Below are 131,031 nucleotides of genomic sequence, written 5' to 3'. Positions count from 1 at the left end.
AGAATCTTTCAGAATGGTTTCATTGCTAATAGAAGGTCAGGGTAACTGATTCATGACTTAGAGTTGGAACTGTATTTGTAACTCCACCCACACCATTATTCCAAACCCAAGCTCTGTCTTTCCCATTTTCTTAGAGCCAATAATGTCAACTACATAAAGTGTGTCACTGACATCATTAGAAGCATTAATGGTTTTTCTGTTTTTTGTATTAATGACTTTGTCCTTGTGTCTCGAAGTGTCAACTCGGAAGACAGTAGGTCGTTTTTCTGACATCCAAAAAGATTTATTATTATTAACAAACAAACAAACAAACAAACAAAAAACAAATCCAGGATTGAGCTCCCGAAACACTAAAATGTTTAAAGAATTAAAACTGAAAAGAATTTAAAATTGTATGATTTACAAAAAATTTTTATTTACAGCACTATACAAAAGTCTTGGGTCAATCGTCATTTTTTAATATTTTGCTAGGAAAATGGGAAATAGGTTTAATCAATAGCTGCACCTAATTTACATGGAAAAACAGTACATGAGGTAAAACCAGGGTTTGTACAATTCTACTGACCACCTATATTCTTCAACACAGGCTGGACTCTCTTGAGTGCCATTTGTTGTACTTTCTTTAAATAGTCTTCAGGTCTACAGTTTTCCAAGCATCTTAAAGGAGGTAGATGATCTGCAGACTCTTTCAACAATCTCTCCTTTGTTCCTGTCGGTGTCTATATAATCCCACACTACCTCTGTGATGTTGAGATTCCAGACTCTCGGAAGGCTAATCCATGACTTAAGTCTATTCTACGATGATTTTACTGGATTGGTTAGGAATGATTTCCAAACTACAGAATGAAGCTGTTGCCAACAAGATGTTTTCTAGATGGTTCAGCATGACAGACTGTCAGGAGTTTTCCTGCAGTGCAACTCAGGTCGGAATAAATGACACTCAGACAGGTTTGCAGGTTTAATGTGCACACGGGTGAGAAGTCAGCGGAGACTCACACCCTGGAACAGTTGTCAGGCTTTATTTATACTTCAAGCATATTTGTGTAGCATGTCCTTCTCAGAGACGTACAGGAAGAGATAAAATAGAACTGTGCTGCGTGCAGGCTTCCTGTTGAGCTTTGCACAGAGCGTAACTTCTCTATTTAAGCTGAATACTAAAAGAGCAAACACATCTAGATAATGAAATGTACTTTTAAGCATAAACATAATAAAAATCCTAAAATCCTTTAACATTCCCTCCTGTTGTCTGTGAAGGTTCTCAGTCATCCAGGTCATCGTAGTCAGAGGAGTTTGCAAAGAAAAGCGTCTGGACTTCTTTAAGTTGCTTGAAGACGTTTCACCTCTCATCCGAGAAGCTTCTTCAGTTCTAAGGTCAACCTTTGACCTTAGAACTGAAGAAGCTTCTCGGATTCCCTCCTGTTGTTTGATCTTTTCTTCTATATATGTACATAGCAACTCACTAACATTGTATCAGTCTACGGCCACTTGTAAACATAAAAAGCCACGTAAGCCAGTCTTCTGTGTTTGTGGCATAGTCTCGTTGTTGTGCATCCCGAAGTTGTCTGAGTGTTTTCAGAGCATCAGTCATGTTGGATGAGTGCACATTATCTGGAATGTATGTGCAACACGTGTTGTTAAAGAGGACACATAGTCCTCCTTTCTCGGCGAGAATCATGTCCAATGCTACCCTGTGTTGCATTACTGCAGTGCGCAGAGCGTCAATTTCTTGATTCTGTTCGTCGTTGATTTTACATGAAGCATTCAGAAAAAGTCCAAAACGGTAGTTCAGAGTCTCTATTCTTAAAGCGTGTTTCCTACCCCCACCCATGGGAAGAGTGCGCGAGCAACCTTTTGTCTTTCAGTCCAAAGTTTAAATTCCTCTGGGACATCGGAACCCCACACGGAATCATGCCGCTTGAGGTCTGGGGTGCTTCGTCTTTTCCTTGTTGTTGATGTTGAAGTTGACGTGGCGTCCATGGTTATCTTGAAAGTGTGGTCAGATATGAAAATGGGAGCGCACTGACCTGTCCAATTCCTAGGAAGGATAAAATAGGCTCGTTGGCCACAGAGCCAGGCCATTCCTTGCACCCAATAGGTGCCATTCGAGATGTTGCTGCTCTTCACTGGTCCTCCAGGAGCATGTGTCTGCACTGCTTTGCAGTTGGTGGTGTTTCCCATTGGCGTGGATCCGTCCTCTTGGCGGTAGCATAGGCTGTGGCTCAAATTCCCATTGTTTTCGAGAAAGACTGGGAATGATTTAGCCTTACTTCTGTGCTTCACTTTCAGGTCAACCCAGAACCATTGGTCACATGTGCCATTTCGTAGTCCTATCTGGAGAGGTTCCTCATGGTTGATCACGATTCCCTGGAATTGATACCCAAGGCTGGCGTAGCTTGCGGCACACTTTGCCTGAATTATGTCCATTGCCTTCGCGTACAAGGTGGCGTATTGTGTCGTTGGGGCATATAGGAGCAAACATAGCAGTCTTTCCTGGGTGTGCTGTCATGTATATATCGATACCATGCGTTGTTCATCCATGGGTGAATGTGGTCTTGTGTCATGTCATGAAGATGTGAGTTGTCATGTGTCCATCTTGTCTGCAGGTGGTGTTGTTCATCTTCTTTTTTTCGGGTGAGTATTAATAAACTCACCAGGAGTGCAACATTAGCCACTAGGAGGACGAGTGTCTTCATGATGACCAGACACACCTGTGACCTCTAATGAGTAGACTACCGGCAAGAAGTAGAGGGCGGGGTGTACCCAATCAGCCCTCCCTTCACCAATAGATCACCAGGAGTTAGGGGTGTCGGCGTCTAAACGTTTAGGTTGTCACTCACTTTTTTGCAGTGGCTTTGATGAATCCAGGACGGTCTTTCTGCTATTTTGCAGGCAGTAGGTGTGGTGAGTAGCACTTGACAAGGACCTTCCCACCTTGGTGAGCTCCAATTTTTCCTTTGGAGTACTTTGATCAATCACCTGGTTTCAACCTGCAAGACACTGGAGAGATGTCACTCGGCAGTTGGTTGTTTAGAACAATCTCTCTATTTTCAGGTAATTAGTCATCCATTCGGCTAGTGCTTCTCTTATTGACTTATCTATGGGCTCACTTGTGATTGGTAGTGGAAATGGTCTACCGTGAATGATTTCAAAAGGTGTGAGTTTCTGAGAACTTTGTGTCAGTCTCATCCACATTTTTACCAGGCCTATACACTCAGGCCATGGTCTCCCTGTTTCTTCCATGCGTTTTCTCAGTCTCTGTTTTATTGTGCCGTTAGTTCTTTCCACTAGTCCGGCACTTTGTGGGTGGTAAGCACAGTGGTGTTTGATGCTAAATCCTAGTGCTTCAGAGACCTTACTGATCACTTCATTAACAAAATGTGTCCCATTGCCTGATCTTATCAGAGTGGGGATGCCATATGTCGGAATGAAATGGTTGCACAAACATTTTGCTACTGAGATGGCGTCTGCTTTTGTTACTGGATAGATTTCTGGCCATTTTGAGACTACGTCTATGATCACTAGAGCGTATTTTGAGCCTTGGCATTCATTTAGCTCAATAAAATCCATGTGGATTGTATGAAAAGGATGAGGTGGTGTGGGAAAGTTACCCCTTCTCGGCCTGAGGTTTCCCTGCGCATTATGTTTCTGGCAAATCATGCATGTTCTGACAAATTTTCGAAATTTCATCTACCATCCCTCCCTCCTGTTGACACATGACTGAAACCGTGTGTCACTAATGCTGCTGATTTGTGTAGGGATTTTGGTAGTATTGGTTTGCCATTACAAGTCATCAAATCATTTTCTAGCTGTGCTCCACATTTTAACCATTTCCTTTGTTCTGTAGTTGGTGCGGCTTTTCGTTCATTTATAAGCACATCAAGTGGTATTTGCATTGAGGTGTCAGACATTAATGTGTCTGTAGTTTGTTGTGCTGCTGCTTTTGTGGCTTGATCTGCGAAGTTATTGCCTTTAGTGACCTCTGAGTTGCCTTTCTGGTGTGCAGCACATTTACATAATGCTAACTGTTTTGGCAATATTATCACTTCCAACAGTGCCTTTAAAAGATTTCCATGTTGCACTAACCATCCCTCTATTCTGCCAAATTTTTGCAAAATGATGTACAGCTGCAAAGACATACTGGCTGTCAGTGTATGTTTATGCCCTGTCCCTCATGCAGTTGACAGGCACGTGTAACAGCTTGAAGAGCTGCACAGAACAGCGCTCTGTGCAGAGTGTGAGGAAGTTAGTGCTTTTGCTTCTAAAATTGTGTATACTGTGGTTACCGCATAACCTACACAGTTTCGCCCAAGGCTATTTTTGGACGCTGAACCGTCTACAAAGATATTAACAAAACCAGCCTGTGGGGTGCTGTGAAGGTCAGCGCGTGGTTTTGTTTCCTCATCTAGCTTCTTTATACAGCAGTGTGCGTCACCATCTTGCAAAGTAGGGAGAAGTGTGCTGGGGTTTAACTGTCCACACTTTTCAATTCTGATGTGTGACTGTGAAAGCAAAATGCCTACATAGGAAAGTTGTCTGGCATGTGTCAAACTTCTAAGTTGGGAAAAACTTTGCATTGCTAACAGTTCATAGCTCACAGCTCTAAAACTAGGCATCAACAAATCATATGCCTAATCATTATGTGTCACTGTGATCCACAAGTATGATCACAAATTTGTTTTCCAAACTTACTAAACAAACAAACGAAAACAAAACAAATTGCCTATGGCATCAAGGCTTTGCGTTCATATTAATTGAGTGTAAGCTGCTTTCTTCATTGCAAGTGTTTGTTACAATAAGGTTTAATTCATGCATCTTATCACTGAGTTCTAAATTCGAACTCTCACTCAATCTCACTTCTGACTCTTTCCAAAAATAATTTCACATATAACAATTTGTGTATGTGTTGTCTGTTCATTAATATAGTTGTCAATTATTTCTGTCATTATTTTTACCTTCTTTTGTTTATGACATGGCGGACATCTCTAAACAATCATGAGTTCAGCCTTCAATTTCAACCCAATTATACCCTGTATTCTCGCACTCGCACTTTCCCAATTAATCTATGCTGTTGATGCTGTACTCAAGGTTCCAGGTTAAGAGAAATCCACCTGTATTGACACACAAGCATACAATTAATATCATTTTCATTACTTTTCTTAAAACATTCAGTCGCTTCATCTTCTTAGAGTTTAACTCGTCTGTTTCTCTCTGTGAGCTGTCTTTACACACCACAGGCACACATATTTCCTGTTTCTGCAGACTAATCGAACTCTTTTGCTTTTCTTTGTATTCATAGTCTATAAACCCTCTTTAATTCTACTAAATCTTGATCTAAAACCAATACACCTTTATGTCACGCTCACACTTCTAAATAGAGCCCTTTCAGACATCAGGAATCATCACACACACACTGTCTTTTCTCTCAAACTTCCACTTGTTTACTCACTCTACTATGAACCTTTGTAGTGTTATTATTACTTATTTTTTATTATTTTTGTACAAATCACACCCAATCACCCAAAACCTACTACTCACAGCATTCACACAGTTGAAATCACTCAAAATGTGCTTTCATACGAGTATTTTAGACATGCTTTTCATAATCAGAAAGAGCAAGTCAAAGAAAAACCAACTGAAACCTCTAATCATTCTCACAGCACACACATAAACTGGAGAAAAAACTTAAAACACACCGGCATTTATTGCTCAAGAGAGGTTACTACTGAAAGATATATAGTGGTCACTTACTATACATCCACAGTAATGAATTCAAACTCTATTTATACAATTGTAGTGACTATTGTTAGCAACATTTGCAAACAATAGTTATGAAGCTCAATAACACTCTAAACCGAAAGCAACAATCTCCATGCGCGTCACCGCTCCTCATTAGCTTGGTAGTGTCCACATATTTAATTCAGCTTCTCAATCTTGTAGCTTTAGCTGTTGTATACAGGGTTTGGCTCATTAGTTGTTAGTATAGGTTTGCTCTTCATCTCAACAAAGTCTCATCTAGGTTTACAAGCAGGTCAAGTATCTCTATGCACTTGATTAGATTTGGTATTTTCTTTATTTTCTTCATCTCATATATCATTGTACTGAGTTTGAGCAAACCTTAGGCTTGATTTAGACTACTTTTAACAATTATCCACCTCACATCATAACTGACTGAGGTGCCTCTTCTTATTAACAGTATGTCATTATTAATGTTATCATTGTTTTGTTTTTCCTTTTTTATAACAGCAACAGTATATTACAATACACTACTTTACTACTAATATACAATAGTTTATTATTTTATATTTTATTATGTATCCATCAAAGCTTCGTTACCCATTTTAATCCTTTACAACTACACAACTGCGGCACCTTCTCTGGCACGAGAATCGAGAGAGGTAGTTGACACGGCCTTCTACTTTCAAGCTATTCTTGAAAGCGGTGTCACCTTTACGTGATGAAACACGACCTTTTTCTCTCTTTACCAGTACTTGGGTGGCCTACAGTAAACAAATTAGTGGAATAGTTCAGCCTCCTTATTGTGCTGTAAAATCAACTTATTCCACCAACAAAAATAAAACAATAAATACCTTTATACGCGCGCTACCTTTACCCACTACGGGGGAGCTACCAGTCCCAGAGGAGCTCTATTTTATTTTAAAATGCTACCAGCCCCTCTCGGGCGAGCCTACTACGATTTTTCGCAACGTGTTTCAGAGTGTCAATATTCACCTGTTTGCTGATTAATTGCCGGGTTGTCAGGTCCCCCTCATCGACCCCCACCGTCGTGGACCACTTTTAAGAACGCTGGCCAGAACCCGAATTTCACGCTTCTGGTCTTTATCCTGTACCTGGACAGGAGCTGTCGTCAGACTTCAGCGCGGGCTTCTCACGACGTCAGGACTTGATGAGGTTTTCCCGTGGGGTCACACAAAAGTGTTATGTCCCATCCGGCTCGAAGGACCAAGAAATGTCAGGAGTTTTCCTGCAGTGCAACTCAGGTCCGAATAAATGACACTCAGACAGGTTTGCAGGTAACGTGCACACGGGTGAGAACTCAGCGGAGACTCACACCCTGGAACAGTTGTCAGGCTTTATTTATACTTCAAGCATATTTGTGTAGCATGTCCTTCTCAGAGACGTACAGGAAGAGATAAAACAGAACTGTGCTGCGTGCAGGCTTCCTGTTGAGCTTTGCACAGAGCGTAACTTCTCTATTTAAGCTGAATACTAAAAGAGCAAACACATCTAGATAATGAAATGTACTTTTAAGCATAAACACAATAAAAATCCTAAAATCCTTTAACACAGACAATATTTGACAGTACATTTATGCATTCTGTTATGTTCCAATCCCAGTTTATAGTCAGTACCATTTAGTCTCCAGCTAATAGTCAGCTGCCACTAAGAGCTTACATTAAGGAAAATACAGCAGAAAAAACAGCGCAACACAAAATTATGACCAAGTCATAACTATTATATTTCCATCAATCTTGATACCACTGACTCAATGGCAGCCCCAAACCACGACAGAGGCTCCTCCATGTTTTCAGGACTGTACTGGCAGTTGCTCTGCTCCTGTAGAAACAGGAGGCAAACTGACATGTCTTCATATGACACAAGCTACTGTTTTTGATACATCATTAGTCCCCCACTGTTGCTTTTTCTGTGTGTGACCTTTTGCAGGTGAAAGTCACAACTTTCAGATGTACTGTTTCAGCTTTGTGACTTCTTTCATCCACTGATCCAGTTTTTTTTCAGGACCTAACAATATTTGATCACCAACTCTTTGGGAATCATCTGGTAATTGTTAAAAATACGAGAACGTCTTTAGAACTGTTGGTACGTGTCACTCATCTAAAACAATGTTGCCAGCAGAAATTTTACATTGGCTCTTTGCTTGTTGTAAAGGGTAAATAGATCAACTCCACTCGAGAACTCTACAATGTGTCTTGTCATCCACCTGTTTAAGCACACATTTATACAACTCTTTTGTTTGTGCTTTCTATTTAACAAACACACACACACACACACACACACACACACACGCACAAGAGGTGGCTCAAGACTGTTCTCAGTAATGTATTTGTCAGTGGTTTCATTTTCAAAGTTCATTCTTGATTTACTGCAAAACTTGACCTCTGACCTTGACCTTGAGGTGGCTGATCCCATAACACACTCATACAGTGTACACATAACAAACTGAGATTAGGAGTATTTGTAATTGACTGTACAGTAGGGAGATCAAAAATGCACAAATGAATTTTTCAACAACTTCAAGTAACATTAATGTGTTGTTTCTGAGTTTTTTGAGATTCTGTCTCTCTCCATTAAACTGAAATTATTATAAAGAACTATTAGACTATTCATTTAATAAAAATTCAACAGGGGATCGAATAATTATTTCTCCCATCAAAGTCACATCAAAGTAGAAGCAAGTGTACTTTAGAAAGTTACATGAGTAAGATCCAGCCTGGAATGTTCACTAGTGACCAGCTGTTGATTTTTAACAAGTGAACAGTGTTTCCCTGTTTCCACGTGTCAGGAAGTACCTGTTTACAGTTGTCTATTTAAATGAAACATGAAGTAAACACAAAGATAAAGTTAGAGACCCACGGGCATTTAGATTTCAGGGAGCAAACAGCATCAAACAAGGTGCGTCTCAGAAAGAAACATTGAATTAAAGAGCTTAATTAGATTTGACATAAAGATCCCTCTGTGTGACCTAAAACAAATGATATTAAATAAATATATTTCATTATGTATTTCATGTATTTCATTTCAGTGATAAAAAATAACATTTCAGTACATGCCTGGTTTATGCCGCTAACACGCTCATCTTACAGCAACGGTGGCTCAGAGTTATGACATGTTTTATTATTGAAACTGCTGAAAAAAATTGTTTTTTCTCTGAAATTATTGACTTTATCATCATGTTGGAAAACAAAATTGTGAAACTTGTGATTTGAAAAGCATCTTCAGTGTGGAACGTCTTGTCCCAAAGTTGCTCCATGTCTACTCCGTACCAAAAAATAACATCTTCTGTCTTCATGCAGTGTCCCTCCTACTGTCCTATATTCTTGTATTGTGCGCTGCTGTACCGCTGACCTGGTGAAATATTTATCCTCTTTGCATTCAGCTCTGCAGCAAATCCTCGTGCCTTTTGATAAAAGAAGAGAGAGCGCTCCTGGTCTATTATGAAGTTGTGGTAGATGGTGGCGAGTTGGGTGCACAGCTGCAACTGAGACTTTTTGTTGCCCAGATCCATGGCTGCAGCGAGAGCTAGGTGGTAGTATCCAGCAGCATCAAAAGGGTCCTGTTGAGGCAGGATTTCAGTTTAGGCATATCGCAGATCACTATGTTCATCAGATTCACATTTTATTGTTTAAAATACAGAAAACAACCCACATCTACGGTCCAGTCCATTACCTTCAGATCAGTGAATATAATGTCTCCCAGTGTTTGGCACAGCCTCACATAATACAGTGGCTCCTCATCGAACTGCAGAGGTGTTGGGCAGAGGGTCAGGGTCTTCAGGTAATAGTGCTCAGCCAGTTCATACTGTTTCAGACAGTGGTACAGTGAGCCCAGACGGTGGTACGCCACTCGCTCATTCAGACGCTCACCTACATGTACACAGTTTATTTGGTTTTAGCACGGGAACTAATGTCAGGATATAAGCCAGTGATACGTTTTTATAGGAGCTGACTTTGAAGTCTAACCATACCTGCTGTTCACAGCTGTCATGATTTATTTGAATTTGTCATTACATGCCCCAAAATTACTAAAACCAAAAGAAGGCACTTTAATTTTATCGTCATGATATTAATATAGATTAATAAGAATAAAAATACTACAAACAGCAAGTAAATTACACTAAAAATGAAAATGTTTGTTTGACTGTTAGGATGTTCTCTGTATTATTTTAGCACCTATGATATCGTCGTGTTGGTGTTGTTTCCAAAATGATACATGAATAAAATTAAAGGTGACCACATAATACGCTTAGTTAAATATGAACTTTTCAGTAAATTGAAAGCACAGCTAAAGTGACTCCATAGTGACAAATGGACAAAAATAACTTACAAAAGAGTTTTTTAAAGAATGACAGCAAAAAGACAGCCTGCTACCAATGCACAAAGATGAACAAGAATTCACACAAATGATCACTTTTTGAACATATTTTAAAGACTGAGAATCAGAATACTTTATTAATCTCATAGGAAATGATTTTGTCACAGTTGATCCAAGACAGCAAGAACAGTAACTAATCAAACTAAATGAAATACAACATATTACAAAAAGAGGAGTGAAAGAAGCCATCTATGTCCACTGTGAGCGACCATCTTTGAACAGAGGTGGTGGTTTACGACACCAACTGTCTGCCATCTATAATCCAGTTTTGAGTTCCCTCCCCAGATGCCTTAACGCCTACTCACATCCTGGGCCATCTGACCTCAGGAATTCACATGACAAGGTGGGGCCAGGTTTCACAATGAGCTCACCCGAAACCCTGGCTGATTAGGTACCACACCCGCTTTCACACCTTGGCTCATGTGATTAGAGGATCACCAGGGGGTCCTTTGTCCCTCTTTGGGGGGATACTCCCACTGGGTTTAAATCTGGGACTCTCGGCCATTTGACCTTAGAACTGAAGAAGCTTCTCGGATGAGAGGTGAAACGTCTTCAAGCAACTCAAAGAAGTCCAGATGCTTTTCTTTGCAAATTCCTTTGACTACGATGACCTGGATGACTGAGAACCTTCACAGACATATTGCCGTACATTTTGGGAGGAACACCCTTCAACTGGTATGGGAGTATGAAAGGGAATCAAGGAAACTGGCGGATTATAGGAACCACCTTCGTTTCAACCTAAGATGCAGACAAAGCAGAGTTGTTCCTAAGAGCTTGCGCCTTGGATCCACTGTCAAGGGACACAGAGCAGACTTGATTCTACAGAGAGCTCAAAATCACCGTTTAAGTGAAAGGATAAGACAGGTCCATTTCACTATAGATGCCCTCCAGATCAAGATCAGCCAGACTCTGCAGGAACTGGAAACCCTTCTACCCTCTCCAATCCTAGAAGAGGTTTACAAGTTTGTGGACAAGGCTCAGTGGGCCCAACACTCTCAAGGAAAAGAAAGACAACGCAGAAAATTTCACACCTTGCTTTCAAAAACCCACACCCCTCAGTCTGAACCCACACAACTCAGAGAAGAAAACACACCTGAAGACAGTCGGAAGAAATGGGTAAAGAACTTTTCAGACCGGAATCTCACTGAACCTGAAAAGAGGGTTTTAGCCAAAGGTCTCAATTTCGCCATTTCTCCGCAACAGTTGCCCATAGTGGACCTCATCACAGCCACAGAAACCGCCATACGGATTAATAAATTATCACAGACAGAAGCAGAGCAAATCAGGATGAAAGTCTAAGCCACCCTCTCCAGTGCGAAAGTGCCTCCGTCCAACCTTACATTACAAGAAAAGAAGGCCGTTGCTTCTCTGAGCAAAGACCACAACATTACTATATTACCAGCAGATAAGGGAAGGTGCACCGTGGTCCTAAACACAACAGAGTACCACACAAAGATCACTACTCTCCTCAGTGACAGCAACACCTACGAAGCTTTAAAGCGAGACCCCACAAGCAGCTACAAGAAGAAAGTTATAGCTTGCCTTCAAAACCTTGAAAAGGACAAAACCATTGACCGCATTACATATCACCGCCTTTATCCAGGGGATGCCATACCCTGCATTTATGGACTTCCTAAAATCCACAAGGAAGGGGTCCCACTCAGACCCATAGTCAGTAGCATAAACTCAGCTACTTACAACATTGCGAAACACCTTGCTACCATCCTTGCACCTCTCGTGGGGAACACCCCACACCACATCAAGAACTCCACCGACTTCACCGACAAGGTCCAGAAACTTACCCTGGATCCAGATGAAACCATGGTGTCCTTTGATGTAGTCTCTCTCTTCACTTGCATACCCACCACGGAGGCAGTGGAGACTGTCAGAAAACGACTACAAGAAGACAGCTCCTTGGAAGACAGGACCAACTTCACACCCAATCAGATCTGCACACTGTTAGACCTCTGCCTCAGCACAACATACTTCAAATACAACGAGGGTTTCTACAGACAAAAACATGGCTGTGCCATGGGCTCCCCCGTGTCACCTATTGTAGCCAACCTTTACATGGAGGAAGTGGAAAGGAAGGCTCTTGGCTCTTTCAAAGGAAGAGCACCCAGCCACTGGTACAGATATGTAGATGACACCTGGGTCAAAATCAAGACACAAGAAGTGGAATCCTTCACTGCGCACATTAACGCCGTGGATAAAAACATCAAGTTCACCAGGGAAGACACAAAGGATAACTGTTTGCCTTTCCTGGACTGCGCCGTGCACATTGAAGAGAATGGCAACCTCAACATCGAAGTTTACCGGAAGCCCACACACACGGACCAGTACCTCCTCTTTGACTCCCATCACCCTCTGGAACACAAACTTGGAGTAATAAGGACCCTACACCACCGGGCAGAACTTGTTCCCTCTAAGCCTGAGGGAAAAAAGAAGGAACACACACACGTAAAGGAAGCACTCAAAACATGTGGTTATCCTAAATGGGCGTTCATAAAGTCAGCTAAGAGGCACAGAAAAGAAGATCAGACACCAGCGAGGGAGGATAAGAAAGACAGACGCAACAACGTTGTCATCCCCTATGTAGCCGGTGTATCAGAGAAACTCAGGAGAGTTTTCTCCAAGCACGACATCCCAGTGTACTTCAGACCCAGCAACACACTCAGACAGAAACTGGTTGACCCGAAAGACAAAACTCCAAAACACAGACTTAACAACGTGGTGTATGCTGTACAGTGCAGCGAGGAATGCCCAGACCTCTACATTGGAGAGACCAAACAGCCACTTCACACGCGCATGGCACAACATAGAAGAGCCACCTCCACAGGACAAGACTCAGCAGTCCATCTGCATCTTAAGGATAAAGGTCACTCTTTCGAGGATGCCAATGTTCACATTTTGGACAGAGAGGACAGATGGTTTGAAAGAGGAGTGAAAGAAGCCATCTATGTCCACTGTGAGCGACCATCTTTGAACAGAGGTGGTGGTTTACGACACCAACTGTCTGCCATCTATAATCCAGTTTTGAGTTCCCTCCCCAGACGCCTTAACGCCCACTCACATCCTGGGCCATCTGACCTCAGGAATTCACATGACAAGGTGGGGCCAGGTTTCACAATGAGCTCACCCGAAACCCTGGCTGATTAGGTCCCACACCCGCTTTCACACCTTGGCTCATGTGATTAGAGGATCACCAGGGGGTCCTTTGTCCCTCTTTGGGGGGATACTCCCACTGGGTTTAAATCTGGGACTCTCGGCCATTTGACCTTAGAACTGAAGAAGCTTCTCGGATGAGAGGTGAAACGTCTTCAAGCAACTCAAAGAAGTCCAGACGCTTTTCTTTGCAAATTCCTTTGACTACGATGACCTGGATGACTGAGAACCTTCACAGACAACATATTACAAAGTTACAAAATATAACTAAATTGTTCTAATCAATACAGATAGCTCTAACCATTGTCCCAGTATATTATTCAAATTAAATACACATGAATGACACTGAGGTGCCCTTCTGTTGTTTATCATCTCTGTAGAGGATGTGCAGATAATCACAGTGTGCAGCTATTGCAGTTTGTACTTGTGCTTTGAATGGGGAAATTGTTCAGTGAGACAGCCACAGGCAGAAATGACTTCCTGTGTCATTTAGTGGTGCATTAAGGTAATCTCTGTTACAATCAGGTGTGTGGGAACAGAGAGAGGACCGAAATGCAAGAATTGGCTGGCTGGCTTGGAACCGATGCGGTCTTTTATTACAGGAACCAAGTGAACTGAACATAAATGATTGAAATAAGCAGGAACGGAGACAAACTGAGCGCTTAAATGGGCAGGATAATGAGAAAATTGGAAACGGGTGGGAAAACAGCTGGAATAAATCTAAGTAATGAAACAGAGGAAGTTAAACTAAAGATAATGCACACAGAACAAAAGTCAATCATAAAAAAGCAGGAAACAGACACGGGAAACTAAACAGTGACAAAAAGTCCAAAACCAAATCACTGGATCAACCACCCAGGTACCACGACAATCTCTGTCTCTCACTGAACCTGCTCCTGTGACTGGCCAGCACCTCATGGAGCGGGTGGAAGGTATTGTCCACCAGTGTCCTGATCTGGACAACATCTGCCTCTCCAACACCATCTAACTCTGTTCTCCTTCTCTAATGGAACCTTTTTTTCCACCCAGATCTGGAACATCCCTGAGACATCCCCTGTGTTCACCCTTATTCTCTTCCTGCAGTTCAAGCACAATAAAGACTGTTAATCTCTCAGTGACTCTCTTTGTGGATCCAACTTTGCTATGCAGCCACACAGCCATGACACACACATATATGTATCCCTGCTACCATCTTGCACCTGGGGTCAGGCTGGGGTCTTGCCTATTGTGGCAGAGCCCAGCCTCTATGGAGCTTGTGCTTAGAGCTAGTTCCTGTGCTGCCATGATTAGTGAAAAAATTATTATTCCACTTATTCCTATTAATCTTTTCATGTAGTTCTTAGTGCACTGGTGGCAGTAAATCAGTGCTGTTCAACTAAAGTACAATAAGTGAAAGCATTTCTCCAATTTTCTTTTAACAAGCACAACTATTATGGCACAATGCAGTCTTTGTACCAGAAGGCTTGTACTTGACACGTGGCAGTCTTCTGGCAGCGGAGCCATTGTGAGTGTGGTGCAGCCTAACAGTGTTAGAGATCTTTTCAGTCACGGGGAGACAGCGAGCTAGATGAGTGGCATTCCAAATCTTTCCATCAGTCAGCAAGAAGGCATTTGAGCCTTTGGTTTTTGTTACTGTTACAGGAGGAGTAACTCTGGGGTGTCCTTTAGCAACGTGATGTGGTTTCCCTATCCTCACTCTCTCTCCTGGTAGAAATTTCTGCATGATGCTTATGATGAGTTACTGTTGGGCTTCTATCAGCTCAAAGTAGTCTGGCCATTCTCCTCAAACATCAACACATTTTCAACCAGGAAACTGCTACTCACTGGATATTTTGCCATTTCAGGCCTTTCCTTGTAAACCCTGGGGATGGTTGTTTTGGAAAATCCCAGTACAACAATGTACTTACACGAGCCCGTCTGACATCATGTGATGTGAGAAGCCAATCTCAGGTTAGTAATTCATATAGGCATGTAGACATGGTCAAGACAGCCTATTGAAGTTCAAACAGAGCGTCAGGTAGAAAGGTGAGTGGCATGGTTGTTTGTCTGAGTGTTTCAGAAACTGCTGATCTACGTTCCCACTCTGTCACAGTCCCTGTTTTGTGTTTTGGGGGATGTTTTCAGTTTTCTTTTGCTTGTATTTTTGATCATTTTTGTTTGCCCACCTGTAGCAACGTGTGGTTTGCAATCTCAGTCTAGGAATATGCTCTAGATGTGCAAAGGTCTGCATGGGCTAGCAACTAGCGGTGAATTCTCTGAGTTCTCCAATAGTCCAGAACGCAGCACCTTCATCCTGTATTTGTTCTTATTGCTCCCACTGCAGACACATTTGGACGATGGGTGGACTGAACATTGTCTCATGGTTTGTAGTGATCCATTTTGGTTCACTTGTAGTTCACTTGGCTTTTTCTCTCATTTCAAACTCATCAACTGTTTCAGATCAGAGTAAACAAACTATGTTTTCTGATTTCATACTTTCGTACTCGTGTAGTATCTTTTTGTTTTCAGTCAGGTTTATCAATCTCTGTTTTTTCCTGCTTTCCTTGTGTTTCTGTTTCTGGTTCAGTCTCATTTCTGTGTTTGTTTACTTTTCTGTCTTCTCAGTCAGTCATGTGTTCATGTTTGTTTATCTCCTGTCACTGTGTCACATGTCCTAGTCCAGGTCTCAGTGTTTGTTACTACTCGTTTTGTTTAGACGGTCCCTCGTCTCGTGTTTGTTGTGTTTAGTTTTGCTTCCCCTTGTCTTGTTATTCTGATTCCATTCAGCTGTGTTCCCCGGTGTTTGGGGAGGAACTTTCCTAGTGTGCATTTATTCTACGAGACTCCGTTGAGTCTTTGTTGCATCATCCTGTGTTGTTTTGTCCTCACTTACAGTTTGTGTTCCCTTAAGATTAGTTGAAGTTTGGTTTCCTAGTTTTTTGTGCTGTCTTTTAGTTTGAACTCTTTTTTGAACGTAGATGATATTAAGGGTGTGCAGCTACTGCATTGCATTTGGGTAATCTCAGTACCTCACTGAACATGCCTCTGTGACTGGCCAGCATGTCATGGAGTGGGTGGGAGGAATCATCTAGCATTGTTCTCGTCTTGGACAACGTCCACCTCTCGTAACTGTAACTCTCTCTACTTGGGCCTCCAACACTCTTCCCTTTACCGTCTGCAGTTAGTTCAAATTGCTGCTGCACGCCTTCTAACAGGTACTAGAAAGTAAGATCACATCACCCCAGTTCTAGCTAATTTACACTGGCTCCCTGTCAAATACTGTATAGACTAGAGCTGGGCGATATAAGATTTTTTCATAACGATATATATCACGATATAAGCCAAATAACTATATTTGTAAGATTTAAATGTGTCGTTGCTCACAAGTAAAATGTGAAATAATTAGCAGCTTGTTTTAATTAAAATATTTATTTCCCATAATAAGTTCAACAGGGCAGATGTACTTAAGGAACATGAGACTTCAGTTTCAGATAAATAAAGGCAAATATTGCAAACTACACAAAAGGCAGCCGCTAAAGCGTTTAAGTTTCAAAATAGAACAAACAAAACAGACTAAATTGTCAATTCCACTTAGAAACAAAATATTAATTCTAAAAATAAATCTTAGGTCGTTTTACAGAAGAACAGACAAAATTGACTAACTTTTGTCAATATCAAATAAACTGAGAACTAAAAGGAAATTCTCAATCTCTCCTTGTTGTATAGCTTAGCTTTTCAAACAGTTTTAACAGTTACTTTAGTTTGACAAAAGCCGATTGACGAATTAGCGCTTTCAGTCAGAGATTGAGCATGCACCGCTTTATTGTATTTCCAGACTTGCTATCGGCACAATTTACAGTGCGCGCTACTCTGTTTTTTGTCAGACTTGAAATAGCCGAAATACCTTCACACTACGGAACTTCTGTGGCCCTTCCGTTCGACAAGCTCTCCGGCATTGGAACCATCATCTGTTTTTTCTTCGGTAACCTTCGCTCACGCTCTCGGTTGATTTTTCTCTAGTCGGCAAACTCATTTCCTTCATTACCCGGGCTGCACGGCTGCAAAAACAAATACACATGTACGCCTTGGTGCCTGTGCTGTACGTAACAAGTCATGTGACGTGACGCTGCGGCTGTGATTGGTTCGGCTCTGCGCTATTTAATTTGGATTGGCTGTTCTTTTTCTTTTTTAAAGAGGACAACAGAGATGAGGCCTATCGCAATAGTTTAATTTTTCTATCGAGAAAAAGTTATTACGCAATACATATCGTTATCGTTTTATCGCCCAGCTCTAGTATAGACTCAAAAATTCTCTTGCTTACTTTTAAAATTTTAAACAATTTGGCACCCAGTTATCTGACTGAACTCCTCCGCTTGTACAACCCCAGGAGAGCACTAAGTTCTTCTTGCCAGATGCTCTTAGAACAACCTAGATCGCGGCTGAAGTCCAGAGGTGATCGGGCTTTTGTAATTGCAGCACCTACACTTATATATAACCTCCTGTAGTTCTGAGTCTATTCATTCCTTTAAATTGCGTCTTAAAACTCACTTTTTTACTTTGGCTTTTGAATCAAATTAGTTTAATCATCCTCAGGCCTGTTTCATGTCTGTCACCTTTGATTTTTGTTGCTGTGTTTGTTTGTTAACTTTTTTCCTGTGCATTGCCTTTTAATGTCACGCTGATCTTTGCTGATTGTTAAGCACTTTGATCAACCCTGTTGTTTTAAAATGTGCTATATAAATAAATAAACCTTAAACCTCTTGTACACCACCTTTAGAGAGTGCAGCTCCACCCCCAAAATGTTACTGGCCTTGCATATCAGTTTATTGAGTCTGTTGGCATCCCAACCCTCAACTACAGCATGCAACACCATAGAGGATGGCACTGGCTGCAACAAATGCATAGAAAATCCTAAGCATTGTCTGACACATGTTAAAAGATCACAGCTGCCTCAGGAAATAGAGACAGCTCTGACCCTTCCTGTAGTGTGAAGTAGTATTTTTTTTTTAACCCAGTCCAGTTTATTGTCAGTGTGTACTCGGAGGTATTTATTATCCTTCACTGTGTCCACTTTGACCCCCTGAATTAAAACAGGTGTCACAGGTTTCCTGGTCCTCTTAAGATCCACAATCATTTCCTTGGTGTCTGTCACACTGAGCTGCAGATGATTCTGTGTGCACCACATTATATGACTCCATCTCTTTGCCCTGACCGATGCAACTAACCATCACAGAGTCAGCAGGAAACTTCGGAAAATGGCAGGACTCTGTGCAGTGGCTGAAGTCTGTGGTGTAGAAAGTGAATAGGAAAGGGCGGTTCCTTGTGGTGCCCCTGTGTTGCTGATAGTTTTTAAACCAAAGTTTTTCTTTATCTAAATAACGCACTAGCATATCCTGTCCTTTTACCACGTCACTCTAGTTATACTGTCTGTAATGCATTTATTATCAGTTTAACGCTACCTTAACTCTAACTCTTTGCTTCTCTCTCTTGCTTCTTTACTGTAATTTTAAAACTATCCATTAATCCTTTAGATATTGTTTTTACAGTTAGGTCCATATGTATTTGGACACTCACACAAGTTGTTGTTGTTTTTAAACTGTTTACTGAAACAAATTCCAATTATAGTTAAATAACAGACATAATCTGTAGACTCTCAGGTTTCATTCGAGGGTATCAGTACATTACAATACATACATTCAAATTGGATGAAGGTGTTATGATTCAATGAAATGTCGTGGTTTGTGATCACATGCTGGCTGTTTTGATGTGTGGCTCCTCCCATTGGTGTACGTGTGGTTTTTGAATCTCCTCCCTCCAGGCTGGGCGTGTGGGTGTGTCTGTGGCTGGTGAAACAGGCTAGAGAGCTTATTGGCTGATTCAAACAAGCTCTTGAAGTCCGGATTGGATGATTGAATGGACAGCAGCCTCTTAACCTCCAGCTGACAGCGCCCTCCCTTGTCTCCTCTACACCCAACAAAGAGCCAGCTAGTTGTTTGTAGTTCTGAGCATCTGTGTGAGAAAGTCTTTTCGTACAGTGTGCGCTGTTTGTAATTAAGATATCTTTGTGTTGGGCTAACAGCATTTTTGTAAATTCTTATTCATGTGTGTACATTGAGCACTGCAGCAGTTCATTAGGAGTGAGAAGCCCTTTTTCTTTTTTTTGGTAGGAGCTTAGTTTAGAGAATTGTCTTGTTTGCTTTTACTTTCTGAAACGGAAGATTAGAAAAAATCCAAAACCTTTTTGTTTGTTATTTTGACGTTGTTCATATCTGAAGAATATGAACTGCTGATTAGCCCCTTTAGTTAGTGTGTTGCTGGCCTGTCATGGGAGTCATGGGAGTGGGGATCGCTCCTGCATGTTAGGTCCCGGTTACCCCTAGGCCGGGTCGAGGGTCGAGGAGTTTCAGCCCCTTAAAATGTGCAACCCTGTTTTTGAAGGGAGAAAAGTAATTATTTTTTTAATACTCAAATTTCCCATTGATAGAGCCAATGTGAGTTTATCATTTTCCAGATTGAGTTGATTGGTTCAGCTGCCCGTCATGTGCGAAGGTAACTCTACTTGGACAAACTGCCCGAAATGCGTTGACAGAAACATCTCAGAGATTTTGAGTCATTCTGCACTCCGAATTCCTTAATTGCGTTAAAATTTTTTAATCGCGTTAACCGTGATGGTGGATTAATTTGCGTTAACACGTTATTTTTGACAGCACTACTTTAAACACATCAATCATGTAATCTTTATCTATTTTGGAATTAGGAACTTCTGCATCATCATTTAATATCCACTAATGATATCCAACTCTTGCTTCTTAAAACCACCCTCTCTAGGATGTTTATTGTCGGTTGACTCAGCCAAGTCAGTCAGAAATGGCTCCACATAATCAAAGAATTTTATTTGGAATATTTTTTTAAATGAGGATTTGTTTTTAGTAATTCCTTCCTTGCTTCCCTTTCTTTCCATAGCAAATCATATTCTGTTTTATTTTTGATTGACATACTCTTAATTTGCGGCAATTTACTGGCCCCATAATAAAGTATTATATACAAGCTAAATCTCAATCACTGATCCCGAGTTTCCTCTTCTTCATTTATGGCACCAACTTAATTACTTCGGACATCATGAGTAGGAACAGTATGTTGTTGCATGTCAATGCTGCTTTATTGATCGAGACTCACCAGCCTTTTTATTTGATAAACACTTCTACAAAATAGAAGTATGAGGCTGTATTGCTTCCCGTCTATTGTAATGAGGAACATTAGGTTGCTAGCAAACAAAACAAAGGAGCTAACAGCGGTACTGCAGAGTCAGAGGGAATATGGAGACTGCACAGAGACCTGCTATCTTCAGAAGTTTTCTGATGACTCTTGTTGGTTTGATGCATCAGTGAGGGTGATGAGACGGAGAACCCGGCTGTGGTGGACTCCTTTGTCATGAGGTGTGAACAGAATCATCTGGAGATCAATGTGACAAAGATCGAGGAAATGATTGTGGACTTTAGGAGAACCAGGAAACCAGTGACCCCAGTTTCAATGCAGGGGGTCGATGTGAAAATAGTGAAGGACTATAAATATCTCAGAGCACACAGTGACAAGAAAATGAAGCTTATGCGTAATTTCAATAAGGAAGCTCTGTGGTCTCACATCTGTCTGATGTCACTCGTGCTGTATGATTAGTGTGGTATCATACATAATTTTTCATAACTTATACAAATCCCGTTTTTTAATTTGAAATCAGAAAAGTCACACTGAGGGTAAACACAAGCAGCTCTGCGCTAACGTAGCAAGGCACACTGGCTGCGATGACGTTATGTTGACCATACAGATGCCCGCGTTAACCTGACCAGCACAGGTTAACGTGGGCGTGTTTCCTAAACAAGCAGCTGGTGTTAAACAGCTGTGTTGTCATCCGCGTGACACACAGGGAGAGGACCCGTCAGTGAAACCGTCCCATCGGCGGATGCAGCACGTGAAACACGGAGAATATGTAAACAAATCTAATCTGTCGTAAAACTCATTTAACCTGAAACACCGGGAACTACTGGGAAGTTCCACAAGCCGCCATTTCTGTATTTAAAAAAAAAAAAAAAATGGTTTACGCTTCTTAATTACACGTCATCTTTCGTCACTACCGCACCTGCGCAGTCGCCTTATACATTTAGCAAAGAACGGTCACAGAAAGGCAGAAAGAGAGAAAATATATTAACCTAACCAGAGGAAACGATTTTATGTCCGTAAGGATTAAAGCTATACGAGCCGATAGAAGCCGACTACAGCGGAGGAGTCAGAGCAGTGACGGGGACGGTAAACAACCATCGATGTGCCTCTGATATCCGGACATACAAGTCATCTTTTTTGCCTGAGTAGGAAGAGACGAGTCGCCGACAGAGAAACATCCAGACTGAAAGCATGAATCCCGAATAGTGAGTTTCACATTAAACATAATCAACTGCACGGTTGTTTTTATTGTATTCTTCCCGAAAGTATTTATTATGTTTGCTAGTTTTATGCTACATCATACCAGGCTGTTTGTACTAATGTTATGGAGAACAGCAGGTCACGGGCTTTTGTAAACAGGGTGCGAACAGCGTCTTTAATGTGTCAGCTTTCCCAGTGCGGTGTCTCCACACATCAGCAAATACTTTGCTTGCTCGTGTCTCCCGTTTCCACTGTGACCGCCGGGACCTTTAACTATGACCCCCCAACAAAACAGTGCAGTGTAGAGAGAAACACTAATGTAGTAAAAAGGAAAGAAACGCGGTTATTGTTCATTTCAGATACTAGAGCCAAAACGTGTAACGTTAGCCAGCTGATGATTGGGCTTTACTGGCGTGTCATGGCTGACCTGTAGCCTGGGCGAACAGGCTCCGCCTACTCTGTTTCCCTTTTCTCCATGGAGACGGCCACACAATGGAACACACTCGAGAAAAATAAGTTTTTAGTCCCACTTGCACTTAAACTATTTCCATATCAATACTTTTTAGATATATGTAAAGGCAGTTCATTTGTGTTATTTGCATAGGCTGTTGCTAAATAAGAACATAGTTTCCACACTTTAGTTAGAAATTCTTGAATCTCATACCATGGAATTTGTTACATTAATTACCCTGAATAACCATGTGTTTATATCACAAACACACACACGTGATATAAATATTTATATATGTTTAAGGGATGTACGGAGATTATGACTGATTAATCGCACAGTCATAATCTGCCTGTGCACTCAGCCTCTTTGGTTGACCACAGTGAGTCCTGTTAAACCGCTGTGTGGTCTTGGACCTGCACCTCAGTTTCAGGATGCTGTCAGTCTTCTTAGAGCCAGGCCATCTTTGTAGAGCAGCAATTCTTTTTTTCAGATCCCCAGACAGTTCTTTGCCATGAGCTGCTATGTTGAACGTCCAGTATGAGAGAGTGTGAGAGCGATAACACCAGCTTTAACACGCCCACTCCCAATTCTCACCTGAGACCTCGTAACATGACGCTGGGTAGGAAAAAATGGCTAACTGGGCATAATTTGGACATTTTCACTTGAAGGTGTACTCACTTTTGTTGCCAGGTTTAGATATTAATGGCTGTATGTTGAGTTATTTTCAGCAGAGGCAAATTTACACCATCATATGAGCTGTACACTGACTGCTTTACATTGCATCAAAGTGTCATAGTTTCAGTGTTGTCCCATGAAAAGATATAATAAAATATTTACAAAAATGTGAGGTTTGTACTCACTTTTGTAAATATACATCCATTAGTGTGTAATTACATTTTCTAACATTTGATACATTTTCATAAACTTAGAATTAATCCATTAAATTTGTGGCAGTACACCAAAGGTAGAGGAGAGAGAACTCGTAGGCCTTCACAGGCTGTGGAGGCAAATTTAATTTCATGTTTGCACCTTCAGAGTCTAGATATTAAGGATCATACCTATGCTTTGTCATCTGAGAAGGGGTCCCCTTCACCTGGGATGTGAAAACACGATGCAAAGTAACAACCGGCATCTGAAAAAAGTGTCATCTCTGATAGGTTTGTAGCTTAAACCTATTCGCTGGAACGTTGAAGACAATGTAATTACACAGCAAAGCAAGACACGAGTAGGCAAAGTTCTTTATGTTTCTCGTGCACGGGAGAGAACTGGACAGGCGCCGTTCCTTCCCTTGACCCCAGTTTCTCTCGTCTGCTCCCCCGTAACACTGCTCTTTTATTGAGGTTACATGAATATACATAGGTTCATTAACATATGACGTCTACATACACACAAAGAGTACCTTGCCTATGCGTTGTGTAAGTGTGTGTGTGTGTGTGTGTGTGTGGTCCTGTGAAGACTCCCCAAAGCTGGTGCCAGGAGTCTAACGGTACATCTAAACAAAAGGCTCTTATACTTAACCAGATACAGAGTAGGTGTCGTCCTATACCATAAATCAGTAAGAGCAGATATAACCTCTCTCCTGACCTTAAGTTGTGTGTGCATGCCAGAGTGCTCTGGGAGGCACACAGAGTCTCCACAGACTACTAAGGATCAAACCTCTATCAATCTACAACTAATTATAAAACTCTAAGCATATATGAGTAGATATTTCTAAGCATAAATGACAATCAACAATACAAATCTAACAATCTCTTTCTCCTCACTTTAAGTCTCATCTTCTCTAACACACAAAAGACTGGAGGCCTACACTCAGAGTCAGAGTTGTTTTTTCTGCTGCAGCTATATGCAATTAAATTGGGAGGGGTAAAGGCCCCAGTATACTCACCGTTAGGCACAGGAAGTGGCTGCAGTATTCTTCTGAATGATGGGTGTTGCCACTCAGACAATATTGGTATAAAAGTGCTAACATATGAGGGGCAGAAGTGCAAATCGAAAGCAAAGACTTTGCAGCGTTTATTTATTGGCAATGTTTTTTTTCCTCAAACTTCCCTCCCTCTTCTTCTTTCACTTCTTCACTGTGTAAAACTCTGGATACTGTAGGTCTTCTAAAAAAGGAAGTCTCACATCAGAAGTGCTTGACTGACTGGTAGAACTCTCAAACATGTCTCACAAATTTAGAGGATCATCATTTAGCCTGGAGAAATAGTTTGTTGCTTTATAAGAAAGCCCTCCGCAAAGCCAAAACATCTTACTATTCATCACTGATTGAAGAAAATAAGAACAACCCCAGGTTTCTCTTCAGCACTGTAGCCAGGCTGACAAACAGTCAGAGCACTGTTGAGCCAACCATCCCTAACGTTAACTAGTAGACTTCATGAACTTCTTCATAAATACAATTTTAACTATTAAGGAAGAAAACTACTTGTAACCATCTCACACTCAATCTTAAGTATGATCAAACTATCTCAATTAATCAGCTATGTAACACAGGCCTTAAAGCTGGCAGTAGTTAAACTGTATATATCACATTATGTTTGAATAACCTCCAAAAACAAATGTTATTTTCAACCATAGAGTGCCTAAAACAGCACTGGCATACTCATTTTAAATCGACCATTTATTATTTTTTTCTACTTTGTATACTAAAAATCTGACTGAACTGAAATGTTTTATTTTAACCATTTTTTTTATCCATCAGTTGCACACAGAGGATTTTCATAAATGGCAGTACTGTCACAGTAAGTCTCTCTCTGTGGTCAACCATAGACCTTTAACAAACAAAGGATCATAGCAAGAGAAAAGTCAATCAAGCAGAATTCACGAGACAAAATAAAACATTGAAATTAAAAAGGTGCTCTTTTGTGAACATAAAAATTGTACAATTTAAAAAAAATGTGATGCCCTCAAATTACAGAAACAAAAGTCTAGATAGTGACTATAAAAATGACTGACCAAGAACAGTCACAGGTATCGCAGCTTAACGTTTTCTTTGGCGTGTGGGGAGACGTTTAAAACATTCGTACTTTTGCAGTGGATGACTTTTCAGCTGGTGGAATAAATTCTTCGTACTGCTACCTTTTGCAGCAATAGTTTTACAGCATGTTTTGCAAATTACTGCATTTTGTTCAGCATCATCTGAAGCTCCTCCTGGTGCTATATTATTCCGTGTCTGGTAGGATATGAACACACATGCTCACTGCAGTGTGCCGGGTAGAATATTTTCCAGTTGGGAGGGGGCGATAAATGATGCATTCACAGTGTGTGGAAGAAAAAAAGTGAATATTGCCGTGGTAATTTATACTCGATTGTTTCAGTAAAGCCATTTTAACCATCGTATGTGGAAAAACTTGCAATACCTATATATCGAGTCTATTCGATATATCGTCCACCCCTGATTTGAAGAACACTGTACTTCTCAGGGGTCGAGTCGTATCAGCTTAACCTTGCCTGTCTTCCAGGTATTTTATCTGCACACTCCTTTTGAAAGTTGTGTTTGAACAGTAATTGTAAAAGGAAAAAAAGTTGTATTGTCCATTGTTATAAAGTCACATAGGTCTGATTGATTGTTGTAAGATGAGGTAATATTGTATATATTATAGTATAATTATGTTTTTGTTTCCTGTGACTTGGTACACATTTGTTTGAGCATCCCTACTTCAAATTAAAAAAACAATGGTTCCATTTAATTAAAGGGGGATTTTGCACTTAGTCGGGGTCGTATTATAAAATCTTTCTCACTGTTTTTGATTTTGTTTTTGTTTTTTTATTGCAATGGAAACTTTTCAGCCTGGTTCTTTTTATTTCAGTGACTATCTGTTCAAGCTCCTGCTCATTGGAGACTCTGGTGTTGGAAAGTCTTGTCTTCTACTGCGTTTTGCTGTAAGTAGTACTTCCTCACTGTAAGACATTTTTCACTTCTGTTGGACTGAATGAATGTTTTTTAACTGGTTTTGCTGTTGGGCTGACCAAATCATGCTGTCCCTTCCTTTTCTGCCCCCCTTCCCTCCTCTTTCTGTAGGATGACACCTACACAGAGAGCTACATCAGCACCATTGGAGTGGACTTTAAGATTCGCACCATCGAGCTGGATGGCAAGACCATCAAATTGCAGATTGTGAGGGCACATGTACACACAGAGCACCATATTTATGGTCTTCTTTTGCGGCTGGTTAAGGGAAATTTGGCCAGACTGTGACAAAACTTGCAATTCTGGAATCTGTGAGATGTCAGCTTTTAGAAAGTGGATTGTTTGCTTGGTTACATGGTGGACTGAACATGGGGTTCGATAGTTTATATTTACACAGCAGACCTGACGTCATGACTGGTGAACCTGGAGTGAGTGAACTTCAGTTTTTGACAAGTCACGCCGATGTCTCCCCGTCCCAGCTATCCCAGCCCATTGTTCTTCGGAGAATCTCTCAAGTTCCTCCAGATTTTATAATCCTCTGATAAGGAGCTTGATCTTCAGTTAACCCCACAAATATTTAATTGGATTCAAGTTAGGGCTCTGTGCAGGCCAGTCAATAAAGTTGTTGTTAGTTTTCTGAAGGTAGTATTTCACTATTAGAGAAATATGTTTTAGATCGTTGTCATTTTGGGAGACACAGCGATGATGCAAATCCGTTTTTGCTGTGACTGCTTCATGATACTAGTCACTCCAGCTCTTGATACTTGGAAATGCTGTGATAACTTTGCATGTCCATCTCCTGCTTTGTGAGAATCAACAACTCTTTTTCCTCAAGTCCAAACTGATGTTTTGTTTTGATCGTTTGTGAAGTGACAGGTCAAATCCTTGCTGAACTTTTTATACTACATGTACATTGGACGATTTCATTGTAAACACTGGGCAACTCCTGAAAAACAACCCCACATCATAAACCCCCTCCAACAAGCTTTACACTTTGAAAGTCATACAAGTACTGTTCTCCTGGAAACCGGCAAACTCAGATTTGTCCATCAGATTGCCAGAATAACCCAAGAGAACATGTTTCTGCTGTTGTAGAGTCCACTGGCAGCATGCTTTACACCACAGCTTCCGATGCTTTGCGTTGCGTGCGGTGATATAAAGCTGCTTAGCCATGGAAACCACTTCCACTTCTTGACCTAATCTTAAGGATTCTGAAGAAAGTTTGTAGCAATTGATTCTTCTTAAAGTTAGCAACCACTGTTCACTATGCACCTCAGCATCCGCTGACACCAGTCTGTAATTTACAAGGCCTACCACGTCACGTCTGAGTTGCTGTCCTTCCCAATTGCTTCCACTTTGTTATTGGAATATTTAGTATCAAGGTAATTTGGTGACTGTACTTGTTGCACAGGTGGCGTCCTATAGCAATATCACGCTGGCATTAACTCCTGTTTGTAGAAGCAGTTTGCATGCCTAGGTGCTTGATTATATACACCTGTGGCTATGGAAGTGATTGGAATACCTGGATGCAGGGATTTGGATCGATGAGTGAATACTTTTGGCAGTATAGTGTATTTTTGACACTGCCCTGAGGCGTGTCTACTAAAGGTAGATGTGTTTCCTCAAAGCTTTCTAATTTACCAAGTCATTAAAAGGCTAGAGTCATCATTCTTCTGGAAAACAGAAATATTTGGTCTACTGGCAACTTTATAGAAATGTTACCTTTGTCAGAAATCAGACTACAGAAACTTAAAACAACGACGGCGCAGGTTAACTTTGGTCTGTTATTAAGTGTATCATGGATTTAGGGTCAGTTATGGACATTTAATGGGACCTGCAATGTTAAATGGTAAAAGCAACAGTTGACACTGCTTAACTGGTGGCTTCATGAATGTTTCATTTTTCACAAACACAATTGTTTTTCTATCATAATATGCTCACAGCAAATCAAAGGAAGAAATGATCTTTGTGCGTGTACTTGTTATAATTGTAATATATTAATATAGCCTCCCTTTTTCTCCTCCTTCTCTCTCTTCGTCCCTCCAGTGGGACACTGCAGGCCAGGAGAGGTTTCGTACTATCACCTCCAGTTACTATCGTGGAGCCCATGGCATCATAGTTGTTTATGATGTGACAGACCAAGTGAGTGAGCGATCTACAATCCTCAGAGCAGGCATTTTTATGGAGTTATGGTCTATTTAATCTGAAGTAAAGTAAATAAATATTTGCCAATACTTGCTACTTTTATCTGAAGAAGTGGTAACTTGGTAAAAAATGACAGTCTTGTCTTGCTATGTTCTCCACAAGGAAGATTTGAATTTTTGAAGATACTTTGTATTCATGTTTAGAGACAGCTTTTTGTTCATTTTCACATTCTCATTGTACAGGAGTCCTATAACAATGTCAAGCAGTGGCTTCAGGAAATTGACCGATATGCCAGTGAAAATGTCAATAAACTTCTGGTGGGCAACAAGTGTGACTTGACGACTAAGAAAGTAGTGGACTACACAACTGCTAAGGTATGGCTGCTTATGAATAACTGTATCTCTCTCTCTCTCGTGAGGTCATTTTGATGGGACCTGATTATTCATATCAAATATGATGGCATATCTGGATGGCATTATAAAACTAGTTCATGTTCATGTTATTATTGGTTGTAAATCATTTTTATCCTGTTCTCTTAAAACCTCCCTCAAAAGCCTTCAGTTGATCCAGAATGCTGCACCGAGAGTATTGACGGGGGACCGTCTAAGGAGCTTAGAAAACTTCTTCAGTTCTAAAACCAAATGTTGGAGAGTCCCAGGTATTTAATCCCTAGTGGAAGCTGGGATTAAATGCAGTTTTGAGATCCCTTGCGTGCTGCCTCAACTGCCACTCACGTCTTGCATCGGGTGATCTCACTTGAAAGGGTGACCCCGATCAATAGTGGGTCAACTACCGTCTTAAGGGACAACTCCCACTAGGGATTAAATACCTGGGACTCTCCAACATTTGGTTTTAGAACTGAAGAAGCTTCTCAGATGAGAGGTGAAACATCTTCAAGAAACTTAAAGAAACTTTCTTTCTAAACTCCTTAGACTACCAGGACCTGGATGACTGAGAACCCACACAGCCACTTGAGGCCACCAAATGGACTGAAATATTCTGACAGCAGATTTCTGACTGTTTACACTAGAAATTTCTTCTTATCTTTTCAGGAGTTTGCTGACTCTTTGGCGATCCCCTTTCTGGAGACCAGTGCCAAGAATGCCACAAATGTAGAGCAGGCTTTCATGACCATGGCAGCCGAGATCAAGAAACGCATGGGCCCCGGGGCCACAGCTGGCGGGGACAAGCCCAACTTAAAAATCGATAGCACCCCCGTCAGGCAGTCTGGAGGGGGTTGCTGTTAAAGGACCTACAACCACACCACAACCATCTCAGTGATTTCTCTACTCTGTTCCCTCCCATCACCTGTACAACTCACACCCCACCATATAACCCACTCCCACTCCCGACTTTCCCTCTGTGACCTGCTCGGACAGAGGACTAAACTGCAAAGTCAGATTGAATCTGTATGAGGGTTAATTCAGACCTGTTCAGCCTTTTGATTAGACAGAGAGGAAAGCAACCAGGAAACACTGAGACCATTTTTATCTTTTGCCGTGGAGGCAGAAGGAAATGAGATATGGCAGGAGATTGGCATTAATTTAGAATGAAATGGAAATAAACGATTAGGTTCAGATTTAAGTGAGGTTATTGCTACAAAACACAGACACAGTAGTCTGATGGCATGAGTTACAAAAATTAAAGCCATTTGGCCAAATGCATTCATGCTTGGGCTCCGTCTGTTTTTACTGATCTCAGCCCAAACTTCACTCCCTACAATTATTTACCTGCACACACTCATTACGCTACACACTGTGGATGACCTGAACTCTTTAGGATGCTAGCAGTCTTATAACTGTGACACATCGTTGCTGTTTCCTGAGGAGGGTCTAGGATGGATGATGGTCTAGGGAAAGCCCAATCAGGGAGCCTCCTCTCCTTCATCTATTTCCTTCCTCTTCTGAGCCACTTTTTTATAGTGTGTTTAGACAAAAGCAAGGTGAATGTTTTTATTATGTAACTCTTGTTTGAGGAATCAGCGTTCTTTTGCCTCAGTCAGCCAATGTACTAAACATACAGACGTATGCTGTGAGCCAGCAGGAAACAAACCCCACTGACCGTGTCGAAGAGAATCTGTTTCTCTCTGTTGGTCTGTTTTTATGTTTTGGAACAGTTACATTTCCCCCCAAAGTTTTTAACTTGCGCACCTGGGCCTAACTTTGCTTCATCGTGTATCATGTCATGTGTAATATATAGTCACATTGTCTTTTTTCTGTCTGAACACACCTTGCTCGCTCTTTTTCAAACAGACTGGGACTCTCTGCTACGGCCTTCATGGTGCTGCACTCTGTTTCATCCATGTAAAGAGATGGAAAGTGTTGATGTGAAAGATGGGAGAAGGAGAACTTGCTTTCAGTCTCTTTATAGTGGCAGTTGTTGTGTAAGAGTAAAGTAACAAAGCGTCTCTTTGCAGCCCCGTATGCAGAGGCTGAACCACTGGGTTGGGTCACCTGAGCCTGACTCTTACTGTTGTTTTGTTGTTGTTGTTGATTTGAGTCAAAAATTCAGATATGAATAAAATCACCAATATTTGTATTTATCTACATACAATCAGAATGTAAGTATTGTAATAGAATCAGAGCTGCTCTGCTGGATAAACTGTGATTGCACCATTTCTAAATTATCTCGAGCATCTTTTTGCTACATTCTGTATTGGATGGTATATAAACTGATTTGGTTCGGGCCATGAAGGTGTTTCCCTGACACAGCACATAGATGATGAAGGATGACTAAGCTGGAGTGAAGAGATTCACTCAGTCGTACCCATGTTTCATCAAAGCTTGCAGAACTTTTTGTCCCAGGAAATGTTTTAAGGATCTTAAAGGTTCCTTTAGATTGGAGTTCGTCTGTGTTTCCGCTGCAGTCTGGAGTCCGGGGACAGTCAGTCTACTGGAATGCAATAAAGATGAGCAACCATGTTATACTGTCGTGATCACTGTTCTCTGCTCTCTGTGTCTGACTGGTCAGTGCTGAGCTACAGTCCATAGAGCCAAGAGGCTACTGTGAACAGCGTGAATTTGAACTTTGGTGGGATTAAAGAGCCTTCACAGGATTTTTTGTGTGGAAGGTTGGACACATGTATTTTAGGATAACCACAGTGAAACTGTTTTCAGAGTAATATTTGACTGCCACTGCGTCTCTCTTAATCAACAAATTGTTTGCAAACAATAAAAATTTCTGTCCAATAACAAACAAGCTACAGAGGAGACTGGTTGTGAAATACTGAAGAGTAATGAATACAAGACTGAAATGTTCAGCATTACCAGCATCTCTCTAGAGTTTCTTTGTAAGTGGATTTTAAGGGGTAAAATAATTTCATTGGAAACTAAATTTCAGCCCTAATCCCTGCAGTGGAAACTCTAAAGCAGGGGTCCCCAGTCCCAGTCCACGAGGGCCGGTGTCCTGCAGGTTTTAGATCTCACCCTGGGTCAACACACCTGAATCACATGATTAGTTCATTACCAGGCCTCTGGAGAACTTCAAGACATGTTGAGAAGGTAATTTATCCATTTAAATCAGCTGTGATGGATCATGGGCACATCTAAAACCTGCAGGACACCGGCCCTCGTGGACTGGGATTGGGGACCCCTGATCTAAAGGAACCTGGTTCTGGTGATAGAAACAGGGCTTTATTCTGACAACATTGGCAATATCCTGCAATTATCTTACAATAAATTTTCTGTCAGCATTTTGTTTTACATTTCCTTTTGTATTTCTAATTCAGCCCTGTTGTCCGGTTACATAACAGCAGATTTCCTTGTTTGCAGATGAAGCTGGTGCAGAGATGTGCTGGTTGAGGGAGTTTTAGAAAAACTGATGTTCTTTGCCTGTTATGGACCACACGTTGTTTCAGTCCAAGAGTATCTCTGGTTCTTCATCAAATTCTTTAGTGCTCTTCTTTGTGTCTTGTTCACATTTGAATGGGAATTTGAATGCCTTGTAAGAAAGCTGTACTTACATACTGCAGTCAGTTTCATCTTGTGCCTTGTGTTTGTGGGTGTCTGGATGTCCAGGAACTGAGTGCTTTTGGTTTTATGGCCAGATATGGACTTCCAGTACTGGCCTTTATCCAACAATGTCAGAGAAAATTGGTAAACCTTAAGATCAGTTCAGTCCTGACCTGCTGTCATAAAAATTAAGCTCCCCAAATTCGGCTCCCTTCTCTCAACCTGGCAGCATTTCCAGCTGATGTGAGAGCAACTGGTACATGTACAAGGAAAAACACCGAAAGAAGAAACAGCAGACGGCACCTTGAAGATGAAAATATAAAAAAATGCAGATACCCCCCAAAACCCCCAACTTGTTGAGTCGTGTGTGTGTGTGTGTGTGTGTGTGTCTACGCATCCGTGTCTATCAGAAAGTTCTAGCTCTGCATAGAGTTGAATAAAGCAGGTGTGACGGTGGCTTAATGTGTGAAACTAACATAGAAGCTTCAGTTTGCAGAAGGTGATTTAGTCTTAATTGAATAGATGCTGAACAAGCAGTCATATTATAATCAACATGATGATGATGATGATGATGCACTTTGAGGATTATTTTTTTAATTAAATGTTTTCTTTCAGCAAGTCTTAATATTCTTCTCATTTATAGACACTGAGTCCTGCTCTGCTGTGTAGTCCATGGAAATATAAGGAGACCGTCTTTGTTTCTGAATGTCAAACATTTCTCTTTATTTCACTTCCCATTTTGTTTCTTGTGGGGGATTTTGTTTCCTGTGTTATTTGGACTCATTCATTGCTGCTTAGTGGCTTAATAAAGACACTTGATGTTTATTTATAAAAAGCAGGTGCTCAGCTGTCACCTGCTGTCTTTTTTCTCTTTGGTGCTGTCTCCCTGCTAAGCAAGATGGCTTTGGGTGTGTGATATAAACACACACACACACACACACACACTGACAAAAAAAGACTGACCTGAAAGATGGGATCATGGCAAAGCTGGAAACCTGGTTGACAAGAAGATGTGAATGCAACATTGTGGACAATCCTTACTTATGTCCATCAACAAAACCAACCAGCTAACCCACAACATGGCAGCTGTGATCAGTGAGATGCTTAGTTTTAAGATAAACTTGAAGAGATAGAAAAGATGGAAGCCAGGAGGATAACCAGCTCCACCGAACCATCCAAGGTGTACTCTCTGGCAGGAGTCTGGAATGTGGTGAACACTAGAGGCCAGTTTGAAGCCAATTGCACAAAAGTCACCATGAAGTGTGGGATTTACCTAGGAGATGCTCTGTCTCCATTGCTGTTCTGCCTGAACCCCCTCAGTAAGATCACTGGCTATGGATAGTAACCATAGAACAGAGTAATCGTTAGCCACTGCCTCTAGATGGATAACACCGATCTGTAAGCCAAGAGTGAATGAGATTGATTGATTCTAGGGTCAGTGACATTGGAATGTCATCTGGATTGGAGAAGTCTAGTTGGATAGTAGTGAAGAGAGGATAGGTAGTCACCAGGTAAGAGCCTAGGTGCAGGCTGTGCAAAGATGCCCCTGAGACAATCCAGAACATAACAGGCGGATGCAAGATGCAAGTACCCAGGGCATACGTGGTATCCCATAACCAAGTGGCTGGCATAGAATACAGGAACATCTGTGTTGAGTGTAGCTTGGATGTCCTGAGGTAAAAAATGGGACACACCTGATAGGATTGTCAAGAATGACTGAGTTAAGATCCGGTGGGACTTCCAGATACGGGGAAACTGGTGATGGCTAACCAAGCAGACATGGTAGTTGCCATACTGATGCAACTATACCAAATGACAGCAACATCAGGAAGAAGGAACATGAGAAACTGGAGAAGTACCAAGAGTTGAAAGAAGAACTCGAAAGGATGTAGAGGGTCGAAGGTAACAGGAGTATTGCACTGTTGCACTTGGTGGACCCCCAAGCTAGGCGAGGGGCTTCAGCATATCTCAGGAACAACATCTGCAATCTGTGGCCTGGGTGTTATATGCCCTGTAAATGTTGGCTTGCTGTGCTTCTTAGTATAAAAGGTTTATCATTAAGACATGAGAGGAGCTGGACGTAATTAATGAAGCTGCAGCCCTGGTGGCGGTGTGAGAGCAAGTAAAGAACAATTAAAAAAACAGAAATTAAAGGGTAAGTAGGCTTGCAAGTGTTGTGTAAGCTCAGTAAGCTACAGGGCTTAGATGCACTGTTTTACCTTCACCTTGACATTGAAACCCATGATTAAACCTGAGGTTATCTGCTAAGCTTTTAATTGTGTGATTAGTAGGCTACATGCCTCTGACTGTGCACACAAAAACATTAATTATGCTTTCTTTTTACATGCAGAAATGTTGCCATGAGGGACAAACTTAATGTTAATTATAGGCCTATAAACTGATATCACTTAGGAGCGTGAGAGTGTCAAGATTATTATCTCCATCAGTCATTCACAGCAATGTTAATTCTTTGCTCTTGGGGCAAAAGAACCACCACAAAGAGTGGAGTGTGCAGACGAGTTCAAAGACCTGGGTCACAACACGAGACATTCACTCAGCTACACAAGACACAGAGTGAAGGAACAAGACTAACTGGTCTGGGTCCAAGACATAGACAAGTTATAACATTTATAGTTTCATTACACCATGTGGGCTACACCTCACCTAGCTCCGTGACATAACAAGTTATACATGTGTAATTACCTCCTTTGGCATGAAGACAGAGGGTGTGGTCATGTTGGGTGCCACTGGAAACAAAAAGCTAAGCTAACAGAAGAGTTAGTAACGGTTTGACTCATGTGCATTTGATTCTTTAAACATAAAGTTTTCGTTCAGTAAAAAGATAACAGGACTTGCTGGTGATGTTCAACAACAATTTGGCAACATCAACAAGCAGCCATGTTGCTGCAATGTGTAAAACCAGAGCTGTGAATAACCGAGGTAAAAAGAAATATGACAAGTTGAGACCTAAAAAAATAGGCTGATGATTAACAGAAATGGCATCCATTCACTGTAGCAGAGATCACAACGTCTCTTGAGCTGAGTCCCCGTGTCTGAACATGATGAATTAGAATAGCTGGTGTTTGTTTGTTTTTTTAAACAACTGCAAACAATTAGAAGCAAGCAAACAATTTATTTATATAGCACTTTCAGAACAACTCCAAGCTAAAGAGAAAGTGCTGTACACTTGACAGGCCAGAAATGATACATTGAATAAGTAAAAAAATTTTTTAAATAAAATAAAATAAGATCATAATTAAAATGACTTAAAAAAATAAAATAAGCACATTTGATTAAAACAACAAAATCAGGGTCATACTGTGTCATATGCCAACAAGTAAAAATGGGTTTTAAGACGTGTTTTAAAAGTGGGCAGTGAAGGGGCCTCTCTAATGTGCTGGGTCAGATTGTTCCAGAGATTAGGAGCAGCAATAGAGCAGGCCCCGCCCCCTCTGAGCTTCCTCTTGGACCTGGGTACCTCCAGGAGCAGCTGGTCAGCTGACCTGAGAGACCTGGGGGGTGAGTAAGGATGCAGAAGCTCAGAGAGGTAAGTTGGGGCAAGACCGTTTAAACGTTTAAAAACAAACATAAGAATTTTAAAATGAACTCTAAGGCAGCCAATGGAGTGAAGCGAGGATGGGAGTTATGTGCTCTCTTTTACGAGTTCTGGTTAAAAGTCGTGCAGCAGCATTTTGGACCAGCTGCAGCTGAGAGAGAAGACACCGACTAACTCCAAAATACAGACATTACAGTAATCCAAACGAGATGAAATAAAAGCATGGATTACTGTTTCAAAATGCAGCCTGGATAAAACAGGTCTTACCTTTGCCAGGCGCCTTAAATGATAAAAACTGGACTTGACAGTGGCTCTAATTTGAGTGTCCAGCTTAAAATCACTGACCATCTTAAAACCCAGGTTTGTAACAACAGGTTTAAAATACTCTGCCAGGGGTCATCTGTGATAAGCAAGTCATTTACTATTCAGCAAGTGAAGTTTTTTCTAAGATAAAAGCACAGGACTGCAATCTTTGGCTTTAAAAGAAAATCAAATGAAAACAGATTTTCTCAATTTGTTACCCCTAATAAGGCATTTAAACATTGCTGATATTGTTGCATACTCATTGACTTTGTGACCAATAAGCCAGGTTAACTGGAGTCCCTCGGTAAAATGTATCATGCGAGGTATTGAAATGCAACTTATTTATTTTGCTATTATGTATTTGTTTCCTTACTTTTAATTTATCACAATTTATCTCAATGTCACCTTTTAACTTGTTTTGTTATTTATTATTAGTGATTTATTATCACTATTTTTTTCTTTTTACTTTATTACTACATTATTTTGTTCTTTATTCTTCTTACTTAGTTATTTGACGAAAAAATTGTTGATATTTGTTTGTACTTTGTTATTACTCTGGTTTATATATTAATTGATTGTTTGAGCTTAATCTTAAGATTTTTATTTTCATTTATATATTTATTATTCCTTCGTCGCCTTGCTGTGATGTAATTGGCCTTCAATGCGGCCTCTGAAGGACGCAGCCCCTGAACTGGGACACAGCTCTGTGTGTCCACCTGGGCTGGCAGATGACCTGCAGTATCACCTACTGTCCACCAGATGGAGCAAAATAGTACTTTTCCTTAGTTCTGATACTAGTTGGCACTAATTCACTTTTTTTATTATCTGCTATACCCTCGTTCTACACACAGTGAAACACACTTACTGTCAGATAAACTGGTGCTTACTTCCTCTCTCCTCCACTATTGCACCTGAATACTCTACCCCTCAGCTCCGATTTTATCGGATATTCATGGACTTTTTTTCCTCTCTCTTATTCTTATATATTTTAATATAAAAATGTAAATGCTGCTAACAGAGAGATGCCAAACTATGTTTCATTGTTCTTGTAACAGTAACAATAAAGATCTATTATATTCTAAAGAGACAAAGAACAAAGACAAACATTTTACGACACTTTGTTGCTTTTGAACACTTCTAAAGGGACTCTAACCCACAATCAAAACCACCCAGTGGGCTCAAACCCCCACGGTTCAGCTACCTGATAAATGTCCTCCAAGAAACTACTTTGAGTATATTTCAGAGCCTGTCCTTTTTACTTTTGCTTAATGAAGGTAAATAAGAACTTCAGAGTTTAAGAGTATTTTTTAACACTAGTATCTATACTTCTATTTTTAAAACTTATTTTTGTGCCTTTTAGCTTTTATTGGATAGAGACGGCAAAGCAGGGAGAGAGGAAGACATGCAAAGGGCTGAGGGTCGGACTCAAACCCAGACCTAGTGCTCTCCAGCCATAGGGCATATGGTCACCTCCTCACCCACCGAGCTAAACCAGCACCCTAGTATCTTTACTTCTACTTAAGTACAAAATGTCTGTATTTTTGCTACCTCTGGGACTTACAGCTTTAGTGGGGCAACTGTTTGTTTCTGGATTTTGTCAGCGGCGACTTCATCTGTAATTTATTGGGAAAGATAGACACAGACACAAGCTGCACCTGATTGGCGGTTTCAAATTTAGCAGATTCAGACCAGTGAACAGTCATGACCCTGTAATCCTGTGCTACGTAACCCTGTGTGAAAAAGTCAAAGTCCTGACCCGAATCCGATTGAGACGCTGTGGCATGACCTTAAAAAATGTGGTTTATGCTTGAAAACTTTCCAATGTGGCTGAATTAAAACAATTCTGCAAAGATAATTGAGCTAAAATTTCTCCACAGTGGTGTAAAAGACTCATTGTTATCAGAAACACTTGATTGCAGTTGTTGGCTTAACCAGTTATAAGGTTTAGGGGGCAGTCACTTTTTCACACAGGGCCATGTAGGCTTAGATTTTGTTCCTCCTTAATAATAAATACCTTCATTTAGAAACTGCATTTTGTGTTTACTTGTGTTATCTTTGTCTAATATTTAAGTTATTTGATGATCTGAAACATTTAAGTGTGACAAACATACAAAAAACAGGAAATCAAGAAGGGGGCCAACACTTTTTACACCAGATGTAACAACATCATCTAAATTCGTGCCGAATACAGTACACTTCTGAAGACAGTAATTCAATTCAATTTTATTTATACAGCGCCAAATCACAATAACAGTTGCCTCAAGATGCTTTATATTGTAAGGTAGATCCTACAATAATACAGCAAATGCAGAGAGGTCTATTAACACATAGTGAGTGAAGAAGAAACACCCAATGCATCATGGGAGTCCCCGGCAGCCTACGTCTATTGCAGCATAACTAAGGGAGGATTCAGGGTCACCTGGTCCAGCCCTAACTATATGCTTTAGCAAAAAGGAAAATTTGAAGCCTAATCTTGAAAGTAGAGATAGTGTCTGTCTCCTGAATCCAAACTGGAAGCTGGTTCCACAGAAGAGGGGCCTGAAAACTGAAGGCTCTGCCTCCCATTCTACTTTTAAATACTCTAGGAACAACAAGTAGGCCTGCAGTGTGAGAGCGAAGTGCTCTAATAGGGTGATATGGTACTAAGTAAGACATTAGCAGCCAAAAATCTGAGCTTCATTGGATCGGAATGATTTCAACACCACTATGTGGAGCTTTGTTCTTGAATTCCTGATAGCTATTCACCATGACTGACTCAAAGCCCACTGTGTTTGGAAAGCTGTTTGCGTTGTTTTATTTAATGTTGTGTTTTCTCTCTTTTAATAAAAACTGCACTATTTAAGGAGTGAGTGGGTATTGCAGCTGCCCATTATGGTGATGCAAAGTACAGTTCAAAGATGATCTGGGTAGAGATTCATTCACTTTTATTTTTTCCAACCTGTCACATTTCTGTTCATCTGTGGCTCCTGCCACAGGTGTTTAAGTTTAAAAGAGTAGTTAAAGGTAAGCACTTGGATTTTTTTCTCTTGTTTTAAGGAGTTGTTGTAATTTGACTCATTTGTTTCAATAAGGTTAGTTTTGATGTTTGAATAGATCTGTTTGCCATTGCCTTGGTTCAGCCTAAAGTCAGTTTATAGTCCTAGTTTTTTTGAAAAATTTGCTAAATAAATGCATCATATCTAACTGTTTGTCACGCTGTGTTTCTGGTGGCTTGGGAGTCGAGGCAGATGCTGTCTCAGCTGATCCTAGAGAGGCATATCAAGTACATTTGCGTCATAATTAATCGTATTCTCTTCTTTTTGTTATTTTGACATTCATAAATGATAATTATGGAAGACAATCTTGAATTCTTGGTTAGATTACATAATAAATTTAAAAAATGTCTATTTGGACTGTTTTTAAATTAAACGAGCAAAACCAACCCCCACTGGCTATGCTGCTTGAAAGAAGCTCCAGTAAACACAAACATTCAATATTACACATAAAATAAATAAATCTTCCATCTTGCATGAATCCATCCATAAACTTTGATAAGAAGTACATTTATTGCACAGGTTTGGCAGTAATCACACTTGGGTGAAGCTATAATTGAATTGAATTTTAAAAGAAAAATATGGTTAATCACAGTTAATTTATAATTTCTTAATTTTTGACATAAGGCCAGGGATTTGGGGCCCTGTGGGGAAAAAAAATCCAACTTTGGGCCCCACCACTTTAATATTGCAAACCATGCCAACCCTAAAAATACAATACTGTGCAGAAATTGATCAAAATTTTGCTTCAATATATAGATGTTTTGATTTTGTGCAAAACTGATGAAATATCTGCAAGTCTTTTCTTTTTTTTTCTTTTTTTACATTTTAATGTTTTTAATAATAAAGTTATTAGATATATGTTAGCAACGTAGGAACATTGTCAGAGAAATTAAAAAGAAATTAAAAGTTACACTAAGTTAACACTCAGATATTAAGGTACACTTGAGAACGGAAAATGTCAAAAACTAATAACAAAGGCATTTTAAACCATTAATCACAGAATGAATAAATGTGTGGCAGCTCGCATCGTGCATTATCAACATCACACGTTAAACTCCAGACAGCGAGGAAGACAACACTTCAATAACCTGATGTTAAATATGAAAACATGTTCCTATAAAAGATGTTCACGGATTACTAAAATATGACAAATTAACTCATAAATTGCAATTGAAAAGTGTGACGGATTGTGCCGTGCATTATGAATGATGCAAGCTGTTTGAAAATTCATGACAGCTACTTCAACAAAACTTAAAATCTAAAATAGCAAAACAATAAATCATCCAGCCTTTTTCTTCCTCTTCTCTGAAGTCAGGTTGTGGGTCAGCAGCAGGGAAGCCCAGACCTCCCTCTCGCCACCGGCTCCAGGTTATTTGTGGAAACATCGAGGTGTTCCAGGGCAGCCGATGGATGTTATCTCTACAGTGTGTCCCAGGTCTATCCCGGGGCCTCCCACCGGTAGGACATGCCTGGTCGGAAGACCTTCCCCAGGAGGTGACAGCCTAGTCTCCTTTGAACACGGAGGAGTAGCGGCTCTACTCTGAATCCCCCCTGAAGGACTGAGCTCCTGACACTCTAAGGGAGAGCCGGTCCACTTTTCGGAGAAAGCTCATTTCAGCAACTTTTTCAATAGCGTTAACAAAAAGATCAGGCCTAGATTAACAGATGTATGTTGTTTTTCAACAATGCTGCGCCATCTGCTGGCAGACGGCTGCATAACGTTTAGGACAAAATAATTGAAATAATTAAGCAAAGGCAAATGTGACTTAAATAATCCTTTGGATATCTTTTTTTTTTAAATTAGTAATTTTCCAAGGGGCCTCCTGCAATTAGACACATTTCTAGTGTCCAATTGTCTCTTTTCTTTTTTGAAACCCAGACTTCTTTTTTAATGGAGCCCTCCTCACCACTCCTGGGCTCAGCGTTGGCATCTGGACAAAACCAAATCATGAAATAAGGAGGGGGGAGGCCGGGTCAGAGACTGGATTTTATTCTTTGTTCCCAAAAACAAAACAAAACTAATGCTAGGAAACAAACATGTACAACAAGTAGCTTGTGAAGCACACATTATGGTGATAGGTTAATCATTTCTGTCTTTTTTCTTTAAAAAAAAGACTAATAGATTGTTCTGCTGTTTTCTAGGGCCCCTGTCATGGACCCTTTTCTCCCCCTGGCGCCCCCTGGCTGTACTGTTTACCAGCTGCATCCTACATGGATGCGAGCAGCAGTCTAGCTATTAGAATGCTGACACAGGAAAAAAGATACAGACATGTTGTTTTCAACACAATTTATTTTACATACTCTCCATACACCTCATATTCCATGTGAAGCCTTGGTATGTACTATTGCAAGTTGCTTTCAGCTTATCATGTCAGCACACACAGTCTTTAGTCAGCAGGTCCTTAGTCAATCCGCCCGCACTGAATTCTCTCAGCTTCAATCAACGGGCCCCTGGAAGATGAGTTTGATGTGGCCCTGCTCTCCTGTCAACCAGGTACCACAGAAAGGGCAGGCAGCATGAAAGGCATGAGTGCCGTGGGGTAATGGGATCTGGCTCCATCCTGCTACTGTCTTTTCTGAGCAAACGTGACCACAGGGGCAGAAAGCATGAGTGGGTGGCCCAGCGTCCAGGTACAATCCACCCTCACAGCCCAACCACAACGGCACGTAGGGGCCTACTCTTCGACACATAGGGCACTCCCTCTCACCTGTGCCGGCAGGTGCTGTGCCTCCAGGGCCGGGGGGGCCTTTTTCTTTCCGGTAGCCCCAGTTATGGTAGCCGTGTACGTGACCGCAGTTGACATAAACCCAGGGTTGCTTCTTGTCGACAATCTCGCGCTGGGCCAGGCTGGGGAAGGCCAGCGTGTTGAAGCCCACAGGACACTGAGGCCTCGCAGCGTTCAGCTCCTGTCGAAGGCACTCCAGCTGTTTGAGAGTAGGAGTATGCCGCAATCCAGTGGGGGTCCTCCACAGCAACGTTGCTCCACACAGATCAATCAGAGAACCATCCTGGAGTGTGTTTGACTCATTTTCAACCTTCAGACCAGAACAGAAAAAGCAAAATGTGGGTGTAGATATGAAGCAAGGAAAGCATCATTATCAGAAAACTGAACCAGTCACTATCAGCTTTTGTATTCTTGGAATTTTGGGAATTTTCTTAAACTTGACAAAACTCTGCAGGATTTTCACTTCTATGCCACCACACAATGGGATGTAGCAATCTATGGAGTGTACAGCATCTTCTGGAGCAGCGGCCCCAATGAAATTTAGGGTTTTAGCAAATGTCTGACCTCAGGCAGAAAAAAAAAAATCAGTCACATTTAAATGTATTTACTCAAAAGACAAAGAAAACTCTGTGTTTATGCATTTATTGTTTTTTTATTTGCATCTTCTTTCAATGCGCTAAGAATAAATACTCCCTAGTTACTTTGACTATTGTCATTATTTCTAACGCTGGTCTAAGGTCACAGTCCTTAAGCTGCAGTTCATCTTTGACTGCTTGACTTAACTTGTATACCTTCTGTGATCATTTCGATTATTAGATTAGCTTTTATATTAGATTATTTAGATTTAGATTATTCAGCAGGCCCCAGAAATGGACTGAAAAATAAGATTTCATTCATCATCACAGGATGGTGTGCAGCCAACAGCTTGAATGTTTCAAAACAAAGTACTGTGTTAGTCCAGCTTTGGTCTAGAGAATCGTTTCCTCAGAACGTTTTTCTCTGTAAATCAGCTGAAACTGTTACTGGAATTAAAATCATCCACATGCTGGTAAAAACTTCATGTTTATTATGGGCCAAGAAATGTTTGTATAAAACCAACCAAGACCTAAATTTAAGTTAAGTTTGGTTTAAGTTGAGTTCGTTATTCGACTCAATATTACTGTAATAACAGAGGAACCAACCAAATCATTGCCTCCTAATTAAATATCAGAGAGACTGTGCTGTACGACTGTGCACTGAGTATACTGACATTTTTCTTTTCTTTGTTTTTTGCTCCTTGTGGCTACAGGCCTTTACATGTTTTAAAGAATAGCGTGCAGTTTAACTGCAGCGCAGAAACACTGCATGTTACTAATTTAAGCTAATTTAACTGGCTTTAAATCCCATTTAAAGAATTGCACTCAAACACACATCAGGAGCTAATACACACTGCTGAGAGGACGCCTTTCCTCCTTTTTGAAATATTGATTAAAAAAACATAACAGACTCTTTAAATACAGTTATTCATAGGTTTAGATATTGTTTAGCTTTGCAGTCTGTGATGAATCAATCATCAAAAGAAAGCCCCGCAATTTCAAGTTTTTAAGTCAGGCTCAGTAGTTTGGACACTTGTATCCACATGAAGTCTGCATGAAACACATTTAGCCATCAGCTCCTTTCTTACCAGTTTTCCTCTCTGCTGGGCTGAGCGTGTCTCCCTCAGTGCAAAGACATTTCCACAGACTGAGATTTCTCTCCAGACCCCAGGAGCCGGCTCAGACACAAACTCGCCCGCTGGGTGCATGACCAGCACACCATTGGTAGTCAGACCATCCATCAGGCCATCTGATGTTCTCCATTTGGCAGCACGCTCCTTAGAGACCCCGCATGGACACACACAGAGCAGGCAGATATTCAGGTTAACATGAATGAGGTGTTGGAGGTTGTTGTTAGAGATGGTTGGTAAGAAAACAGCTATGGCTGCACTTTTCTTCTGCTAGCTCAGTATAGGATGACCAATGTACTGACTAAAGCACAGAGATGCACCCATGCCTCAGAATAAACTCAGAGGATGCAAATCAACTCTCCTGATGAAATAGCAGATTTCTCACATGTACTTTAAAAAGCTTTTACAGCACCAAGGATCTGCAGGTGCTTTGGTTCAAAGACATTTGATGCTCTTGATAAAAGTGGAATCTTTCATGATTGTAACACTAACACTGAGGTTATGTTGTTTGCGTACTTTGTGACAGTTAAAGAGTAAACAAAGACATTTGGCAACTAGTTATAAGAGTACACTTCTGATATGTAAAAAATGTACGAATGTTTGTTTCATTTTTATTTGAATTATTTCAATGTAACATTTTAAATGTCTTAAAAATAACATGGAAAATGATGACTTTGAAAAACACACTAAGAGTTCATAAATTAAAAATATTTGACATACAATAAAAATAACATTTATTAAACATAAAAGGCTGCATTCTTCATTCGGACTGTAATTTAACTTAGAAAAAGCTTTTGTGGACTTGAAAACAAAATATTTCTGTGTTTATTTTTTTACATAAAACATCACAGTAAGATGCATGAAACAGATCAAACATCATTTTTAACCAAATGTAAATTTATCCCAATACAAACTATGATCAGGTCTCTGTTTCATATTTTGTGGATTTTTATAATTTTCTATTGACACAGGTCAGTGTCACTGGGCCTCATTTATATTTACAGTGCATAATTTAGCTGAAAATAGACATAAATTAAAAATGTACCAAAGTAAATCAAGCTCTTTCTCCTTTCATGCCACACAGCGCTTACATAAAGCTCCTCACCTATTGGCATCCAACCTTTACGCCACTGCCACAGTCGGCTGTTGTCATTGAAAGCTGTGCTTATTTTGTGCTCATCAGAAACTAGGGGAGCGTTCCAAAAGTACCTCCTATGTCCTATTCCTAACCTCTTTTAGTGGATAGGAGAATCACTACGGACTTAGGAAAAGAGAACAGTCAGCTGTGACCTCGTACATGTACAATGAAATTGTGGGTGCTCTACACCAGTTGCTTTGGCTTCTGTCACATTCTGTACACACAGGACAGACTGAAGGTCTCCAGTTCCTGCTCTCCATAGATGGACCAGTCTGTGAGATCAAAACAGTCTTAGAGCTGGAGGAGAGCATGGCCATGTTTTAATGACCCAGGCGTTTGGAGGGGTTTGTTTCTTGAGGCAGGGATACAGTAGATGGACTACAAAATGTGCACACTTGCCACAGTGTGTTCTAACAACAGTGTTTTATGGAGGTCAAATGACAGAACAGCCAGTGAAAAATATTCCTTTAATATAAATGTTGGCATTTTAAAGAAAAAGTAACATTTAGGGCCAGATTAACTAACATCGACCCGTTTTCTTCTGCTTATGCCTCATTTATGCCTGACTTAGACTTCTGCAGGAAATCTACTTAGTAACTTATGAGGTAACCTTCCATGCCCTTCAGCTGTTGCTGGCTGCGTCAACCAAAGCTGTAGTTAGAGTTCTCATGAAGTGCACTTCAGGTTAAGTGGACGGTCAGGACGTAGGGTTGTGATGCTGTAAGTTACCATGTAGATTCTACAGTATGACCCCAGTCCATCAGTTTAAATATATTCCATTATCCCTTATCTCATCTTATCATATCTTAAATGTTATCTTTAATTAAAAGTGACTTTTATTATTGCTAGATGTCAGTTTATGTTACGTTGTCCTTTTCCTCCTGTGTCTGCTCTTTCTGCTCTTCCAAAGACAGAAGACCAGGAAGGCTGCAGGACCCGGCGGTGTGCCCCCCTCCTGCCTGAAAGTCTGTGCTGATCAACTGATCCGTTTTCAGCTGGATCTTTAACAGGTCTCTGGAGCTGTGCGAAGTGTCCTCCTGCTTCTAATGTTGCACCATCATCCTAGTCCCAAAGAAATCCACCATGACATGATTGAATGACTACAGGCCTGTCGCACTGACGTTTGTGGTTATGAAGTCTTTTGAAAGAGTGGTGTTGAAATACTTGGAGCTGAGCCTGTTCAACACTGTGGAGATGATGATGGACTTTCTGAGAAACCTTCCCACCATCATCGTCTCATCATCCTCAAAAATACTCTCACTTCAGATTCCTGGGATCTGCCTTTACACACAATCTGAAGTGGTCCTCACATATAGACTCTGTCTGGACGAAGGCCCAGCAGAGGTTGTACACACTGCGTACTGTTCATCTTCTAAACTGCCATCATCCAGTCTGTCCTGTGCTAGTTAATTATACCTAATACTGATCAGAATATAATCAGGTATAATAAAAATGATTAGGTGTATAGATGTACAATATATATGTATATATAAGACCCTTAACAGGTGCCTGTGCCACTTTTATTTTAACTATGCTGTTTATTTCTTGTTTATTTTTATTCTTTATCACGCTGCTGTAACACAACAATTTCCCTCGTGGGATGAATAAAGTATCTCTCTGTCTATAGCTAGTCGCCTCAATATGAACTAAATTAAATGACTATAGATTTCTTTCCAAGTCCACAATCAACAGCCGCTTCATGAATGTAAATATGCACAACAACAAGGTGCAAACTAGGTGTTACACTCAAAACAGGAAGGCCAAATTAGACTTTGCCAGAAAACATCTAAAGCCTCCTGCTTGGAAAAAAGTTTCTCTGGACAGATGAAACAACCTTGTACCACAATGATGGAGAAGGAAAGGAAGTAGATTTAGATACATCTTCATCTGCCAAACACAGTGGAGACAGTGTTATAACATGGATTGTATGGCTGACAATGAAACTACACTCCCAGTGTTTATGTTACTGCTGATTAAAGAAGCAGGATGGATTCTGAAGTGTGCAGGGCTACAATCTCTGGTCAGGCTTTGCCAAATGCTAAATGGTAAAAAGGTGCTTTGAGTGACTTTGAATGTGGCACGGTGGTCGGTGCCAGAAGTGTTTAGTCTAATTATTTCTGAAACTGCTGACCTGCACATCCATCTCAGCTTACAGAGAAATGAGAAAATATCCAGTTAGCAGCAATACTGGCTGAAAATATCTTGTTGATGCCAGAGGTCAGACGAGAACAACCACACAGCTTTGCTCTGACGGAAAGGCAACAGTAACAAACAACAAAGCTGTTAAATATTAATGAAAAGACAACATTTGCTCCGTACAATATTATACATTTGTGTTGTGTAAAGCGCTTTGAGTGCTCAGGTAGAGTAGAAAAGCAGTCCATAAATTTAGTTCTGATAGCCACGTTGTCAGGGGTCTCAATGAATCTCTTATTATTATTCCTCAGTACTCTTTGCACAGAGGTATCACATTTTAAATTGCCCCACCCTAGCTTCTGCTATGGTTCTTACGATTTCATATTTTAAAATACATTTAGAAAGGAAGGAATATTTCAAATACAGTACGGAAACTAACAACTGGAGGCTAATTTGAAAAACTATCCCCAGATAGCTCATATCACATATGCATTTATATATTGTAGAAGTCAGATTCACCACTAACTGTCCCAGACTTGCAGTTAATTTAGAATGAATTAAGTTAACATGCATGTCTTTGAGGGTGAGAACACACCCAGAGAGATAAAAACTGGTTTAGTTGGTGAAATTATCCACAGGTTTGCAGACTACTTGTTTAGGGAGTCAGAGGCACCAGTATCTGATGAGTCCAGAGTAGAAAACTGTTGTATGTAACCATAACATGTATAGATTATTTAATTTGGTGAGTACAGTATTATAATAAATGAAGAAAAGCATGCAAGCTAGTTCAGGCAAACTACTTGCTATACTGTCTCTTCATGTCACATCCCAAAACAAATGATGTTCAACTACAGGATTTCACTTAGCATAGAGAGACTGTAACTGTTTCAGAAACCTCCTTTAAACCTAGTAACAGTTACTAGTTACTGATGAAGGGAAAACCAGAATGACACTATGTTGCTTTTCAGTACTTTAGCCTGGCTGACAAAGAGTCGCAGCACTTTTGAGCATCGTTTTGCTTTAGCTCCCAGTAGTAATGAGTTCAGTAACTTTGTAACCACAGCCGCCTCGAGTCACACATCTGTTAGCAAGTCAAACTTAGACACTGCTGATATTTTACAGACCCCTTCTCTCCTATTGATCTCTCTGGGCTACTTTATGCAGATTGAAGTCAAATGCACAAGAACCCATCCCTATAAAACTCTTTTAAAAAGTTCTGACACTAAATAAAGCATAGATGAGTTTGTTGTTATTAATAAGTTATGTACCACAGGTTTTTAAGGTAGATATAATTAAGCTGTTACTTTAAAAAATGTAAATTTAATCCATGTGTTTTAGCCAAAATTCTCAAAAAGTTGATCTAAATAGGCTCTGTGATCGTTTGTATAATTTCAGTCAGGATTTCAGGTTCATCACAGCGCAGAAACAACAGGTCAAAGTTACTAATGATCTTGGTATCAGACAGTGGACTAATATCTGTGCTTGGCCCAACAGACCTTATTACAGCTCTCAATACTTTACTACAGAGAGTAGTAGACAGCATTGGTATAAAAGGAAAATGCACTGTGCTGGTTTAACAAGTCACCTTCTGATATACAAACTTAGCCATGGTCTTCCACTATAACCAACATTATGTTAGTTTTTTCACTTGGTGAGCAAATGTGAGCAAACATTTCCATTTCTAAGCACAATAAATACTCAGTTATGTTTATGTATGAAGTCACAAAACATAAATAAACAAAAGAAATTATACAGGTGTACATAGATAATGTTTTTTTGTGCCCTTTAACTGTAAAAACTAGCTGTGCTGCAAACTCTATACTAAGAGCTCTAACAGTGACTAAACATGCAGACCCGTTTCTCTGGCTAGTCTTCCCTGAATCCATAATTTAATTTAAAATCCTTATCTCGGGTACAAAGTCCTAAATGACCAGGCTTCATCTTAAAGACTTAACATATTACTTTGAGAAGGCACTTCATTCCCAGAGTGCAGACTTACTTGTTGCGTTTAAAGTTCCAAAATTAAAAATGGGAGGCAGAGCCTTTAAATCTCTGTCCCATGAAACCAGCCACAGGAGAGGAGAAAGACGTTCTCTCCACTTTTAAATCTAGGATTTAAACTTCCCACTATTATAGTTAGACCATTCATGCTGCAAAATATGCTGCTGCTGCTTCCCTGCATCACTGTCTGCTGTTGTTGTTTGCAGGGAGTGATGAACTCAGCTGTAAGACACTAAACACAGCACCAAAAATAATTTGGATCATACATGTTATGACATGTGATCTGTTTACTGACTAGTCTTAAAAGTCATAGCTGTGAAGATAAACACATGACCAAAGTCTCTTTCATAACTCATGAGCAACAACTATTAACTCCCTCCCACACACACACACACACACACACACACACACACACACACACACACACACACACACACACACCTTCACGTTTTCATGCAGCTCGATCACATGAACAGACATGCATTCCTGCAGCTGTGATGTCACACGTGGGTGGAACAACCACATCCCTTCTGTCAAACTACCGTGGTTGCTATGGTTACCAGTGGCGCGTACCAAGCGATGCCTGACACCCACGTGGGAGGGAACACTCACCCCCAGGAAGATGTTCTTGGAAGAGTCAAAGCCAGCGGCGTAGATGCGAGCCGTGTAGGGAGCACTGCGCTCACACATGATGCGGCAGGCGTATCGTGAGATGGTGCTCTGAATTGATTGGCCTCCGCCCTCCCCCACCGCACCCCCAACTTGACCACTGCTGCCTGCTGTGTCCGTCACCACAAAATCAATCATGCTTTCTGTGGACCGGCCAATCTGAGAGAACCGAGAGAGACCGTTACAAAGACATGCTGAGCACAAATAGTCCAGTGCAGAGTCTTATTGTGCATGATTTAGAGACATGTGCAATTATTTGTATACAAGCATCATTCGAGTGAAGAATCCTCTAGAAGATAATCATGTTCCAGCTGATTTTTTCTTTCTTTGGTTTTTGTCAGCTGTGTGATTTTTTTAGTAATACTTTATGGACCTTACTGTGTAAAGGGACGTTAAGGCCCTATAATAATAATAAGACTAAATTGATTTACTTAGTTCCCAGGCATATTCTTAGATGTGGAAAGTATAATGCCAGCATAAAGATTATTATTCTGAAAGATGGTGGAACCTGGATTAACAAAAAAAATTCTGTCCATAAATTTTGAATGGCAGAAGCCAGTTTTAGTAACATTTGACTAAATACATAAAGTAGTAAAACACTTGCGTGTGTTAGTGATTTCACTTTGACCGCTCTGAGTAGAAAAGGACCACATGAGAACCAATCAAGTCCGTATACAACGGATACGTCTCTGTGTTTACTATGTGGTGCTGCATTTTGATTTTCAACAAAGTGAGAGTCAACTAACAAAATGCTTTCGAGCCCGTCTCGTGTATATTTTAATTATGAAAAGATCAATGTGTGACAGAAACAGTATTTTTAATTGTTACTAGAAATAGGCTGTACCAGACAAAAGGTCCCTGAAAAACATGCAGACTTTTTTTGTGTATCATCCAGAAGGAGCTGGGACTCTACCCAAAGACAACCGTCTTTACAGCTGTTAGCAGTACAAGCTAAATTCCACTCATGGATCTGACCCTTAAATAGAGAACAGTGGAGCCCTGGCTTTGTTTGGGTCTTTGGCTGGAAAACAACTGCAACCTGCTGAGGGCAAACAGGTCTGACTGCAGACTGGAAAACAGTTGTTGCTGGTTTTACAGCTTTATGTTTAGTATCCAAGTAGGACAGATCTATAGAGTGTGTTCTCAGTCTAACATACCAATGGAAAAATAACAATTGCTTTAAAGTCTGAAGCAGAATAACAAAAAATATTAGTTTAATTTTGTAAATATGTTATAATTAGGTCAATTAGTGACAAAGAACATCAGAGAATATTGTAATCTTTAAGCCTTTTCGTCCTCAGAGACATAAATAAGCTTGAATAAAGGCTTGTAGCCATTATTAAACCTCGATAATCCTTTGATTTGTCATACTGTTAAATGAATATCATCAAATTTCAGCTTATGTTTTTAGAGTTACTATTTTCCTTTTCATATTCTTCCTTGAGCTAAGACTATCTAAGGGTATGTGTTCAAAGGTTAACAGATTTCACCCCAACCAGTGTTCAGTGGTACAGTTCTGTCTTCTGTTTGTGGTATGTTGTTACAATATTTTACACGATTTTTTACTTTCCAGTGTCCTTTTTTTCTACAACAGGAAACAGTGTGTGTGAGTGTGTGTGTGTAGACACTGACCTGAAACATATCTGTGTTGGTGTCATGGGTGTATTCCACAATTACAGAGTGGCTCCGTGACAGTGTGTAGGAGATGCTGTGCTGGCTTTTGTTGCTGAGTGCCTGCCAAAGGAAAACATATTATACATCACACCACATCACATTACTGACCTCCAGAACAATCTACTTGGAGAGCATTTTCTATTTTTAAAGACAACAACAGCACCTGGATTTATATAGGTGCTGAACACTTTAACCCATCTTGATAAAGGGGCCTGCCAAACGCACACTCGGTGCAGCATCTCCCGACAACCCTTTATGAAAAGAGCCAGTCTGAGTAGCCTCTTGTGCTGTAATTTTCACCATCCGGCAAAATTAATTTGCTACTCTCTTCGTCTCTTACAATGACTTTCTACAGTTACAACAAATAATTAAATAAATTATTATTATTGTTTTGGTAATACTCCTACCAAAACCCCCAACAAAAAGCAAAGTACTGGAAGAAGTTGATTTGGCACAAAATATTATATCCTAAATAATTGTATATTTTTTAATGAAAGAGCTAATGACCTGTAAGCTAGAATTAATCATGTGAAAGAGTCAGTGGAATTAATCCACTATGAAATTAAAGAAGTGAAAAAAAATATGAAACTATCAAGAGAGTCAATAAAATTGAGCTAAAAAAATGGAAAGCAAGATACTTGAATTTTCATGTTATAAAAGACGTCGGGACCTATGCCTATAGGGCTACCAGAACTGGAGAATCTGTGCTTTAATGAAGACCTGTGCCCAGATGACCATCAAAGAAGAATTGCACTGGTTGAGAAAACTTGAAAAGCAGGGGAAATGGCCTTTTATACTGGATCCAAACCTCACCTCACTGAAGCAGGAGGGAAAAGAAAAGAGCTTCAACTTCTTGGATAATATGTAACTTCAAGGTGGTGCATACGTTACATAACTCCCATTTTGGGGGTCTCCAGGTTACTGTATTGATCTCATTAGTGCTGCTCAATAATTTTTACATTAAATCTTGCCAACTTTTGCTGTTATTGCTCGCTAGTTCTTAATGCATTATTCTCTACTAAGTGAGATTAGTTTTTTGTAAAAAGGGAGGGAGATGCAATCTTGCTATATCTATGTCATTTTCTATATCTATTTCTATATTCTTAGGATTGTGCAATCGAAGCATTATCATCATCATGCAGCGCCTCTACTCAAGACCTGTGCAATATCAGTTTCAACAGAGACTCTAGAGATTTAGGTGGGTCCAGAAGGAGGTTTTTGAAAATGAAATTTTTATATTTATGCAAATCCAAGTGTGCTAGGGCTCTTGGCTGATTGGTTACTGGGAGACCTGTGCCAGCCCTCTTCCATGCAGATTGAAGTGTGCCAGTCCACGCAGACGATTGGCTGCCTGGAGATCCCATGACACTCCAAGAGGAAATGACTGGCTGATTGTGTGCACCTGTGGGTAGGCTGAAGAGCCTTCACACTGGGGGGGGACTGCTGCTCAGAAGTGAACATGCAGTGTCCTCCTCGTCTGCCTCTCTTTTGAACTTTGTTTGCTAAATCTGTTCGCAGTGTTGCACTTTGTTTGTTAAACCTGGTATATAGCTGAACTTAGTTTTATTAGAGTTTTGTGATGCTGGCTTGCGTTAGTTAACCCTTAGCCTTTACTCTTGGCTGTTTTTTCTTTATGTATTAATTGGTTGCCCAGTGGTCTGTTGAACAGCCCTGTCGGTTTTCTGTTAAAAGTTTGCAATAAACCCTTTTATTTTTACTCAATTTTCGTGTGGGGGCTTTGTATGTTACAGAAAGCGTCTGAATCCTGACAATGAATGAATACTTGAATAACTTTATTTAAAATTATATTACATAAATGTCTTAACAGTACCCCTCCGCGAATCGGTATCTTATCGTGGTGGAGGGGCTCATGTGTCCCAGGGATCCCAGGGGCTACGTTGTCTGGCTTTTGCCCGCTGGTAGGGTCTCCCATGGCAAATTGGTCCTGGTTGAGGGACCAGACAAAGATCGATTCAGAAGACCGAGGGTGAACGTCTGGTGGCTGCACCTAAAGGGACATAGGCCCAACGTCCTGCAAGCCCACCACCCGCAGGAGGCGCCACAGGGATGGATGGAATCTGTGCTGGGTGGCGCCCAGGAGCAGAGTCCCGCGCAGATCAATCCCCGGCAACCAAGACTAGCAATCGGGACATGGAATGTCACCTCTGTGGTGGGGAAGAGCCTGAGTTAGTGCATGAGTTTAAGAGATATTGGCTAGATATTAGTGGAGCTCACCTCAACGCTCGGCTTGGGCTCTGGAACCAGTCTCCTCGAGAGGGGCTGGATTTTATCTCAGTCTGGAGTTGCCCCTTGTGAGGGGCGGTGGGCTGGGGTGGGTATTCAATTCAATTCAATTCAATTTTATTTATATAGCGCCAAATCACAACAAAGTCGCCTCAAGGCGCTTTATATTGTACAGTAGATAGCACAATAATAAATACAGAGAAAAACCCAACAATCATATGACCCCCTATGAGCAAGCACTTTGGCGACAGTGGGAAGGAAAAACTCCCTTTTAACAGGAAGAAACCTCCGGCAGAACCAGGCTCAGGGAGGGGCGGCCATCTGCTGCGACCGGTTGGGGTGAAAGAAGAAAAACAGGATAAAGACATGCTGTGGAAGAGAGACAGAGATTAATATACTGAGGGGTATCCTAGTATCCCCTCAGCTTGCTGGCTGTACGTTGGGTTTTTCTCCCAGTGGACGAGAGGGTTTGTTCCCTGTGCCTTCAGGTTGGGGAATGGGTCCTGAATTTCGTCTGCTCTTATGCGGTGAATGATGGTTTAGAGTACCCATCCTTCTTGGAGTCCCTGAGCAGGGTGCTTGAGGCTGTTCCACCTAGGGACTCTGTTGTCCGACTGGGAGACTTCAACGTTCATGTGGGAAATGACAGCTGGACCTGTAGGGGCATGATTGTAAGGAACGTCCTCCCTGATCTGAACCCGAGCTGTGTTTTGTTGTTGGACTTCTGTGCAAATCGCAGTTTGTCCATAATTAACACCATGTTCGGACACAAGAATGTCCATAGTTGCATGTGGCACCAGGACACCCTAGGCCGCAGGTCAATGATCGACACCTGCGGCCACATGTTTTTGACACTTGGGTAAAAAGAGGGGCTGAGCTGTCAACCGATCACCACCTGGTAGTGAGTTGGATCAGGTGGCGGGAGAGGATGCTGGACAGCCCTGGCACACCTAAACGTATAGTGAGGGTGTGCTGGGAACGCCTGGCAGAGGCCCCGGTCTGCGAGATCTTCAATGCACACCTCCGGCAGAGCTTCAACAGCATTCCGAGGGAGACTGGGGACGTTGAGTCCGAATGAACCGTGTCTGACTTCATTCACAAACAACAAGGTCTGCTTGCTGCTGAGATTGTTGTAGTAAATCACTTATTTGGCTTGAAGGACCGATATAAAAGAATATAGTTTGATGAAATCTGCTGGTATGGAAGGTTGGATCACTACAGGGTGTTGACTGGCAAAAGATTTTTTACCATTCTTAATCCACAGGGTTTAATATAATAGAGTTTAGTGTGTTTATTGCAATTTTTGACCATTCTTCCAGAAACATATTTGTGTTGGATGACAAGGCCTGGCTTGCAGTCTCCAGTCTAGCTCACATGCCAAAAGTGTTCTAGTTAAGGTCAGGAAATTATGCGGGCCGGGTTCTTCCACACCGAACTTGTCATCCATGTCTTTATGGACCTTGCTTTGCCCATTGGTGTAGAGTCGTGTTGGGACAGGAAGGAGTTTCATAATCAGTAATTAGTTACTGATTACTTTAACTCCCTTGATCAACACTAGTTCCAAGACAGGTATACTCCACGCTATGGTAGCTTCGGGCTGTATGCAGACCCTGGTCCACTAAACCCTGGTTCCCCCAGGCGCACTGCTGGGCACAGAGAGGGTGGAGGTTAGGTGCGTGTATGGGGACATTCATAAATATCCCTTGGTTCTGGTGAAAATTAGGTATAAGGGAAAAAAGCATAGACTGACGGCTGTGGCCCAGAGAGCGGATGTTGCTGCATTGCAGCAGTGATTTACAGATGCATTCCCCCCTTTGCCCAGCTGTACGAATCTGGTGTGCAGCCTGGTGTGACGGTGTGTTCACGGCCCTACAGGTTACCTGAGCACAAGACACAAACTGTGCTAAAGGAATTGGCTGAAATGCTGAAGCTGGGAGTAATAGAAGACTCACACAGCGTGTGGTGTAGCCCCATAGTTCTTTTAATAAAGAAAGATGGGTCTGTATGGTTCTGTGTTGACTACCGCAAGGTGAACGAAGTCTCACAGTTTGATGCTTATCCCATGTCCTGGGTCAGTGAGCTCCTGGACCGGTTGGGCACTGCTGTTTGTTTTATGATGCTGGATTTAACCAAGGGCTACTGGCAGTATGGGTCATGCCAATTCCTCACTCTTCAGTTCAGCTTGTTCTGAGCCATTGCCACTTTCCAGCGCCTCATGGACTGGGTGCTACATCCACACACTGGATCTGCTGCTGCCTACCTAGATGTCCGTGAGGCATGCAGGGCTCACGGCCAACCCAAAGAAGTGTGCTGTTGGACGGAGGCTGGCTGATGCATCCATAGATGGAAAAACAGCAGCCCTTTCAGCCTGCCTGCGTCCCAACACAAAAAAGGAGGGGAGGCGGTTCTTGGGGCTAGCTGGTTATTACCACCGGTTTGTGCCTGGCTTTGTGGAGCTGACCAGCCCCTTGACCAACCTCACCCAGAAGGGTGTCCCAGATCTGGTCCAGTGGACGTGTAAGTGTCAACAAAAAAAGACAAGTGTTAGAGGTTTATAAGTTCAAGGTTTTTGTTACAGCTGGGATTTAATGTTAACAAAAGTTGATATAGAACAGTACACCCCTAAAAGGTGTTAAACTAGTTAGAGTGAGACTGAGAGCTGAGTAAAAATAAAATAAAGAGAAGCGTGTTTTTAATATGTGTGGGGTATAATTTAATATCAGCAGAAAAGTTGATACTGAACGTTACACCCTCCGAAAAAGATACCTAAAAAAAGTCACAGAGTAGTAAAAGCTTTGTTTTTTCATTTCTCTCTTTTTTTTTTGTTTGAGAATTAACCTGTGTGCAAACTTCTGGAAAAACAGGAATTAGCCACTGATTTTTTCAAATAAAAAAGCATGCCAAATATTGTGTTTGGGCATAGTGGTCCCATAAATAAAAACCCCAAATACACGACACTGGTCAAAAACTGTTGGAAAAGATGAGGGGGAAGGTAAATATCAGTGGGCTCCACCTTTAAAACCGTTCATGTTGTCATGGTTATGACCCAGTGTTTTGAGTTCTCTTGTATTTTGGTGACTGTTGTGTATTATTTCAGGTTCATTTACTAGTTTTGACTTGATTCTATGTTTCACTTTCTTGTCCATTTAGGTTTCCATTGTGTGGGTGTCGTCTGTGTCCCTCACTGTGTGTTTGTTTATGAGCGTGTGTGTGTCCTTGTGTCTCGTGTCCCTTTTCTGTCCCCTTGTTCTTCTCGTGTTCATTCCATGCCTCCACTGTCTGTAAAGTTTATCAATGTTTCCCCACTCCATCACGTCTTTCCCTCGCTGTCTTGTGCTCCCTCGCCCTCTCTCGTCCCCTCTCCTTCTCTTGCGCTCCCTCTCCCTCTCTCGCCCTCTCTCCCTCTCTTGTGCTCCCTCGCCCTCTCTCGTCCCCTCTCGCTCTCTTGTGCTCCCTCGCCCTCTCTCGTCCCCTCTCCCTCTCTTGTGCTCCCTCTCCCTCTCTCGTCCCCTCTCCCTCTCGTGCTCCCTCTCCCTCTCTCGTCCCCTCTCCCTCTCGTGCTCCCTCTCCCTCTCGTGCTCCCTCTCCCTCTCTTGTGCTCCCTCTCCCTCTCTTGTCCCCTCTCCCTTTCGTGCTCCCTCTCCCTCTCTCGTCCCCTCTCCCTCTCGTGCTCCCTCTCCCTCTCTTGTCCCCTCTCCCTTTCGTGCTCCCTCTCCCTCTCTCGTCCCCTCTCCCTCTCGTGCTCCCTCTCCCTCTCTCGTCCCCTCTCCCTCTCGTGCTCCCTCTCTCATCCCCTCTCCCTCTCTTGTGCTCCCTCGCCCCCTCTCGCCCCCTCTCCCTCACCCTCTTAGGGGTGTTTCTCTCCTTGTGTTCCAACTCGTCCCCCCAGTCTGTCATGTGTCTCGTGTCTGCGTGTTTTATGTCCTATTGATAAGCTTGGGTGTCTTTGTTTGGTTCTCACATGTCACTTCCTGTCTTACTTTGAAGGTACCTTGTCTTACGTGTGTTATATTTTGCTTCCTCTGTCTTGTCGTGTCTGGTTAGCTCCAGCTGTGTTTTCTCGTTCTCTCGGAGTCCTTGTGTATTTAACCTGCCAGTGTGCTTATGTTATACGCTTCCCAGTTTGTTTTTTGTTTAGTTCAGCACTAAAGCTGCCTTTTGAGTTCAGTTTGTTTCCACGAGTCTGCATTTGGGTCCATTCCTTCCTGTCTCATGACACGTTTTGAGGGTTGTCTCTTTCTTACCCTTCAACCTGTTTTTAATTTTATTAACACCAAATAAGGTGAAACTGATCAACAACCCCTGTTCTGATCAACTATTGATCAGAACAATACCCCAGAAGTTTAAGTGAGTGGATGTTTTAAAGTATTAGGTTAATGTTTTGAGCAGTATATACATATTTTTATTGTAACTTATTTTTTGCTCAGATCAGTGACAATTCAATGCTAGAATGAATTATTTAATACTATAATAAACTGACTTCTTACCTTTGACACCAAAGGAGTTGAGACATTGTGGATAACATCAGGTTTGACCCCATTGGCTTTGGGTCTCTTGTAAAGAGCCAGACGACTTCTTCTGCGACCTTTGTCCCCATTGGCCAGTGACCCGTTGTGCCTGTGAAAAATAAAATCAATTGTACCTCACTATAATGGTTATAAAGACTTAAGTTTAAATAATTCCTTAGCAGAAAAGCAAACATTGTAGCTAGGGGCTTTTTAACTCTATATAAAGGTGCTCTCAATGGAAAACTGCATCAGCGCTGGGCTGGTCAGTGGACTTTTGAAATCAACACTGGCAACCTGGGATGAGGAAGAAATCTGTTTTGAAAAAAACAATTTTATGCACCACATATTCAAGTGTACTACGTAGGTGCATGGGTTAAAGTGGGATTTGGCAGGTGGTAAAACAATGACTCATATCAGTCACATATCTATTGGAAGCTCTTGTAGATGTTTTCTTTGTCGACAGGCTATCTGACCCTTGATGTTGCTGGCTCTGAAGTTCACTACTCTTTGTGAATTGTACCAACTATATTCTACAATATATAAACAGCTGTTACAGGAGCCATTGTGGCTGCTTTCCAAATTGTAGCCAGTAAGAAACTTGTACAAAAGCAGTACTTGGCAAGTGTTTCTAAAAAACATGAGCAACTTAAACTCAAATTGATGAAAGTCTTTCAAGAGGCAAGTCAATATACTGAGCAGTCAGATTAAAGAAAAAAAGGTCAACAACAATGATTTAAAATACTGCAAATTACTAGTTTTAGCCTACACTAACTATCCTGTATAACCGCTGAATAAGATTAAATTATAATTTTGTTTGTTAAGCAACAGCTCATGTGCAGATCTACTATCTGAATGAAAAATAACATGAATTAGAATCCCAGAAAATTGATGCTTTTCATCTGAGCATTGCATTTTCAGTGGAAGAAACGTTTCATCACTTTTCACTCAAATGAACTCTTCAGTATCAGCAAACTGCAGGTTTCCATAGACTTATAAACAGTGCATTTGCATTATGACCACAACTAGCACTGCTGACTGACAGTGAGGTGTGTGGTCAGATTCATGATTGGTAATAATCAAACTGATATTGAACAATGGTCATGAATACCATTCAAGGGGAGTTGAGGAATGGCTGCACACTGCACTGTAAGACGGTGAAAGATGCAGCCCCGGCCCCTCTTTGGTTCAGAGATAGTCTTTCCCTTTTCACATAAATGACCTCATTGACTCTGTGCTCAAGCCAGCATTCCTCCTTCTCCAGGATATGCACATCATCCTCATCTTTGAAAGAGGGATTAGTTTAAAATGAGGGCTGCACAGAGAGTTGTCGGAGGCAGCCTCTTAACCATCACAGAAATATACACCTCCAGATGCAGGAAGAGGGCCACCTGTATCATAAAGGACCCCACTCATCCAGCACACTCACTCTTTGTCCTGCTCCCCTCAGGCAGGAGGCTGAGGACCATTAAATGCAAAACCACCAGACACCAGAGAAACAGCTTCATTCCAGAAGTTGTGAGACTTCTCAATACATAATGGACAAGAAACTGCTACTGTAGTACCTTAATCACTACTGATACTTTGCTGCTAAAATTTTTATACCTGCACTTCTATATCTATACTCCATACTGTTACTCAGGTTGTTGCACTTCACTTATTTGTATTATTCTATTACTTATTTGTATTATTTATTACTTATTTGTATTATTTTATTACTATTTGGTATTGTTTTATTACTTGTCATTCTGTTGTTTTTATGGAAAACTGGGACCGTGGGTACATAATTTCATTCCACCTCATGTAAACATGCAATGAGAATAACAATAAAGCTTCCTTGAATCCTTGAACCCCTTATTATTGGCCTATAGGTGTAAATAATCAAGGATCCTAGCCTCATATGGTAGCTCTTCTGTATTGTGCCATCCATTCAATCAGAGGTTGTTTGGTTTCCTTGATGTGCAATTTACGGCAATCCTCCTGGAACTTAACAGAGTGTATCAACCTGTTTGTCCCAGGGGAGCTGACCTTGGGACTGGACCTATTTTTAATGCAAAGTGTTTTGGGGTTTGAAAACCACAGAGAGGTGGGATTATGAAAAAATGGGTCTGCTCACATATAAGGGATCACTGAAGGTTTTTGTTTATGCAGCAGTTATCCTTCTCTCCTGGACTGTCTGCAGCATCCTTTAAGTGCTTTCCCAGCATCAACAAATGTCTAGATTGGATCATCACATTCACTCAATGCCTGTTTGATATCATGTACTTCTGCTGCTCTTGCTGCTGCATCTGTGGGTGGGGATGGTGTTCATTGTGTTTCATAACACAGAATGAACACAGTTTGTGTCCAACTTGTATTTCAGTGGATACGAGTCAAACCTTATTGGCTGATCTGTATGTGTTGGTTATGTTACATGATAACTTTTAAATGCCCATTACTGAATTTCACAGTCTAAGAAATCTAGCCTTTAATTTTCATATCCTCCCTGGTGAACGTCATGTGTTTGTCCACCACTTAATGCGATCAGTGACTTGTGGTATGTCCTGAGAGTTTATTTCCACCCTGGTATTATCCATAAAACTGAGCCAATGGCTGGGTGGTGTTCCGGTTTTCAGTACAGACTTGGTGTAGCTTTCCCCTGCAGTCCATAGGATTGTCATTTTCTAGCTGTGTCAGACAATCTATCAACATCTCGCTGTAACCACAGCCTGGAAAATAAGACGTGATGAAGCAAATACAATATATTTAACATAAAAACACACAAAAAGAGAACCTGATGTCACTCAAAATGAACTTGAATTAAAAGCCAATGTAAAAAAAAGTTTCAGAGTCTTCAGAGTTTCAAGATAGGATTTGAAAGACTGTACAGACTCTGAAGTACAAGTACTGAGTGTAGGCGCTGCAACTGCAAATGCCCGATCTCCTCTATGCTTTAATCGAGACCTCGGCTGTACTAAAAGCATTTGGGTAGATGAGGAGTTTGCTTAAATAGCTGGGTGTTTATTTGAAACATAAAACTGAAATGAGGTAAAAGCATCTTAAAATCAGCACGATAATGGACAGGGAGCCAGTGTAAATTTGATAAAACTGGAGTGATGTGATCGTACCTTCTAACACCTGTTAAAAGACGTACAGCAGCATTTTGGACTAAGAGAATCACAGTAGTCCAATCAAGAGGTGATGAAGGCATGAATAAGTTTTTGTAGGTCTTTAGGAGGAAGATAAGGCTTTGCAACTTCACGTAACTGATAAAAACTGGTCATCACAACTCTGAACACTTGCTTCTCTAATTTAAAAGAGCCATCTCCAGGATTTCTTACAGTCTGGGAATGATGAGGCAAGAGGGCCGAGGGTATCAGTTAACTGATCCAAAAACAATAACTTCAGTTATTTTTGTTCAGGGTAAGAAAATTCTGTGTTAGCCAGTCTGTAATGTCTGATGATGATGTTGTTGTGTGTGCTAAGTGACAAGAGTGCCTTCCTTGTTTTGATGTTGATATTGGATGCTGACAAAATTCTGCTAATGTCAATTTTATTTCTGTAGCACATTATGTGTCAAATTGATCTATTCTATCGTTGCTCCATTGTGATGACCATCTCACACAACACCAGAGAGTGGATGGTTCTGCACTGCAACAGCGTTTTGGCGTTCTCCCAGTGCCTGGTTGCACAACGCTTTTAGAGCATCATTTTGAAACACGCAGTGACAGTGTGTTCATGTTCTTACAGACTGTCTGAGCATAACAGGCAGATTATTCGGAAAGAAGTGGCTGCTATGCTGGAGATGGGGGTGACAGAGGAGTCACAGAGAGCTCGGTGTAGCCCCATAGTTCTTGTAGTGAAGATCACGGTGTGACGCCTACCCCATGCCCCATGCTACTGGTAGATTACCTTGTCTACAGAGTCCAAGGGGGAAAAAAAGGTCTTCTCCACTCTATATACAGTAGTTTGCACTAATTCGTCACTCTTCCTATTCAGAGCACCACTTTGCTGCACCTCATGGACCACGCTGCATCCACACGCTGCACATGCTGCCGTGGATGATGTTATCATCACCTAGGTGGAGCAGATGCAGCGAGCGTCCACAGTCCTAGAGTCCCTGAGGAGCTAGCTGCTGGGGCCAGAGAGGAGAGAGAGGTATCAGGAACATCTGCAGCGAGGAGCGCTGACAAATCACGAGGAGCTGGAAAAACTCCCGACAAAAGCACAACACGAGTAAAAGTATGCTTTAAATAAAGACTCATCCACTGCTGAACCTATTTTTTGTTTTTTCATTAGTGTCTGCTTACATATGAGACTTTGAGTGCTGGACTTTTTTCATATTTTAATTAGAAAATTATCAGACATTTTTAACATATCTGTTTAAAATTACAGATTCTGGTTCATTTTGAGCTAAAGGAAGACCTGCGAAAATCAGGCTCAGTCAAATTCATGCTCAGTCATTGCCAAAGATTTCAGTGTGCTGAAAGCATGTTGGCACACTGCTTAACAACAAATATTTCTGGAACAACTTCACCTACTTCCAAGGTGCATGGAAAAGATAAGGATGTGACGACGCAGAGACTCCAGCAACACTTAAGAGTAACGAGAAACAACTTTAGCCCAGTGGTTCCCAAAGTGGGGGCGTGCCCCCTGGGGGGGGGGTGCAGGGCCATTGCAGGGCCATTAAAAAAAAAAAGAAAAAAAAGAAAGCTTGGACACTGCTAGCATCATGGATTTTTGGTTTTTGACGGGGCTCCCACACAAACGCAAAGCAGAGGACGAAGCATCGCCAAATATGCTTCCAAACAAACTTCCTTCCAAGCCACAGACTAGAAAATATGATGAAGCATTCTTGCCTTTGGCTTCACCTGCACAACAGCTGTAGTGCCAAGGTAGGTCTCCCTGACAGAATGCGTTTCCCCTGTGTCGGGAGCACACGCCGGGCTGTCCAAATCACGGACAAACAGTATCCCACATTCTTCATTTTTAGTTCACAAACACTTCTTATAACGACTAACTACTCCTGAAACTTTTAGCTGTTTATACAGTAAAGTTACAGGAGGATGAAAATAATTGTCAGGCAAAATGTCCTTTATTTGTTGAAATAACCCTGTCCGATACCACGTGAGCACATTATAAGCACACTATATACACGATGTATGAGTTACAGAAACATTGTGGGGGTGTGTACGAGGGCAATAACATGATATAATAAATAAATAAGGGTGGAAGGGCTATGGTCATTAAGGATGTGGATGGTAATTGCACATCTGCCAGAATATTGTACAGAAAAAGGAAAGACCAAAATATTGCACAGTGAATGGCAGCAACAGAGTCAATAGCAGCGACAGAATGACTGTATGGGAGAGGTCTGCTCATGCTCTTAATTTGCACTAATGGTTCTGACAGCCCACAGGTAGAAGCTGTTCTTTAGTCTGTTGGTTTTGCACCTGATGCCAGAGGGCAGGATGTTGAAGAGGTGGTGGTTAGTGTTGTATTGTTTACAGTGTTTGCACTCTGTGCTTATTGTCCCTTGGGGTTTGCCGTGGTGGCAGTGGGGTGGGTATGATTACGAAAGGGGAGGTGTGTTATGTTGTACCAAACCAGTGGTAAATAAAGAAGATGGTGGCTCAAGAAGCAGTTTAAGAATATGTTCTTCATCAGTTTAAGAACAGAATATTACAGTTAGGATGGAGGTGGTATAATCTCCCTGGCTCTGGAGAGATATCTAGAGCTGACAACGGAGTCCAGGGAGGAGAGTGGACAGCCGATCACCTTCTCTGCAGTTCTGATGACCCTCTGGAGTCTCTTCTTATCGACTGTTGTGCAATCAGAGTACCACACAGGGATGGCAGCACACTCTCGATGGTGGCTCGATAGAAGGACACTAGTAGGTCAGGCCGCAGCCTGTTCCAACTCATCTCAGGACACCCTCTCCACTTAGCCACCTTTTATGGACAGGGGAGGGGGATCTGAGTTTGAGTCCAAGTTTACCAGCTCGGCTATAAGAACAACGAATTACAGTAGTCCAGCCTAGAAGTAATAAATATATGAAATTGATTTTCAGCATCATTGTGAGACAGGATATGTCTAATTTTAGAGATACTGAGCAAATGTAAGAAAGCAGTCCTACATATTTGTTTAATATGTGCACTGAAGGACATATCCTGGTCAAAAATGACTCCAAGGTTCCTCACAGTGAAGGCCGAGGCAGTGCAATCCAGAGTAAGGATCTGGTTAGATACTTGTATTTCTAAGATTATTAGTGTCAAGGACAATAACCTCAGTTTGATCTGAATTTAGAATTAAAAAAATTAGATGGAATCCAGGTCTTTATGTCTTTAAGACATTGCTGCGTTATATAAGGGATAATATTCCCAAAAAAGTAATTACATTACTGTTACTTTCCTGTAAGCACGCCACGTTACTAAACTGTGATTTTGTCTGTGAGAGTGTCTCATGACAGTGACGTACGCGTATGAATAATATGGAGTGATGGAGAGAGTACGACCATGCAGCGTTTAAAGCTTGGAAGTAATCACATTACTTTGAGTTTGATTCTGTAAAAAGTGACACAAACATTAGCGTCTGCTGTTCACTCTGTGTGGGAAGAAAACTTCTTTCTACAGTGAAAAATTAAACTTCAAATCTGAGCGAGCAGCGAGCACGCTGCCACGGGAATGTGACACTCACAGAGAAACCCCCGGATCCCCCCCACTGACATGACCACTGTGGGCAAACCTCCACCCGCCCCACTCCTGCTAAACACAGACAATAGATTTAAAAGCTGCTGAATCTTTGATTTTATTTATTTTCTGCTGTGTTTTACTTGCATCTATTTGAAAGAGTGTAAACACAAAACACGATTTTATCTTATATGCTGGAATATGCAGACAATATGTTTAAATGTTAAACACATTACGCATTTTTTTTCTCTAAACACCGCGTCTCTGTGGCTTTTAAACCCTCAAACACGCTGTGTCAGGTTGTTTGATAATTCCAAAGAGCTGCCCAGCCCCCACAAAATGTAGCCCAAACAGCTGATAGGAGTGATACACCCATGCACATCTACCAAGTTAACACTGGTAAAACACTAATACGCTTTAATTTAGCTTGAAATAACGTTCCCCTCTAAAGTACAAAGACAAGACTCAGAATGATTTAAAAAGCAGCCAGTGTCCAAATAACAACTTTGAAATAGCTTCATAAAGCCTGCAGAGCACTTCAAAATAGAAAAACTTAATACAGAGAAATTATGGGAGGCTCAAGACTGGTTGTTGCCAGATGATCACAGACGATTGTCTAAGACTGATTTATTTGATGCTGTATTGTCACAATGACTGTCACATGTCCAAAATAGTCAAGTTAATGTCACATGGCTATTGGTTACATGTCTGCAAAACCTCGAGTGGTTGAAAACTAGTCGTCAAGTCATAGTCAAATCAGTTTGAAGACAAGTTGGCAAGTTTATGGTCTTTACAAGGTAAGCTTCCTGGTCAAATTCCAGATGTGCAAGTGCAACTGGTCATAACTGGACTTTCAATCTCAAAATCAAACAGACAAGTAGATATCCTTGACCTCGATGCCAAACGAAAATCAGATATGGGGCTTGACTGTTATTAGCCTTTTCCCTGAATCATCATTTCTCCATACATGCATGTGACCTACACTGACCTACTGTTTCTAATAGATCAAGAAAATATACAGTGCATCAAGATCTTTACAGCACATCTAGAGAGTACAGAAATAATAAGATGGGAATTATTAACTTATTTACTAATATTTTCATCTCATGGCTAAAACGCCTTTGCTTTGGTTTAGCAGAAATCTGTATGCTGCTTTGAGTTATCCTGATTAGCTCAGTAGAGATGCTCTTATCTTGTGCTGCTTTCCATTTAATGTGGAACTTTTGACACTCAAAGGTCAAAGGTCAGAGCTGGGAGTGACATCATTCCCAGCTTAAACATTTGTTCAGTAGTAGGTTTGGAAAAGCAAAGAGAATTTATTTTGCTCCTTGGCAGAGGGTTGAGCCATTCATGCATTAATAGCAACACAGTGCACTGTACACAGTGTACAGACAGAGCATGTTCAATGTTCTGCATGCATCTCAAGTCACAGATACACAATAGTGGCAGTACAGATTACAAGTTGATACTTTTCCTATGTTTATGTGCATTATTACAATCTTGGTTTGATAAGGTGGGGTTGGTGGGGATGTGCCAACTTTCTGAACTGGAAGTCCAACTTCAGGGACCATTTCAGTTAATAAATGACTGGGAGCTAAGGAAGACTAAGAATTCCAAATATGAATGGAACACACCCGTATAATCAGGCAGATTCATGAAGTTAACATCAGAAGTACATCAGAGGACACGGTGCTTTAATATCATACCCCAAGACGACGAGCTCTCCATACTTTACGGGCTCCTTGTCCTCAGGAAAGACTCCATCGTGGGGTTGTGAGCTTGAGCCCAAAGGAGGCGAGGGCTGGCTCTTGTTGCAGGATGGGCGCAGCTCCAGAGATGGGGGGGGACACAACGCCTCTGAGCTACCCTCCAAAACCATGCCCACCGGCCACAGCTGGGGCTCGCTGCTGGGGAGAACAGGTCAGAAGAAAATCATAAAAGCCTGTGCGTTTGAATGGGATAACGTACATTTAAAGTCGTAGTATATAGTTAGTTATGTTTAATATCTGATCATATAACAATGGTGTGGCAGATGATAAAATGCAAACAATCTAATGCATGAATTATAGGTCAACATTAGCACACAGGCTGCAGTATAACAGTATTCACAGCTTCCTCGAACTCTGCAACCTGCTCAGCACAGAGGTGCAATGTTAAGAAGTGTTTTCACACACAGAAGACTCCTAGCTGAAATCTTCTGGTTGGCCGTGGCCCCGTCTGTATGGAGTTTGCATGTTTTCCTTTGTGTACATGGGATTATTTGATTTCCTTATTCGTTTGTTGTTAGGTTAACAGGTGACTTGAATTATTAAATTTAACAGGTTTTGTCAACAGGCTAACATAGAGAGCAGACAACCATTTGCACTCACAGTCACCCCTGTGTGCACTTCAGAATCACCAGTTAAGCTAACCTCACTAACTGCATGTCTGTGGACTGTGGGAGAGAACCCACACAGACACAGGGAGAACATGCAAGCTCCACACAGAAAGGGCCCGGCCCTGGTGGATTCGAACCAGGGACCTTCTTGCTGTGAAGCAACAATGTGGTGGTGTTAACACTGTTTCCTCACAGTATGAAGGTCCTTTTTTAAACAGAGCAAGAGATTTTTCATCATAGTATTTCTAAACATAATATTTTTCTTTAGAAATCGTTTTTACAAATAACAGAATTATTTCAGAAAAAATCATAAATTACAATCATCAGTATTATGACCTTGTGAAAAAATGACTCTTTTATTTAGAGCCAACCACGATGTGCTGCTCAAACCTTCAAGTAAAATCAAGTTAAAGCTTTTAATTTACACACAGTATAAAGACACCAGCAAAGGTCTGAGCTGTCACTTGAAGAAGAACGATGCCAAAAACAGAAGAAATCAGGTTAAACATGAGACAAGTAATTTTTGATGCTGACAAAGCAAACGTCACATCCAACTTATAGCCTGTTTTTCCAATTTTCAAGTCCTGGGATGAAACATGTTAAGAAGCAACTCAGAGCCGACGTAGGTCGACGTAGCAAACAATAGATTTAGAGACTGAAAGACAATCAGAATCAGCTTTACTGTCCAAGTATGCAGACAGAGTATTTGGGTATTTCTTTGATTTCAGAGTATGTGGCAGATTAGACACACACGATGCAGACAGTAGCAACAGACAGACAAAAATAAAAATGACTCTTTGGTTCAGCAGCAGGTGTGATGAGTCTTTTATGTACAAACACTGAAGTGTTCAGAGGGTTTCCCCCTGTGGGGTGCAGTGCTGTGTAGTGCCTACCAGAGGGGAGGAACCTGAACAGATTGTGTTTGGGGTGCGAGAGCTTTGCAGTTATGTTTCTTTCTCTTTTATTCAATTTTTGTTATTTATATAGTCCCAAATTACAACACCAGTAACTTCAAGTCAAGTTTTTCTGCAGGCCTGACTGTCTATGACGATCTGTTCTTCCTGAGCTGATGGAGGAATTATATCCTCTGCTGGGCCTTTGTAATAAAACTAGTTAGAAATGTGTGTAATGATCCCAGAACAACTGCCAAGACACTTGTGAATGAGTTAACCAAGTCCTGAAGTGTCGTCTGAAAGAAGACTATAATCATATTCATGCACACAAACTGACTGTGAGGATTACAAAGAAAATGTCTGTTACAGAAAATATTCTGTGAAAAAACCAAAATGTCCATAAATATTACAGAGGACGTACTTTAAATCTGTCCGGGCAGAAAAAATTACATTTTTTAAAAGTGTGTGTTAAGCATATATATTTATTTAATTAATAATAATTATTATAATCCAAGATTTAACCTTATTTACAGTATGAGTATTATTAACATCAAACTACACTTAAAAATACTTTAAAGTTGAACAAAAACTACAATATTAACTCGAAACACTTTCAAACACAGCACAGTAATAAACAACAATATACTTCTATAATGAAGTCTTTGTATTTTGTCAGTATTTCAGCATTACAACACTGAGCTTCAGGTTCACATAGTGAGCGTCGGACATAGAACTCAGTTGTTTGAAATGTAATATAAGACAGCCCTGAAAAACAGACTGCTGGACCTCTAATGCAACACCACAAGTCCTACAGTTACACGTATCTCAAAAAGGAAAGTAAATAGTCAACCTCAACTTTGCTGATTTTGTGAGCCATTAGCAAAATAAAATCCTGAGCTGACAGGATGTGAAATCTCTCATATTAATTTAGTAAAGCCGGACACGGCCCAATCAGATTCCTCAGTGTTTCCTTTGAAAGTTGCTGCCTTCAAGCCCAAAACAAAGTGGACGATACTTGCAGTTCCTCCAAAGTATTCTTAAACTCAGGACAGTATCCAGAAGTACAAAGTAAGTGTGCAGCGGTCCAAATAACATAACAGCAGCAGCTACGACAGAGTGAAATGACTCCATACTGCTTTAACATTTTTATTTGTAATATTAAGTATAGTCAGATATAACTTTGTTAGAATCTAAAGGATTATTAAAGTATAACCAATAAACCATGTCTCTGTCCTGAGGGAAGCTGAACTGGTTTTGGCTTGTTTGAGTTTACTGAAAGCTCTGACGTGCAGCAGCACTGTGCAAACTCCTAACTGCTCTGTTTGTGTGGTTATAATGATAATGTATTAGTATTACAAAATAAATAGTGTGTAGAAAAAAAAATTACCAAGGGGGCTCCATCAATGAGACATTTTTGGCCTACTTCTTCAGAAATGACTGGCCCTGGTTCACTGTCAGGAGCGCTGATATGTTTGGCCTGGCACCAGGTTATCACATAACTGACTTAGTGTCAGTATCAACACTTGCATTGGAGCCACACAGCCAGTAAAGGTACACAGCAATAGCTAAGGTGGAAGAGATGTCAGCAACTGCCGAGTTGAGCAAGTGTCCCTTTGTCCTGCATTTCACCCACTGAAGAGAGAGATTCAGCAGTGCCTCCATAAACCGAAGCTTGAAGGCTGGACAGGCTTTGCACCTGACTGATAAGCTCTATGAGAGGTCCAGAGGAAGTCTGTTGTATATCAAAGTCAACGTTTGAAAGCCAAAGCTGCTCAAGATTTGCAGAAAAAAAAATCAGTGCATGTCTCAATCTGTTTAAAAGAACGAAAAATATTTGTTTTAAAAAAGACTGTGGCACATACTTCATATATATATAATTTTCTTTATCTTGTTTTCATCCACATCCACAGATGAGAGGGAAAGAAAAAAATAAATACATTTGTCATATGATCGTTATACAGAGCATTTTTTAAACAAAACAAATGTGATTTAAACACATTTTAAATACTCACCAATCCTAAAGAGCTTTTACAATGACAGAGCTAAATGGAGACCAACTACTGCATTTCATAGGCAGAATATCACATATCTGTAAAATAACAAAATTATCCATTAGTCTTAAAGCCATTTTCACAACAGTGAGGTAAAGCATTCAGCACAGTTCTATCCTGAATATAGAAATAATAAACACACATGTTAGCATTCACAATAAGGCAGCTCATCACAGTGTAAATGACACCAATGACGAAGGCTTCTGGGTTACAGTCACAACATACTGAGATGCTAGATGTAGATCAGTCACAGCAAAGAAACATCACAGACAGACACATTAATTATCTATTAACATTCTCATACACACAAATGGGAATTATACTTTAGGCTTTAGAATATTATTTATTCATTTATGCTAAGTACAATTTTCTCTACAAGTTATTCTTAAATTTTTAGAAATCTTTAGTGAAACACAGAAGAATATCTGAACTAAAGTGGACACCATGCTAGACGCCCAACAGCTTTCTATGAGGAGCCGTACAAGCCAAAATTCATTCTTTCACTCTCACATAGTTTTATTTTAATTTTTATATTTAGATATTTTTATTCTCATGTTTACACAACGATGTGACCGTTTCAGGAGATGATAAAATATTTGTTAACACCCCGATAGCTCGCTGAAGAACTCGAGTTTCTTCTCCCCCCTCCATGCTGTCAGACACTTGAAAGTGACCCGCGCGTGCTTCTCAGCCAATCACAGCGGTACAGACACCCAGCCTTCCGTTTCCATTAAACTCCTTCCGTTTCCACTATACTCTTTCATTCACATACATTATTCTCTTGCATACATATATTTTCTTCAGACATGTATGCATTCTCTTCTTACATACATATATTATTTGTGAGATTAAATGCATATTGAATGCATGTAAATGAGAGCAAAATGTAGGAATGCATAAATGAAAATGCATGTATGTTAGAGTGAGAATTTGTAAATATGTACATTAAAATACATGTATAAGAGAGCACAATATTGCAATGTGTGTGTTAAATATGTGTAAACATGAGAATAAAAATATCTAAATATAAAAATTAAAATAAAACTATGTGAGAGTGAAAGAATGAATTTTGGCTTGTACGGCCCCTCATAGCTTTCCAAACGATGTGCACGCCATTCCAAAAAATGAAAGGAAAGCAAGTTTTTCACTAACTCCCCTTCATGGCTAGGCTGGTATAACATTAGCTAAAAGCACAAAGCTTTCATTTTATATAATAACTGTTATACTGAAACTCAGGTTTATGCTTAGTTAGTGACTGCAGCAGCTACATCAGCATGTGGATCAGCATGTACAGGGGCAGCTGCTATGTGCTGGTAATGTTACTGCTCCACACTTCCAACAGAGCAGCAACATTAACAGTAAGGAGCTACAATCCTAAAAATAGTACATGAGCATGAATTTCCTCATTTTGTGGCAGCAGACATGTTTCGATAAGCAAGTTGTAACTCCGCCCACATTAGCCTGTTAAACTGTTACAGTACCTTTCCTTACTACATGACTGATGCAAGTATGTAACAGTCTGTTATCATGCAGGAGAAAGAAAGGAAAAAGTTGCAACAAATCGTTTCTCAGATTTTATTCATTTATATTTGTTTACCGTTGATTTAAAGTAAATCTCCAAAAGTTGAATCTGTTCATCTGGACGTAGCGTTTTGTGGGAGAAACGTTTCGTCACTCATCCAAGTGACTTCTTCAGTCTCAGCTGACTGCAGGTTTCCCCAAACCTTATAAACAGTACATTTGCATAATGACTGAAACCAGCCCACTGAAGGAACAATGGGCTGTGAGGTCAGTTCCTTAATCTTAATTATGCAAATTCCCATGACCATTGATCAACAACCACTGACCAAAACCCAGATGAACAGATTCAACTTTTGGAGATTTACTTTCCTGGATGATTGAGAATGCATCAAGAAGATTTAAAGAAAAGATTTGATAATGATTAATATTAGATAACAGGGTCCTGATGCTTGTCTCAATTAACATACAGCAAAAACTAAAAACTCAAATTTAAAAAAAACCCACCTCACCCAGTAAAAATCCAGCTGGGTCGAGGGTCTACAAAGGATCGAAACTCTGTCTCATGGGTGTTTTAGTTTTACATTTGTATTTAAAATGTAGGACTTCACAACCACTGGAATTCAATTCAGTTTTATTAATATAGTGTCAAATAACAGAAGGCACTTTATATTGTAAGATGAAGACTCTACAATAATATAGAGACAAGTTTCCTTTGACTTTTCCTTTGTTAAAATCCAAGAAGTAAAAGACAAGATGTCAAAAATGAGCCTCTGGCATTAGAACGCAGCTCCTGACAACATAGACGTCCACAAAGACGGGACACATGCCAATGACATCTGATTTTTGTGTGCTGGACATTTTAAATATGTATTCCATGACTCCGCTCTCTCCTACCTGAGATATCTTTACCACATTATGCACTGGCATCCAGATATAAAATGTGCTGTGAGAAAAACAAATATGTTTGTTGTAAAATTTTGCAACTCTGTTTCCTGCTGAATACACAGAAACTTCCACAGATGTTTCCATGTAATAATCCCGAGAATTAGACATATTATTTACATTATTGCTTTTAAGCAAAGCAGAATGCTGGGAACCTCAGGTAGGATTAATTTCAGCATTATAATATAGTAATACTATCCAAATGTTAAAACATCAGTCAGTATTATATGATTATTATTAGGTTATTACAATTCAAACTCACAGACATTACCTTCTTATTTCTAGCAGGTTATCGTGCTGTTACCACAGTAGTAAACCTGTATTACTAACTGGTTTTGCCTCATGGGGATGTCTTTATCACCACATTACTGCCCACACTTCTGGGGTAGAAGTGTGGGTAGCATTTTGTGCTTCATTACTGAAGCACAAAATGCTTTAATTTGATGCATGTGACTCTTCTGGTCCTCCATACAAATCCATAAAAAAATGAAAATAACGTAGGAAATGAATGAAAGCATACTATAAGAAGAAGGTGATCAGAAAGAGAGAAACAATGTAGAAAATAGAGGAAGAGGAGGTTTAAACGACAGGGAGAGGTGAAGCAGGGAGAATTGCAAGATTAGAAAGAAAAGACACAAGAAACCTTAAATTACTTTCTCTGGATGAAGAAGAGATGAGGATGCTTGTGTGTGTTTGATTATATGTGTCAGCAAGTGCATGTGTACAAGTGTCAGGATGATGAATTACCTGTTCTAAGCCACACATTTTCTAATAAACCCACAGTCACATCCTGTGTGTGCAGACAGAGGGAATGCAGCTCTGAGCACAGTCGATACACTTGCTAAGCTACTGTAGCCAGAAGTACTTAGTTACAGAAATACTTAGTTACAATAGTTTGACTGTTAAGCTTGCAACACTTTAGTCAGAAGGCTTATTGACATAGTTATGAAGGTGTGTAAGTAAATACTGATTTTACGGATTTGTATAATATATAATTTGTAATAATTTCATTGTTGAAAAATATCCGAAAATTGTGAATACTTCATGAATTCCTCCTTCTCCCATGGGAGATGGGGGAGAGTAACTATTAAAGTGAATAATTAATAGACAAAAATATTTGTTGAACATGTGGAGACCTAAAATATTTTGTTTTTTTGTTTGTAGCATTTCCAGATTTGGTTTTAGTGCTTCTACTCTGACATGTGATTTGGGCCACACTACATTTTTCAGGTGTAAAGTACAACATTATGAGATATGGGAAAGCATATTTTGTAAGACAATAATTTCTATAAACTTTTTCACTTATTAGGCAAATATTCGGTTAATTCAACTGTGAAAAATTGACCAAATGTTTCCTTTCGTTTTTGTCTTTATTATCACTGAATATAGATTAAGTTGCTTCTACAAATATGCAACATCGAGATGACAATTTTGGCTTTAGGGAAATTTTGAGGTCATTTTTTTACTTTATTTAAATGTCATAAATGATTAAGAAAAAGAGGCAGGGCATGTTTGTCTGTGGAAGAGAAAGAAGAAGGACCAAGAGACAGAAAAGAAAAAGCCAAATTTGTCTCTTCTACAAACAAATGAACAGAGAGCTAAATATATTCCACTGACGAATGAACTCTGCATTGAAACATGGCTTCAGGACAAAACTGTCTCACTAGTTCTGTTCTTCAATCTATTTAAATAAAGATGTTCTACTTCTGTTCTTGCACGAATTCTTAGTCACTCTGATTGAGATTAATAAATGTATTATTTTCCCCATAAATCCAGTTTAGTTGTCAAAATAAGAGCAGATATATTTGTAAACATGCAACTTTATTAAACATCAATTCAGACATGGACGTTTTCGTTTTTTCAAAGCAGGGCAGAGAGCCACAGAGCATGTCTACAGTGCATTATGTAAGACTTTATTATGTACAAATCCTACAAGCCAGTGTTATGAACGATTACCCTCCCCCGGTAACAAAGTCAGCCTCTGATCTCTGCATGTGTCCACGTGTCTTTCTGCTTGCACTGGGTATTAATATTTATCTTTAGCTTGTTGAACTATTATAAAATGCACTTATCAAGGTCAGGATGTCATGCTATTACAGTTTTTTCCAAATTCTTCACATCAGACGTGAGTGCCGCTATTATGGGATGATCTCATCTCAGTTTTTTCATTGTAGTCTCTTTAATATTTACATTTTCTAAAAGCCAAAGTATTTTAAGAGGGTGTTGATATGCAAGTATTACCAAAGAAAGGACATGATCTATTTTGAAGTATCATATCATTTCAGTTCACAGAAACTCTTTTTAAAGAGTTTTGAAATTTGATCCTGTTTTGGTGAGAGAATACATTCAACTCACCAACACTCAGCAAAGGTTCACAAATAAAAGGGAAGGCTAAGAAATGACAGCAATAGTCTCCGATCACCTACAAAACCACTCCCTTTTTGAGGATGTCTTCTTATTGCTTCTCCTGTGCACCTGTTGTCACACATTTATGCAAAACAAGGTAAAAATACGAATTATAAACCCCTGTGAACCTAACTACACAGAACTGAACTGACTATCTCACCTATAGCCACGATCTTTGGGTAGTGAATGAAAGAATGAGACAAATAGAACAAACAGTAACAGACTGAATTAAAGTCCATTACTGTTCTTATTGTCTTAGAGTAACCACATAATTTCATTACAGATTAATAAAGCATTCTGATTCTGATGAATCTAGTGTTCATTTCTGGTCCTCTCTTTCTTGCAATTTTTATAATCACTTAAACAAATCTTTACCTTTGAAGATTTGTTCTTCAAAGGTAAGGACTGCTCTGTAGTGTAATATTCTACGGTCCTTAGTGGACTGGGTGGCAATCAGAGGTGGGGGACCTGTGCTCCGATCCCTGGCTTCCAAAACTGGCTTGTTGTAAATGGAATACCGCCTCACTGGTGAGGAAGGAGGCTGACCTGGTGCATGAGGTTGGCAGATACCAACTAGATATAGCTGGGCTCACGCCAAGAGGCTCTGGAACCAGTTTCCTGGAGAGTGTTTGGACTCCACCCTGGAGTTTCCCAGATGGGAGGCAGTGGTGCAAATGTATCCCCCTGGTTCGCTGCCTGTGCGTTGGAGTTTTCCTCAGGCCCCAGGTCCTGACTATCGTTTGTACCTAAGCGCCAAATGACAGTTCAGAATCCCTGGATGAGGTGCTGGAGAGTGCTCCACACAGAGACTCTATTGGGGACTTCAATGCTCTCACACTGATGTGGTTAAACAACTGCACACTGGCATGACCCCTGGGGCGGGTGAGATTCACCCTCAGTTCCTGAAGGCTCTGGATGATGTAGGGCTGTCAGGTCTGACAGGTCTTTGGGTGGGTTTGAGGGTTTGGGGTGCCTCTGGATTTGAAAACTGGGTTGTTGACTCCCATGTTTAAGTAGGGGGACCAGAAGGGGTGCTCCAACTATAGGGGGATCACACTCCTCAGCCTCCCTGGGAAAAACTCTATCACAGAGTACTTGAGAGAAGAGTCAGTCCATTAGTCAGGAGGAATAATGCCACTTTTTCCTGGTCGTGGAACACTGGGCCAGCTCTTTGTCTTCTTGAGGATATTCAAGGGTTGTACTAATGTACTAATGTATTTTCTGGACTTGGAGAAGACATTCGACCAAGTCCCTCTGGGTATTCTGTGGAGGGAGTTTCAGGAGTTAGGGGAGTTTGGCCAGTTGTTATGGGCCATTCAAGCTGTACAACTGTAGCAAGAGCTTGATTCATAATGCTGGCAGTAAGTCAAACACCTTTCTGGTGGCTGGCCTTTGCCACTGATTCTCTTCATAGTTTTTATGGATAGGATATCTAGGCGTAGCTAAGTCGGGGAGGGTCTCCTCTTTGGTGATGACGTGGTTCTGTTGGTGTCATCAACTGGTGACCCCTGTAGCAGTTTGCAGCCTACTGTGAAGCGGCGAGAATGAGAACTACCACTTTGAAGTCCTAGACCATGGGTGTCAAACTCCAGTCCTCGAGGGCTCCTGAAACTTTTAAATGTGTCCCTGCTGCAACACACCTGAATAAAATTAGTAGGTCATTAGCAAGAACTGACTGCATGCTGAGGTGGCAACTCCTAACCTCAAGTAAATTTAAATAAATCTAAGTTTTTGAAAAAATGTAATTGTAAAAGTACTTTTATTGCACCGTGTTCATTCAGTCATGACCTGCTGTAACATGAATCAAATGGCTGAATTGTCACCTCAGCATGGAGTCAAGTTCTATAGAGTCTTGCTAATGACCTACTAACACAGGTGTGTTGCAGCAGGGACACAAGCAAAGGTTTCAGGACGCCGGCCCTCGAGGACTGGAGTTCGACACCTGTGCCCTAGACTGTGGTTCTCAGCTGGAAAAGGGTGGAGTGCCGCATGTCGCGGATACAGGCAGCATATATGAATTTTCTTTGAAGAGTGTCTGGCCTCGCCCGGGTGAGCAGCTCAGTCATTAAAGATGGACTCAGAGTAGAGATACTGCTCCTACACATCAAAAGGAGGCAGCTGAGGTGGTTCGGGCATCTGACTAGTATTCCAGGCATCTCGTACTGGTGAGGAGGCTCGAGGCCAGGCCTTCCTGAGAGATTAAATTTCTTGGCTGGCTTAGGTACATCTCTGTGTCCCCAACAGGTGGCTGGGGTGAGGGAAGCCTGGGCTTCTCTGCTCTGACTGCTGTCCTAACTACCTGAACCTGGATAAGCAGCACAAAATGGATGGATGTAAATATTCATCCATTCACCAATCAATCATTCAATTCTGATTGATTGATTGTTTGTTTGTTTTTTCAGGTCAGGTATCGGATCAATGCATATACTGCTAAAATTATGTTGTTGTAATTATGCATCTTGCAAAGCAAACTAAAGTATAATATTTTGGGTTATTTAAATGTTACATAAAAATACCAGGCAGCTTAATACAGTTTAATGCAGGCTCAACTGGTTAGTCTGGTGCAGAGCAGACTGATGCTTGTGTCACTGTAAGGTTACATCAAGGATAGCAGACATCAATACATTTAAGATGATTAGATTTACTCACTTAATTGCACCTTTCATGCTAGTTTTATATGATAGCTCATATTGTATATACTTATATCTGGTGGAATTCATTTAGTTACAAAAATCCACAAAGAACTAAAAATCCTAGAGCAGCAGCAGGACAAGTCAGCTAATCACAGCCTAAACATAAAGAAGACTCAGCTGGAGTGCAAAATACAAATTATTATGTGACTTATGGAAAGTGACAAAATCACTTCATATCACTATATCCACTGCACCGCTTACACATGACCTTAAGGGTCCTCCACATTCCATATCTATAACCCCTGCCTGTTACCCATCTTTCTGCAAAGGTAGTAGTTAAAAAAGCATACTCAGATAATAATCAATGCTAAAAGCGAATATTAAATTACACTTGCAGAAAGCAAATATCAGCAGTCCCATAAATGCCTCCTCAAGCTTTAGACACCTCTGCTGCAGGCAGGCAAGCACACAGGTCCTCTCCTCTCACAAACAGCTGAAGTAGTCAACGTACGTAATACTGAACAACACTTTAGGAGGAATTTTGAGGGGCCAAGCTCCCGTTTCAACAATACTAAAGCATTAAAAGGTTATTTTTTAATTGGGTATGGTTTGTGGCTCACCTGCAGAGGAGGGGTGGAGCTGTGGGTTTAGGATGTGGTGTCAGGAAGGCTGGTCGCCACAGCCAGCAAGCACAACCTAACCATGCCTTCTCTACTCGAGTAGGACACTGGGACCCGACGAGAGCTGTGTGGTGTGTGCTGAGCAGCAGGAAGCAGCTAAAAAGCTGTGCAAGCAGTGGAAAACCTCATGAAGAAACGCACTTTTCTTGTAACGATGTGTGCTACTGGTCCTTTATGATTATAGCAGCTTAACTATTAGTAATTTTCAACAGTCACGTTAGCTGTTTTTAATCATTGACATAGAAACTAGCAGGCAGTCGTTAGATTAAAAAACCCCAAAAAGCAATAATTACTGTTGGGCTGAATGGGCTGAATGGGATACGGAGCTGTGGACTGGATTACAGACGCCTGGAGAACCAGGTGGGTTGCTGGCTGTGCAGAGCAGCAGAGAAACTGTAGCTGAACTGAGATTATTTTTGTAGCAAGCTGTGAGGTCAGCTTTAAAATGCAGGCCGCCACTGGTTCAAAAAAGCTGTTTTTTATGCCTTCTTCATTTTAGCATAGCTGAAATCACACTTATCCAAAGTTAATTTTTAACACTTCCATAATTCTCTTCCTATACAATAATTTAATTATTTAAATTTGTTAGGTATTGTACTGTTGTACCCTTTATTAGTTGGTTCTGAAATATATTGTGTCTTCAGCATACAAAAAGAGCTAAATAATCTGCAAAGTGAATAAAACCTCTAAACTTAAATACCTATTTTGTTAAATCTAGCTTATCGTTAGCAAAATAAGTTGACAATTATCATTTACTTTTTCAAGGAATTGCTTCTTCTCCATTCAGAGTTGTTGAAGGATGGGGTCCAAATTTTCATGTGATATTGAAAAATGTTTTTGAGTATTTTATTCTAGTATTACGACAACTCTAAAAGTGAGAGTGTTGTTTTGTATTATTTTAATCACTACAAAACTGCTTCATATGCATTAGTGCAGCAGTGATGTTGGTGACAGTAATGTTTGCTTTGAAATAGTTTGGCTTCCGTCTGTAGCCACTAGCAGCCAAACCACAGCCTCACCAGCACTGAGAATACACAGACGTGTGTTTTTGTGTACGGTTACTTCGCATCACGTCACAGATTACTAATTACTAATTATTGTTGAATCGTGAATATCATCGCAGAACTGTTACTTTTAACGCTCTGAGGCTTACTGAAGTGCCATCCCACCAAATCCTCCTCCGCCTGCACACACTCTGGAAACGTCTAGAAGCTGGAAGTGTCACATGGAACTGTTAATGCACCACAAAGGCTTGATTTGTGATACAAGATGATTCAAATATGGCTTCTTTCTCCTCTTCTTATCCTTCTGTGTGCGCGGATTGCAGCGAATTGCGTTTTTTCCGGGCCATGTTTTTGTGTGCACGGAGGACGTGTAGTAATCTGAGCAGATGTGATCACACAAACAGGCTACACAGAGAAAAATAAGACATTTACGTAGAATCCAGCGAAATGCAAACGCAAGCGTTTGTACACAGGTGATTCCTCCCTCACGAACAACATAAGCTACATACTGCGAGCACACACCCTCCATGCAGAAGCACGCATATCTGTGTACTACATGTACACAGCAGCGACGTAAAGGTAGCCGATATAACAACCAAACCAAATCCGTTCTTCATCACTCACATTAGTCTGACATCACATAAATCTCTTTACCTCATAAAGACTCACGTCAGCCTTGAATAGGCGATAAAGTCAACAATCCACGAATTAAAAGGCGACTTCGATTCCCATCACCTCTCCAGAGGAGGAATAAAGCACACAACAGGCCGGCTTGCGTCTCCTGACATTTGATGTTTTGTAGAGGAAGCTGCTGTAAGAAGAAGGCTGTAAGAAAGACAGGTGATGGGAAAATGGGGATAAACAGGCCCGTACCCGCGGATGTTTGCCAGCAGAGGTCCAGGACGGCTCGGATCTGTGTGGAATTCCTCCTGTTGATGGGAATATTTGCGGGGGCTTCAGTCGCCGCACGGCCTGGGAAGCGTAAAGAGGTGTGATGGAGAAGAACAGGAAGCGCAGAGCATCACAAGCAATATCATCTCTCTTCCGTTCATCTTACGCCAGAATCGATTCTCCCACATATAACGGCAGACAGTCCGATGTCACCTCTCTCTCTCTCTCTCTCTCTCCTCAGTTCAGTTCAAAAGTGCCACAGCCAGTTTGTTAAAACAACAAATCATAAATCATAATAGAATAAAATAATAAAAGAAAAGTAATAAAAAAAACAATAAAATAACACAAAGATTAATACACGGCTCAATTCATTATGTGCTTCAATAGTCATTTCAGGTCATTCACTGTGTCTCCTGTTTCTCATTTTGCAATGTCACTTAATGTTAAACGTAGCTGTTCCTTCACTGAATGATTTCCGTTTCTGGAGGCTATTAAAGTATGAAATGTATATAGATGTTCATTGGTGATTGTTTGTCCAGGAAATCTAGTATTATTTTTGCTTTACTTGCGTGATTTATTGAATAAAAAACGTTCAAGTCCATTTGATACAAAAGGTTCTATTACAGAATTCTATAATGTGATATATGTGGCAAAATATGATACCATTAAATAAATGCATTGGGGAAACCATTAGCTGTTAAAAATGGAGACAACCCGATGCAACTACTTATGCCCATGCAACCATGTAAAATAACAAAATAAAGCTTGCTTATGACCTCACTGAATTGAATGCAAGTTCAATGCAAAGACACTAAAACCATTAACAAAGAAGCTTTGCAATTTTATACTTTATTCATCTGCATATAATCAAGTTCTGGAAAAAAATAAAAGGTTTCATATTCAAAAATGCATGAATTATTTATAGTGTCTCTCTGACCTAAAATCAGAGGAACTGGACAATATGATTGTAAAATTGGCACTGAGAGGTTGGATGGACTTACAACCAAGTTCTAAAACATATAAAAAAAAAGAACTTCTGCTAAGCAGGAAACAAAATAATCCTCATCTAAAGATTATAGGCTGATTATAAACTCAGGCTGTATCACAACAAGACTGAAAAAAAAGCTTGTGTTAAATGCTGGGTGCAAAACAATCCATGTTTTTAAGAGGAAGAGTGCCCCTCATTTGCCATGAGGGGATGATGCTGGTCTGTGCACTGGTGTCCAGCTTGAATATTATCTTTAAATTTTCGCATCCAAGTTCTCTGTCTGCACGTGCACCATCCTCATCTTCAGTTACAGTAACAGTATCCACAAACAGTTCTGAGTCCTCATGTATTTCTTTGATGGAATGCACTTCTCTATGACCTGATTCACGTGAAACTTCGTTTTACAGGCTTTTGCAAAATGATTTGACTTTTTGTATTTCAGACAGTCTTCCTCTGGTCTCTGGTCTTCCTCTGGTCTCTGGTCTTCCTCTGTGGGGCATTCTGCTTGTGTACTGTGATGTCCCCCACATGCCTTAACTGGTGTTTTTAACCCTTCGTGTATCAGCGCGCCCTACTGTGCCTTTTCTTCCATGTTTATGTTGTATTGAGTGGACCTCGTGGCTGTTGCTAGCCATAGCCTTTAGCTGCACCTGAGCTCACTCATGGGAGCGGGCTATGTCGATTGCTGTTTCTAAAGTTAGGTCTTCTCCTTAGCTGGGCAGCTTTTCCCTCACTATTGGGGAGCAAGTTCCAAATTCAATACAGTCCCTGACCATTTGGTCACTATTTTTATAGTTACAGTCTTTCACATGTAGCTTCAGCTCTGTAACAAAGTGCTGAATTGACTCATTGGGGAATTACAAACAAAGTTACCATTTACCACTTTTCTGTACCACTGAAAAGTTCCTTTATTTTATTGCAACATTCTAAATGGCACCATTTTGTTTAAGTTGCTGCTGCAGTGACACTTGAATTCATCACTTTTTGTTGGCTAATTTTGTAATTTTGTAATAGAGGCTGACAGAGGTGCAGGAGCAAGTGAGCCTGGCCTGCACTGAACAGCCGCTTTGGGCGGGTGCAGAAGCTAATTGAAGAGGTGGATACACATTGAAACTGCACATACCAAATGCTCCAACGTTTTTATGACCTCAGATAACCTGTAGGAGCACCTTTGGCAGGCCTACACACTGACATTAGCCCACTCTCATCGGAACAGTGTGAAATTATTGCACATGTCTAAAAGCGCTGCCCCATTTAATGCTGCTGGAGGATGAGGAAATGGGAATTATCCTAATTTCAGAGACCACAGCAATGGCTGAAAGTCTGAAGAGATGTCCTGCAGATAGGACGTGAAATGTCACTGTGGACGCGATAGTGGAGGTCCAAATGTACCCGAGTGAACCAAACACGGGAAAACTGGAGAATCCTCAAGAGTGTTGGGATGATTGTGAAAGCTAGACTATCCATTCACTTACACACTGGAACCCAAAGCAAAATCAAATATACATTATATAGATATAAAAATACAGTGTAAATATCTTATTTGAATGATTACTGGAGAGAAAGGGAGAGACAGACACTGGTGGGGGAGCTCCATTCACTCCTATCAGCAGAGAGAGAGCAGCACACTGGGCTGTAAAATCAACCACCTCTGCTTTCAAGGAGAAAATAAAACAGGCAGCTCAGCTCTGACTCCGTCTGTGCTCTCATTTTTTTCTGCTTTCAACAGAAGATGTTATTTGTAGCATTAATTGGCGTCATCCTCACTGTAATCTGTTACTCATATACTGTGCCGCCATAAAAAATATATTTATATTAAAGAAAAAAGCTAGAAAAACACATTAATTAATTACAGGTGGTCTATTTCTTAGTAACTTTCATGACAGATGTGTTTTTTCCTATCCCCCTTTTCTTCCCAGTTAAGCAGGTGCACTATGACCAAAACTCCAGACTCACAGTAAAACATCACCCCAGTGTTACAAGATAAAGTTCAGGAACGTTTCTGTGTGTATTACAGCAAACACAGCAGTCTTTTCTCTGTATGTTTGACTTTATAAATTGATTTATTATGAGCAACGCGAATGTTAACAAATGGAGAATTTTACTGAAGCACACTGATTATTACAGTCACAGCCTGCTGTCTTTAACAGGCTCAATATTTTTCTTGCCTTGATTGTGCGAAGATTTCTACAAAATCCTCACCGTCGATCACCGTTATTGACAGTCTGGTGTAATAAGTAGCTTTGTTTGGAATTGCTTCACAGAAAAGCATTATGAAGATGTAGTGACAGCCAAATTGGGCCAGCAGATGTCATTGTGGAGGAACTAAGAGGAGAACAGTCTGGCCCGATATCACAGAACTGTCACATGATATTAAATAGAAACTGTCAATTCACAATGAAGCTCATATGAAGCCCAATGAAGTTAAGTAAGTTGTAGATTGAAGCTGCTCTTCATATTTTTGACCACCAGATGTCACCAAAGAGGACAGTCACCCTTTTTCGATACAAGCTTCAGAAAGTTTCATTTGGCCATCACGAACTTTTGGAACGCAGCCTGCATCGCGGCGCCGTCGATTAATCGCATCTTATATCCCATACGGCCACGATCCAGAAGAAGACCTAGAGGACACTACCGGTAGCGCCAGTAAATATCGGAAAGAAGAAGAATATATGATGACGTAATCAGAAAGCGCCGTAGACGTTAGCAAACCAGTTAGCTCAGTTAGCCCGCAATTTGAAAGGAGCTTACTGACAGCTTCACAGCTCGTGTGGGCGAATGTTTTATCTTGTTAAATGAGCCAACAGCACCTCTGGTTCCTAGCAGCTGTTTGGGTTAGTCCTGGCTCGCTTTCATTATGACAGAGGAAGAGGATTTACCAGCCAACTTTTTGACAGAGAAGATGCAGCACAGCAGTGGAGAGCTGGTCCCTCCCGACGGCCTGTGTTGGTTGTCAGTACTGTTCTGTCTGATGCTGGCTTGTTTTTATGTTGGCAGCTTATATGTGTGGAGGAGTCACCTGCCGAGGTGAGCTACATACGCTTTATGAATATAGTGAGGTTTATTTGAAAGGAGAGTCAGTGAACTGCTTTCATTCTTATATTATTTACCCATACTGAAGTCTGCATTAAGTTTGAATTAATATTTAATTAGAAATAATTGATCAATCTGCATGTGTGTGGACCACGTTAAAGAGTCACTGAAGAAAGGCTGCAAGTGACATTTTTCATGTGGTTCCATTCGTTTTAGTGCTACAAATAAGGAAATGTATCTTCTATGATAATCTTCAGTACTCATATCACGGTGTGTGGCTACAAGTGCAGCAATGACAGTTACCTTGTTTCTGACTGGATTAACCTGTGAGGAGCTTCCAGCGCTGTAGTTTCTTGTGTTGCTACTTTACCTCCACCTGGGCACACTGTATATGTTTAGTCACACACTGTAGACCAGGTTTTAAATGGCTAAATGACCTCCTCAACCTCTCTTGAAGTTCTCCAGAGGCCTGGTAATGAATAATTCATTTGATTCAGGTGTGTTGACCCAGGGTGAGACCTAAAACCTGCAGGAGACCGGCCTTACAGCCCTGGAGTTCTCCACCCCTGCTGTACTATCACAGCTTCTTTTCTCAGGGTGTTTTTTTTAAACTTGAAGTAAAACTTGGTTCAGTTTTTCACTCACAGATGCACAAAGAATTTCCTGTCGTCTGACAAGGGCATATATGGATGCAACAGTTGTCAGATTCGGGGCCAGGGCAGATATTTAATAACAAAGTGGCCAATTGCAAAAGCAATGTTTTCTTTGTTTTGCTTGATTCTGTTTGTATTTCTTTTGTTCCTGTGCTTGTACCAGGGAAGCAATTTGAATGGCTACAAAATAGGGCTGCTAAATATATGGAATCCTATTCGGCAACAACTTGATGGCAGTCAAGGCAAAAATCTAACAATGCAGATGTTCGCACAAAAAATAATGGATTCCTTTCTGTGAGGAAAAATGAGTCCTTGGTTCATTCTGCAGCTAAGTGATACTTTTACTGCAAAATTTTCATGCTCCACTATATCACAAGCGCCTGGCTCAGGCTTTACTTTGAAGTTGTGTTGAATTATGGTGCCACTCAAAACGGACCAGGCCAGAGCCTAGATGATCTCTTAAGTGTTACTGTGTGTAAAGATGCATGTATCCTGTGACCTATCACTGTGACTAGCAAACGCCAAAGGAGTATACTGCGATGGTTATAACTGGGCTTTCTTGGTATTCGCTGGCCCCAGTCACATAGGGAAAGAAAATATAGATTCTCTAACCACTTGTGAGTGGTTGTTGGTAGTAGTTGTGTAGGTGATTGCTAAAGCGCTAGTCAAATGGGCCTAAGACCCGTCAGTGACTCTCTGCCAACTGCTTGTTCTTAGAGAAAAGTGTTTATTCCAGGACTGGTTGGTGAGTGGTTCATAGCAGTCGTGAGGTCTCTAGAAAGATAGATGAGATGTAGAGTGCTGCACCATAAGTCTCCTTGCTACCTTCTTCAGTGCACACCTGTAGAACGCACCAAGTGGTAGGGGAGCTATGAAGTGTGACACAAAACTGAAACAGAAACTGTTTACGTTCAAACTAAACGTTTCATCTTTTGAAATGTGTTGGTTGTAAGGCAGAGTTGTGAATTTGATGGTAAACATCCTCCAAGTTTGCATCACATCTTGGAAAGTAAAATGGCGAGTGACTGCACAGAATACTGTGTCTTTCATGTAAAGCAGCTGCTTGTGACCAAACACAAGGCTGGTTATGGTGCACGATCTTATGATGGAGTACTGGTGCCACGGCTCCTATACCTCTACAAAATGTGCAGATGAGTTAGTGAAGCAAGTTGATCAGCTGTCTTATCATGTCTTGTGATAAAACATACATCCTCTTTGTGGCACGGTTATAACCAACAATGTCCTTGCCCACTTCATTTTGTAGAAATCCAGCCAATTCTTTTAAGTGTTTGTGTGCGCGTGTGTGTGCGTGTGCGTGTGTGTGTGTGCGTGCGCGCGTGTGTGCGTATGTGTGTGCGTGTGCGTGTGTGTGTGTGCGTGCGCGCGTGTGTGCGTATGTGTGTGCGTGTGCGTGTGTGTGTGTGCGTGCGTGTGTGTGCGTGTGTGCGTGTGTGTGTGCGTGTGTGTGTGTGCGTGCGCGCGTGTGCGTGCGTGCGTGTGTGTGTGTGTGTGCGTGTGTGTGTGTGTGCGTGCGTGTGTGTGCGTGTGTGCGTGTGTTTGTGTGTGTGCGTGCGCGCGTGTGTGCGTGTGTGTGTGTGTGTGCGCGCGTGTGTGTGTGTGTGTGTGCGTGTGTGTGTGTGCGTGCGTGTGTGTGCGTGTGTTTGTGTGTGTGCGTGCGCGCGTGTGTGTGTGTGTGTGTGTGTGTGCGCGCGCATGTGTGTGTGTGTGTGTGCGTGTGTGTGTGTGTGTGCTTGCGCGCGTGTGTGCGTGTGTGCGTGTGTGTGTGTGTGTGTGCGTGTGTGTGTGTGTGTTCTTTTCCCCTTCTAAACAGATGCAGCTTTCTTTTTCATGTCCTTATACTTAACACTACACCGTTCTTATGTAAAGAGTAATAACTGCCTTGTAACTAAAACTGATTCTTAACTCATCTGCACCAGACGTTGTGGAGAGTGTGTAGCAGCCGTGGCAGCTGTTTGACTTCAAACAGCTGTCTCTGCATTTCTACTTTTTTATCGAAATAGTATTTCAACTTTATTCTCAAAATGAGCAATAAGATACTTTTTTCTTAATGCGGCCCTAATACTTCTTCATAGGATCCTCTTTGTGATTGGTTTTATCCAGTGTCAGCCAGCAACCCTGAGCAATCCCTTGCCAGCCGGTCTGGGAGTACACACACTCCATGGTGACCAGAGGTTGCCCAGATGTTAACACCTGGTCTCTAACCCTGTGTGACTGGCAGGGTTTTAATAGTTTTGCAATTTTCATTAGTTTTTATTTTTATTTCGTTTTGACTTCAGATTTTCAATTTTATATTAGTTTTAATTAGTTTTTACCATTTGTTTGCTAGTTTAGTTTAGTTTTTATTTTTTGGAAAATCCTTAGTTTCAGTTTAGTTTTGATTAGTTTCAGTTATAGTTTTAGTTGTGTTTGCAATAAAGTGTAACAAAATCCCAGTTTCATCATATCAGTCATGCTCTTCTGCTTATCCTTGGGTATGTTGCTATTCCAGCTACCATACCCTGCACCCTGGACAGGTCGCCTGTCTGTCGCAGGGCTAACACGCAGAGACAGACAACTCACATTCCCACCTATGGGTTCTTTAAATAAATAAATAAATAAAGGCAGATGAACAACCATTGATACCAGGCAACTATAAAATGTATATCTTGGCCCCAATGAGACTATTAACTCTTGCAGCACCGGGTGTTAAGGCAATTGACTCACACAGTTATGTAGATATCCCAGTCCTGTTGTCTCGGGATGCATCACGCTGCCTTGCCTGGGGTTAGCTTCTGTTTCTGGGGATGAGGGTTGGGCGTGCCCCTTACCTTCTCCAGGTAAGCTAGGTTAGCCTTCTTGTGTGAGCTTTTCAAGTGCACTTTAAGGTTTGTGGGATTTTTTTCCTTTTAGAAATGTCCCTCATAATTTGTCTCTTTCCACTACAAGACACTTGCTTTATCCAAAACACAGTCATATTCAAAGTAATCCCAAATTGGACTCTGGTGCTTTCTCCAGACTTTTCCTGACATGATTCTGCGCGTGGATGGAGCAGCGACACAGACGACTCGACTAACGTACTGCCACCTGCTGGCATAATGAGACACAGCAAGAAAAAAACCTGGAAACTAAACTTCATTTTCACCCTTGACTATTGTATGACACGCACACATCAACGAAAACTAAACGCATTTTTGCTATAAATTCAGTTAATTTTAGTTAGTTTTGTGAACACTCATTACAGTTTTAGTTAGTTTTCCTTTTTTTGTTTTTATTTTTATTTCCGTTAACGAAAATGTTTTTTCACTTCTAGTTTTCGTTATTTCGTTAGTTTTCGTTAACGATAATAACCTTGGTGACTGGTGCCTTACGAAGCCTAACACCACAGTAAAGTAGAACTGGTGTTGCAATGGTTGCGATCACCTTTCTCTGTTATTCTCCGCTTTCTACTCTACACTCTGAATGTTTAAAGGAGCTGTTTATAGTTTCATTTACTATGTTTTACTTCCAGTGTAACCAAACAGTGGCAGTGTTTTACATTAATGTATTGATTTTGGATGAGACTGATGTACTGTAATGGTTATCACCGTTTCCTAAAGTTCTCTTTGTGCTCTTTCGTGTTTGTCAGAGTGGTCATTTGAAAATTGGTTTATAGGTTGTCGTGTAGATGTGTAACATACACCTTTTGTATTGTTATTGTAAGTTGATCCTGTTTTTAACAGGCTCAAAAACGCCGTCTTAATATAAAGTTAATGTGGAGCAAATGTCTCTTATATGCCTACTGTTGCCTTTATTTAACTTGTGTTGTATCACTTGTCTGCCCACTTATGTGCACTAATTAATAATGTAACTGGGGTTAATCATGCACTTCTTAATGTGAACACAGTTATCCATGTTTCAGTGCTCACAGGCTGGTGAAAGCTTTCTCTCCGTGCTGAATAATAGAAACAGAATAGATGAAGCAATAGAAACTCTCCTGTTTCTTTCCCTCTTATCTACTGTATTTGCACAGGTGCAGAGACTCGCTACTTACACCTGTTCATTTATTCAATGCCCACAGAGTCATAACAAGTGGATGGCACATAGTTAATGTACTGAAACTCTGGCCTCCACCCTCCTGTTTGGTTTAACAACTTTTCTGGGAGAAATATTTTGCACTGACAGTGACGTCAGACATTTAGCAAATGTCAGTCTTTAGCACTGCTGTCTTTGATGGTACGAATGTAGCAGAGACTGTGGCAGCTCATCGTCATCACCACTCCATTCTGGAGTTTTCTCTTGTTTGCTGATTTCGTGGGAGATGGTGTAGTGGTCTTTTTTTCAGCAGTTTCTAGTGTTAGGTAGTGATGGGAAGTGTTTAGTGATTCCATTGTCACTGGGTTCTCACTGGTTCCCTCGAGACATTAATGGGCATTAATCTGCACGCTTTGTGGTCAGAGGTTTGTCCATGCTGGAGGCATTTCCTCTCTTTGTTGTGATCAGTGTTTGGGTCATTACTCAAAAAAGTGATGTACACAGAACACTGCTCTTAGAGATAATGCAGTACACAACTTAAGTACTCCAGGCAAAAGTAACTTTTAAACTCTTTGTTGTATTACTTTCTCTGTAAAATGATCTGAAATTCATTGTCTGAATTTGAACGGGGAGCTGTGGTGGAGAAATCTGATTAGGACCAAATATTTAAAACATTCTTGCATTGCATGCAGCACTAACTGAATGGATGTCAATTCCAGTGACCGTGTGATGCATGCTTTGCACTGTTATTGAATGCACAGACAGGTCCACTTTCCAACCAGCTCACATACCTCCCGGATCACAAATGACCACTAAGTTACGCACTGAAAACTGCGGCACTCGCAGCCGTTTTTTGAGTGCTCAGAGTAGAAAAGCGCTATATAAGAACCAGTCCATTTACCAGTTACCATTTAAATGGCCAACTTTAAAGCATGAAAAAACTGTTTCAAAACCTGCTGTTTAAAGCACTTCTTGCAGGCTGCTGAGTTTGCATCTTTTGCTGTGAAGTACAGCCAGACTTTGACCGCCACCCCATGCATGTAAATGTTGCTGAACTGCAGAGCTCCTTCAGTGACAGACTGCTGCATCCTAGATGCATGAAGGAGCGTTTCTGCAGGTCCTTCCTCCCTGCAGCTGTCAGACTGTACAATCAGAACTGCTCCCAACAATCATAGATGTTTACATCAGTGCTGTAACTGCAATAAGTTAATTAACCGATTCGCACTACAACCTGGTTCGCCTCTTATCTGTAGTTATTTATATTTAATTTAATAACTGTACAGTACTCTCTGTTTATAGTAACCATTGTCCTTAATGTAAATATGTAAGAAACATTGTGTATGTTTCTGTTCTGTGTCCTGTGTACTGTTTGTTTGTATATGTGTCTTTCTGGCTGCTGTTACAACCAAATCTCCCCTTGTGGGACAATGAAAGGATTATTCTATTCTATTCTAAATAGTGTTATTACAATATAAAGCCTACCAACCAACTGCTGTTGTGATTTATAGAAATATGAATAAAACTGAATGGGGTTGAAATTGAATTGAATACTTTTGGGCTGTTTCTGTCTTCATTACGACTCCATGCAGGGCAGCTTTTATCATTCACGTTGATACCTGAGTGTGGCTGCTTGATTGATGGGTCAGTGTCTGCGACACATCACTTTACATTTGTAGACACTGAACTGGACTTTGCTGTGTGTACGTTATTGGTTCCCCATGGAGGATTTTAATGTGCTTCTTTATGTGTGCATTATTAAACCAGAGCTCAGTAGTGAGTGCTGCCAACTCCGTTCTCCTCCATCTTATCAGCATACAGAAGCTGTTTGTATCTCCGTACTTGTGTGCTTGAGATAACGTTCTGTGCGTGTTTCCCTGTCCTCAGGGACCATCCTGCTGTCATAAAGAGACGCTTCACCAGCGTCCTGATTGTGTCAGGTCTGTCGCCCCTGTTTGTGTGGGCATGGAGAGAATCCGCAGGTGTCATGGTGAGTTGAGATCTTGGATAGCTTCTTCACTGTGCTGTGTTCCAGTACCTCAGGATTAACATTTTGTGCTACGTTGTATCACATCGCTGTGTGATAACATTTCTGTTTTCATTTGTGTGTCAGAATGGCCCGTCTTTGCTGGTTCTCATGGGAATCCGGTTTGAAGGCCTAATTCCTGCCATTATACTTCCTCTGCTCCTCACCATGGTAAGAAACAGCCAATGTGCTTACCTCAATAACATTACTACTGGGTTAGTAATACATGTTAGCCGTTAAACTGTGCTCGATTAAAATGATTTGGGAAAGAAAACATTTATTTTTCTTTAGTTTAAATGATGAAAACATCAGTTGTGGGAAACATGCATGTTTTTACAAGACACTTATCACCTCTGAGTGTCCTTGTAATCTCTCACTCAGAATAAAGTATGAGACTGTATAGAAACAATTTCAAATAATAATTTAAATTGTTACTTTTATTAATGTTTCACACACTTATTTTGAATCTACAAAGTTACAGAAAAAAATTCACAAATGTGACAGGGTTACTTTCTCATTCGTACTTACATTCACATACATCCACAACAGAAAAGTAGCCAGGGAGATGAAGAAAGTAGGCGAACACATCTGGAGTCTGTGTGTTCAACAAACAGGTTGGTGGCAAAAACAAAGGAAAAGGCTTATAGTGACCTCTGTGTGAGGCTTGACACTAAGGAAGTAGTAAAGGACTTTTATCATATGGCTACACAGAGAGCCTTAGACAGTCTTGGATGAATGAATGTACTGAAGAGGTGGAACCTCTTGAGGAGCTGGTGGAAGGAAAAATGAGAGTGAAGAGGATGGATGAATCAGGAAGTGCAGAGGATTAGGAATGAGCAAGTGAGGGCAACGATGACAGCTGGTCTAGATGACATATCTGTGAGGTGTGTAGATAGGAGGAGAGAGTTCAGTTGTTAACTTTTTAGCCAAAGTATTTAACAGTCTTGGAGGGTGGGAGGATACGTAGAGAGAGAGAAGTGGAATAATGGTTTTCAAGAACAAGAGCTGTTGTAACTATGGAGGGATAAAGTTGATGAACCATATCATGAAGCTATGGGAAAAAATTATTGATGTTCAGTTATGAAGAGAGGTGATGGTCAGGCTTAATGTTGAGAAATAACACTACAGATGTGATGTTTGTTTTCAGAGTGTTGATGGAGTATAAAGAAGGTCAGGAGTCGTACTGTCTTTGTGGAAGGATAAAAAGTTTATGATAAGAAAGGAACTGTGGCACTACATGAGGAAACCACGAGTTCCAGTGAAGTATTTCAAATCTATGAGGACAGCAAGACAGTGGTGACGTGTGCAGCACGTTAACAGTGAAGCAAGGAGTAGAGGTATTGAAGTGTACAAGTTAAATACCTGGGATCAACCATCCAAACCAAAGAGAGGTGAAGAAGAGAGTGCCGGTAGGGTTGATTTGTGACAGAAGGATTGTAGCAAGAGTGAAAGGTTTACAAGATGGTAGTGAGACTTGGTCCAATGTTTGGTTTGGAGACGGTTGTACTCGGAAAATGAGAAGTTGTTGAAGCTGGAGGTGGCAGAGATGGAGATGTTAAGGTTCTCACAGAAAGGACGAGATTAAAAAGCTGCCAGACAGGAGGAAAAGTTTCAGACCACAAAAAAAGGTTTGTGGATGTTGTGAAGGAGGACGTTGAAAGAGCCGATGTGACTTTGGAGGCGACTCCAAAAGGAACAGCCGAAAGACGAAGATATACAACCAGAACTCTGTGATTGCCTCAGATTAGCGACTGCGCATACCCAAATGTGTTCTGAACGCTCAGCGCTCACACACGGAGTGACTTTTATCTTCTTTCTGGTCTCAGATCTGTTACAAACCCAAACAGAAATGTCTTTCAAATACCAGTATAATGAGAGTATGTTAGATGAATATCTGATGCAGAGCCACTGAACATACCTGTTCTTAAACAGCTCTGTGGCTTCCAGTTCACCTATGCATTAGCTTCAAGATCGTCTTCAGTTTCAAAGTCTTTATTAACCTTGCTCCTCCATACTGTCTCTTTTGCACACTCTGCTGCTCTTCAGCTTCTCTGTTATATATTCCAGCTGCTGGCCTGACTGCTATGGGACTTGAAGCCCTAAGACTTTGAAATATACTCTGTCCAGATTTCCAAATCATAAACTCTGTTTACATTTGACAATCACATCTTAAAACCTATCTGTTCAGAGTTGCCCATCCTTCATTATAAATGGTCATAAGACCTTTGCCACCAAGTCCATTACAAAAAAGGAGCATGAAAATTTTTCAGATGTGAATTTGTCAAGTAATGGACATGTGCACCGAAAGTGTCGCGATTTCATCCTCAAATATAATTCATCCTCAAAAAGTACAACAAAAAAACCAGAAGAAAGCTCAGATTCTGGATTCATTAAGTTCTGAAAAGAAGAATTTTATGGTTTGATCCAGTTGTAGCTAGGTCCAATCAGTGCATCAGCATCTTTCACTCCACAACACCTGGTGTGTGGCAAAAAGCAAGATAAAAACTAAGCAGTGCAAAGACGAAAGACAAATCCACTGACTGAGGGCTTATTTCTTACTTTTATCATGATGTTTACATGTTGACATAACGATGAATGATCTTAGCCGACCATCCTTAGTTAGCGTAATTGAAAGGAGCCAGTTGAGGTGAATCGAGCACCTGATAAAGGCGCCTCCTGGGTGAGGTGTTCCTGGCATGTCCCGCCAGGAGGAGGCCCCGGGGCAGATCCAGGACACGCCGGAGAGATTATATCTCTCGGCTGGTCCACCAGCAGAACCCTGCCTGAGACAGAGACTGAAAACGTATGCCACAATGATTTTTTCCTCATATAATTGCCATTTGGGACATTTTCTAAAACAATGATTTGAGTCAGGTGAGAAACTTGAGATGCAAGAAAGACGCAGATGCTTAAATCTGTGTATGACTTTCAGATTCAGGTTCCTTTATTGTCATTCAGTCAATGATCACAATTACATTGATGAATTAAGTTATGTTGACTGAGGAAAAAACAGAGATTTTGTATGAAGCTCTGGTAATGGCAGCAACATCTCAAATATTTGGAAATGCTTTTATTTGTGTGGCCATGTGCTGCAGGTCCTGTTTCTGGGCCCACTCATGCAGTTGGCCGTGGATTGTCCGTGGAGCTTCACCGATGGGATCCGGGTGGCCTTTGGTGAGCCAACAAGCTGTGCTTTGTTTTATTCTTGAACTGGATCTGTTTCTAAATTTGGTTTACTTTTGGTTGCTTTTGAGTGATTTATCTCAAACTGTCTGATGCTTAGTCTAAAATATGTTTTGGTCGAGCTTCATTTCATCATAAAACATTGCATAACCCCGTCTTGCTCCTTCCTCTAGACCCGTGGTTCTGGATGTTGTGTGCCAATGATATGCGGTGGCTGAGGAATCAGGTGGTGGCACCACTAACTGAGGAGCTGGTGTTCAGAGCATGCATGTTGCCCATGTTGGTGCCCTGTGCTGGTCCTTCTACTGCTATCATAACCTGTCCCCTCTTTTTCGGAGTGGGTGAGTGCAAGTCTGTCCAGCTTCTCCACAAGTTGTTTATTTGTTTTTCTGTTTTTATCCAGCCATTTTAAAAAACTTCACACAGTGCTGAAATAAAGAAGCGCTGTAATAGCCAACAAGAAGACACAATAAATAAACCAGTAAATAATAATTAAATTAAAAAAATTACCAATAGAAAGCCTGTTTAAATAAAAAATTGTTTACTGCTTTTTAAAAGAATCCACACTGAAAAGCTCTGTCCCCCCGAAACGTTAGCCGTGTACAGGAAACAACCAGCAAACCTGTGAACGAAGACAGCGAGCAGCACTGTGCTTTATGATTATCTGGAGCTTAGCTGTTTTGTGCTCTTTAGGTTAAAACAAGAATTTTGAAACAAGTCCTAAAATCTATTTATAGCCAGTTAAAAACCCTTTAACCTTTATCCCGTCACCGGCGACAGGTTTTTCCAGCGTTTCTTTAAACTAGCGTAACTCTTGAACGGTTTGCGCAATCTTAAAAATTCCAACGGTTCCTGAAAGCAGCGACTCTTCGTTGATATTAGAGTCGTTAAGGTAACCCCAAGCACTGTCACAGCAGCCCTGGAAGAGGAAGGTTGAGAGAGAGTGAGTGCGAAGGAGTCATACAGAAAACTGAAATTAGGTCGGACGAAACCTAATCGTCCTCAGGAGACACACAAGATCAATCAACATATCAATATATGTCACAATACAGAGCACTTTCTGTAAATTCCATGAATAGATTATATAACCACCACATCAAGTACTATTTCATTTTTACATTTAAATTAAATAATCAAAAATGAAATAACCATGGGGCTTACATGGTGTTATTCTGTATTGGGACACACTAGATGACCCCATGCAGTCACCTAAGAGCTTCCCTGAGGTCTCCACCTGTCATTACTGCTCCTGTATGTTCGTCAGCAAACTAGCCTGTCAAACAGGCTCGGATGAAGTGCACTGTTAAGTTCATACAGTGATGTGTTGTTTGGCTCGGCCACATATCTGTTGTTGGAGCGTAGTATGCTACGTTTGATACTTTGGCCTGACACTCATGATATAAACGAGGGAACTCGACTTGGCACTTTCAGCTGGGTGTTGTGTACCTGGAGCCAGGTGTTTTGAGCAACGCACAAAATCTTATATATAGTAGTGCTGTCAATAGATAAAAAAAAATTAACCAATTAATTTCACAATTTTCTGTAATTAATCTCAATTACTTGATCAATAGCCTGGTCGCAATTACATTTTTTCAACTTTTTCAAAGCATGTAACTGACATTAATGCAATATAATGAAGTGAATGCAGAATAAACACAAAGACCGTTGGAAGCTTAAATTCAAAGAGAATTTGAATAGTTTTCTTCAGTCTTTTAGCACAGCTTCTCTCCTGTGAAATACAGCTTTTAAAAAAAACCTATATACTTAAAGGTAAGTATACACTAATACATAATATATATTAGTGCTGCCAAACAATTAAAATGTTTAATCAGATTCATCACAGGGTTACTGTTGATTCATTTGATTAATCACAATTAAATATCATTCACTTTTATTCTATATTAATCGCATTTCATTTTGCATGAGCAAACAGACTCGAGAAAAAAGGGAAAATATACTCAACATGTTTATTGAACATCTTGAACATTCATGTTAACAAAAACTCTGTAAACATGTATCCTCTCTCTCTGTCAAGTCCTTGAAACGAGGAACCAAAGCTGTGTAAAGCGCCTGTTCTCAACAATATTAACAGGTCTGCAGTTTGTTGCAATCCACTCGGCGTCAGTCAAAATGTCCGAGGTCGACTTACTGAGTCCCCGATGCTCCGTGAGTGGTTTGTCCAAGCTGGGTGACGCGTTAGCCAAAATGCCCCGGCTAACGTATGCTTCGCGTCAATGTGATATTTTAAGCAGGAAGTGCGTCGGTGAAAAGAAAATACCTTCTTGCACAGTGTGCATAAGACTTTATGTCGGTCGACTGTTTCGTCTTGTTATTTTTTTAATACTCAAATTTCCCATCGAGAGGGCCAAAGTGCGTTTATCATCTTCCATATTGAGTTCATTGGTTCAGCTGCCCGTCACTACCAGATCTACTGCACATGTGTGAAGGTAACTCTACTTGGACAAACTGCCCGAAATGCGCTGACAGAAACATTTCAGGGATTTCGAGTCATTCTGCACTCCAGATGCATTAATTGCATTAAATTTTTTTTATTGCGTTAATCGTGATGACAGCTTAATCTATGTTAACACGTTAATTTTGACAGCACTAATATTTATAGATGAAAGTTGGCAACTATTATCTTTGTGAGTCATTATTATAAGGTGTGTCATGGGGAAAAAGCTGTCACTGGAGGCCAAGTCAGTGCCATGCAAAGTGTTTAGCAGAACTCTTAGCTGGAGGAGCGGCAGCTCTGAATGGGGTCAGGAGACGCTAATGAGGGAAGCGAGCCAAAGTGCTCCGTAAACTCGGTGGGGGTGCACGCTTCAATTCACCTGGCAAATCTGTTGCCAACAACATGGATGAACTGCAGCTACTCAACAGCTTAAAATCAACTTTTCCAGATTTGCAACTTTGTGCTTCACTAAAACCTAGACAGGTGAATACGTCCCCGGCTGCTCATTAGATCTGTCGGACTTCCAACTTCTCCTTGTGGACCGTAATACAGAGCTTTCTGGAAAAGCAAAAGAAGGCGAAATCTGTTTGTATACAAACAAAGGTTGGTGTTTAGATGGCGCAGTGTTAGGACAGAAACATGCAGTCCTCACTTAGAGACCATTATCACTAGGGCTGGGTATCGTCACTGATTTCTAGAATCGATTCGATCCACGATTCGATTCAATTCGATTTGAATCTGGGAAATTTTGACAGTCAGAAATATTATAATTCAGATCAGTACATTTACATATTTTGTATCAATAAAAAGGAAGCTGACACACGCAAGACTTTATCAAAGGTGTGAGCGTCACAGCAGATGCCTTTGTGTCAAAGTAGCTGAAGATAAAACACAGAAAAACATGAAGGTGGAAGCAAAACAGTAAAAGTCAGAGTGAATCCATGACGATGTTTATGTGAAGCGTAGTTTGGATCTTCTTTTGCTGCTGGTTCAGTCAATATTGTTTGGAGAGAGATCAAACTAACAGCTTTAGAATCAGCGCAAAAAGGGCGTGAACACAAAGCGCGGACCCGCCGACAGATCAGAATCAGCAAGCTGTCGCTTTCAGCCCGGACCGTGAGAAAGGCGACATCTCACTGATTCTGATCCGCAGGTCCGCGCTGTGCGTTTACGTCTTTGTGCAGAATCCGTGTTCCTGCTCTCATTTACTGTCTTAGCTGTTTGGTGGTTGTTGAAATTTTGTGAGGTTTCACCTGAGATTCTGGTGTTTCGGGCAAAATAAATTTATATTAAAAAATCGATTCAGGATTTTAATGAATCGATTTTACGTTATCCAAGCCAGAATCGATTTTAATCGATAAATCGATTATAAAAACCCACCCCTAATTATCACTGAGTTTAAATCATTTTATACTCCACAGGAGGTCACCTTGTTAGGCCTGTGTTAGCAAAGCATCATATCACCTGGCTGACCAGATAACTAACGCTGAGGACAAACACCCGGTCTCCCTGCTCATTGTTCTTGATGACTTTAACAGAGCAAACCTCAGACATCAGAATTCAGCCAGCGCATGAACTGTCCTACCAGGGACAAAAGCACTCTGTCCCCCATCTGCTGTAGTCTGATCACTGCCTGGTTCATCCTCTCCAGACTTGCAGGCAAAATCTGAGATCTGTCACTACCTTGTTTACAGGACACAAGCTTTTATACCCACCATTACGGCGCAGGAAGCCCCTGCAGTTTTCTGCTGAACGACAGGTGTCACCACTCAGACAATATCGCTGCATAAGTGCTGCTATAAGAGCACAAGTCAAACCCAGAAATCAAGACTTTGTTGAGTGCTTTTTGGAAGTTTTTTTCCCCCCTTAAATATTGTGTTGATTGGAAGTAGCAGTGTATATAATAAATAATACAGAGTGTGTTCCAATAATTTCTTTGGAGAGTTGATGTTGCTGCATGTCTGAGTGCCTGCTCTGTGCTCTCTTCTAGCTCACTTCCACCATGTGATTGAGTTGCTGAGGTTCAGACAGGGCACACTGTTGGGTATTTTCCTCTCTGCAGGTGAGAACATCTTTTCACTACATTTATTGTGACTTCATCACAGGATAGCAGGAAGATGCACTTTTGTTTTTCTATTTTGCAACAGTGTTTCAGTTCTCCTACACGGCAGTATTTGGAGCCTACACAGCCTTCATCTTCATCAGAACAGGTAAGAGGCTGTTCACAATTGTTTTCTATTCTTTTTCTTGGAGTGTCCCGTAGGCCTTATGATTATGTTTGGGTTTTCTGAACCAGGCTGTCCAGGCCTCGGCTCAAGAACGTTTACAGAAATGTTGTCTGTCATCAGTCCTGAAGCACCTGAGATAAACTAAATTAAAGAAATTTACCAGTACATAATTTTAAAATAAAATGCACAGGTCAGCCATCGTATAAGCCAACAGATGTGCATTATTGGGAAAAATATGTCTGCTATATGTGAAAGAGGATATAAGATAATTGTGCATAGCTTTGAAGGGAGTCAGCATTAAAGTGCACTGAATGTTTTTCCTGTTATGGACCACACAGAGTGGTTGTTACAGTTACAAAATAATTGAAGGTTTACTGAATATGAACATATTCTTAATTTTGATTTGCCTGCAGCTTATTCCACAAGCCTGTGTCGTAGTTTATCCTTATGTCTCCAGCAATATTATATGTGTGGGATTTAGAGAAATTAAGTTAATAAGTGTGGTAAAGTAATTTTTAATTTGCTGTTGCATTGTGAAGTTATGCGCTGGACGTTGGTGCCATTGGCCTTGGATGAGTGTTTGAAGTGTCGTAGGCTTTCTTGTAGGCAGGTTGGCCAGTGTGGCCTTACAGCCTGCAGCAACTGCTCTGTCCACCAGTAGCTGATGTTCTGCTCATGTATTGAGCCGTGTCCTGTTCATCTTACTGTGGTACTGAGGTATGTTACTGGCCGGTAGTTGGATGGAGCGTTCTCTTCCGTATATACACTATACACTTCATCATTCAGCAGTTTGGGGTCCAAGCTTGCACGTTAGCTGATTATTTAAAATTCTGTCCTCTTGTCCAAAAATGTTCTCTGCTGTCTTTAAAAAAATGTGTTTTAATATTTTCAGTTACAGGATTTAAAGGATTATTTTCTAAAAATCAAAGCATTTGTTTTTTCGTCTATCACAGCTGAATGGGAAGCTAAAGAACGCTGTGACACTGTCAAACAGTGGGTGTAAATGGCTGTTTTTTCTGTCTGTTACAGGTCACCTGATTGGTCCGGTACTTTGCCACTCCTTCTGTAACTACATGGGTTTCCCTGCCATCAGCACAGCTCTGGAGCACCCTTACAGACTCACTGTCCTCTCCTCCTATATACTGGGGGTCCTCCTCTTCTTTCTTCTTCTGTTCCCCTTCACCGACCCCTCCTATTACAGCCTCCCAGTCTGCACCCTCACCTCCTTTCCCAGTCCCTCCTGCCTCTCCTGATCCTTGTCCCACCCTCACATTTCTACTGTTGTCAAGAAGCAATTGAGGGTGTTTTTGCTTTTTTTAAAAACTTTTTTACTTGTTTTTGTTTCCTCATTAGCGTTAAGAGTTAAGGTCTGGTCAAATTTGGGCCAACAGTGACGACTCTGTTGCCACAGAGAGGTGAGGAACTCTGTAGACCCGTTCTTTGGTCTACAGGCACTTTGTTTGTCTACATTTATGTGGCACCAGTCCTGTAACTCTGTCGAAAGCTGGTTCTCATGGTGTGCAGAAGTTAGAGTCGCGTTGCTGAGACTAAGCTGAGAATAAACTGGGACAGTCGATTTCCAAAGACAGCTAATGTGTCGTACACTGCCACACAGATACGGGATAGTACAGAAGAACTGACATAACACAGATGAACAAGTTCTCCTTAGAATGCTGGTAAATCTCTGTGATAAGGTACCACAGTGTACCTCTGTGATGTACTCCTTTCGGTCTGACTCGTTTTGGATGAGTCTGGTTTGCTGCACCTTAGTCCCTGTTTTCATTGTTATGATGGCTGCTTCTGTCTGAAATCACATCACTGACATCACATGACAGGTTGGAAACAAACATGCTTCCTGCTCCTTTCACCTCACTCATAGCTGTTTGTGAGAAACATGACTAATTTATATTTTCAACAAATAATAGTCCGTTGTATATTGTATATATGCAGAGTGATGGGGATTGCTATGTTGCTCACGTCAGTTGCTAATTATTTTCACTTTCATGCCAGTTTTCCACTGCAGGTTCCAGTTTGTAAGCTAGCCTCTGTTTAAAATGAGTTTCTGTGATTTCTTAGACTTTCCTACATCATATGTGTGCAGACTGAATAGGACTCATCCTTCACTCTGCTGCCTTTTAGCTTCAGCTAAATAAAACCCCAACACGTGGGGCACAATTTAAGAGAGAAGGAAGAACCGTGAACACAGATTTATTACAAACAAGAGCTAGACAGTGCTGCTGAAATTGGTCACCAGTACATGCCCACAGGACAAAAGAAGATTTGTAACAACCTGCATTGTGATTGTTGCTGTTTTAACCATCGTTCACCATCAGTAGGCAGAAATACAAGCACTCAGGATTGTCACTGTCGATGGCTCCCTCTTAAATAAACCAGATTATGTAAACCACTTATTTTTACATCATATTAAAGCCAAACTTATATATACAGCAAAAAAGCAAAAGCTGAATAAAACCCAAGTAAACAGGAAGCTTTGAGTACTCTGCAACCTGATTTATTTTGAGGAAACCGTAACTTGAACGTTTAACAAAAACGTGTTTTTGTGCAGCAGAGCTGCTCCAAACTTCATTTACAGTTTTTACCCCTCAGCTGTGAAAGGCTGATGGTGTTTTCACTCCTCTGGGCAGGTGGTCGGCATGAATGCCCAAGTTTGCCAATGCGATAACGAGGCGAGGCGACGTAGGAGCATCAAATTGATACCAAAGTTGCAGCTACTAAAACTTTTGGTCGAGTTTGAATCTCTGTGACCTCAAGGTCAGAGGTCAAGTTCTCTGACAATCTTGTGAATACAATAACTAGATCATAACTAAGTCGTCTAGGATTTTCAAATTGATGCAGTAGGTGTGTCTACTAAAAATCCTGAAAGAGTTTGATTCTCAGTGACGTTGACCTCAGGGTCGGAGGTTAAGTTTGATACCATGTGTGCATGTATAAGTAGCGCTGGCAGCCGGTATTTTTAAAGAGAGTAGCATCTGTGACCAGTCAGTGATTAATAGGATGATAAGCTCCAACTGGAAAATTCCTGAATTGAACCCTGAACGGCACAGTGTACATTTGATTTATTTAAAGTGCAAAGTGGTTTAGATACTATGGTTAAACTATTACCTGACCTGTACGTGATTAAGAGTCATCATGAGAGAATAGTTACAACAACAGAACCAAACTCAGGTCCCAACAGTGACAAGCTTTAACTGTTTGCACCAGACGTCTGTTCAGTCTGAGAGTATTGTTTCACAGCAGAGTGACATAAGAGTGTGCCCTCACCCTCTTTCTTATTGACAGACTGGTACAGTCACCCAGTGTCTCTGCTTGCTTCATGTCCACTCGTAAGCTAGTAACAGGTTAAAGCTAATGTGAGACTGATTGGAGAAAAAACCAACTAAACAAAAAAACAGAAAACTTGAAGACACACAGCTGCACTCTTACTGTGAAGACAAAGCAGATTGCTCTGACCTTCAGCAATAAGTCCTACGTGTGGAAAAGGTTTTAGATTGATCTTTAGTCAGTGAAATAAGCCATTTTTGTACATATGTAACTCCAGACATTTTTCATGTGTTTGTCTTGGCTGTACCTCCCTGAAGCTGTCAGTCGAGGGCAGCGAAGCACTTTGGGAAATGCAGAATGAACTGATTGAAAGGAACAAAAGACCTTTCAGTTCTGTTTATCATCCTGTCTGACATCAGTTATCTGGTACTGAAAAATCATTTCCCTCTAACTTAAATTTAATTACACACAATTTTGGCCCAGTGGTGACTGAGTGAAAGAGCCTTGTTCAGAGCCTGTACAGAGACCTGCTGTGATGCTGGTCGTTTGTTTGTGATCAGCTTTTCTCCTTGTCTGATTCCTACTTTGACTCATAATTGCTTGATTGCTCTGTTTGTAGTTCAGTCCAGGCAGGTAAAAGACTGGGAAAAGTTCTTTTTCCCAGAACTACACAACCAGTTATAATATTTAGGAGGCTCGACTGGACACACCCACTGGCAGTTCTCATGTGGCTGTGGTGAAATATTTGACTACTTACTCCAGTTTATTTGTATAACTGCTGAAATAGAAACAGTGCTGACCTGTGCATCAGTTCCACATTGATGTTATGATCCACCCTGTTCCAAAACAGAGTGCCTGAACATTTTATTAATGTTGAATTGTTGGTCTTTTTCTTCATTTTATCCATTTAGTCCAGTCACATTTGAAAGGTCTAGAAGATTATATTATTATTTTATTCAAAAGAGTCACTTTTCCAGAAATACAAAATAGTGTGCAGAATCCATGAAGGATGGCTTCCTGATTTCAAATTAGACCCAATCTGGTAATCAAGTCACACACTGTGCTGGGTAATGTTCTAGTCATCATTTCTTTACTAATATCAGTTTAAAAGAGTGAATCCACAAACAGTGCATGCCAGTCAATTCAGTGTTATTTACAGATTAGGGCAGGAATGATTATCCCCAGTTTGTTAGTATTTGTTTTGGTCTTCGAGGAGTAGTTCCTCACAAAGAGCACTGTTTGGTTTGGGCTGTTGTGTTGGAAGACAAAACGATGACACAGGTCCAGTTTTGCTGCTGACTGCTTGAGTTGTGCTTTATCATCTTCACATATCCTTCTTCATGATTCCTTCCTTCCTTGACAAGATTCCCAGTTCCAGACACACTGAAGCAGCATGATGTTTGACTGCAGGGATGGTGTCCCTTGGGGTGTGTCAACATAAGCAGTGTCTTTGTGACCAGAGAGCATCTCATCTGGTCAAAGAGCATATTTGCAGCATACACCATTTTTCTCAGGGTTCTCCTTCGATTACTTCAGTCTGGCTTTCTCTTGGTCTGCAGTCCTTTACTGATTAGTCACTTCCAGGCTTGGCTAAGTCATTCACTACAGTCTCTGCAGTTATTCTGGGGTCTTGAGAACATCTTTTACTAGTTTCCTTTCCAGAGTCTTTGAAATGGTTCACCTCCTCGTCTGCCGTGTTTTGTTTGGGCTCTGTGTGGTTCTCTTTGAGTTTCTTATCCCAGTTTGGAAACCCTGTGATAACTTTGTACAGACATCTCCTGCTTTGTGAGCATCAACCATCCTTTTTAAGTCTAACCTGATTTCTTTTCATTCTAGTGTGATGTTTGACGACTCAAGCACTTGCTAAAGTTTTAATGGGTATAAATTGGAAGATGACTCTCAGTTTTATAAAAAGTTAAAGCATGTCTTAGCAGAGCAGTGGTTTGTGCAGGAGCCCAATGAAGTCCGTTTGTCAGGGGGATAATTACATTGAACTTTGTATTTTATAATTTTCCCCCCCAAATAATTCTGTTTTTATGTGCAAATAGAAATATGTGCTTTCTAAAGAATTTAAAAATGCTATTTTGAAAATCAAATGCTTGTCAACAAAGAGAAATTGGAAAGAAAATTCCCAGGGGTAATATTTTTGTCCTCATCTGTGTATCTCTATAAAATGACATTCTTTATATAAATGTATTCTCAACAACAATCACAGACACAAATCTGAACAGTCACACCTCTGCAGAGGGAACATTAAGGCTAACAAGCCAGATGTTGACTGTTGAAAAGAAGGGTAACATGTTAATGCAGAACATCCCATCTGTTAAGGAATGACTTGATAGAATCCCTGAGTTTAATATATTTATAAAAGTAGATTCAATTCAGTTCATTTTTATTTATATGGCTCCAAATCACAACAACAGTTGCCTCAAGGTGCGTTAAAAGTTTAAGCCCCTGCTTGCTAACATTTTCTTTTGAAGATCCTGCTCCTGTATGATAAAGGAAACAGAGGCATCCAATTTCCCTTCTGCCACAAATATACCAGAAAATGAGCCACTGCTTCTACAGCTAGTTTAACTTGATTGAACCCAGAGGATGAAAGTAAAAGCCCACGAGTCAGATACTTGATTATTTATTACTTTGGATGAACGGCTTTAATGCATTCATTAGAAAAACGTCTATAAAATCAAGTGTGTTACATGTTTCTGTCGTTGACAGAAGAATGAGCCACTACATATAAAAATGTCTGTTATTTCTAAACATGATGCGACACTTTGGTTAAAACCTTTGAATTATAGCTGAAAATCTGCACTTCAGTGATAACGTGACTGTTTGATTAAAATCCACTTTATTCGCTGCAGTAAACAGAGGCAACATTACAGAAACTCTTGTCTAATTTTGGGCCTACCTCTATGCAGAAATAGGATTATTAAGAATATATGATATACTGTGAAACTTTCAGAATCTTGAAAAAACTCGATACAAATTTGGTCTTACTGCTTTGCACTACTTGAGCCCAGAGAATGTAAAACTGCATCATTAATAGACTGGTGCTGATATAGTGCTTTTCCACTCTACTGGAGCACTCAGTGCTTTATACAGCATGCCTCATTCACACCAGCACTTTTTATGTTTAATTTCTGTCTAAAATTCACACACATTTATTGGAGAGCAAATTGGTTTCCAGTATCTTGTCCAAGGATACTTTGGCATACAGCCAGGGAATGAACCACCAGCCTTCCTATTGGTGGATGACCTGACCGGAGATACAGAGTCACAGTAACACATGGGGGATCTATTGTCACTGGGTTAAATCACTAGTATCTTAGTGCAAACACATAAACAGATTAAGACCAGGTTATGTTCAGAGTTAAGGTTTAAAATCAGGAAAAGCACGCAATTTTCTTCTAAATTTACACTTTGATTTAAGTGCTGTATAGATCGACTGCTGTAGGAATCTATTTATATATGCAAACTGATAATCAGTACTCTACTAATCCCGACTAAATGGATCCCAGATTTCTCTGAATTTACCCAAAATGAAAATGCAATTCATGAAATGAGGCGATACATCCTGAAATAAAAGCTGAGGCATGTTTTCTGCAACTGCTCAGTTATGTGGCCACTCACATTAAATCCATAAACAAATACATATGCATGCTGGGGGCTGGTAGCATTAGTTATGTTGTCCTTTTAATTCTTTGTAAGCATGTGTAGTTTGAGTACAGATCCTGTCCTGGTTTGATTGACTTTCTTGCCTGTGACGTTACCTCACAGAGATTGGATGTACCCTTCATACCAGGTGAAAGCAGCAGTTTCCATCTAATTATTGTGCTCTCTGAGAGCAAATAGTCGTAGTATTTTCTCCTCGTCTTGGTTTGACTGCAAGCGTTTCACTTTCCTGCCACTGACATTACTTTGAAGACGTGGGATTTTTGCAAGATGATCAGACTGAAGCACTGGTTTGAGGTTTTTGTTTGTCTGTTTACTTTTTTTGTTTTTCAGTCTTTTTTTCTTGTTTTGATTTGTTTGTTTGTTTTTACTGTTGTTGGAGAAAAATACTTCCTCAGCCATTAGTGAGTATTTGCTACTGAAGATGCACAACCTGTACATGTGAAATAACAGGCAGAAGGCAGAGTCTATTTTTGCTTAAACAGCTGCTTATTTTCATACAGAAAACACAAAGGAAGATTGTTTCACACGTGCATATGTGAAAGCTGAGACATCTGCTGAATCCAAACTCCAGATATTTGTATCGAGCACTATATTTTGTAATCAGATGTATTTTGGTGACAGGAACAGAGTGTACAGATATGTGCATGTATTTTATGCTCACTGTGTCCCACTTGTTTTACAGTTAGAGGCTACAGAACCATGTTTTAGTACGACTGTCTTTTACAGGAATTTTGGATTTACTGCAAAATATAAATTTGTAAATAAAGAATGTCATTTTATACAACTGCCTGTGTCTGTGCTTTTGTCTCTTAAACACTGACTGTTGAGTAATCTCGTCCTTTGTCTTTTTTAAAGCAGGACAGTCCCTTTGACCCCACCACAAAGCACTGTGTCATACACAGCGGTCCCTCGTTTGTCGCGGGAGTTACCTTCTAAAAATAACCCACAATAGGTGAAATCCAAAAAGTAGCCAACTTTAATTTTTACAATTATTATAGATATTTTAAGGCTGTAAAACCCCTCACTACACACTTTATACACTTTTCTCAGACAGGCATGAACATTTGTTTAAACACTCTCAAAGTTCAAACCTTTGTAGAAAAATAAGTCCAGTATTATAGGATTAAACCAAAGATCAAACCCTGTTTTCAGGTCCAGAACATGGAATAGAGCAGCTGCCAGAGAATTCAACATTAATGAATCAATGGTACAGAACAAGAGGAAGCAAGAAGAATGAGCTGAGTAAAGTTCGACTTACCTGACTGTTTTGGGGGGGTTTTTTTCGCTTAATGCGCTTTATAATCCCCAAAATACAGTAACTTCTACCTTCCTTTAGCATTTTACAGAAGTCCAACTTTTTGTGCGATGGTTAGCATCTTCCTCTGCCTTCTGGATTCTACCGCAGCTGCCTTTGACGGTGCAAAACGTTTTGTCGACATTGTTGTGTTTGTTTGTAAGTTTTGTCCCCAACATACAGTGCAGACCTTCAGAGTCACACTGCTAGGATCGAAGATTTATGTCAATTTGACAAGCTGAAGGCATTCTGTACTGTACAGGAGACAGGGCACGAGACTGACAGCCAATCATTACGCAGAACACAACACGCTGTAAACAAAAAAAAAAACAAAAGAAAACCATGCAAAATTGCACCAAAAAAAGCGAGGCTGTGAAAGGTAAACCGCGTTATAGCGAGGGACCACTGCATTTCATATTTGTCTGAATCTGAATGATTATTACTGTGGCCCTGCTTACTAAAGACCCAACTTGATGCAAACTGATGACAGTACAGTGCAGCGCTGTAACCCCTGTTCATAGTGCTCTAAACTTGGTTTTCTCCTAAATGATAAAAAAGAAAATGGACTAATTCTTATATAGCGCTTTTCTACTCTCCTGGAGTACTCAAAGCACTCTAAGCAACATGCCCCATTCACACCAGCACTGTCTTCTATGCTTTAAAGTGCTTACTAAATACCATTCACACTCTGATGAATGCCCTCTTGGCATGCAGACTAGGGGGGAGCCAGCGATCCAACCACCAACCTTCCTATCAGTAGATGACCTGCTCTGCCTCCTGAGCTACTACAGCCACCCCGTCAAGGCAAAATCTGTTTCCTTGCCAGGATATAATGAGATGTAGTGAGAAGTGAGTATGACAGTGTGAAAGCTAGAGTGCTATTAAAACTGAGGCGAGAGCACCAACTGTTGGTCAGTAGTGCTCATCGATGCCCCCCGATCGAAATCAATGATTTTTAAATATAAATGTTTTTTCCCCAGAAACTCTGGAAAAAACTGATTTTTTTAAAAAACTTTATTTAAAATTTTACATTCAATATTTTTTAAAGCTACATTAATCCAAATGTTACTGATTAAAAAAGAACAAGCACCAGTTAAATACACTTTTCATATGGTGCTCACTGGTGACTGTGAACATTAATAATAATAATAATAATAATAATAATAATAATAATGGATTGGATTTATATAGCGCTTTTCAAGGCCATTATTCATTCACGCTCACATTCACACACTGGTGGAGGCAAGCTACGGTTGTAGCCACAGCTGCCCTGGGGCAGACTGACAGAGGCGAGGCTGCCATATCGCGCCATTGGCCCCTCTGGCCAACACCAGTAGGCGGTAGGGTAAAGTGTCTTGCCCAAGGACACAACGACCAGGACAGAAAGGCCGGAGATCGAACCAGCGACCTTCCGGTTACAGGTGCGCTTCCCAACCCCCACGGAGCCACATTCCCTGTAGGTGATTCACACCAGCAGTACCATGTAGGCTACTGCTGGTGTAGATGGTAATAATTAATTTTCATAGTAATTCAGTGTCCAATTTAACAGCCCCAGGTCAGTAACTCAGAGTTTTATTGGCCCATGTACATTTCCATTGGCCTGTGGGGGGAAAAAAGCTTTTTATTTTCGATCCATCCTTCCATTTTCTTCAGCTTATCCAGGGCCTGGTTATGGGGGGAGGCTGGGAGCTCATGTATGTACCGGCTCACTCCTGGTGGCTGCCTGGTGCCTGTAGCCCGGCTGGGCCCCTTCTCAGGGGTGGGGCGCCCTCAGGCCTCTGGCCTCTGGGCCTGGGGCTCAGTCCTCTCTGGCACAGCTGGCTGCCGGCTGCCGGCAGAGCCCGCGGGCACTTCACTGCAACCACCTCTGGCCTCTGCTCCGTGGCTGCTGGGTGACCCCCCTTTTTTTTTTCTCTTCTGTTTTTTTCTTCTCTCGACAGGTGATCCAGGTGTTTTTTTTATCTTTTTTTTTGTTTGTTTGTTTGCTTTTCTTTTTTCTCTCTCCCCTCTATTCTGTCTTTTTCTCCCTCTGTCTCTCCCTGTCCTATCCCTCAGTCATGTCTGTCCTGTCTGTAACAACTGAAAATAAAATAAAATAAATACATAATTATAATAAAGGTCAATCAAATGGACCAATATGGCAAGGCCATGATGATCCACTTGGTAAAGTAAATCCACTAGGCATCTTTTTTGGCCTTCAGACAACAATTCTGATGGCTAAAGATCCAAACGGGATAGGCTAAAATTCCAGAGATCTAAACCAGTCTGGTTACTTGGGATCATTAAAAATAAATAAATGATTCTTGGCAAGACCATCATTTTTACTGAAGCCAACTTTCCCATGAGTGACATGAGTAGAGATTTCCATCTAAAATTGTCTTCTACTTTCTTTAAAAGTGGCTCGTGGTTTAATTTAGTTAAATCTGTCATGGTCCGGCATGCCTTCCCAGGATCATCAGCTGGACTGTTGTTTTTGTTGTTGTTCTCTCTTGCTCCGCCCACCCTTCTCTGTCTGGGCGGAACTTATTGTGGGTTTATTATGGGTTCCTCACCTGCTGCTCATTATCTCCGCATTCCTGCCATTTTCTTAAGGTGACAGATCGGTGCTTCGCGATGCTGGTTCGTGGTACTACTCGTGTCAGTGTAGCCCCGATGCTAATTAAACTATTTTCTTCCATCAGAAGAAAACCTGTGTTTCTCTCTGTGAATAGGCCTGCTGGACCCATCCCTGTTCTTCCCTGGAAGTGAGCGTGAGTGAGTTTGTGAGTGACCAGCAGATTGCAGTGTGTGGCTGAAGAAGAGTGTTCATGACCTACCCTTTTTCCCTGGAGCCCCGTCCCCTTCTACCTTTTATATATATCACCTGGTGTTCTAAATAAACCCTCTCTTTTCTTTAAAAGAGATAATTTGGCTGTTCTCCTCTTCCCTGGGAGCAGAGTTTTTCTTGGTGGAAAAAAAGGACACGATTCTCAGGCCATGCATAGTGAGGGCAAAGCGTATGCTTTGCCCTCACTAACCTCTGCTAACCTCTGCTTTTGAGTTACCCCAGGGAGCCATGATCTTATGTAAACTGGACCTGTGCAATACATACCATCTGGTGAGGATAAGGGAGGGGGCGAGTGTGAGACGGCTTTCAACATCCACCTTTGCCATTTTGATTATCTAGTCATGCCCTTTGGACTTACCAATGCTCCATCCGTTTTTCAAGTGCTCGTCAATACATTCTCCAGGACTTCATTAACCACTTTGTCTTCGTGTACCTAGACGACATTCTCATCTTCTCAATTTCAGTAGCTGAACATGAAAACCACGCCAGACGTCTTGCAGTGCCTCCTTGAAAACCGGTTATTTGTCAAAGGGGAGAAGTATGAATTCCACCTCAAAACAGTGTCATTTTTGGGCTACATCACTGAACAGGGAAATCTCAGAGCCGACTGAGACACTAGCTAAGGTTGTCCATGAGTACGTGTCTGCACCACTTGTGCACAGAATAAGTCGCCTAACCAGCCAATGGACTGCCCCGGCTCCTGCCTACACTGGGTCGGCCCTGATGATGAAATTGACTGCGATTTCATCACCGGCCAACCCCCCTCGGCAGGTAACCATAATTGACCATTTTTCGAAGGCTGCTCACCTAGTAGCATTGCCCAAGCTTTCCACAGCTCTATAAACCACCTACGCACGTCTTCCATCTCCATGGAACCGCCGATCGAGGTCCACAATTCACCTCTCAGGTGTGGAAGAAGTTCTGTCCCTCTTTGGGTGCTAAGGTCACGCGTTTTCACCTGTGAACAAATTGTCAGACAGAGCGGGCTCATCAGGAGCTGGAGGCTGCTCTTCGTTGTGTCGCATCCACCAACCCAGGCAATCTGGAGTGAGCAGCCCTGCTGGATAAAGTACACCCGCAACAGCCTCACCTCTTCAGCAACAGATCACCTCCCTTCGAGGCCTCCCTTAGTTACCAGCCACCTTTGTTCCCTGCCAAAGAAGGTGAGCACATTGTACCATCTGTCCAGCGCCATCTTTGCAAGTGCTTGTGCTGTTTGCCAGGGACAGCTCAGGGAGACCACGGCTTATCATTGAACAGAATCGATGGTGGTACCCTCTTCAAACCCAGCTTACAGGATCTGGTGTCTGCAGCTGATATAAAACCTGTAACTAGCCAGCTGCAGTCTTGCACGACTCTCTGCTGCTTCTCTCCTCCTGTTATCCCCTGAAAATCCCGTCCCCTTTACAGACTGTCTGCCCCTAAACAAGCAAAAACCAAACAAAAAAAATAGGCAAAACATGACTTAAACATAAAATATCACAAAGAAAGAACAATCCAGTATCCACATCTGTGCCAAAGAGTGCTCTCAGGATGAGGTCCAGGCTCCTGATGGTTAGTCAGGCTATCAAAATGTCCTGAAGCTGGCCCAGGCCCTGGTGGAAGTCAGGAGCCTTCAGGGGTTTGCTGGTAATAGGTAAACAGACTCTTCACTCTCTGGCAACGCTGGCCAGAGAAAGACAAGCTGTGAGTGGTCTACCCTCCCAGACACTGGGAGAGGCAGGGTGGTTCAAGGCAGTGAAGGGAAAAAATGACATTTCTCTTTTCAGTAAGTATCAGCTGTGTATTACAAACCATCTTCTGTCTTGGACTGAAGGCGAACTGAACCAGAGGACTTTGTTCAGTGGTCAGACCTGACGTGAAGCTATTTTACTGGATTGAAATCTGTGTTGTTGTTTATGTTTGGATGCAGCAGTCTAAAACCAGACATGGTTTGGTTTTCAGGTTCTGTTGACAACAGAAAACCTGGGATGGGGCTGGGGGCGGGAAATGCAATTGTAGCCCTTCCAGCTATTGCTGGACAGCCTCTGCCAGCAGCAAAAGGGCTGTCCTACCAGCGGGAGGGCCAAGGACAGTTTTCTGTTGTGTTTCTTAAATTAAAGAACTTTGTGGCATCATGGACACAGTTATTTCCATAGCAACAACATGACATGGCAACAGGTTAAACAAACAGTACAAAGACATTTTAATTATAATTACATCCGATTTCACAAAAAAGGTCATTTTTGGTAGCTTGTTTCATCTCCTAAAAAGTTATTTACAGAGTTCATTTATAAAAATCAAGATCAGTTAGAGAAGTCTTTACACTGCACCGCACCTTTCAATTCTTTAGTCACATAAATCCTGAAAATCTTGTGTTGAAACAGGAAGGAGAGATTCTGCAGAGTGAAGAAGCACCATTAGAGAAGGTTTCCTAGTCTGTATACAGGGAGTGCAGAATTATTAGGCAAATGAGTATTTTGTCCACATCATCCTCTTCATGCATGTTGTCTTACTCCAAGCTGTATAGGCTCGAAAGCCTACTACCAATTAAGCATATTAGGTGATGTGCATCTCTGTAATGAGAAGGGGTGTGGTCTAATGACATCAACACCCTATATCAGGTGTGCATAATTATTAGGCAACTTCCTTTCCTTTGGCAAAATGGGTCAAAAGAAGGACTTGACAGGCTCAGAAAAGTCAAAAATAGTGAGATATCTTGCAGAGGGATGCAGCAGTCTTAAAATTGCAAAGCTTCTGAAGCGTGATCATCGAACAATCAAGCGTTTCATTCAAAATAGTCAACAGGGTCGCAAGAAGCGTGTGGAAAAACCAAGGCGCAAAATAACTGCCCATGAACTGAGAAAAGTCAAGCGTGCAGCTGCCAAGATGCCACTTGCCACCAGTTTGGCCATATTTCAGAGCTGCAACATCACTGGAGTGCCCAAAAGCACAAGGTGTGCAATACTCAGAGACATGGCCAAGGTAAGAAAGGCTGAAAGACGACCACCACTGAACAAGACACACAAGCTGAAACGTCAAGACTGGGCCAAGAAATATCTCAAGACTGATTTTTCTAAGGTTTTATGGACTGATGAAATGAGAGTGAGTCTTGATGGGCCAGATGGATGGGCCCGTGGGTGGATTGGTAAAGGGCAGAGAGCTCCAGTCCCACTCAGACGCCAGCAAGGTGGAGGTGGAGTACTGGTTTGGGCTGGTATCATCAAAGATGAGCTTGTGGGGCCTTTTCGGGTTGAGCTGGAGTCAAGCTCAACTCCCAGTCCTACTGCCAGTTTCTGGAAGACACCTTCTTCAAGCAGTGGTACAGGAAGAAGTCTGCATCCTTCAAGAAAAACATGATTTTCATGCAGGACAATGCTCCATCACACGCGTCCAAGTACTCCACAGCGTGGCTGGCAAGAAAGGGTATAAAAGAAGAAAAACTAATGACATGGCCTCCTTGTTCACCTGATCTGAACCCCATTGAGAACCTGTGGTCCATCATCAAATGTGAGATTTACAAGGAGGGAAAACCGTACACCTCTCTGAACAGTGTCTGGGAGGCTGTGGTTGCTGCTGCACGCAATGTTGATGGTGAACAGATCAAAACACTGACAGAATCCATGGATGGCAGGCTTTTGAGTGTCCTTGCAAAGAAAGGTGGCTATATTGGTCGCTGATTTGTTTTTGTTTTGTTTTTGAATGTCAGAAATGTATATTTGTGAATGTGGAGATGTTATATTGGTTTCAATGGTAAAAATAAATAATTGAAATGGGTATATATTTGTTTTTTGTTAAGTTGCCTAATAATTATGCACAGTAATAGTCACCTGCACACACAGATATCCCCCTAAAATAGCTAAAACTAAAAACAAACTAAAAACTACTTCCAAAAACATTCAGCTTTGATATTAATGAGTTTTTTGGGTTCATTGAGAACATGGTTGTTGTTCAATAATAAAATTATTCCTCAAAAATACAACTTGCCTAATAATTCTGCACTCCCTGTAGAGTAAAGCGCACAGCTACAAACAGTCCTGTTAGTCCACATCTCTGTTGTCTTACTTGAACACATTTTGATACACTGAGAGCACCGGACTTTAAGAATACAGTGGTCCCTCGCTATAACGTGGTTCACCTTTCACGACGTCGCTGTTTCACAAATTTTTTTGTGTAATTTTGCATGCTTTTTTTTTTTTTTTTTTTACAGCGCATTGTGTTCTACATCCTGATTGGCTGTAGTCCACTGTCAATCAATCTCGTGCCCCGTCTCCTGTACAGTACAGAATGCGTCCAGCTTGTCAAATTGACATAAATCTTCGATCCTAGCAGTGTGACTCTGAAGGTCTGTACTGTATATTTGTAAGTTTTCTCCCCAACAAACAACAATGTCGACGAAACGTTTTGCACCACAAAGGCATCTGCGGTAGCTCTCAGAAGGCAGAGGAAGATGCTAACCATCGCACAAAAAGTTGGACTTCTGGACATGCTAAAGGATGGTAGAATGACCATATTTTCTGGATTATAAGGTGCATTAAGCGAAACAAAACAATCAGATAAGTCTAACTTATGGCAGTCTTCATGTAGGTAACTAGTTAATGCAGCAGGATTAGTGCAGAAAGGAAGGAAGCTCTGACGCAGGAGACAGGTCAACCAGCTTGTTCTGTCTACAGTTCCTTTGTCTTTGCAGACTACTCTTTATGTTCTGATTTTGTTTTTGATTTACTTTTTTCATTCTTGTCCCACAGTAGCACTGGAATATTTATGCCAAATACCTTTAGACGAGATACCAACCTCAAGTTGATAGTTTGGATTTTAGCTAAAAGATGTATTCTTTACTTGTAATTTAGCCAAAATAGATGTATATACCTTCTAATGGTAATACAGAGTAATTTTTAATTATGGCCAATAGTTGGTTAGTGGTTTTGGAGCTTGACTCACACAATGGAGAAAAAGTTAGGATCCCTTAGACCTCTGCTGCTTTTTTTGTTTCATCTGTCTCGTGAACACTACATCTCTGAATTTTGGATAATAAAATAGAAGACAGCTGGAAAAACTAATTTAAATCACATAACATCTGTTTACATCAAGTAAGCAGTTTCCGATATCCAAATGTATTATCTCCTTATTTGCTCTTTTGTATAGTACAGAAAAAAGGAAATTGTGGCTACTGCAGCTTCAGGTTCATTAATATTCCCTCCTCACATCTCTGTCTTTAGAGGTGCATCCAACACGTTATAAACTCTGAAGCTGGCAACTTGATTTATTTCAGACTCACAGGACTCCAGTAGTGAACCGCCAGCCATTCTCCACTTCCTAACCCTCTCTCCCAGACACACACAACCAGAGCCCTGCTCCATCTAAAAGGTCCTGTTTAGAAGCACACGTATCTCTCTTCCACAGCATGTCTTTATCCTGTCTTCCTTCTCTCACCGCAACCAATCACAGCAGATGGCCCCGCCCCTCCCTGAGCCTGGTTCGGCTGGAGGTTTCTTCCTGTTAAAAGGGAGTTTTTCCTTCCCACTGTCGCCAAAGTGCTTGCTCATAGGGGGTCATATGATTGTTGGGTTTTTCTCTGTATGTATTATTGTAGAGTCCTTACAATATAAAGCACCTTGAGGCGACTGTTGTTGTGATTTAGTGCTGTATAAATAAAACAGAATTGAATTGCATGATGTCAGAATTGCCAAATTATAATTAAGAATAAATAAATGAGAATTATTTAATTATCAATAAACTCATGTGGATTAAAATACATGAATAAAAGCATTGGTATTGTGGAGCTGAACTCCCGAAAAGCAAAGAGAAGTGCCAAAAGGCAATCATAAACACTAAACATGTCGAAGGCAAAATGCCTAATGGAAGCCATAAGTGACATACATGTTAATGTGTTATCAAAATCATATTGAAAGAAAGGTTTCAGAAAGTGGAATATATAGAAGAGAAGACAGAATATATTTGATGGATTTCTAGAAAGAATATTTGTTCAAGCCATCATTCACTCTTCATTTGAGATAAGTGTCACAGTTTTATCTCTGTGAACGTGTGTTTGGATGTATGAGCGCATACATATCTGCCTGCTTGTCCAAATGGCAGAGTACCAACTATGTCCACAGATGGAGCTCATGAAAACCATATGACATACTCTGAAAAAGAAATCAGTTTGCTATTCCTCCCCCAACTCTGACATACACATTCACAGGGTCCCCTCTCACCCCACCCCTTTCAAAAACATATTAATCTCCCTTTAACTCCCTCCCTCTTTCCCCTTCTCCTCGTCCTGCTTGTTGCTATAACTCCCTCCTTCTTACTCCTATTTCCTTTTCTCTCCTCCCTCTCTGCTTCCTGAAATCTTGAGAGGGTCTGCAAACACTCCAGTACAGAGTGAAGACCACAGAGAAAAAGAAGTTAAAATTCAGGGAGGAAATTTCAGACTAAAACATCACATTAAGAAGAATCTTTTAAAGGCAGATAATAAAAGTGTAAAGAAAATCAGGGTGGGAGGCAAGCAGAGAGAGGACATATAAAGCCGGTTTAAAATAAAGAATGGGCTCCCTGGTGAGCAGTGCTCTTCTCTTAACCTCCCTGCTGGCTTTGCTTTTTGGATTTTCTTCAGTCCTGGCCCAGAACCTGAGACAAAGAGATGCACTGTGTAACACAGATGGCTGCTTTGTGGTCTATTTTCAACGCAAAACCTTTTTGGAATCATGGAAGGCCTGCAAAGAAAAAGATGGCAACCTGGCCACCATCAAGCGGAAGGTGGATGCAACCGCTATTGCCACTCTCTTTTCCACTGTGGATCTGCGCCACTCACGCACCACTGTCCAAGTATGGTTTGGCCTTCAGCGCCAGCCTCGCCAGTGCGCTACCTCGCCCCGGCTGCGAGGTTTCTCTTGGACTACCGGTGACCAGGACACAGAGTATACCGACTGGCAGAAACCGGACTCCCCTGACTCGTGTTCAGTGCCTCGCTGTGTATTTATGGGCTACAGCACTGAAGACCAGGATAATAATTTCAAATGGATAGACAGTGCTTGTGCAGTCTCTGCAGATGGGTATCTTTGCCATTATGCCTACGCAGGCATGTGCCCTCCCCTGTGGAGTGAGGGCGAAGGCAATGTTACCTACACCACACCGTTTAACCTTGTAAGCACACTGCTGACTCATGTACCCGTTGGATCTGTTGCTACCGTACGCTGTCCTTCAGGCGCCAAAGAAGAAAAGACAGTTTCATGTATGACGAGGGAAGATGGCTCAGTGGGATGGACCAAAGAATCTCCTCTTTGTTCTCATTTCTCTATATCACGCAACCTATGTGAAAAGGATAACGACCAAATGACCATAATGCCAGATTATGGTCAGTTCTACTGTGAATGTGCTGATGGATACATGCTTGCACCGGATGAACGCACTTGCCTCGATGTGGACGAGTGCCTCGGAAGTCCTTGTGAGCAGATCTGCGTGAACGCCCTGGGGACATTTGAATGTCAGTGTCACGAGGGCTATTATATAAATGATAAGGGTGAGTGTGAGGATATTGATGAGTGTATAAATGACCCATGTGAACATGCTTGTGAGAACACCCCAGGCTCTCATATCTGCCACTGCCATCTGGGCTATTCCTTAGTACCTGAGCATCCCAGCCAATGCCAGGATATCAATGAGTGCGAGATTCCTGGAACATGCGAGCAGATGTGTGTGAATTATGAAGGTGGTTTTGAGTGCTATTGTAGTGAAGGCTTTGAACTCATGTCTGATAACTATTCATGTGAGGAGCGAGAGGAAGGAGACGACAGATATGCTGTCACTCCTCCTTTTCCTTGGGTCACAGGTCAGGCTGGACCTCTGTGGGACTATGACTGGAACCCAGAGCAGCGCCACACTGACTGGTCTACACATGAGGAGGAATCTCTAAACTGGCTGACAGAGTCCACCAGAGTTTTGAATTCTGATGTAATTTGGGCCACCAGTGCCCCGCTGGAGAAACTGTTCTCTGATTCAGTGCTGGACCCCCTGACACAGGGAACTGATGAAGATGAAGAAGAAGCTGTAGAACGAGCTGACTGGTCAAACGGTGGTCAGAGATCTCAGTCTGAGCTGAAGGTTTTGTCACCAACTGCCTACAATACTCCTCATCTCCTTAGCTCCAGCGCTACCCCAGACTCGTACAAGGAAGATGCGGGTGAGGCTACTACAGCTCTTCCCTTATACCTCACCTCAACAATCTCAGACGGCGCTTGGAACTGGCAGGCGGCTCTCGTTACATCAAGCAAGATTCCACTGGATTCTGTCACAGACATGCCTAAAGAGTCCGGTTACCACAAAGAGCCAGAAGGAGAAACACAGAGGAATCTCCTCAGGGAAAACTTTCAGTTCACAGAGGCGGAGTTAAGCAAAGAGGAAATGACCTTTGTGGAATTTACCCCCAGTCAAAACCTGGCCTTTCCCACCGGGCTGGCTTCCTCCCAGCCGCCCCCAACTGAGGACGAGGGAGGTGATGACAGCTCGGATTCTGTCCAGAAAAAGGGGAGCATTTGGCTCATGGTGGGACTCTTCATACCCATCTGCATCTTCATTGTGGTAATGGTGGCACTCGGTTTTGTCTACTGCAACCGCTATAGAGTTACAGCACACGATAAGAATACCGCTGACTGCTACCACTGGATCTCGGGGTCTCATGATAAACAGGGAGCTCCTGACCCCTCAGCAGGGGTGCAGAGCTGTGTTTAAAACAGTGAAGACATTTACATAAACAAACTCTGTTTCAGAAGGAAAGAGTGGTGACGAATGCATCTGGTCCCTCTGACTACAGGGCACATTTAAATATAACTCTTGAATCTAAAGTCATAATGACAGGAGGGAAAGTACAGAAACAATCTTTTTGTGAATATGTTTTCTATGTGGTACAGAATACACACACACACACACACACACACACACACACACACACACTGTCCTGATTACTGACATGTTTCTTCGTTTCAGCATGTCGCAGATGAAGTAATTCCTGCTTATAAAAGTAACAGAGGTATTTTTATGGTAATGGAATTTGACTCAGTTGCACATCACTGCTGATAACTGTTACTGTTGCCTGTGTTTTATATGTGACTGTACACAAATGTCTCAAAGGAAACACATTTTGCCCTTACAGAAAGACGCTGAACATAATATCGCTGTGTTGGAGCAGAATTGTGGAGCTGCGATAGAACAAAACCCTGTTTTCATGTTTGTTTCTTGTCACATTTTAACAATATAGTGCTTGTAATAATTCAGTGAAATAATGTCACACTAAACCTGGTGATCGTTACACAGAGACTGGTTGTAGCAGCTGTTTTGTGACACTGACCTTGTTTGTGAAATGACCATCAGTCACCCTTTGTACTGCTAATTCCTGAATGCACTTAAGAAATCCTTTATGGCCACCCTGGATGAAATCCAGCTGTGTACAGACTGCTTTCAGTGCAGCTGCTCATGAAGCTTCCCAATTTTAAATTCCCAAATGTCAATGCGATTTCAAGGGATTTGTATCCTGCATTCAAAACTGACTACTAACACGGGAGGAAAGAAGATTGTATAGAGTACTAAAAATACTAATAAAGATAATAATAGTAATCAAATGAAACTAATAAAATGTGGCATGATTTTTATAGATAAATTCATTCATTCAGTTTTATTTATATAGCGCCAAATCACAACAACAGTCCCCTCAAGGCCCTTTATACTGTAAGCTAGACCCTACAATAATACATACAGAGAAAAACCCAACAATCATATGACCCCCTATGAGCAAGCACTTTGGCGACAGTGGGAAGGAAAAACTCCCTTTTAACAGGAAGAAACCTCCAGCAGAACCAGGCTCAGGGAGGGGCGGGGCCATCTGCTCAGGGAGGGGCGGGGCCATCTGCTGCGACCGGTTGGGGTGAGAGAAGGAAGACAGGATAAAGACGTGCTGTGGAAGAGAGACAGAGATTAATAACAGATATGATTCGATGCAGAGAGGTCTATTAACACATAGTGAGTGAAGAAGAAACACCCAGTGCATCATGGCAATCCCCGGCAGCCTACGTCTATTGCAGCATAACTAAGGGAGGATTCAGGATCACCTGGTCCAGCCCTAACTATATGCTTTAGCAAAAAGGAAAGTTTGAAGCCTAATCTTGAAAGTAGAGATAGTGTCTGTCTCCTGAATCCAAACTGGAAGCTGGTTCCACAGAAGAGGGGCCTGAAAACTGAAGGCTCTGCCTCCCATTCTACTTTTAAATACTCTAGGAACAACAAGTATGTTTTTTGTCAAAGCTCAAAGAAATCAGAAATCTTATTTGATGTTATCTGATGTTCACATGTCAGACTCAGAGACAGAATCAACTTTACTGACCAAGTATGTGTACACATACAAGGAATTGGGCTCTTACTTACATGAGGATTAACTATGGATATATATATTTATAGTTAAGAATGAGAGAGAAAGATGTACAACAGAATAAAAATAATATGTACAGTATGCAGTGATAGAGCAGCAGGTGTGTTGTTTTTAAATGCAGAGTGTTCCTCAGCCTGACAGCCTGTGGAAAGAAACTGTGTAGATGTCTGCTTATGTTGGTGTGCAGTGCTCTGTAGTGCCTCAGAAGGGAGGAGCTGGAACAGGTTGTGTTAAGCATTTGTAAGTTAAAGATCATGACAAGTGTTGAGTTTGAAAGTTTGTTGGAAGTAATTGTTCAGTTACAATATAATGTAATTGGAAAAATAACTATTATCACCAGAGAGTCCGTCCTTAGAAAGTGTTTTTACAGAAAATATAACAGGATGATCCAGGACCCCACTGACTGTACTGACTCATGGAATCTACTGATCATAACCAGCCTCTGTATTTGTTTGGCTCTCAGAGGGGGTGTCACGCTCTCATTTCTCTCACTGTCTGTCCAATTATCAAAATCACCGTCTTTTCTGCAGGTGTCAGTGTCCAGACACAGTCTATACACTTACAACACTGATGTATATTATCAATAAAAGCAGTCATTGTTTGTTAGTATATGAAAAATATAACACGGTGTACACATTTCAATTCAATTCAATTCAATTCAATTTTATTTATATAGCGCCAAATCACAACAAAAGTCGCCTCAAGGCGCTTTATATTGTACAGTAGATAGCACAATAATACATACAGAGAAAAACCCAACAATCATATGACCCCCTATGAGCAAGCACTTTGGCGACAGTGGGAAGGAAAAACTCCCTTTTAACAGGAAGAAACCTCCAGCAGAACCAGGCTCAGGGAGGGGCGGGGCCATCTGCTGCGACCGGTTGGGGTGAAAGAAGAAAAACAGGATAAAGACATGCTGTGGAAGAGAGACAGAGATTAATAACAGATATGATTCGATGCAGAGAGGTCTGTTAACACATAGTGAGTGAGAAAGGTGACTGGAAGGGAAAAACTCAATGCATCATGGGAATCCCCGGCAGCCTACGTCTATTGCAGCATAACTAAGGGAGGATTCAGGGTCACCTGGTCCAGCCCTAACTATATGCTTTAGCAAAAAGGAAAGTTTTAAGCCTAATCTTGAAAGTAGAGATAGTGTCTGTCTCCCGAATCCAAACTGGAAGTTGGTTCCACAGAAGAGGGGCCTGAAAACTGAAGGCTCTGCCTCCCATCCTACTTTTAAATACTCTAGGAACAACAAGTAGGCCTGCAGTGCAAGAGCGAAGTGCTCTAATAGGGTGATATGGTACTACAAGGTCATTAAGATAAGATGGGGCCTGATTATTTAAGACCTTGTATGTGAGGAGCAGGATTTTGAATTCAATTCTGGATTTAACAGGAAGCCAATGAAGGGAAGCCAAAACAGGAGAAATATGCTCTCTCTTTCTAGTCCCTGTCAGTACTTGTTTGCTGCAAGGATCTGGGAACATGGTGCTGTCACTAGAAAGAAGCAGAGAGACAATCAGAGAGCTATGCAACCCTCAGGTTAGCCCCTTCCCTTCTGTAAACACAAAGCTGAGGGTTCCAGCTGTTAATCAAATTGGAGGTCAAATGCTCTGCAGCTTAAGGAAACACCAGCAAACAGAAAAACGCTGTACAAGCACACAAAACACAACAGAAGTTGGACAGAAGAAAACAAATGCTCACCCTTAATAATCAGCTGTGTGGATAAGCCATGTATATACAAGCATTGGAGTATTTTGAGAGGACTGATTTTATTTTCATGATCATAATTAAATATTAGTATTTATTGATTTAATGCAGTAACATCACTGTTGTACAGGCTTGGGATTTAAAGATTCCATGGGAACGCCGATTGATTTGGTTTTCTCCTTGATGACAGAGAACCACCTGATCACCTCCTTACACAAAGGAGCAGCTCTGAGTTTTCACTGTGGTGTACACCATCCACTGCTTCTTTCATTTCAGCCGAGTACACCTGTGTGGAGGCATGAGACCGAACACCTGGACCATTGCTTCTAATTCAGGAGCACTTTGGAGCTGAACCTGACTGGATGCTAACTTATGTGACCAAAGCTGGCTGACAGGCTATAAAACAGTGAATGAAGTAAAGAAATGTCAAACATCCCAAAGACATTTTCCTGCATTATCAGTTGTGTTTCTATGTTTGTAAAAAAAACCAGTTGAATATTCACTAATGTTTTGTGATAATCTTATTCATATTTTTTTTAAATGAAGAAACTTCAGTATATTTAAGTTAAGCTATCCTATCAATCCAACCGCTTTCTTTCTTGAGCCCCTATGAACTGAGACATTATAGCATTCTGCCATGCTGAATGGGGATGGCCCATCACAGACCCCAAAAGTCCTGAAGCTCGACACCTCAATGACAACTGTGGCCAAAGTCTCAGAGAACCAGAGGCAACGAGTAGCCGACCCAGTCAGAGCCAGAGGACGAGAACAGGTCCACGGGGCACTAAGTAGGGTGTAGATACTGCCCACGCCCAGAGGGGCAACCCCCACCCTCCATAACCATGTTCCAAAGGAGCCACGCACACAGACAGACATGACTGCACACATGCACACACACACAAGCTGTTCACTAACTCACACATACCTGGGCACAGTGCGTGTGCCCAAAAGCACACACACTGTTCCTATTGCCTTCAAAGTGCTAGCAAGCAGACGCCCTCCCTCAAACCAGCAGCTGATGTTGTTAAGTGTCAAAAGGCTGAGTCTGACTCTGTGAATACTGTCGTGCTAATAAAACTGGGGAGGACAGACACCCGACCACTGGGCAGCCGTGCTTGTCCACACCTCCCCCCTAGATCCACAACGTCTAAGTTGTGGATCTAGTTTATGATGATGTGTCGTGAGCCATAATGACTATAGTGTAATTAAAAAGGAGGGGCAGGTTACTGTGCATGGTAGCCAGCACAGGCACATAAATGGTTCTTTACCCACTGCAGCCTACACAGTCCACACCAGTACAATATATCACTGCACACATGTGTGTTTAAGGGAGTTGGGGGAGGGGCATGTCTTCGCTCCCTTGGGACATGGGGCACTTGGACCCCTGCCAGTTAGACCTACGTGTGATGTATTACCATAGCTAATCCACTTACATCACCTAAAACGCATAGTTTGGGTGAGGTTGGGATACGACAACTAAACTATTTTGATAGGTCTTCATATATCCTCCGCCTCTGCGCAGGCGTACAACATCACGCAGCATGCATATAGTTCTTAGCAGGGTTGTCCATACAAAAAGTTCATGAACTAAACAACAGAAAAAACCTGCCTGTGAGTATACAAATGTTTTCTTCACCACTAGTTTCCTATAATCCTCTCACATCACAGGGCCCCTCTTATCTTCACTTCCCATCTATCTTGTATGAAAACTGGCTAAGCATCCACACTGCCACAAAACCCTGCATGCAGACATACTGTGTTTACATGTGCATCCAGCATCATGACACTTTTTTGTAAGACCATGTATATCACCTGTTAATTAATGCAAATATTATTGTTGGATTTATGCTCTTTAAGTCAAACAGAAATATTGTAATTGGTATTATTTTGAAAATACTTGTTTTTCTGTAATGTTTTTTGTGCAGAAAATGTTCGTCCCCTGCTCATCCTGACAGAACGTCATTCAACATTTTTGGATTGCTTTAAAAAATGACAATATGTTATATGGTGCATCCTCAGCTCCATCAGCATCCTTAGTGTTTCACTGTCACTACTGCTAGCTTTGAATTTCCTGATTCATCTTTTAGTTTTTCTAGCAGCCATTCATCATCAGTTCATCTGGCATCATCATCCTCAGGTGTCTAATTTGATACCCTCCATTATCCTATAAGCCTTCATATCACAAACTGTACTTGAATGTCTACCAGTTCCTTTGACGCACTGCAGTACAGAGCCTGTTGATTAAATGCCAGGTTGACGTCTCCTCCTATCATACACGTGTCTTCAACACGTGGCCTCAGCACCACATGAAAGTTCCTGTCAGGCATCGTAGCGGCTCAGATGAACAGCCACGTGGCGTAATACATGACCGGGGCCCAAAAAAGAATTGTCAGAAACATCAGAGTGAATGAAACAAATTCACTGAGCCATATCACTAGGATATACGGCAACAATATAGGAATGTCATTCAGGCTGCAGAAGTGTAGACGGATGGTAACTAAGGGAGGGAAAGTAATCAGAACTGACAGGATTGCACTACCAGAATCCCATGAAGAGGCCGCTAGGAAAGCTTCAACTACCAAATACCTGCAGAGGGTAAGACAAGTCCTGAGGAGTCAGCTGAACGGGAAGAACACACCAATGCCCTGAGGTGGCCAAAGAAAGCCAGTGACGTCAAGACGAGGAAGCTCCTTACCATGGATGGAGGGTTTTACCCTGAATCCAGCGCGGTCTGGACACCAACAATACTGTACAGCACCCTCAAGCTCCCAGGCCTCGGGCAGAGAACCCGTGCTTGAAGGATAAAGACAACTCACAGGGCGAGAGGGGGGATTTTCTTTGTGTGTGTGTGTGTGAGTGTGTGTGTGTGTGTGTGTGAGTGTGTGTGTGTGTGTGTGTGAGTGTGTGTGTGTGTGTGTGTGAGTGTGTGTGTGTGTGTGTGTGTGTGTGTGTGTGTGTGTGTGTGTGTGAGTGTGTGTGTGTGTGTGTGTGAGTGTGTGAGTGTGTGTGTGTGTGTGTGTGTATGTGTGTGTGCGTGTGTGTGTGTGTGTGTCCACTGAAAAAAAACAACTGAAAAAAAACTAGAAAGAATATCTTAATGCATACATGGTTTCAAGATGAGGAGAGGCCCAAAAGTTCAGTTTTCTCGCTCATCCAAGTGACTTCTTCACAATACTTGAGTCTCCAAAATGAGTTGGACCTTATAAATATAAAAACTAAGAATCATCTTTGAAAGAAAGTGAACATATGAGCAGAATGTTTTTGTTTCTTTTGTAAGTTGGTATTGTTTCTACAAATGAGATTACAGTTGGTTTTATCAGGACACGTCAGGCATGTGAACTCTTATATGTAGTGTTTTATATGTAGTGTTTACTTCATTAGCAATGCTCATTGTTTCTACCAAAAGATTCAAATCTGTCAGAGTTTAAGTTTATTATGAGACTGTGACACAAACCATGTAGCAGTATGACTCAGACGGAGTAATGCTGATATATATCAATTTTAATAGAATACCTGAAACAAAACTCTAATAACACTTTGTTTTAAAGATTTAAATCATACAATGCACTGAAAATTGTTTATTACTACGTGACAGTCGTTGTCTTTGTATCGTTGTCCTTGTGTAGAACACTCCTGTGCTTGATTTAAAAGCAGGTCCTGATGATACCGAGGCTTGGTTTTGAATATTAACTAACAAAATGATCAAATTCTTTATTTTTTAACATTAACAAAAACCACTTTTGTTTAAAGTCAAATGAGACATTAGGCATAAAGCATACTACAGTTTTAAGTGGAAACACTTTTCATTTCATTGATAAAATAGATTTTAGATTACAATCAAATATGTTATGGTCACCAGTAGCATGCATCCTCCACATTCCCAGCCCTAAGGTGTCAAATCCATGATGTGCACTACCTACCGTAAAATTCCGTAAAGTTCACCATTTATGGATAAATTGCTAAATTAAACAAGTCACAATTTTAATTAGTCTCACGAGCTCTGAGATTCTTAGTGTATAATTCTGTTTTTATTGCATGGCTTCACAGCATATATTTGTAATAGAGTCAGATTTAAATGGAATAGTCTTATGTTTATGTGCTGATCACATAAACATAAGTGATCTCTTGGTGGCGCTGTCACTTGGTGTTCGCTCGCTCTGTGGTATAGTATCACTTCCTGTTCCTGCTCAAACACAGTGGTGTTTCTGAGTAGCTTTTCTGCTTAGCAATTTAATTTAAATCTTTTGATACATCCCTTTTTCATAGTATAATCTTAACGTGCTTCATCTGAATCACCCTTTCTGTGTACTCACTACCTAATTTATAGCCAAAGTATTCACTCACTGTCTCTTTACTGTTTCGCTAGCTTAGCTTAGCTCGTAGCCGACTCGTTAGCACCATGGCTACTTCACCTGTCCCTCCTGCACTTTCCTGCTCATTGTGTCAGATGTTTAGTTACTCCTCGGCCTCCTTTAGCAGTAATGATACCTGTAATAAATGTAGCATATTTGCAGCTCTGGAGGCCAGGATTACTGAATTGGAGACTCGGCTTCGCACCCTTCATTCACCCGTAGCTAGCCAGGCCCCTGTAGCTGGTGCAGCCGAAGATAGCGTAGGCCCCGCTAGCTGTTCCCCGGCAGACCCCAAGCAGCTGGGGAAAGAGGGCGGCTGGGTGACGGTGAGGAGGAAGCATAGTCTTAAACTGAAGCCCCAGGTACACCACCAACCTGTTCATGTGTCTAACCGTTTTTCCCCACTCGGCGACACACCCGCCGGGGGTCAAACTCTGGTAATTGGTGATTCTGTTCTCAGACATGTGAAGCTAGAGACACCGGCAACCATAGTCAATTGTCTTCCAGGGGCCAGAGCAGGCGACATTGAAGGAAATTTAAAACTGCTGGCTAAGGGTAAACGTAAATACAGTAAGATCATAATTCACGTCGGCAGTAATGACACCCGGTTACGCCAATCGGAGGTCACTAAAATCAATATTGAATCGGTGTGTAACTTTGCAAAAACAATGTCGGACTCTGTAGTTTTCTCTGGTCCCCTCCCCAATCAGACCAGGAGTGACATGTTTAGCCGCATGTTCTCCTTAAATTGCTGGCTGTCTGAGTGGTGTCCCAGAAACGATGTGGGCTTCATAGATAATTGGCAAACCTTCTGGAGGAAACCTGGTCTTGTTAGGAGAGACGGCATCCATCCCACTTTGGATGGAGCAGCTCTCATTTCTAGAAATATGGACAAATTCATTAAACCCCCCAAAATATGACTATCCAGAGTTGGGACCAGGAAGCAGAGTTGCAGTCTTACACGCCTCTCTGCAGCTTCTCTCCTCCTGCTACCCCCCCAAAAACCCATCTCCATTGAGACTGTGTCAGCTCCCAAAAAGACAAAAAACAAACTAAAAACCAGCAATAAACAACTTAAACATAAAAAATCACAAAGAAAGAACAATACAGTATCCACATCTGAACCAAAGAGTAAAACAGTGAAATGTGGATTATTAAATATTAGGTCTCTCTCCTCCAAGTCTCTGTTAGTACATGACTTAATAATTGATCAACAAATCGATTTACTCTGCCTTACAGAAACCTGGTTGCAGCAGGATGAGTATGTTAGTTTAAATGAATCAACACCCCCGAGTCATTCTAACTACCAGAAATCCCGAAGCACAGGCCGAGGGGGCGGTGTGGCAGCAATTTTTCACACCAGCCTATTAATTAACGAAAGACCAAGACAGACTTTTAATTCATTTGAAAGCCTGATGCTTAGCCTCGTCCACCCCAGCTGTAAAACTCAGAAACCAGTCTTACTTGTTATCATCTATCGTCCACCTGGGCCTTACACAGAGTTTCTCTCTGATTTCTCAGACTTTTTATCTGATTTAGTGCTCAGCTCAGATAAAATAATTATTGTGGGTGATTTTAACATCCATGTAGATGCTAAAAATGACAGCCTCAACATCGCATTTAATCTGTTACTAGACTCAATTGGCTTCTCTCAAAATGTAAAAGAACCCACCCACCACTTTAATCACACTCTAGATCTTGTTTTAACGTATGGCATAGAAACTGAATATTTAACAGTGTTTCCTGAAAACCCTCTGCTGTCTGATCATTTCCTGATAACATTTACATTTACAATAATTGATTACACAGCAGTGGAGAGTAGACTTTATCAAAGTAGATGTCTTTCTGAAAGTGCTGTAACTAAGTTTAAGAATATAATCCACCCACTGTTATCATCTTCAATGCCCTGTACCAACATAGAGCAGAGCAGCTATCTGAACGCTACTCCAACAGAGGTCGATTATCTTGTTAATAATTTTACCTCCTCACTACGTACGACTCTGGATACTGTAGCTCCTGTGAAAACTAAGGCCTCAAATCCAAAGTCCCTGACTCCGTGGTATAATTCTCAAACACGTAGCCTAAAGCAGATAACTCGTAAGCTGGAGAGGAAATGGCGTGTCACAAATTTAGAGGATCATCATTTAGCCTGGAGAAATAGTTTGCTGCTTTATAAGAAAGCCCTCCGCAAAGCCAGAACATCTTACTATTCGTCACTGATTGAAGAAAATAAGAACAACCCCAGGTTTCTCTTCAGCACTGTAGCCAGGCTGACAAAAAGTCAGAGCTCTACTGAGCCAACCATCCCTTTAACGTTAACTAGTAATGACTTCATGAACTTCTTCACAAATAAAATTTTTATCATTAGAGAAAAAATTACCAATAATCATCCCACAGATGTAATATTATCTACAGCTACTCTTAGTACCATCGATGTTAAGTTAGACTCTTTTTCTCTAATTGATCTTTCTGAGTTAACTTCAATAATTAATTCCTCCAAACCATCAACGTGTCTTTTAGACCCCATTCCTACAAAACTGCTCAAAGAAGTCCTGCCATTAATTAATTCTTCGATCTTAAATATGATCAACCTATCTCTAATAATCGGCTATGTACCACAGGCCTTCAAGCTGGCTGTAGTTAAACCTTTACTTAAAAAGCCATCTCTAGACCCAGCTGTCTTAGCTAATTATAGGCCAATCTCCAACCTTCCTTTCATATCAAAAATCCTTGAAAGAGTAGTTGTCAAACAGCTAACAGATCATCTGCAGAGGAATGGCTTATTTGAAGAGTTTCAGTCAGGTTTCAGAGCTCATCACAGCACAGAAACAGCTTTAGTGAAGGTTACAAATGATCTTCTTATGGCCTCTGACAGTGGACTCATCTCTGTGCTTGTCCTGCTAGACCTCAGTGCTGCGTTCGATACTGTTGACCATAATATCCTATTAGAGCGATTAGAACATGCTGTAGGTATTACAGGTACTGCACTGCAGTGGTTTGTATCATATCTATCTAATAGATTCCAGTTTGTACATGTAAATGGAGAGTCCTCTTCAGACACTAAGGTCAATTATGGTGTTCCACAGGGTTCAGTGCTAGGACCAATTCTATTTACATTATACATGCTTCCCCTAGGCAACATCATTAGAAGACATAGCATAAATTTTCACTGCTATGCAGATGACACGCAGCTCTATCTATCCATGAAGCCAGGTAACACACACCAATTAGTTAAACTGCAGGAATGTCTTAAAGACATAAAGACCTGGATGGCCGCTAACTTTCTGCTTCTTAATTCAGATAAAACTGAGGTTATTGTACTCGGCCCTGAAAATCTTAGAAATATGGTATCTAAGCAGATTCTTACTCTGGATGGCATTACCTTGGCCTCCAGTAACACTGTGAGAAACCTTGGAGTCATTTTTGACCAGGACATGTCCTTCAATGCACATATTAAACAAATATGTAAGACTGCTTTCTTCCATTTGCGCAACATCTCTAAAATTAGAAATATCCTGTCTCAGAGTGATGCTGAAAAACTAGTTCATGCATTTATTACTTCCAGGCTGGACTACTGTAATTCTTTATTATCAGGAAGTCCTAAAAACTCGCTGAGAAGCCTTCAGCTAATCCAAAATGCTGCAGCAAGAGTACTGACAGGGACTAGAAAGAGAGAGCATATTTCTCCTGTTTTGGCTTCCCTTCATTGGCTTCCTGTTAAATCCAGAATTGATTTCAAAATCCTGCTCCTCACATACAAGGTCTTAAATAATCAGGCCCCATCTTATCTTAATGACCTTGTAGTACCATATCACCCTATTAGAGCACTTCGCTCTTGCACTGCAGGCCTACTTGTTGTTCCTAGAGTATTTAAAAGTAGAATGGGAGGCAGAGCCTTCAGTTTTCAGGCCCCTCTTCTGTGGAACCAACTTCCAGTTTGGATTCGGGAGACAGACACTATCTCTACTTTCAAGATTAGGCTTAAAACTTTCCTTTTTGCTAAAGCATATAGTTAGGGCTGGACCAGGTGACCCTGAATCCTCCCTTAGTTATGCTGCAATAGACGTAGGCTGCCGGGGATTCCCATGATGCATTGAGTTTTTCCCTTCCAGTCACCTTTCTCACTCACTATGTGTTAATAGACCTCTCTGCATCGAATCATATCTGTTATTAATCTCTGTCTCTCTTCCACAGCATGTCTTTCATCCTGTTTTCCTTCTTTCACCCCAACCGGTCGCAGCAGATGGCCGCCCCTCCCTGAGCCTGGTTCTGCCGGAGGTTTCTTCCTGTTAAAAGGGAGTTTTTCCTTCCCACTGTCGCCAAAGTGCTTGCTCATAGGGGGTCATATGATTGTTGGGTTTTTCTCTGTATTTATTATTGTGCTATCTACTGTACAATATAAAGCGCCTTGAGGCGACTTTTGTTGTGATTTGGCGCTATATAAATAAAATTGAATTGAATTGAATTGAATCATCTTGCAGCTGATCAGCACATAAACAGCTTCCAAAAAAGCTTCCAGCCAACAAACAGGAGTTAATAATGGCTCACTACCTGGGTGGTTCAAGCCTCATTTCCTTGTTAGTGCAAAACATCAAAACAGTCAGCACATGTAGCTCAGACCTTTCAGGGAGAAATATAGTGGGAGAAATCCCCACATCTGGAAATGTTATCACTTGCTTTTGCATGGAATCCTCTTCCGTGAAGACTTGATATTATCTGCAGGTCAGTGCACTCTGAACTGGTTCCTGTTTGTATAAATTCTACCATTAAGAATGTCTCTTTCCTCTGCAGAAAGCTTTGTTGGCAATGTAGTCAACATTTCAGAAACCACAAGGTGTCTGAAAAAGCCGACGTTGAAATACTTGAGCCAGAAGATGTAATTGATCAGTATCCTCTCATATCTCCAGGCAAACACAGACACGTCATCAAAGAAGTTTCTTCTTCCAAAGATGGACAAAATACTTTGAGGTTCTCGAAATCTACTGAGAAATGTTAACTGATATATGAGGAAATT

The 131,031-nt window shown here is 41.1% G+C and overlaps 4 protein-coding genes and 1 long non-coding RNA gene across 16 annotated transcripts; 3 read left to right on the top strand and 2 right to left on the bottom strand.

The window, feature by feature from the left end:
• Positions 1 to 9,251: 9,251 nt before the first annotated feature.
• On the bottom strand, positions 9,252 to 9,707 carry LOC112842771 (uncharacterized). The gene is made up of 2 exons (XR_003214791.1): positions 9,427 to 9,707; positions 9,252 to 9,313 (listed from the first exon to the last, which is right to left on the bottom strand). It is a non-coding gene; the product is annotated as an uncharacterized LOC112842771 (long non-coding RNA).
• An 11,678-nt stretch (positions 9,708 to 21,385) lies between these two features.
• On the top strand, positions 21,386 to 31,117 carry rab1ba (zRAB1B, member RAS oncogene family a). Its single transcript, XM_003459747.5, has 6 exons — positions 21,386 to 21,695; positions 25,948 to 26,020; positions 26,160 to 26,255; positions 28,095 to 28,190; positions 28,436 to 28,567; positions 29,246 to 31,117. The coding sequence occupies exons 1-6, from the start codon at positions 21,682 to 21,684 to the stop codon at positions 29,438 to 29,440; spliced, it is 606 nt and encodes a 201-aa protein (XP_003459795.1). The 5' UTR covers positions 21,386 to 21,681; the 3' UTR covers positions 29,441 to 31,117.
• Positions 31,118 to 41,307: 10,190 nt separating this feature from the next.
• On the bottom strand, positions 41,308 to 84,366 carry peli3 (pellino E3 ubiquitin protein ligase family member 3). Of its 12 annotated transcripts, none has more exons than XM_013267363.3 (9): positions 84,226 to 84,366; positions 79,884 to 79,982; positions 79,665 to 79,818; positions 66,210 to 66,410; positions 57,818 to 57,947; positions 51,045 to 51,146; positions 49,356 to 49,571; positions 43,427 to 43,615; positions 41,308 to 42,073 (listed from the first exon to the last, which is right to left on the bottom strand). In XM_013267363.3, the coding sequence occupies exons 3-9, from the start codon at positions 79,667 to 79,669 to the stop codon at positions 41,474 to 41,476; spliced, it is 1,443 nt and encodes a 480-aa protein (XP_013122817.1). In that variant the 5' UTR covers positions 79,670 to 79,818; positions 79,884 to 79,982; positions 84,226 to 84,366; the 3' UTR covers positions 41,308 to 41,473. The 12 variants fall into 12 exon arrangements, with proteins under 12 accessions (XP_013122817.1, XP_019204339.1, XP_005465508.1 ...); XM_019348794.2 differs by lacking the exon at positions 79,665 to 79,818 and adding an exon at positions 69,786 to 69,862 and having other exon boundaries at positions 84,226 to 84,364; XM_005465451.4 differs by lacking the exons at positions 79,665 to 79,818; positions 79,884 to 79,982 and adding an exon at positions 69,786 to 69,862 and having other exon boundaries at positions 84,226 to 84,364.
• Positions 83,399 to 100,882, top strand: rce1a (Ras converting CAAX endopeptidase 1a). The gene is made up of 8 exons (XM_003459750.5): positions 83,399 to 83,916; positions 90,471 to 90,573; positions 90,697 to 90,780; positions 93,705 to 93,783; positions 93,966 to 94,133; positions 98,238 to 98,309; positions 98,395 to 98,457; positions 99,505 to 100,882. Exons 1-8 carry the CDS (start codon positions 83,747 to 83,749, stop codon positions 99,726 to 99,728), a joined length of 963 nt encoding a protein of 320 aa, XP_003459798.1. The 5' UTR covers positions 83,399 to 83,746; the 3' UTR covers positions 99,729 to 100,882.
• A 14,986-nt stretch (positions 100,883 to 115,868) lies between these two features.
• On the top strand, positions 115,869 to 119,187 carry cd248a (CD248 molecule, endosialin a). Its single transcript, XM_013267360.3, has one exon. It carries the CDS (start codon positions 116,079 to 116,081, stop codon positions 118,260 to 118,262), a length of 2,184 nt encoding a protein of 727 aa, XP_013122814.1. The 5' UTR covers positions 115,869 to 116,078; the 3' UTR covers positions 118,263 to 119,187.
• Positions 119,188 to 131,031: the final 11,844 nt, after the last annotated feature.

The sequence above is a fragment of the Oreochromis niloticus genome, linkage group LG3, assembly GCF_001858045.2.
Source record: "Oreochromis niloticus isolate F11D_XX linkage group LG3, O_niloticus_UMD_NMBU, whole genome shotgun sequence".
In the NCBI taxonomy this organism is placed as follows: Eukaryota; Metazoa; Chordata; class Actinopteri; order Cichliformes; family Cichlidae; genus Oreochromis; species Oreochromis niloticus.
The sequence above is the reverse complement of the archived record's forward strand: the minus strand, read 5'-3'. Positions and strand labels throughout refer to the sequence as shown.

Coding starts and splice junctions, on each gene's coding strand:
- rab1ba (XM_003459747.5), top strand. Junction 28,191..28,435: donor TTTATGATGTGACAGACCAA/GTGAGTGAGCGA, acceptor CTCATTGTACAG/GAGTCCTATAACAATGTCAA. Junction 28,568..29,245: donor TGGACTACACAACTGCTAAG/GTATGGCTGCTT, acceptor TTATCTTTTCAG/GAGTTTGCTGACTCTTTGGC.
- peli3 (XM_013267363.3), bottom strand. Junction 43,616..49,355: donor CCAAGAACATCTTCCTGGGG/GTGAGTGTTCCC, acceptor GGGGTCTCTAAG/GAGCGTGCTGCCAAATGGAG. Junction 42,074..43,426: donor CCCAGCAGAGAGGAAAACTG/GTAAGAAAGGAG, acceptor TCTGGTCTGAAG/GTTGAAAATGAGTCAAACAC.
- rce1a (XM_003459750.5), top strand. CDS start 83,747: ATGACAGAGGAAGAGGATTTACCAGCCAACTTTTTGACAGAGAAGATG. Junction 90,574..90,696: donor GAGAATCCGCAGGTGTCATG/GTGAGTTGAGAT, acceptor TTTGTGTGTCAG/AATGGCCCGTCTTTGCTGGT. Junction 98,310..98,394: donor GGGTATTTTCCTCTCTGCAG/GTGAGAACATCT, acceptor ATTTTGCAACAG/TGTTTCAGTTCTCCTACACG.
- cd248a (XM_013267360.3), top strand. CDS start 116,079: ATGGGCTCCCTGGTGAGCAGTGCTCTTCTCTTAACCTCCCTGCTGGCT.